Source organism: Sceloporus occidentalis, unplaced genomic scaffold, assembly GCF_023333645.1.
Source record: "Sceloporus occidentalis isolate IW3139 unplaced genomic scaffold, rSceOcc1.0.p SCAF_104, whole genome shotgun sequence".
In the NCBI taxonomy this organism is placed as follows: domain Eukaryota; kingdom Metazoa; phylum Chordata; class Lepidosauria; order Squamata; family Phrynosomatidae; genus Sceloporus; species Sceloporus occidentalis.
Genome location: NW_028317084.1, coordinates 769,163 through 913,341, shown reverse-complemented (window position 1 = coordinate 913,341; position 144,179 = coordinate 769,163). Strand labels below are relative to the sequence as shown.

Genomic DNA, 144,179 nt, shown 5'->3' with positions numbered 1-144,179 from the left:
TGCTCAGGATTGAATCTGGGGCCTTCGGTATACAGAGCTCTGAACTGTTTATTTTTGCATTATGAGTCTTCTTTTTAGACCTCCAAGGCACCTCCAAAACTGGCATGTTGTTCTTTTATCGCAGGCTGAACCACAGGAAAAGGGGTTTTGCTCTTAGTAGAATTCCAGAGACAAAGAAAAGATGTGGGTTAGAAAGGGTGAGAAAAGCACCATAAAGCTGCTGTTTTTCCATCCTTCATATTGCAGCTGTTCTAGTCATTGTGAATTTGCTTTCTAACCACCACTCCTATGGTGTCTCTACAGGTTTGCAGCAAACAGCATTTCTGCTGTCATTTTATAGTATAGCAGAGACATAATGTCATGGTTAAGGGCTCCCTATACACCTGTAATGAAATGATGTTGTTCTCATGCCGTAGCTTAGGAAACAGTATCCCAGTGCTAGTTTAGCACTTGTCATATCAGAATGACACCATGTTGACATTTCATTTCAGTACAGACAGGTCTAAGGTGAAAGTTTGCAAATTCAGGAATTTTGAATGGGCTCTGCACCCAAGACATTTAGGTCGTGTGTAAAATAAGCAGAGCTTGAAAAAGTTACTTTTGAAGGATTACAGATTTCATAATTCTCCATCCAATGGCCTTGATGAATATGGGATTCCGGGAGTTATCCCGAAAAAGCAACTTCTCAAGGTCAGCAAATACAGATGCTTTCTTCTAAACTAGAGAAGTCACAATTCTCTTTCATAGTCATATAGCACTAAAGGTTTGTGGGTTAGGTTTGTGAGGTACTGTAAGTGTGGTTTGTGGACCAGCTTTGCATCAGATTCTGATGCCATATTCTCCAAAAACTGAGTTTGGATACCCACTTCTAGGAGTACATCTACACTGTAGAAATAATGCAGTTTGACACCACTTTAACTGCTATGGTTCCATCCAATAGAATCCTGGGATTTGTAGTTTTGTGAGGCACCAGCACACTTTGGCAGAGAAGGCTAAAGACCTTGAAAAACTACAAATTCCAAGATTCCATCAGATGGAGCTACAACCCTTGAATCAGTGTCAAGCTGCATTATTTCTACAGTGTAGATACACACTTAGGTTCTCTCGGGACAAATAAATATTGCAAACACAATAATAATTAAATGCATTTTTCAACAACAATATAGCAAACTATATACTAAACGAAAAACGTATCTACTGTCGCAAAAGTACAGTCTTGGATACAAACCTTACAACCCTAAACAAAAGATACAAAATATGTGCAAATACATAATAAAAATACAATTTACCTCTTTTCTTTCTTTCTTTTATTTTATATTATTTGTTGGTCCACTCCTAAATACATAATTGAAAATCTGCTACCTAATTCAAGAGGGAAAGGGCCTAATCTATAACACTGGTAACTCTCCTTTCCTACTCCCCCTGTCTTTCTGAACTGAACTGGTAAGAACAATCTTTTCTTTAGGATTTCTTCATTCATGGGGGCCAAACCATAATTCATAGGATTTACATTTGCTCTAACACAGGGGTGATAATCATTCAGCTCTTTTATCATCATCAGGTTACTAGTCCCAACTGCTCTAGCTAACAGAGTTTATAGTGGGGAATGCAGGGAAGAGAGCTGCAACCTCTTGCCTCTGCTCTAATAGATAGAGATGGGTATAGAATGAAAAAGGTCATCACTGGCTGGTTACAGACCGGCACTTGGGACGTCCGCAGGACGTCCCATTTTAAAAAAGGGGCGTCTCTTCTAGACGCCCCTGGCTCTAATACGGACTCTGTCCGTATAATATGGCGCCGGCCGTTCCACACGGCCGGCGCCATCTTTACGTATCGGATGCTGTGCGTCCGAACGTGTCGCGGTGCTAATGACGTCGCGAGTGCGCCAGCGGCGCCTCGCGACGTCATTAGGGCACCGCAGAAAGAAGCTCCATTTTGGAGCTTCTTTTTTGCTCCGCAAGGGAGCCGCGCTGTGTGGCTGCGACGGCTCCCTTACGGAGCAAACGGCGGCGGCGACGGCAGACCGCCTCAAAGCGGCGGTCTATAACCCGCCACTATAGCTTTTTGTGGGGCTGTTAATGGAGGGGGGGAAGACTGTCAAATCTGGCCCAAAATATTTTCCTTCTTGAGATGAAGAACACAAAATAATAATTGCTCTCTTTTTAAAATTGGCCCATCTGATGATTGATTGATGAAAGTGATAGATATATTAGAAATGGGTAGACTAAAAACACTTATAAAGGAGAAGTCAACCAAAGATTGAGAGGAGGAGTGGAAACCAGTGTTGAAATTCTGTGAAAGGAGATGGACTAAGCGGGTTGAGAATTGAGATAATGGTGTAATAACTTTCATAAATGATTAAATCATAAGAGAAAATCAAACTATCAAATGTTTTGTTTGTTTGTTTGTTTTCTTTTTTAAAAGGTAATGTATATGATAAGATTGTGAATACTAGAGTTAATAGACAAGATGGGTAAGGAGCTAGTTTTAATAATGAGATGGCAAAGAAATGAATAATCTGTATATATCTTTGGGTATTCACAGCCCTTATGTATATATATAAAAAATTACTGTGTATTGGAGAGGTGGGAAGACTGTAGTGTTTAAGCAATAGAAGGAAGAATAACTTGAATCTATCTGATAACAAAGTATTCCTACAAAGGGATTACAATCCTGATGGAGGAGGTAGGGGGGATGAAAAGATTGTATTGTACAGTGTGTTATATTGTACTGTACTATATGGTATTGTATTAGATACTGTAGTTAAAAAATAAAATTTAAATTGGCCCATCTAGCAAGTGAACCTTTCAGTATTGGCAACAGGATATCATCCCCTACTGCAGGGGTAGGCAAAGTGGATAGGCCTATAGGCTGCATGTGCCCCGCCAGGCCATTTTGTAGCCCCCAGGATGTAGAAGGCATTTCCACCATGTTTGGAGTCCCCCTGACTAAGTGTGGTGGGGTTTGTAGCCCTCCAAAGTCTTCTAGGGGATAATATGCCCTCCTAGCCTTCCACAGTTGCCCACTCGTGCCCTACTGCATATGAAACAATGAATACACAGCTCTAATACGCTTCCAAGAGGGCCAGCATGTTATGTTGGAGTGTTGAACTAGGAGTTCAAATCCTTACTCAGCCATGGAAATCCATTGAGTGACTTTGCGTAAGTCTCACACTCTGAGCCTCAGAAGAAAGCAATGACAAACCTCCTCTAAATAAATCTTTCAAGGAAATCTTATGATAGGGCTGCAACAAGTCAGGTCACTGTGAAGAGATGTAACAACAACAATAGCAAGTGCGTCTCTATACCGGTTATCAGTGCACTCCCTAAGCGGTTTACAATGTGTCAGTTAATTGCCCCCAACAAGCTGGGTACTCATTTTAGCGACCTCAGAAAGATGCCAAGCTGAGTTGACCCGGAGCCCCTGGCTGGTATTAAACTCACAACCTTGTGGTTTGTGAGTGTCTGAAGTACAGGCATTTAACCACTGCACCACCAGGGCACAATACCATCTTGCCTGTGCTCCCTGCCTCTCAGCACCTGCTGCCTGAAGCGGTTGCCTCACTCTACCTAATGATCTGGCTGCACCAGAAAACTGCCAGAACCTCAACCATGGGTCCCCAGTGACCAATCTCTAGCACCTCATACCCAGCACCACCAGGTGGCACTACATTTTCTCTACATCCAGCACTACTTTTTGTTCACATGATGTGGTGTATTCCACAAGGAGAACTCTTAAGCTAGGGTACCAACCTATAATGGCATTTAACCCTCTTTGGACTAGATTAGATCCTATGAGCCTTTTAAATACCCAGCTTTATCTGGAGAAGATGCTGCCAAGCTAAGCACCTGTGGAGGTTGGTGGCTTCCATGACTGTGAGATGGTGAATCCACACCAGGTTTTAGGCCGACATTTAAAAACACTACCAGAGGTACAAAAACTAATGCGAATAAACTCCCTTCAATCTGAAAACTTTTTTAAAAAACAATCCCAAAATAGAATATTCACTTGGGCATTTTTAAAATCCAGTTGGATTGTTCTTCGGAGAAAACAAAGAAGATGAAAGAATCTTATCAATCATAATCATCAATCCTCACAGCAGCAGTTCCTCTTTCATTCCTTTTCTGTTTTCTCATTCCTGTCCCAATATGTTTTCTTGGTTCTTTCTGTAGGTTTGCACTATGATCCATATTATGAAGAACAGCACAAGAATTGCCTCTCAGCCAATTTCCCAAAAGAACAAAAAGCTAAAATGTAATCACATACATAACCCCTGTGACTTATGAGGAAGGGATGATGAGATCTAGAGCAGAGGTGGGGAAAATTCAGCCCATGGACCACATGTGACCCCCACAGTACCTTCTTTGTGGGCCTTTCAGAATACCCCTGAAGCCCCTAGCTTATGACCAACAAAATTACTGCATATACCCATGTATAAGCATGGCTGGGACATCTAGGAGTTGATGTCCCAAACATTTGGAGGCCAAAGGTTTCACAACTGATTATACACATGCTAAGTATTATATATATGTAAGTATTAGAATGTTCCTGTTATTATTATTATATCATTGTGGACAGCATTCCAGATATGGCTGTTCCTTATATGTGTTACAACCGCCAGAGTCTAGTCTAAAAGTATCTTCTGAAATTAAGTAGGTTTGGGTTTAGTCAGTGCATGGATGCGAGACACTTGGAAAAGCTTGAGTTCTATAATAGAAGAAAGGTAGGGTAGAATTATATCTTCTTTTTAAAAATGAATGGGAGTGATTACTGCAAGATAACACACTGTTGCAAGATAGCCCTGCCAGCTTTGATGCATATATGGAACATTACTGTACTTATCTCAGTTACTCTAAGGCAGATTGCTACTATCCCATTTGACAGAGAGGAAATTGAAGTACATAGTCACTTTTCAACCATAATACTCAATCACTATCTTGTCCCACACTTGCTAAAATTATACACAGCACAAAATATAACCTAGGATAGTACCTTTGGGCAATAGGAATATGCTATGTTATTTCACAAACATTTATCTGAAAGGGCACTTAATTTTATTTGGGGGAGAGCAATGCCAATATTCTGAAATGCCTCAAAAAGTGAAGGAGACCACTTTGCACCTTCATTATATCTCTCAAACCACAATATTAAAGAGACATTTGCTTGGTAGTTTTAATCATCTATCAAGCATGAAAGTGGATATTATCCACTTCAGAATGATTTGTGATGGTTCTGAATCAAACAATATATCGAGAACATGCAAATTAGATGAGCCATAGATTAAGTTTTTGGATATGTAATGGAGAAAAATCATAGCAAAACTGTAAAGTAATAGCAGAAGATATATGAGCAAAATAATGAACCAATAAAGTATAAGTATGTTCTGTATAATTTCATTTAACTAACATTTCAGCAACATCAAGTATGAGAATAGTGCGATATTGAACAGCCTTATGATAAACCCTCAGGGAATCACAGAATCAGAGAGCTGGAGGGGTATTAGGAGGCATGTACCCCAATCTTCAGCTTCATACAGCTTCATAATCCATGATTAAATTGTGACCAAAGAATGGACATTCAGCATTTGCTTGAAGACCATCAATGAAGGAAAGCCCCACTTTGTTACTGTTGTGTGCCTTCAAGCTGTTTTCAACTTTTCCTAAGGCAAAACTGTTTTCTTAGCAAGATCTGTTCAGAGGAGGTTTGCCATTGATTTCCCCTGAGGCTGAGAGCATGTGACCTACAGCCCAACTGCCCTCTAGGTAATTGGCTGTGGTGCCAAACTGCTATTACCATCCAACTGTTCAATTTAATCGAATGTATTTTCCAAATGTTCAGTCTAATCCTAAATCTGTTTGTTCAGAAGCAAATCAGACTTAGCAAGAAAGTCTGATCAATTTTAGGCAGTCCTGCTGGTTCTTTGACCACAATAATCCTGTATCATTGGCTGTACTAGCCTGGCAATGAGAGTTGTGGTTCCAATGGGCATTTCGGGCCTAAGACATTTAGAAGGCCACAATTGCCCACCCCTATTTTAAAGGGGTGCAGTTTTAAAGTGCCTTAATTTGATTGCTATGTTTTTGCTGCATTATAGAGATGGAAATAATATTCAAAATATTTTTTAAATGTCAAAAACATTTTTCTTGAGTCTCAAGAAACCATACCAGGAAGAATCCTGGAGCAATAAGTATCTTTACAGCTCCAGACCAATTCTATACTAATTTCATGTATGGTTGTTTTGCACAGAAAACAGCATGTAGGGACCTTTTTTTGCACAGAATCTCATGGTGTGGTCTTGGGCCAGAAACAGCCTTTTTGTGCAGAAAAGAACATTTCTGTATAGAAACGTTTTTGTACAGAATATATTGCTTTTTCCACAGAGAAACCACATGTAAATAGTGCACAGAAAAAGTCCTGAATTGTGCATAATCTTCAAAACCTGCACAGGTTTCAAAGACTTTCTTGCAGCGGGAAGAAGATTGCTTAACTTATTTGTTGCTTTCTTCAACCAGAAGATTAGCAAAGAAATGCATTTTTACTGCACTGTAATTCTATTTTAGGTAAATCTGGTTTTTCAGTTTGTCCTTCTTTTTATCTTTACAGCATCTAGAGAACGACTATTATTTTATAGCAGCATCCCCTAGCCACTCATAGTCCAAATGTGTTGAATAACAATCCTCTCCAAATACAAACAGGCTGCCAACATGGGCCATGCTCATAATTGTGGGGGACAATGGGAATTGTAGCTGAATACATATGTAGAACACCAGGTAAAGGATGACTATTTTAGAGGGTGGCTACCTCTACATGAGTATACATTTATATATATTCGTATTTTAACATTTTATAAGTAAGTAAAAATTTTCAAATTAGAATGTTTTTATTTCAATAAATTCATTACCCGAATCATAAAATCATAGAATCATAGAGCTGGAAGAGACCGCAAGGGCCATCCAGTCCAACCCCCTGCCATGCAGGAAATCCAGATCAAAGCATCCCCGACAGATGGCCATCCAGCCTCCGTTTGAAGACCTCCAAGAAGGGAGACTCCACTACAGTCCTAGGAAGTGTGTTCCACTGTTGAACAGCCCTTACTGTCAGGAAGTTCCTCCTAATGTTGAGGTGGAATCCCTTTTCCTGCAGCTTGCATCCATTGCTCCGAGTCCTAGTCTCTGGAGCAGCAGAAAACAAGCTTGCTCCCTCCTCAATATGACATCCATTCAAATATTTAAACAGGGCTATCATATCACCTCTTAACCTTCTTTTCTCCAGGCTAAACATACCCAGCTCCCTAAGGCGTTCCTCATAGGGCTTGGTTTCCAGACCCTTCACCATTTTAGTCGCCCTCCTTTGGACACGCTCCAGTTTCTCAATGTCCTTTTTGAATTGTGGCGCCCAGAACTGGACACAATATTCCAGGTGGGACCTGACCAGAGCAGAATAGAGTGGCACTATTACTTCCCTTGATATAGACACTATACTTCTATTAATGCAGCCTAAAATCGCATTGGCCTTGTTAGCTGCCGCATCGCACTGTTGACTCATGTTCAACTTGTGGTCTACTTGGACTCCTAGATCCCTTTCACACGTTGTCTCCTTAAGCCAGGTGTCCCCCATCCTATATCTGTGCATTTCATTTTTTCGCCCTAAGTGCAGTACCTTACATTTCTCCATGTTAAAGTTCATTTTGTTAGCTGTGGCCCAGCTTTCTAGTCTATTCAGGTCATTTTGAATTTTGATCCTGTCCTCTGGAGTATTAGCTATTCCTCCTAATTTGGTGTCATCTGCAAATTTGATAACTATTCCCCCAATTTTGTCCTCCAAGTCATTGATAAAGATGTTGAACAGCACTGGCCCCAGGACAGAGCCCTGTGGGACCCCACTGGTCATTTCTCTCCAGGATGAAAAGATGCCATTGTTGAGCACCCTTTGGGTTTGTCCGGTCAACCAATTACAAATCCACGTAACAGTTGCCTTGTCTAGCCCACATTTTACAAACTTGTTTGCAAGAATGTCATGGGGAACTTTGTCAAAGGCCTTACTGAAATCAAGATATATTATATGCATAGCATTCCCTTCATCTAATAATAATAATAAATAAAATTTTTATTTATATACCGCTTTTCTAAAAATCAAAGCGGTTAACAGCATGTGCAAATACAATCTAAAATCATCAAAATACAAAACATCATACAGAACATCAAAAACACCAACTACAACAATAAAACCACATCTCATGCCAGCTCAACATCTAACAAGGTGGTAACTTTATCAAAAAATGAGATAAGATTTGTCTGGCATGATTTCTTTCTCTGAAAACCGTGTTGACTTTTTGTAATTATGGCATTGCTTTCTAGATGTTCACAGACTCTCTTTTTAATGATCTGTTCCAGAATCTTTCCTGGTATAGATGTCAGACTAACTGGACGATAATTTTTGGGATCCTCTTTCTTCCCCTTTTTGAAGATGGGGACAACGTTTGCCCTCCTCCATTCTGCTGGGACTTCTCCTGTTCTCCAGGAGTTTTCAAAGATTAGTGCCAATGGCTCCAATATTACATTTGCCAGTTCTTTTAGTACCCTTGGATGTAGTTCATCTGGTCCTGGAGACTTAAATTCATTTAGATTAACAAGGAATTCCTTGTTAACTATCTCTTTACTTATTTTGTGCTGAAATTCCCCTATTCTGTCCTCTGCTCCATTATCCTCAGGTTGAGCACCCTTTGCCTTTTCTGAGAAGACTGAGGCAAAGAAAGTGTTGAGTAATTCTGCCTTTTCTCTGTCTTCTGTTAGCATTTTGCCATCTTCTCCATGCAGTGGCCCTACCATTTCCTTCTTCTTCCTTTTGCTGTGGACCCAACTCAATACAATGGTTATAATTAAAGTTTACTAAAACAAGGAGTAATATTAGGAACAGCAGCTCTCAGTTCTTTGGTGATATCAAGTCTTGTACCATGTTTACCCTTAATAGCCGTCAGAGCTGAGAAACCAGATTTTAAAATGTAGGTATTTGCAAACAGTATGAGCACTCACTATCTAAACTGCATGGCAAAGATAATGCAGTTTGACACTGCTGTACTAGGCATGGCTCAATGCTATGGAATCCTGGGATTTGTAATTTATTGTGGCACCAGAGCTCCCTGGCATATAAGGTGAAATATCTCACAAAACTCCAAATCCCAGAATGCCATAGCATTGAGCCATGGCAGTTAACATGGTGTCAAACTGCTTTATATTTGCAATGTGGCAGCAGTCCCAGTAGCTGTTAAATGACATGTTTATTATTAAGCATAGTTTAGGCCCTGATATAATCAAGATGTAAAATTATCTTGGTTTCTCCCAAAGGATCTAACCTTGGCCAATATCATATATAAAAATTCTTTTCAAAAATGCCTAGGCCAGGAGTTTAAAAGACTGTGTGGAAATTGTGTAGTAAAATGTGACACCCTGTGTCCAGACTAAAGTGGTACAAACCATTCTTGCTTCAGGGTTCTACCATTACATCCTTTGCATTTGGCCACTAAGCTAAACAGAAAAGAAGAATGATACTGGTTCAAGTTACCAAACTCTCAGCTTAAGAAAGAGTGGAAATGCTCCAAACCCTTTAAACTTGGCAGATTTGAAAATACACTGGAAATTATTGCCCTATTTTGAACATCTGCTGGGAAATACTAATATAAGTACAGTGCTGATGACATCAATCAGGTGTCTTCAGAGATGCTTCATTTGATTGTTTGGGGAAATGAAAAAGCAAACAAAGTAACCAGACCAAGCAATTTTCAGATACTTACAGTACATTAATCAATGTAGAATGAACAGCTTTTGAGTCTGGGTGTAATGGTTTAGAAGACACTCTAAAAACAAATAGACAATAGCGGTTTTCAGTAATGATGAATCAAGGATCATAACTGCTTTATTAAGAACAAAATAGAAAATTTTAAATAAGCTATACTTTATAATAGGGAGCGGATGTATCTACAAATTTGAATTGGTTGTTCAAGAGGGAAAAAACTCACTTAAAGAACATTTTTTACTTCTATCTGACCTTGAATGTGACAAAACTTCATGTAAGGGGTCAGGTTTATGGAAGAGCTTCCATTTAAAGTTATCTAAGTATTGTTTAAACTGGTTTTCAGAATGAAATACTAGCTGAAGTTTGTATTTACTCCATACACAATCACTTTAACCTTGCCATTTGCACAGAGGATGTCTTCTTCACAAGAAGCTATAGGCTATAAATCTTTATAAGATAAGCTGTTTGTTCCTTGTTTGTCAAAATGCTGCAGGAAAACTGCATCAAAGGAAACAATTGCCAACCCAAGGCAAATACTAAGTGCTGATCCTGCAGAGCTTACTTGGATTCAGTCAGTTTTGCCTGGAAATAAATAAAGAGAGAGAAGGAAAGCAAGTTCATTTGGGACTGCTGTAAGGAAGCTTTAAATTCATTTGGTTACTGAAGCACTGTATCCTTTAAGAAAGGAAATGATTATGCACAATTATTTTTCATTATTCACAAAGTGTTTATCAGAGCCATTGCTTCACAAAAGATCTATCATGACATGAAAATTCAGTCACTGTTGTTTGAACTGTTGGAAACTTCACAGATATAAGACACCTTTAGGTGAACCACTCCCTAACACACTCCGGAGTCTGGCAAGCCACACCTGCTGGTTTTTAGTGCCTTCAGAGCTCCTCAGCAGTGCCATCACTGCTGCCATTTTGGTGACTGGAAGCAACATCGTATCAATTTCACTCACTTTGTGGGGTATATAATAATAATAAATAAAAATAAAATTTTTATTGTATCCCACCTCTCTATCGAAGATAATTGAGGTGGCTTACATATTAAAACTCCATACAAAATCTCAATATCCCTTCCCCACCCACCCCCCAAAACAGAATTAAACAATGAAATATGAAAATAATCTAAAAATAGAATAATCCAATTAAAATAGATAACAAGGGATTAGGCACAGGGAAGTCGATGGAGTAAACATATTGGGTGTAAGGCCGGGATTGCTATTCAAGGAAGGCCTGTCGGAAGAGATACATCTCGACAGCCTTTTTAAATCTGTCTAAGCTAGTAATAAGACAGGTCTCCTTTGGCAGGCCATTCCATAGTCTGGGAGCAGCAGGCGAAAAGGCCCTCTGGGAGGTTGCAGTGAATCTGGTCTTTATAGGTTGCAATAATTTTCCCCCAGAGGACATAAGTGTGCATGGTGGATTGTATGGAAGGAGGTGATCCCGTAAATAGGTTGGACCCAAGCCATGTAGGACTTTAAAGGTCATCACCAACACCTTGTACTGCGCCCAGAAACCAATAGCAGCCAGTGGAGTGATTTTAAGACTGGTGTAATGTGGACACTTCTAGATTTTCCCATGACCAACCTGGCTGCCATATTCTGCACTAACTGAAGTTTCCGGACTAAGCACGAGGGTAGCCCCATGTAGAGTGCATTGCAGAAGTCGAGTCGTGAGGTTACCAGAACGTGTACCATAGTTGCCAGGTCCCTCGGATCCAGGAAAGGATGCAGCTGGCGTATCAGCCAAAGCTGATAACAAGGACTCCTGACTGTTGCATTTACCTGATTTGTCACCTAGAGCGACGAGTCAAGGAGCACCCCAGACTGCGAACACAGTCCTTAGAGGAGAGTGTGACCCCATCTAGGACTGGAGGTTGTATCACAAAACCTGGATTAGGGCCCCCCTACTGTGAGTACCTCCGTTTTGTCTGGATTCAGCTTTAGTCTGTTTTTCCTCATCCCATCCATTACCACTTCAAAACATTCATTGAGAAGAGAGATGCCATCTGAAGTCGAAGCTGAAGACCGAGTCATGGAGAAATATATCTGGGTGTCATCAGCGTACCGATAACACCCCTCACCATATCAGTGGAGGCTATACGCTCCCCTTCCCAAAACAGCATAATTTAGCAATCTAGACTATTTTAAAGTGAGTAACTGAAAAAAATGAGAGCAATTTCAGCCCCTCGCCAAAAAAAATGGGATGCAGGGGGTTTGGGGGAATCTTTAACCAGGCAGTCCGTAAGTTACACACACCATTCCTGCTCTAATGGCTTGCACCTGAATGTGTGATCCATTAGTAGAAAAATATGCATAAAATTTGCAGATGATAAACATACATCACTGTGGGCGGGGCTGGGTTGGCCGGTTGCATATCGAAGACCACTCCTGGTCTCCTCCCTCCTGCTCAGCCTAAGGCAGAAACAAACTTGTACGCCGGCTGCAGACAAAACCAACTTTTAATAACTGTTTCCAAACAGATGTCTCCAACTATACAACCGGGCCGTTCTTGGCCTTCCCTACACCATATAAGTTCCTAAACCAGATGAACTCCTCCGTTTCAATCCTCAGGCGTCCTCCTCGGCGTCTCCCCTTCTCCAAGTGGCTCTTCCCCCGGAATGTTTCTCCAATGGCTCGAGGTCAGCCTTCTCCCTCTCCTGGGGTTCTGGACCCGTCTGCCACTGCTCCCCTTTAGGGTCCCACCACGTCCCTTCTATCGGGTCTTCTCCCCTGGTTGCCCAACTTTCCACGTCCGGGAAGGGGAACTCGCCCTCTATCCTTGGGTCCCGCAGGGTCACTTCCTCATGGGGTCCCTTCCTTCGTCCCCCAGACCTTGCCTGAAGTATGGCCAGGCTTCCATCTCTCCCAAGCCTTCTCTTTACCTCCGCTTTCCCTTCTCCGGCCGCTGCTCCCCGTCCTCCTCTTCCGCCACGTGTTCCTCCTCCCGGCCGCCTCTCTCCTCCTCTTATTTCCCCGGGCCTGGCTCCACCTGCCCCTTGCTCCGCCTCCTCCCCTTCCCGCTCCACCTGACCCTCATCAGCCCCTTCAGCCCTCCCTCCTAAGGGTACTGCCTCACTACAATCACATGTAGCAATAAATGTGGGTCACAGCAAAATAATTTCAGGTCCTTGCTTTTAATCACTAACCTGAGCAACACAGTGGGCTCAGTCTCAGAGCAAAGCATAGGCTAGCCCTTGGACCTAGTTGTTGTTGCTGTTGTTGCTGCTGCTGCTGTTGTTATTTCCTGCCCTTTTCCCAAAACTGGGACTCAGAGCGGCTTGCGAGATTCAGAACAGTACAATTAAAAACAGAAAAGTGTTACATTAAACCAGAATTAAATTATTACAGTATTAAAACAGATTGCATATAAAAGAATAAAAGATATTTTAAAAGATACAAGTGTTTAAGATACATTTAAAAGAAGACAACATAAGGAAAATCTTATGGAACAGGCTTTACATTGAGCCTTTGGGGTGGAGGAGGGAAAGGAGCAGAGGGTTTCTCCTACAATTTTTCTCACTTTCCCAAATTAACTAGGAAGATTTTGGCTTAAATCTTACTTACTGTCTTATTCCCCTTTAGCACTGAAAACCACCCAAGTATTCTGGCCCATATAAAATAGTACAATACCACATCAAGTGTTGACTTGCATATGTGAATGAGCCCTCACAGGTCCAATACTAGGCAGAACACTGAAGTTTTTTTTTTTTTGAGGCCCTAGGTCTTTGACTAGTCAATCACAATTTAATCTAAGGTTCACATCTCTCCAAGTTTTTATCTTCTAAGAGTTACAATGGTCGGGAAAAGGTAGGATATAAATTTTAAAAAATGACAACAATGATGATGTAGAGGAAATAGCAAATAGTGGAGAGTTTTTACTAGGAATACTTTTCAATTATTAACATCCTCTGTCCATTAATAGTTTGCAACTCTACTATGCATGCTGCAACTTCAAAGAAAACTACATTAGAAAGTTCTCCACTTTTCCCATTTAAGAAGAAAAAGCAAATTATGTGTTCTATCTTTCTAAAATCAAGATCATCACTATACTATCTATAGCTAAGGAACTGACCATCTAATCAAAGAATGGCATTAGATTATCTTGACATAAACTGACCATCAGCTTGACATGAGTGATTGAATCACACAGGTCTTTACAAGTGATCAGCAACTGCTTTTCTAAATTTCCTGGAATTGAAATGGAATTGATTAGGAGATAATGCAGTCTTTGGCTCCATCCATTTTTAACCCCTTGTGATGAATTATCTTCAATAATTTCTGCTCCTCTAAACAGGGCTGGATTAAGATGTGATGAAATTCTAAATGATATCAGGTTTAAGACCAACCACATTACCAAAACAAGTGACAATTATGTGAAACACAACATCAGATTATTGTTTCATCTTCCTCTGTGGCTAGGCATGGTGGAGATGTGCCTGGTAGCAGTTAAAATGAAGAGAGGGCCGTTCTTCTGCCTCTGGGGCTAGGCATGTCAGAGATGTGCCTGTCTCTTCTTCTCTAATTCTGAGACCAGGGTGGTAGCAGTTAAGATGAAGAATGGCCCTTTCATCTTCCTCTGGGGGTAGGCATGGTGGACCTGTGCCTGCCTCTTTTTCTCTCCCTAATATCTCCCTAATAATAATAATATATCCCATCTAAAACCATAAGTGCTGATTTGCAATATTTTTCATGCATGTTTCTCAAGCATCCCCATAATTTCATAAGGGTTTCTTTAGGCAAAAAACACTCAGAAGTGATTTTGTCAGTTCCTTCCTCTGAAATATAGCCTACAGCACCTGGTATTCTTGGCAGTGCTCCCATCCAAGCACTAACTAGGACTGACCCTGCTTAGCTTCTGATATACAGAATCAGGTGCCTTTAGAGTATTTTTTAAAATACAAGTATGAAATTGCATTGTTGAGCTGAGATTTGTGCGTGTGTGTGTGGGATGAGCTTAGGAAGGGCCTAAGGGCCACAAATAAGGCCCTGGGGGAACACACATGCACCCCACTGGCTGCAGGACTCCAGTCCCAAAACTATACTGTGCCATCATGCTGATGTAAGATTCAGCCTCCAGTCTTGGCTGGTTTCTGCATGCAGAATAGATTGAGAAGAACCTGTCTTTTGCCACAGGGGGGAAAAACCCTTTGGATGAAAATTCCCATTTAAAAAAAAGAAAAGAAAGTACTCCCATAATCATCTTCTGTGAAATGTAGAATCACATCTGAGCCAGCCATTTTCTTCAGGCCCACTGTATGTTTTGTATAAGGCCTCTAGAAAATAAAATGTGGGTCAGCAGAAACACAAGTCAGGTGGAAAGGGAAAGGTTGGTAGTATTGCACTGGCTTTCTTGGGTGCTGGAAGCAAAGTCTTACTTACCGATATGGCCTTGTATATTCTCCAAGGATCTGAGGGGGTGGAAGCATCAAACAGGTAAAAATCAGGTTTATATTTGCATTGTAGATATCAAAGTATTCCTCATATAAAAGGTGCCCTGAATGAACTCTTCCAGCAAAAGCCCTGTTGACTGCAACACAGCTATTTGAGCATCTGGTTTTCTTCTTCTGAAAGAAAAAAACCCAAAACAAAATCAAAGGCACTCAAGTCCCTTGCCCTTCACAAGTGGAGCGAAGTTCAAAGCAAATATCTTTTGAAATTAATTAGGAGTCGGAGGAGACCCTTGAGGATAAACAAATCCCACTTCCATTATCATAGCCTGCTATTGGTTTGAAGTATAACTACTTGTTTTGGATGCTACCTGGCAAATTATGGTCAGTCCTTCCCCCTCACTGCACACAGAGTACCGAGGGACTGGTGGATGCCATACGGGAAGATCAGTGACATTTTACTAGTCCTAAAATGTTTTTACATTAAGATTGGCTCCTCAGCAAATAAATAGGAAATATTAAATTAACAGTTCTGGGTGTTATAAAGGTGGTTACTTGCAGAACTGATGTATTTTCTTCAGCTTGTCCTGTTCTTCAAGTTTACTGGAAGAATGGCTGTGAAAACAAATACATTGAAACAAGTGGCAGGATACTTACTGGAAATATTTTCTATATTCAACTCTACAGCATTACGCAAATGAAAATGAGGACACATTAGTCCAAGCCACACCATTGTGTGGTCAAAAGGGTGTGATCACACATCAAGAAGCAAACATTATTCACGAGGAAGAATGCATAAAACTACTACTAGAGGATCTTTTAGGCTATTGCACCCAGATTATGGAACAGCCTGCTGGATGAGTTCCATCATATTACTACTCTAAACAGCTTTTTAAAAGCTGTTAAGATGGATCTTTTCTGGCAGGCCTTTCCTGAGTAAGTCCCCGGCCACTAAAAATAGGGACTCCAGCTTGGATCTGGCCTCGCTACAGCCACTATTGTTGATCTTTCTGTTATGATAATAATTTTTTAAAGTATATTTTAACTCTAATATTGTTTAATTGTGTTTTAAACGGGGTGGGAATGGATGGTCTTGGAGATGTATAATTTTAATGTTGTAAGCCGCCCTGATTGTGTTACATAAAGGGGCGGGATATAAATACATTTTGTTATTATTATTATTATTTTAAGCAGAGAAACTCTAGAATTTAGGTGCTGAGGTTCTCCCTCCTGTGAGTTGAATACAAACTACTACTTCACTTTGAACTCAGTTTGAAGCAACTGAACTAAGCCAAGAACAAAGGTAGAAAGTGGGAGGAAGACAGAGGACAATATCACATGACTGAAATTGGAAGTATAATCCAGTGTCATCCTGAACGGAATCATGCGTATTCACGTTATTGCGCAAAAGGTTACCACACGCGATCAGTGGCAGTCCAAACACACTCCAAACGCAATCACACGTCAATCCACAGTTAAGTAAATTCAGTAAACAAACCCTGTTCCTAGGCAACTTCACACTCAGTGCGCTGTTGTTTGGTGTGATATACATGTCTCCTTTGGTCCTGTTCCCCCCCCCCCATCTGGAAGGGGGGTTTCCCATGAAGCCACGCTGCAATTCTGCTTCAATTTTGCTTCCGCTTGTCCTTCAGCATTGCTGAGGGGGGGCTGCATGGACCTGGAGCTATTGGATAACCATTATATTCACATTTTAACATGACAAGAGTGAATATATGCTCATTTTAACATGAATAGAGCATGTTCTTTCAACCATTCTTCCTGCCCCCCCCCCCCCCGGCAACCTCTTTTGTAAATTGTGGGGTTCCTTGGTTCTCTCTCTCACTCGCCTAAATATGCTATGCTCCAGTCATCTGGAGTCTCACTAAGCACGCGCAAGGGTGCCAATTCGCACTTAAGAACCCGCCGATGTGATGGCTTACTTTGCACAGAATCTGGGTTGCGTTCAGGAAGGCCATTATGGCGAATTTAAAGTGTCATAAGTAATCACGTAATTGCATGAATGTTTTAATTGACCTCGCTATCTTCTCTTGAGAGCCTCCCATTCCATTTGATAAACTCCAGAGTAACTGGGACATTTTAAAAAGCTGCTGAGAAAGTGAGATGATAAAGGATTAGACAGGGTTGCCCATGCCAACCCAGGACAGTGGAAGGGTAAGCTATAGTAGCGGACTGTTGTTGTTGTTGTTGTTGTTGTTGTGTGCCTTCAAGTTGTTACCGACTTATGACGACCCTAAAGTGAACCTATCATGGGGTTTTCCTGGCAAGGTTTGTTCAGAGGAGATTTACCATTGCCTTCCTCTGAGGCTGTGAGAGTGTTACTTGCTCAAGATCATCCAGGAGGTTTCATAGCCAAGTGGGAAACTGAATCCTGTTCTCCAGAGTCATAGCCCAACACTCAATCCACTATGCCACACTGTATCTCTGGCGAACTACCTGCCTGAAATCCAGGATAACAGCATGAGCGATCTGATACTTAATTTTCTAATGGTAACAAGAATTATTTAACTATCATCCCCCAACAAACATCCTGTTACTGCTACTGTCAGAGAGTGGCTCTTTAAAGGGCAATATGTTGCAAGAAGCTGAGCAATTTGGTGAGTTTGTACAAGAGACAGCATTCTCTGCTCAGTAGAATTTCTATATTTTGCATTGGAACAATCACTTTCCATATAGCAGATTAAATAGATTGTTGTTTTTGAAATAAAAAAAAATATTTAATGTTTTGTTAAAGATGGACTCTTTATTTTTGACAAGATCAGGCAGTTTTTTAAAAAAAAAGAAAAAATAGTCATTTTAATTATTAAATATTGTGTTGCAGGTAAGGGAAAGGGCCAAAATCCAGTTATATCATACCATTAATGCATACCTGCTGTCTGGTATTTCTGGTACATCTGTATTGAGACAACCGTGAACTGAGGTTTCTAGGATAGTATCAATGCTTCTGGAATTGTTGTAGTGGGTAATCTTACTTAAACCAGTCGGCCTGTTTACATTACTTAAGATTTCAGTGAAGGTTTCCAGAACCCCCAGTTGACATCAGAGTCCCATATTATCCAACACACCACCTAATCCCTAGTGCAATGGAACTTTCTTATTCCCTCCCTGGAGTACTTTGAACCACCCAAAAAACTGAAATGGTTTCCAACCCCTTTAAAACCAGGTTTTGAGGGTTTGTGGGAAACAGGGAGAGGAATTTGCATCCCTGGCAGTTTCTCAGACAGAAGCATTGCATCAACTGCTTGATCCAGAGTGTATATGTTAAAAAAAAAAACCAATTTCACCAATTTTTCTTGAGCCCTTTTTAATTATTACCCAATAGTCAGTGTTATTTCTTTTATTACTAGCATTACTCTTTCTCTCACTTGATCTCTGTCCTGGGAAGAGCAGCCATCTTAGCTAGTTTTGGGATAACACAGACAGACAGCCATGGAGATGTACATTTAATTTTAGGAAATACTGGGTTCATTTATTTTAAACTGATATGGGAGTAGGAATAAAAAGTCCTTGTAAGTGCTGGAAGTTCTGTGGGAATACTTCAGGATGGGGAAAGCATCATGTTGATCTTTTTAAAACTCAAAACAGAAAGGGCAAGAACAAAGCCAGTAACTTTCAGGTTTTTCCAGTCCATCTGGATGTGCTCTACATCTTTTAGACCCATTACATAGTCAACAGGCCACTTAGGCACACACATATAAACTGAACAGAAGTAGCAAATGCCCACTAGATGGAGCAATTCAATTTCAGTAATTCCACATTGCAAGGAAAATCCTGAGATTTCAAACCTAAACATTCTCACCATACCAGTTACCCAATTACCTAATTTTTCCCATTTAAGTCACAGAAGCATCTTTCCTTCCAGTACAAGGAACTGAAAAGTTAACATAAATAACTTATATTTTATAATCCTCCCTCTTTTTTAAGTTTAAGCAAAAAGGTAGCCTTTTCTGTATTAAAACATTTGTTTGGCATTTGGGAACGTTTTTTAAAGGCCTTTGAAAAATAATTTGTTACTATAATCATTACTACATAATTTTAGTAAATTATTGCCTTACATGTAGCTTCCCTGCTAATTGTTGTTAGGTTTTTTAAAACAAAACTGGGATTGATAAGAGAATAGGACAAAATTTGGAAAATTCTGTTTGAAGTGTCTCAAAATGCCCTTTCAAAAGAACAAAAACCTAACACCCAACAATTACTTGTTACACACAGATACTTGTTATACATCATAATGTCATTCTCAATCTTTAGGTTCCTTTTGCAAAGTAAAATTATTATGTTCTAGTAACCAAGTAACAATGGCAGTAACATACAGACACATGCTACTTGTAATGCATTGCTTTCAGGTTCTGTATTTGTTTTAGTTTAATACAGGTTAGTGCAATATATAAGTTTTATTTTAAAAAACAGCAAAGCAAAAATAGATAACCAATTGGCCTTGGATGATTTTAACTTTAATGTTCAGCTGTATATTTTTACACTTTACAATACTGTCAAGTTTTTTCATGGCTGCCCTTTCCATTTCTAGTCTTCTGCTTTTTTGACTACTTGTCTTCTGATCGATGTTTGATCCAATGTATGGAAAATCTTTAAAAACAGTCTTGCTATTATCACTATTTCCCAACCCTTTTAATGGAACAACAATGACTGTTTGAATTTAAACATTTTAACTTTGACCGTTAATTAGCAGCTGCTGATAGTCAGACCAGTTATCCAGTGTCAGTTGTTTCTTTTTTTTAATCATTTTAAATTATAGTAGAAGAAATGTAATTCAGAAACAAATCTTTCAATTAACATCAGTTCAACCAAGACAACTTAATTTAAAAGAGCACATTTTAAGAACAATTATTATTTATGCTAGTGGTCATAACATTTGAACTGGATTTTGCTACTTAATTTTCTCATTTAATCTTATATTGGTGTAGTCCCACATGTTATTGCAAAACAAAACAAAAACCTGGTTTATACAAACAAGAAAGATGGTTTAAGCCCAAAAAATTGTGTTATTTTTAAAAGTGATTTTTTCCAACCTTGTTCTGCAGCCAATGAAGTAAGAAAATGAGAATGAGGGAAAGGGGGAGGAGAAGAAAGAAACAGACATATTTGAAAAGCTTCTGCACAAGTTGGATGTCAGAGGATTAACCAGGACTGTTCCAGATAAACTGGAATAACTGTAGGGTAGGTAGGCCTGTGGGAACAGACTGGACCTCAGTTAGGGCCTGAACAATAAGAATTAAAGTCACAGCCAAGCCAACATGTTGTGGAAGACAGCTGCAAAAGCTGAGAAACAGAGAGATCCCTCACTTCAAATGGAAAAGACATGTGATAGAGGGAAGCCTCTGAAGATCATAGCTGAGAGGAAGGTTCCTAGTGGGAGACTGCAGGCTGTGAGAGACCTAGGGCCTCTGTCAAAGTGGGAACACTGAACTGAGCCTAGAAGCACAGAGGCAATGAGATAGCTCTTTTCATATTTCTTTTATACTGATACTGTACAACGTAATACTAATTACATTCATACTTGATACATTAACACTTAATACAGTGCAATCAAGTCCCACTTAAAAATTTAACTGCTATGTTTTATGCTAAAGTTCCAAATGCTCTAGAAAGGCAGTCTCATGCACAATGCATTACAGAAATCGATCCCAGTTGTCACTGTAGCAGAGATATGTTGACTATGCCCCGGTACACACAGGCAGGATGCAGCATTCAGCAACCGCACACTCCGGAACCCTAGAACATGCTGCCGCCTCCATCATGCTGGCCTCCCATCCATGTGAGGGGCGCCATGATGACATATGCGATGTGCAGCATCCTCACATCACACACAGGAAGCGGCGTCATAAGGCTGCATCACAGCCCTTATGATGCTGCAAGGAAGAAGCTGCTCTAGGCAGCTCCTTCCTGGCTGCATATCATTCCTGTGCAGTTTGGCTGCTCCGGGAACGATATGCAGCAAAGAGGGGCGGTGTTTTGCCACCCGTATGTACAGCCTCTATATTATCTCTCTTCAAGAAACAAATACAGCTAGTGTAACAAAGGTACTGGAAGGTGCTATAGCCTACTGAGGGCACGTACGATTCCCACTCTCTCAGCCTAAAAGGAAGACAATGACAAAACTCCTGTGAATAAAGTTTGCAAGATAACCCTATGATAGGGTTGCCATAAATCAGAATCAAATAGGAGGCATATAATATCTAAGAGTGATCACTCTGAAATACCACCAGTCTTCTCACTTGCTTCATAAGGGGGAGCATAACTTCATCCAGAGAAGGTTGAACACTTCCTTGGTTTGATAAACAATCAGCTAAGTGCACCTATTTTGTCTGGGTTGAACTTTAGGTAGTTCACCTTCATCCAGCTTCTCTCCAGATCTTTTGCTCAGCATGGGATATGATAAGGCTAAAGCAACCATCAAACAACAGGTGGTAAATACAGAGTGGCAGCTAGATCTAGCTAGCGCCCCAAATTTTATTGCTAGTGACTCCAATAGATATTTGGCATCACCTACAGCATACTTAGGAAAACATGAAGTACCTAAACACTGGAGAGTCTTTATTTGACATTATGTCATGCCCTTCCCTCAGCTGTCCTTGAAAGTCAATATAAGAATATCCCCTTCTCAGACAGACTATGCTCCTGTGACTTTGGACAAAAACAGACTATGCTCCTGTGACTCCATTGCTCATACTACAGGTACATCTACCTCAGCCTTATTTCATCGCTATTGCATAAATACCAAGGACACATCAGTCAATTTTACACTTCTCTGTTGCTTTCGGACATCAACCCTAATACAACATATAATGTTGCCAGATTCTGTGCAGCTACAGTTAAAATTCGTCAGGCAATGACCTCCGCAGTAGACTAGCACCAGTCTTATCTTGCTATACTGGAATCTGAAAGGATATTTTTGAAATACTGTTTTTAACCTGTGTTTTTACCTGCTGTTATTTTGCATCCCTTTTTACCTGTGCTGGTCATATTTGAGAGCCAGCATGGCGTAGTAGTTTGACTGTTGGACTCTGGAGACCAGGGTTCAAATCCCAGCTCATCCATGGAAACCCACTGGGTGACCTCAGGCAACTCATACTCTCTCAGCCTCAGAAGGTAAAGGCAAACCCTCTCTAGACAACTCTTGCCAAGATACCCCTGCCCTGTGATAGGATTGGCTTAAGTAGAAAACAACTTGACACCAGACAACAGCAACAACATCTTCCCAGTGGTGAACATTTCAGTAAGAGAGAAGAGATGTTCTGACACATGACACAGTTTTAAGTAGCCAACTACTTCATATCATGCATATGTATATAAAACTCTATCACTCTGCTGTGGCACTCCATTTGTGGAATACCCTCTGCTTAGAGACCTAATTGGCACCAGCATTTCTGTCATTCCAGAACTAAGCAAAAACACAGTTATCTATTAACAATCTGGGGGCATAATGGATTCTCTCTTATTTTGTACATCAATTAGTTTTAAATTGTTTTCACTGTTTTCTGCTGTCCTTTTTAAAGTGATAAAAGGATTAATATGTTTTACCCTTTAAATTATTCTTACAGTTTTAAATTGTTCTGAACTGTTCAAATTCATTTTATTGTAAGCCATTCAGAGATCCCTGGATATAGAGTGAGGTATCAACATTTCAACAAATATATATATAACAGATAAAATAGCTTGTCCATCCCTACTTGCCTTCTTAAGGGAGTTACTTTAGCCATTTAACCATTTAGCCTGCCCTTTTTTGCTGCTTTTCTGGTTCTGCAATATCTTTTGGGAGGTACAGCAAACACATTTATGCAGTTTTAAAGGCAGGCCTTGAAATGTTCCACGTTAGTGTGCATAGGACTGTACCCATAGTACCACAAAGGATATTGTTCTGGAGAAATTTCATTGGTTTCAATAGGAGCATTTAAGGCAAATGAATCCTTTTAGCTTTGATGATATGCATTCTATTATTGTATATAACTCACCTAGCTGCTCGTTCCCGGTTCTTCATCCCAGGATACAAATATTTTTGTGGAGACACAATCTCTCCCTATTTCTGCTTTTTTTTATTTGCTTCTCAAGCTCTCTTCCAGAACTGTTATCGTCCATATTAGAGTACAGTAGAGTCACAGTTATCCGACATTCTGTTATCTGACATTCTGGATTATCAGACATTGGATAACTTGGGGGTGTGACTGGGGTCCTTTCCGCACCCCCAGATATTATCCGACATTTTTGGTTATCTGACTATCAGCCGGCCTGTTTATGTCGGATAATCGAGACTCTACTGTATATGGATCAACCCAGGCATGGGGCTATTGTGTATCACCACTGCTAAAAGCTAAAAAAAAAAAAATCTTCTCAAGATATTTACAATTGTGTTTACATATTAAAATATGTTAACATGAAGCATTCAGGTCACTTTACTGCCCATTCCAAGCCATTCCTCATGGTTCCTTTTTTGCTTAGTTTTTTCTATACTGACTTTCAAACAGTTCCTTTAAAATGCTCTCTTTCTGCTTTCCCAGACTTAACTAAAATTATTTTTGGTTTTCTACCACACCTATCATCTGTAAAGAATATATTCCACAATTCTCTCTCCTCTTCTGTTTCCATTACCATGGGGGAGGAGGGAAAGGAACCATAAATTTAATGGATAAGAGCCAAATCCCTCCAGACAGACCTCCCCAAGATGGGAAACATCCAGGTTCCACTACATCTCAGCCTCTCTTTAGGCATGCATTCAGCACACATCTTGAATGGGTTTCTACACAAATTTTTGGAATGATCTCATTCTGAGCTCTTGCATGAGATGAGAGTACACACTCCTCTCCAATCCATAAACATTGTAAGAAACAACCAATTCATTCTCCTCAACACCCCATTATGAAATACACACAACCCCCATGTAGTGTCCTCTTGCCCCCACCAACAGCACAGAAACCGACATTTATTCATTTCATTTTAATTGTTTTAATGTACCCAGACACATGCATATCCAGCTCATCACTCATTAAAGTGATTTCTGAAATGGCTCCTATTAAGAGTCCAGTGGCTGGATTAAGACCCTCACCAATGAAATAATAAAATAATTATTTTATGTTAGTTTATATTAATGGCTGATAAAAATGAGGAAAGTAAAATAAATAGCTCTGGCTCCTCTAGAACCCCCAACTCTGTTCTCCTCTCCCTGCTGAAGATGATGAGTGCAGATCGCTGTTGCTGCCTATAAACTGTTCATCAGCATCTCCAAGGAGATTATCACACCAGGGCCAATTCAGAAAAATCACAGTAGTGAAAACAAAAAGCAACAGTAGTGCTGTAGCATTCAACATTTTCACACACTCAAGCAATTGCATGATAAGGCAACATAAAACTCAAAGAATAGCGCAATTGCTTTCCGAACATATCTGTGAATGAATAATTAGTACATTGGAATTGATAGTTTTGCATATGTGCCGTTTCAGCACATGTCTTCAAAGCATGTTCCTGTCCCACACAGAATAAAATAAAATAAAATTGATTACTTCATCATAGAATTTCAATACAGTGCAAACAAAATCATGCCCTACACCTCAAACAAGACTGAAATTCACTGGAAACCCAATCCTGGCAATGGAATGAATTGCCTATGCCAAAATGCAGACCCTTTAAACTTCAAATGTCCCGGGTTGCTCCCCCAATAGTGAGAATGAAACATGATTGGCTTTCGCACCCTGGCAATCACGCTACTGAGAAGTCATGCACAGGATTTCCCCATGAATGGTTTGTTGCTGGAGCATTCCTGGTTCTTCCCAGGATAAGTCCAGGATGAGTGCAACGTCATCTGAAAATCTTCAGCTCAGTAGCATGATTTAGCCGGCATTATGCCTTTTTCTTCCCTTCCACCCCATCTCTGATAATCTCCTTAAATGAAAGACATCACTCTCAAATAGGAGTAGGTAAGTGTCAATGTTTGGAGGCTCTACTTGCCATAACCTTGGAAGTACTGACTTATGAGGGAAAAGGTCATCATGTTCTAGATAAAGAGTGCAGAAAGTGCAGCCTTTGCATGCATGCAGACCCAGGACACCCATTCCTACCAACCAAAATGTCCCTCCATGCCACCTAGGGGCATGGGGCAATGTCACCATATTTCTGTTCCTAGAATCATAGAATCATAGAGTTGGAAGAGACCGCACGGGCCATCCAGTCCAACCCCCTGCCATGCAGGAAATCCAAATCAAAGCATTCCCAGCAGATGGCCGTTTAGCCTCTGCTTAAAGACCTCCAAGGAGAGAGACTCCACTACACTCTGAGGGAGTGTGTTCCACTGTCAAACAGCCCTTACTGTCAGGAAGTTCTTCCTAATGTTGAGGTGGAATCTCTTTTCCTGTAGCTTGCATCCATTGTTCCGGCTCCTGTTCTCTGGAACAGCAGAAAACAAACTTGCTCCCTCCTCAATATGACATCCTTTCAAATATTTAAACAGGGCTATCATATCACCTCTTAACCCTTCTCTTCTCCAGGCTAAACATCCCCAACTCCCTGAGTCGTTCCTCTGGGTTGCTTGAGACACAGAAATGCCTCCCACCGCCCCAGCTTCCAGATGACTTCCTGCTAGAAAACAGGTTTCTTCTGGACTTTTACCAATGATGTAGTCAAGTCTTTTAATCCAAATCTCAAATCAAGTCTCAAGTCTCTGCCTTCAAGTCAAGTGTCAAGTCTTGGAGCCAAGTCAAGTCGGGTCAGAGCATCAATTCTTGCAGATTAAGGTCCAAGTCAAGTCACTGAAATAATAAAATACAACTTGAGTCTGAGTAAACTGAGTTGAGTCTGCATCACTGAATTTTGCTGGCCTTGGGCAGGAGGCAAAAATACCAAAATTGCTTTCCACACATTTTAAGGGGTGTTTGGGTGCATTTTGGAGAAACAAAATTTGGGGGATTCTGGAGGCTACAAAACAGCCCTGTGGGCCACATGCAGCCAATGGGCCGCACTCCCATACATCCTGCTCTAGAACATGGGGATCCTTTTCCTGACAAGTCAATACTGTGGTAAGGGCAGTGATGCCATAAAATTGCCAATACATTTAAATTACTGTATTTGGCGATTTGAGCCCTCCCCTTTTCTTGGTGTTTTTTTTTTTTAAATCAAAATATCCTTCATGTCATTAACATGTATTGCAGTTTATACTGCCCCTTACGTTCTGTCAAAGTGCTCATTCTGAGGACTTTCCTCCCACTGTTTGCAGGTTTCCAAATGTCATTGAATGTGATGCTAAAGGACTAAGCTTCTGTGCACAAAGAAAAGAAAAGGCATGGGGGTGTTGTAGCAGCACACAATATGCATGCTAATTATCTTCACAATGTACCTTCTTCCTTCCACCCATGTCCTGTGAAAATTCTTGTAAGCCCTCCCACAGGTCTGTAGGCTGGGCAATAAACAACTTGGGCAAAATCTATGGGCCTAGTTCTTAAATACAGCAGTGTGCAGGGCATCTGTTCGCTTATGATCTAAGCAGGATAGCACAGACTATGGCCTGTTACAGACAGCCAAAATAAAGCTGCTTCGAGTCACAGTGGAGGTACGGTGTTTCAATGATGCATGCGTCCTAAGAGTCCAGAGGTCACAACAAAGCCACGCTCCAGCCCTAAGGACTGGAGCATGGCTTTGGTGTGGCTTCTGGACTCTTAGGACGCATGCATCATTGAAACACCGTACCTCCACTGTGACTCGAAGCAGCTTTATTTTGGCTGTCTGTAACAGTCCAAGTTCTTCTTAACCTGTGGCTCTTCAGATGTTTTGGGCTTTCAGAAGCCTAGGCTAGCATGGCTAATGGTGAGGGATTCTGGCACGTGAAGTTCGGAGGGCCAAAAATGGAGAACCACTGGCACAGAGCAGGGCTGGGGTCCCTTTGGTCTTCTAGAAGTTTTGAACTACAGATCCCATAATCCTATTTCATTTATTTATTTATTTATCTATCTATCTATCTATCTATCTATCTATCTATCTATCTGCATTTCCCTCAAGACTGGGACTCAAAGCAGCTTACACATTTAAAAGGTTAGAAATAAAAATCTACAAAAAGCAGCATTAAAACAGAATTAAACTATAAACCATATTAAAAACATACACTCTTAAAAAGATTTTTTTTAAAATGAGACATACAGTGTTATAACAATACAGCACTTGCAGCCCAGTTAAAAGTCTTCAGTGTTGAAATCCTACTTGAATAAAAAGGTATCCACCTCTTGATGGAAGGACAGCAAGCAGGGGATCATTCTAGCCTCCCTAGGAAGGGAGTTCCAAAGTCTAGGGGCAGCCACTGAGAAGGATCTCTTTCATATTCCCACCAGCCATACCTATGAAATTAACAAGCTTGAGAGAAGAGCCTCTTCTGTAGATCTCAGGGTCCAGGCAGGCTCATACTGGGAGATACAGTCTGGACTTAAGCGATATAGAGCTTTATCAGTCATAAGCAACTCTTACTGTTATTATTGCCCAGATCAGCTACAGCAGGAGTGGAGAAAATGCAGCCCTGGGCGTTATGCATAACATGAGTTCCACTTTAGTACACACCTCAAAGCCCACTCTCAAAGACTCCCCCCAAAGACTATCAAATATCCTAAAGACTCTTCAGTGATTCTCAAGGCATTTTTTAGATATTTTTTCACCCAATATGGCCCGCAAATCACCAAATACACTGGCACATGCAGTGGTTTAACTCACCCACTCCACAACAACTCTCACAAATGCTTTTAAATTGGTTGAAATTTCACAACATTCCTGTTGTACTTAGAAAAACCACATAGGAGTTTTGGAAGCTAGGCAGGCCTGGCTTTAGTTCTAATATTTAAATGGGAAAGCACTAGAGACAACCAGCCAGGTTAGCTGGTGGCTTCCATGTTGGTAGGGTGTTGGTTCCACTCTAGGTTTTACTCTGAATCTATCCAAGATGCTGTCCTCAAAGTAACACCTTGGATCTTATTTCCATCTCGGAAAATTGGTGCTGCGTTTTGAAGTGAATTTTACAGGGGGATCCCTGTAAAGTTCAGTCAAAATCCCAACATTGATGTTCTACCTTACTGACATGGAAGCCACCAGGCACTACTGAATACACAGAATGGACTAGGAAAGACCCATACCTGGAACCTTGGAGAACTGCTGTCTGTCAGTTGACCATTTTGGTTTAGATGGGCAATGGTCTGGCATAGGTTAAAGCACTTTCCTGTGTCCCTGGGAGATTGAATAGAGGCAGTGATGAAGGGAAGAAAAGCTATTATTCTTCCGGTCCCCCTCCCCGCTTTCTTTTTGGCACATCCCCACTCATCTAAACACCTTATTGCAATGGGATGGGATAACCCCAAGAAAAATTCTGTTCAAAAGAGAAACCAGCCAACTAAAATACTTAGCACAACATCTGAACCAGTGTTGTATTTACTGCATGTAATTCAAAACACACTTTATTTTGCAAGAGGAGTGCTATGATTTCTTCAGGGGCTGTGCCATCCACTTCATCCTCTGAGTCACCAAAACAAGTTTAGGACAGCTGCTGTGATCCAACCTATCAGAGCTTTCAAGATGCACAGACCAGAGTGCCAAATTTCCACTGGCTCAGCTCTGCCAGAATTTTGCCCACTGCCTTCATTGGAAAACTTTTTTTTCAATACAGAACAGCTTTCCTGACTGTGAAGAAACATTCTGCAAACCTCAAGACTTTGATTCCTTATTTCAAATCCTTCCTACAAACTTACTTCTCCAAAAATATCTAAACCTGAAAGGAACTAATTTTTTTTAAAAAATTACAACTTTCAGCTACACTTTTTTTATCATCCCATCAATGATAACCATTTTCAAAGTGCACAGAAGAGCAGCTTTGAATACCCGCATCACTTGTGGAAAGTTATTAAAAGCTCAGATCTCCACAGAAAATAGCTTCCTCTTAAAATATTTCCGTATCATCATTTGCCTCAGACTCTCTTTAAATGAAGTTAAATTAAGATTATTATTTTTTAAAAAAGTCTGAGGGGAAAAACATGGTGCTGAGTCAATACTCCCCACCCTGTTTTCCACATCAAGTGAGCATGCTCCAACTGACTAGTCTTACACTCAAGCACTAGAACAGTCATCTCCTAAGGAAAACCATGGGAGTGAAGGCTGCAGAATGGAACCTTTGGAATCAAGTGACCTCCAGAAGGAACAAACACCTGATTTATCTAAAGGTAAGATTAAATCTTCTTCATTAGAGTAAATGTTCTTATTTGCTGCTCTTTTGAATTCTACAAATAATTTTTTTTTACTCTTTGAAATTATTTTCCATTTAACAAACCTCCTAAGCGATGTAAATTTAAGAGACATGGAATATCAGTATACAACAGGATCTTGTAGCACTTTTTGAGACTAACTATGCAAAAGAAGTTGAAGCACATATTTCCATAGTCTATCATAGCATAAGCTTTTGTAGATACCTCCATGCATCTAAGAAAGCAGACCAAGTCTATGAAAGCTCATGCTACAACTTTTTTCACACAGTTAGTCTCAAAAATCTCTTCCTTTATTAATAAGATAATTTTACACTTCAGTGGAATTAGACAACCAGTTTAATTCTAAGAAGGAAGCAACTTAAAGCTCAAACTCATCCTTTCCTTCCAAATGTACATTGTGAGTCTCTCTTATCCAGAATTTCAAAATCTTCCAAAAAATCAAAACTCTTTTCATGGGTGGTTGAGATACTGATAACTCTGCCTTCTGATGGTTCAGTGTACACAAACCTTGTTTCATGTACAAAATTATTTAAAATGTTGTATAAAATTACCTGGATAAAATTGTATAAAATTACTATGTGTTTCAGGTGTATGAAACATAAATTGTGTTTAGACTTGAGTCCCATCTCCAAGATATTTCATTATGTATGTAAATGCAAATATAGGCATTCCAAAATAATTTTAAAAATCCCAAATACTTCTGGTCCCAAGCATTTCAGATAAAGGAGACTCAACCTGTATGTGTATTAATATAATGAAGCAAAACAAATACAAAGAAAGATGGGCAGAGGATATCCTGGGGTGTGTTTACACTACAGAGCTGTTGATACCACACTGATGATCAAGGTTCTGTCCTATGGAATCTTGGGATGTACAGTTTGTACATTAGAATTAATTGTAGCTGGAGCAAAGTACAGTTTCCAACATTCCATAGGATGTAGCCATGACCATTCAAGTGATACAAAAACGATAAAATTGTACCATGTAGATGTAGCCTCGTCATTTGTTTGGATATTTTAAAAAAAATAAAGATGAGTAAATGGTACATCTCCTCTGATAGAAAATGCACCTGTCCTTTATAGACCCTGAGACAAATTATAATATCTGTGTGTCTACTCAAATCAAAAACTGTCACCTCCAGGAATATAACAATTCTTTTGCAACTGCTAACTAACTTCCATCATTTTAAGGCACAATTCAAGATACTGGTTCTTACCTATAAAATGCAAGATAACTTAGGCTCAGGATACCTAGAAGATAGTGTCCTCCCATATTTGCCTATCGGCATGGGAAGTTTTACTCCATGATTCAACTACAGCATAAGAATCACATGTTGGGATCTGTGATCAGGACTTCTCTGTGTAGGCTAAGCCTAGATCAGCCTTTCCAGCTAGGTGCCTCCTGAATGTGTTTAACTACAACTTCTAATATTTCCAGCCAGCATGGCAAGTGTCTTGTTGTCTGAAGCAACCATTACAGTACTGAATTACTGAAGCGTTGTTCAGCCAATACTCACCATGCTTCCTCAGACTCTAAAGCAAGGGAGTGCCTAACCCTGCTCACTTGTCATCGCTTTCATCGTGTGGAAAATGATGTGTCCATAGAGGATATGCTTTTGTTTGTGTGGAGGCTCTCCATGTGAACAAGAACCCTATATAATCAAGGGTCTTGCTCACATGAAAAGACTCAGCTAACAGGAACATCTCCTCTTCATATGTGTCACTTTATACTTGAAGGAAGTGATGATGTAAAGAGGTGGGACTAGGTGCTCAGTGTTTCCATCTTCAAGAAAAAACATGGTAATGTTTAAACAACGTTTCAGTTGAAAACATTTAGAAGGCACTTGATAAAGATTATAGCAATTGTTCCCACAGAAGATCCCTATAACCCCCCACTTTTTCCTTCTGCTGCCTAGTTTAGATATTCTTAATTCTAGCCACCGTGTGGTACGTTTATGTGCTTAAAGTTGCTTTATCATTTGTTTCTATTGTTGGTTGTACAGTATTATATTATTGTGATCATTTGCTATGCTCACTGGCTGAGATCCTCCATTGGGATGAATATGGTAAAGTACTGAACAGGCAGAAATACAATAAATCTCCCCTTCCACAAAACTACCTTTCTCCTATGGAGGCTACTTCTTCACAGCCAGTAAGTAATCAGTGGAGAGTGAAGAGAATTAAATATCTACCTTCGGCAGCAATTAATGCGTTTTGATACCACTATAACTGCCATGGCTCCATGCAATAAAATTCTGGATTTGCAGTTTTGTGAAATATTTAACCTTCTCTATCAGAGAGCTCTGGTGCTACAAACTACAAATGCCAGGATTCCATAGGATGGAGCCATGACAATTAAAGCAGTGTCAAACCGCATCAATTCTGCAGTATGGCATCAGCCATTGTCCCTTTATCCAGATGTAGAATGACAACATCCTCCTCCATGATCTCTGAAATACCCTGGAAAGTCCTGGAGGAAGCCTTTGTTCTGTGTCTGGGGCACAGCGTGATATTTCTCCAATGTTCCCCAGCCATGGCCGTGGAGTAGAAAGATTAATCCTATTGGGGATGGGAATCACTGTGCAATGGAGGTAGAAATTCCCCCTCTGCAGCAACCATAAAAAGATATACAGTATACAGAGGTAAATTGGATTTATACCAGCATATGTCACTAACAGGATGCCAGCTAGTGTTTTGAGGGGGTTTTCAAAATATGGTGTAAGCAACACTGATTTTGGATTTACACAGCTAAAATAGGACAGAAATCCTTAAAAGTAAATACAGTATCTTAGAGGTAGTATCCAAGAGCAGTATTCAACTCTCTTACTTATGCATATTTTGGTCAAACAAATCTGAGTCGCAGAAAATGAATCTGTGTACTGAAAAACAAGAATACGCAGCCTCTCAGCAGTATGCTTCAGTGGGACTAATACTGCTTTACCCAATCCACTATTTCCAAAGGTCTTGGACTATAGCTCCTATAATCTCAAACTATCAATACAAGTGTGAAAAAATATGAAAGCTGCAAACACTGGTAATTGTTTTAACAGTGTTTTTTTTTCCATTATAAAACAGAGGCCACATTCCCACTTACAAATAAATCACTTTGTGAACCAAGGCGATGGATCGGTTTGGCAGCAGAGGGTGGTTCACACTACATTTGCCCCAATTGCATTATCTTGCTGCAAAATAAAATAAAATAACCCACTTGTGGTTCACATTCACAAATGAATCGATTCAAAATGGACCCGCTCCAGCCGGCCAAAGGGCAAATTTAAATCATTTCTGATCGGCATCTGGTTCACACTTACACAAAATCGATTTATCCAAAAAGATGCTTAAAAAATCAGTGTCAAAAAGACACAAGTTAAATAGGTGTAGCGCATGGCCCCCCTCTTTGATTAACTTCAGCGATTCGGTTAAAGTGTGAACCAGCGTCATTTAAACAGGTTCAAACCGATTTGCGATCCAATTTAAAAGGTAGTGGGAATGAGGCCAAACAGTAGTTCGGAGGTTAGAGCATCTTAGCATAGATAAGCATAGAAAAGCATACATATATGCTTTTGCTGGCTCCATGTACAAGAGGCAGAATCTGAGCTCTATATCAGAGGTGGAAATCATGTGGCACTCCAGATGTTCCAACCTTATCTAGTATATACAGTGGTGTTGGGAGTTGCAGTCCAAAAAGAACTGAAGGACAATATGTAGCTTGTGTGGTAAGGAACCAGGCCCACCTCCAGATATGTGTGAGGCAAGCCTTTATAAGGCCTGTCTCAAGTCTCCTGAGGAGAGGGTCTATCATGAAGAATGCTAAGCAGATGTGAGCTCTCAAATTATGTAGAAACCACCACCCCACCAACTCACAGTAATCTTGCAATGGCAGTGCAGAAGCCATTGAGTGGGGAGGAATTTATAATAATAAATAAAATGTTATTGGAAATGCATTGTTGCTGAAATCCCAAAAGTAAACAGATGTGCATTAATGTTTCTTTGTGACCACTTTAATGGAGGATTTTGTGTGATGTCATGTGAAATCATTTTGTGTAATTTCGCGATTTTTCTGAGATATTCACAAGATAAACTCTTAAGAAGGATGAATTTATATCTAGATTAGTGTTTTAGCTTTTATTTGGTCACACTCTCCATTTTTCTGGAATGTCCTACATTTTGTGATGCCTTCTCCTCTTGTGCGGTGAGGACATCTGGTCACCCTTCCTTCAGGTCACCATAAGTTGGAAATGACTTGAAGTCACACAACAACATAGATGTCTGCAATAAACCCTGAGGGCATCCTTTGCTATTTGTTCAACCCACTGAGTGTGACCTTCATTAATCTCAGCCCCAGAAACCCCGGTGATAGGTGCGCCTTAAGGTTGCCATAAATTGGAAACGACATGAAGGCACACAACACAGCCCTATTAATCTCTTGCAGCATAAAAAGGATAAATAAAGCAATAATAATAGAAGGAAATGTGGCAGGACATTTAGCACTTTACATTTTATATCCATGAACCCTCATGTGGAAATAAATACCAGTTCACTTGAAAGGTTTATCCAGCTTTATCTATTCTAGATTGTTTTTAAATTGTGGATTTTAAATGATGAATTTTAGATGTGGATTGTTATATTATGTGAACATTTTATTTGCCCTTTTAAATCGATGTGTGTTTTAACTGATGTTGTGTTGTTGTTGTTGTTTTGGATTTAATATTTTTGAACACCCCCCCCCCTTTTTTTAACGATCTTTACTAAACAGCTGGTGATGCATGCTGTAATTTAAAAACAATGATTATTTACAAATGTATATTTTAAACTTACACTAGTTTTATGACATTCACTAATGTCGTGATTTTAACGGATGTGGTTTGTCTGCAAATTGTGTTGTAACTGTTGGTTTTATACATGTTATGCGTTTTGTATTTTGACATGTACAATACCTGGGACCTTAAGAAGTGGGAAAGAAATAAAACTTATTATTGTTCATTATATTATTATTCATTAATATTATGTTATATTATAGTGAATCAGTGTGGTGTAGTGGTTTGACATGTTTTGAGGCGCCAAATATCCTCTCTTCCCCCCAAAAGGAGTGCGCACAGAAGAGCATTTTAGCATTTTGTGTGTCTTGTTGTCTGCTTTTGCTTATATATGTTTGATGTTACACCCTTTGGTGGAAAGGGTGTTATAAATAAATGTTGTTGTTGTTATCATTAAGAGAGCCAGCTTGGGAGTGGTTTGACTGTTGGACTCTGACTCTAAAGACCTGGGTTCAATTCCCAGCTCAGCCATGAAACCCACTGGGTCACCTTGGGCAAGTCACACTCTCTCAGCCTCCTCAGGGGAAGGCAATGGCAAACCCTCGCTAAAGAAATCTTGCCAAGAAAACCCCAGGATAGGGTCATTAGGGTCGCCATAAGTCGAAAACGACGTAAATGAACACAACATTATTATTGCCATTGTTGTTATTACACTCATCCCTCCATCTTTGCGTCTTTATTTGTGGATTTGATTATTTATGGGTTTGATACGTTCTCTCTAGGAATATCGAGGTCCTCCAGCGCAACTCTATGTCCAGCTTTAAAAGTTGGCACTGAAAGACCTAGAGCTTCCTAGAGAGGACACTCCACGAGGCCTTTGTAGCTCCTTCAGTGCAGCTCTATGGTCAGTGTCTGTCGGATGTTGACCATAGAGTTGCCCTGGAGGACCTAGAGATTCCTAGAGAGAACACTGTACTAGGCCTTTGTTGCTCTTCCAGTGCAACTCTATGGTCAATATCTGATATAGAGTGTACCTAGAGTGTATTATGATCGTTATCTAATGGGAGAGAGGCGGGTAAGGAGTGAGTGCTATGCTATGAACTGCGTGGTAAAGGTGGTGCTCCAGCTGCTCCATTTGCTTCCCCCTTTTCCCTCCTCCTCCTCCTCCTCCCCCGCCCCTCGGGTGGGTCACGTGACCCGCGGAGGCCGCAAAGCAGCGCGGCCGTTTTTGCGACAGGGTGACAGCCAAAGGGCGCGACGAGGAGCAGCGGCGAAGGAGGTCGTCGTCGTCGTCGCCTTCGTCTTTAGCTTCTTCTTCTTCTGCTGCTGCTGCTGCTGCTGCTGCCCGGGTGGGCGGGGGCGAGAGAGGGAAGGAGGAGGAGGAGGAGGAGGGAGCGGGAGAGGCGGAGAGCGAGGCCGAGGGGGTCCTTCCTCCTTCCCCTCATGGGACTCTGAGCAGAGGGGCTTGGCGCCCCCCCCCCCCGCATCCACGAGACCCACGCCCAGCCGCCGCCTCCTCCTGCCCTGCCCTGCCCTGCCCTGCCCTGGCCCCTCCAGGTGCGGAGTCCAGCCCCGCAGCAATGGCGTCCAACGCGGCGGAGAGGGAGATCTTCCTCACGGACCTCCAGCAGGTGAGAAGGAAAGGGAAACACTGCAGGACCCCTCCCTTCAGCCTCACCCCCTTCGCTCCCGCCTTCCTTTCCTTGACTTCCCTCCCTCCCTCCCTCCCTCCTTCAGACCCCCCCCTTCCTTCCTTCTTTACTTCCCTTCTTTCCTACCCCCCTTCTTTCTTTCCTTACTCCCTCCCTTCTTTCCTTCCTTGCGCTCTTCCTCCCTCGCTTCTTTCTTTTTCTCCTCCTTTATTTCCTTCCTTCCTTCCTCCCTCCATCCTTTCCTTCCTCCTTCTTACCTTTTACTCTTCCCTTCCCTACTTCCTTCCTTCTTTCTTTTCTTCCTTGCTCTCATCCTCCCTCCCTTCTTTCTTTTTCTCTCTTTCTTTCTTTCTTTCCTTCCTTCCTAACTCCATCCATCCCTTCCTTTCTTCTTCACACCTTTTATTCCTTCCTTCCTTCCTTTATTTATTTCCTTGCTCTCATCCTCCCTCCCTCCCTTCCTTCTTCCCACCTTTTACTTCTTTCCTCCCTTCTTTACTTCTTTCCTCCTTCCTTCCCTTCTTTCCTCCCTCCCTCCCTCCCTCCCAGCCTCCTTGGAGTGGAGGTGGATCCGCCCCCTGGAGGCCCCCTTCCTCGCCTGGTTGGCGGCGCACTCTCTGCCCTGGAGTCTAATCTCCTTTGCTGGATGGAGCCTCTCTCTCTCTCTCTCTCTCTCTTTCTTTCTCTTTCTGGATTAACTTCCTGGAGGTGAGTGGACCCCATGAGCTTCCCTCCCCGCCTGCTTTCTTTAACTGAAAGTCACAGCTATCCTGCCATTCAAAGACATGGCCGTGTCAGTGTGGGAAATCAGAATGCAAAGGAAGGGAGGGGGTCTTGTAGCACCTGGGTGACTAACTGAAAGAGAACAGTTGGTAGCATGGGCTGCATCTGAGGAAGTAGGCTCCAGTCTGGTAAAGCTCATGCTGCCCACTTCTCTCAGCTAGCCTCAAAGGGGCTACTACTAGATCCCTTTCTGGCACACTGCTTATCCTAGAAAGCAAGCCACCCCTTCTTCTCGCCTCCCTCTCTATCTCTTCCTGGTTTATATGTGGCTCAAAGGCATCTCTTGGTGGGAATCTGTCCCGGAGTTAACTTTGCACAAAGGAATGTCGCTCTCTCTCTCCTTTTTGCCGGCTGTCATCCTGACTTAACAGTTTTTGTTGGTGTTTTCTAAACTTAGAAAACGTGTGCTGCACTTGTTGCTTCAGGAAAGGAACAATTAGCGGTCTAGTATTTGGAGAGGATATGAGAAGTGTTTTCTTCGCTGAACAAGTTGAATCTCCCTTACCCAGAATTCCATGAGTGGCTGAGAGAGCAACACCTTTGCTTTCTGACAGTCCTCCATACACACACTTTGTTTCTTGTGCATTAAACCTCCTTCAGGCTATGTGTATAAAGTGTACAAGAAACATACATGGATTTCAATTTTAGGCTTGGACCCCATCTCCAAAATAGCTCATTATATATGTATATATATATAAATATTCCAAAACCTCAATTCCCAAACATTTCTGGTCCCAAGCATTTCAGATGAGGGAGACTCAACCTACAATGCCTTGCCTGTCTTATCTTTCAGCCTGCTTCTATGCAACTTAAAATCAGGTCTCTTAGGTCCAAAACACACTGCAGAAATAATCCAGTTATCCTGGGGATAATCCAGAAATCCTGGGAATTGTAGTTTATAGTGGCACCAGAGAACTCTCTGACAGAAGGCTAAATATCTCTCACAAAACTACAGTTCCCAGAATTCCATAGCACTGAGCCAGGGCAGTTAGAGTGGTATTATTATTATTATTATTGAACCAGATTATTTCTGCAGTGTGTTCTGGACCTTAGATATGCCCCCCAACACTTCGGTTGTTAATTGATTGCCTTTGAAAGACAGGGAAACACTGTTGCTGTCTCTCCACCCCCCACCTGCCCCAGCCTTAAGGTTTGCTGGAGTGATACTACTTCTAAACTTCCTAAACATATACCTAGTAGTAACCTTTGACATCCATTGAAAGTGTAACAAATCCAATTTTCTGGCCAAGCAACACCCCCCCCCCCTTAAGTTTTATTTTTCTGAAACTAACATTGTTACAGAGTCTGTACTCATGCTTTCAGACACACATCAAATTCAGCAGTAAGTTACTCTCTTTCATAGTAAAGAACAAGGTTTTAAAATCGTTAGTACTACATGCAAATAAAAAGAGACTTTCAGAATAAGAAATAGTACTGCTGCCTAGGGGTTTATATAAAATACTGCTGCAGCATAATTGCTAGAGTGGTAAATGTAGCCTTATATTTACCACTAACTGTCAGGTGTATCATAAGCAAATCTCAAATGTTCTTTTCTTAAATGTACTCTGAAAGAGACTGGAGGGCAAGGCCAAGCCTGAGTCAGGTGTAATCACTGCTACAGGCTGTAAAAAACATTGTCTTGTAGCTGTCAATATATTTCAAAGCAGTGCAGGATATTGTTGATATGCTTACAAAATAGTCTTTAGTATTTGGGGCTAAATATCTTGGCAGTATTATATCCCCTGAAGGGATATAATTGGCTATTTATTCCAAGATTTAAGCACATATGAATATTAATCCTGTGTCACATAATGGGTTTTTTTTTCTTTGTATGTACTTATATTATTTTAATAGTGGTGTCTTTTTTTCCCTCCCTATGGAAAGTGTCAAAATATTTGGGATAAAAATCCAGTGCCAATTTTCTTCATAGCATATGTTGTTGCAAGATGAAGCATACTGTGTATTTTACACATATTTTTCCCCTCAGAATTTGATAGTGCACAGAAGGTGGAAAGAAGGGAAGCAATAAAAAGTCCAGGTGTCTGAGCCAAGAAGACAGGGATTACCCAGGAAGTGCTGAAGGCATGTGTGGGTTAAAGCAGGCATTGGGTGCGCAGGGAGGACAAGGAGAAGACCTATGATATGTATTGTCGCTTGCTCCTAAAAATTTTATGATGACCCCTATGATTGTGAAATAGCTTTTCATTACTTGACATAAGAGGAAAATACAATCATTTTCCTGTAGTATGACCTTAATTGATAAGAATTTAGAAACTGAATCACATTCCTGTCAGAAAATTTAACACTAACAATAAAAATAAGAAAAGTTTCACAAGTGGACAAAAGGAGGGGAGATACTTTGTGCAAAGCAGAAGTCATGGAGTAAGAAACAGGTTCATTATGCACTTACTATACACATTTGAATAGTTATGCGCATAGGATTGGTTCTACCACTTTAGCTGTAGCAGGCAGAAACCTTATACTGTATATAATATACAATGCGCCCTTCTTATATGCGGGGGATCTGTTCTGGACACACACACCCCGCATAAAAGGAATAGAGTGTATGCTGAAAGCAGCGTATAATGTACCTGTGTATGACGCAGGCTCACTGTATGTTAAAGGAGGGTTGAATAAGTGTTACACCCAAATGGATATCCAGTTGGTTGACTTGTTAAAACTTCATAAAATTAGTTATGGACATCTGTTCTAATTCCTGAAGTGGTCGTTTCATGTCTGACTTTTTGCATTGCTTCATGTCAGCTGCTGGTTGTTAAATTATAGTAAGTTTATCTTTTTCAGATGGGGGATATTTTTAAAGTAGGTGCTTCGTATGTGCTGGAATTCTGTTCCGAACCTCCCCTCACGGTGCGGATAACAAAAAACACAGAATGTAAAGTCCTATTGTTGCTAATGGTGGCACGGTGTGTTCACAACCATGCTGGCACAGCCGCATACACACAATGCCACTGGGGTGAACGGGGCAGGGCTATCAAATCCACAGATGGTAAGCCTGCAGATGGCAAAAGCCAGCTATATATTTACAGGTGTTCAGATTAATATTGCATCCAAGATGTGCCAACCACCAAAGTCTCATGTGAGATAAAATGTAGCCTGTCCCGTGCAGTGGGTGGAGGTCCAGAACAGAATCCCAGCAGATATGTATCATCTACTCTAAAAATAGTTGGGAAGAAGGCTCCGCCATTCTCAGAGGGAGTACGTTCCACTGTCAAACAGTACCTTCCACTGTCAGGAGGTTCCTCCTAATGTTTAGGTAGAATCTCTTTTCCTGTACCTTGAATCCATTGCTCCGTTTCCTAGTCTCCAGAGCAGCAGAAAACAGGCTTGCTCCATCCTCAATGTGACATCCCTTCAAATATTAAAATATGGCTATTATGTTACCCCTTAACCTTCTGTTCTCCAGGCTAAACATACCCAACTCACTGAGCCAATCCTTATAGGGCATGTTTCCAGACCTTTCGCCATTTTGGTCACCCTCCTCTGGACACACTCAGGCTTGCCAACATCCTTCTTGAATTGTGCTGGCCAAAACTGGAGACAGTGTTCTCTAGTTCTAGTTGCCCATCAACCACAGTTTGCATCAGTTGTTAGAAATATACTGGACAAGTTTGAATATAATGCTGACAATTTGTGTTATGATGACAAGCTAGGTAGCTTTAGGCTTGTAGAGTTCTCCCCTCTTCTCTGCTACCACCAGCCAGGCTAAAAAGAGGAGGAGGTCAGAAGTTTCCACCTCCATTTCAGATAACCCATGGCACACTAAGCCCATTTTAAATTAATCATAGTACAGTGAACTTTGAGTAATCTTGACTGTAAATTGAAATAATTTGGCTTGATAAACTCTGGTTTAAAGACATCTTGTTTCAACTAACTCTTAAATTTGTCTCCAGTTAATTGGGTTAGAATGACATTATAAGCTGCAGTTAACTGAAAATAAAAGAGAGGGCTTCCAAAGTTGTTCTTACTGTGATGGAAAGGAAAGGGAGAGCTTGTCAGCCTATGCTCACTTGTCATCATAACACTAAACTGTGACTTACTGTTACATGAAAACCAGCTTGCTGTATATTTTCAGGTGTTCTATATAAAGATTGTAAAATGGCTTTCTGAAATGAAACCAATGTAATGTAGTGAAAAGTGTTATTTGACATACTAGTATTTTAATCTTAAGGAATAGGTACCGAAGGGTGAAGTGGAAGATATTTAACTTCTGAAAGGACACCCTGAATCAGTGATTTGCAAGCTTTTGTCCTTCAGATGTTTTGGACTTCAGCTTCCAGAATTCTTGTTGGTCAGGCTGGGTAGGGCTTCTAGGAGTCAAAGTCCAAAACACCTAGAGGACCAAAGTTTGGAAATCACTACCTTAAATTATCTGGCTTCTGAGAGGTTGCTTTCAATGATCTGTATCTCATTGCATAGCATTCACATGTGGGAACTTTCAGTGTAGCCCTAGGAAACTGCCATGTGAATTGGGCCATGGCTATGACAGAAACTAGGTAAATTGAAATCTGTCCCTTATTCATGCTCTTCCCTGTAAACTTCTTTATAGGATAGACCCTTGTTTTAAATTCTGGTGGAGTTCTTATTTCTTTAGTATATGCAGTAGCATTTGTCGTAATTAAATGACCAAAATAGAAGGGAAGAAGATTTTGTTAGTACAGTTTTTGTGGGGGAGCCGTTTCAGACTCCCCTGCAAAAATGGGAAATCGCTGGTATTCAAGCCCCATTGGGTTGAATGGCGGGGCACATCTTGTCCCCCTCCATTTACTGCCTGCAAACGGGCGAGGGGCGCGGATTCAAAGTCTGCAAAAAGGGAGGGGCGACTGTATTGCCATTTTAATCTCAAGATGTGAACACTGAGATAAGATAGCTATTTAAAATTTGTAGTAACTATTCGAAAATAAATCAGCATAATCTTGAGATATTTTTAACAGGAAAAATACATTTGTAAAAAGCTTTGTTTTATGGGTTATCTGGGTTCAGGTGCATCAAATTTTCAGCATCAAGGTGTAGAAATGGTAGGTGGGGGGGGGGAGGAGGAAAGAAATAACCCCCAGGGATGCAGTTTCCCCACTTCTGATTGAGTACTACAGAGATAAGCTGTAGCATTGCCTTTGGCTTCACACACACACCTGCTCATCTTGAAATAGGAATTCATGTATGTTCAGTTCAATTTCAGATTAAGAATGGCTTGTTGTAGCATCTGAGCATGGTCAAATTGTGTAAATCTTTACCGGCTTCTTGAAACAAACCAAGTTCAAAAACAGGTCCAAAACACATGGGCCAAATAAAGCAGGTTCTGACTGCTGAGGAGGTGTGATGTTCCAATGACACATGCCCCCAAAGCGTTTGGAAGCTGCCCCGATGCTGTGATCTGGTCCTTTGGACCAGATCAGAAAGAATGGAGATAACCTGTCTCCTGGCAGCGGCCCACTTCGGAAGCAGGCAGTCCCAGCGCTATCACAACTCTTTATCAGCTGTGTGCTTTGCTCCATAGTTTATGAAAGCTGGTTTGTTTCAGCAAATCATAATTAAGAATATGGCTGAATATGGTTAAGGTGAAATGAAAGTTTTCTTCTAGTTGTGCCAAAGAAGAGAAGAGATGGGGAGATCATAAAACTCCAGAGGGTCACAGAGACCGTACCCAAATGCAAGGAAGTAGACTGAAATGTTAATTTTTTGAATATTTAGAGTAATAGTATTATACCAGTATTTGACATAATTTTAAAGAAAATCCTGCTATGAATGATGTTGCATCTGTATACCTTTGTGGTGGCACATTATGATTCTAACAGGGAGGAGGAACATGTGGCTTCCATTACACCTTAATGTTGGCTGTGCTGACTCAGGCAGTGAAAGATATTGGCCTGTTACAGACAGCCAAAATAAAGCTGCTTCGAGTCACAATGGAGGTATGGTGTTTCAATGATGCATGCATCCTAAGAGTCCAGAAGTCGCACCAAAGCCATGCTCCAGTCTGGAGCGTGGCTTTGGTGCGACTTCTGGACTCTTAGGACGCATGCATCATTGAAACACCATACCTCCACTGTGACTCGAAGCAGCTTTATTTTGGCTGTCTGTAACAGGCCATTGTCTAACAGCTAGAAGACCACATATTCTCTAGATATTTTAGGTACTTGATAGATTGCTTTAGGTGTTTGCCTCTCAATAATAGCTAACTGATAACAATATGTGAATGGAGTCACAGGATTGAAGAATTTTCATGCTGAAGAAATCACTTGCCTGATATTATTATTATTATTATTATTATTATTATTATTTGTTTTTGTCTTTATGCTTCTTTTTTGAAAGCTTGAGTCAGTAAAGATGAAATATACACCCATACACTTATTTATTTATTTGAATTATTTTTAGGTCTTATGTGCAGGCTAGCTAGGGAAAAATCTTTAATCTGGTTCCATAGGCAAGGCTCTAACAGTATATTTTGTCATCCACTAACATTTTTTTTTCTTTTTTCTTCTGCTGTCATGTTTGGTATCAAAACCTGATTCAGAGGGTTTCCCAGACATCTGAAGAAGGCTTTTAGGGCACTTCAGAATGGAAGAGAAAATCAGTGTTTGTGGTGAAAGTAGTGACATTCAGTAGACGTCCACTATTGAATCCTTGCCATAATGTTTAAATAGTAGCTGAGAAAAAAAGTCTTCAGATTTCTTTTTGATTCCACCTCAGACCTTGTAAAAATATATCAGAATGTTGGTTATCTTTAAAAACATGATACCCTTAATGTGATTTTTTAAAAAAGAGATGTCTTTTAAAATGTGTCAGGGAATTTGAAACAGAAAATACAGTTGCGACTAAGTTGTTTGGGCAAATTTTGTGTATTGGATGACAAAGTAGTTGAACCAACTATGTATTGCTTATGTCTGCTTTGTCTAATAGTTTGCACTCTTTTTCCATTTTGGCTTTCCTTTTATTGTTTGCAGTGTCATTTCTGAAATTCCTCCAAGGCTGCATCCACACTTCAGAAATAATCCAGGGTGACACCACTTTAACTGTCATGGCTCAAGGCTAGGGAATTCGTTTTTTGTGACACCAGAGCTCTCTGACAGAGAAGGCTAAATGTGGGAGGAAGCAGGGAGGAGATATGAGATATTTTGAGAAGCAATCATATGAGCCAGATTTCCTTAGCATTGGACCATGGCAGTTGAGGTGGTGTCAACCTACATTATTTCAGCAATGCGGGTGCAGTCCTAGTTGGGTAGATAGCTTGTGTGATGTTCTGGTAAGTTGTATTTTGACTTATTCAGAAGGCCTTTACCCACAAAGTTTGTATTTTGAATCTTTGAAATGGGATCCAAATATTATTCTAGTGAGATATTTTTCTAGATTCAAATGATTCACAGCATTGAGGGTGTAGTCAATTAAACTGTATTATTGTCAAAGACTAGCACAACATAGAAGGAAATGAGCACATGTTTTGTTTCAAAAAGCAGCAGCAGACCCACAGACAAGGAGGCTGACTTCAGCAGGAGAGCAGGAGTGACTTCCCCATGACTGGAATGAGCTCTGTAGTGGTTTTGATCTTTTGACTTGAGGATACCATCATTTACTCCCCCCTCCTCCCCAAAGGGAACATGAAAAAGAAAAAGAAGAGGTACCAAGAGGAGTACACAATAGAATATTAACCTCTCCTTTTTCTTTTTTCCCCTGATCCCCCCCCTCCAGTCTCTTTAGTTTTGGAAGAACCACATTGTTCATTACACCTAGCAACTGGTTTAGTTGCTGACTGCAAATCTAAATATGAAAAAATGACTGGTTGCCTACTCTAGGTTGTGTAGTCAGAGCTTAAACTATAGTTTTCCAGTTTGAATGAAATGAGAAGCAGTAGTTTAATAAACCAAGGAGTACTGAATTCTAGTGCATTTGACAGGGAAGAGGAAGTATAAGGGCACAAGGATTATTCTTAGTTTAATAATTCATAGTTCATAAGAGTATGATTTCTGTGAACTCGAAGGCTTTCATGGCAAGCATCCATAGTTTTTTGTGGGTTTTTTAGGCTATGAAGCTGTGTTCTAGAATGGGTTTTTCCTGACATTTCGCCAGCAGCTGTGGCTGGCATCTTCAAAGAATGCTGGCATGGAAGAGAGTGGCGTATATATACTGTTGGTTGAGAGGGAGTGATTTACATGTTAATCTGTGTATTATTCTGTTGTTGAATGGCAAGGCCTCAGGGTGTCTATTTAATTAATAATCTGTTGTTTGCTGTGAAATTCCCCTGATCCTGAGTGGTTTGCATTTGCATTTGCTGGGTCTTGATTTTGGTGTTTTTCAAGACTGGTAGCCCAACTTGGTTTACTTTAAGGGTTTCTTCTTTCCTGTTGAAGTTGTCCAGGTGTTTATGGATTTCAATGGAACATGGCCTCATAGCCCAAAAAACCCACAAAAATTTCTGTTTTAGTGTATGATGAAAGGCAGATTCTGAATTTGGAAATGTTGAAGACTGCTGTTCTGGAAGAAGTATGGAGGGTACACTTCTTTTTAAGCAAGTTATCAAAAATCTGAGAATATGGTTCATCGTAGAAAATCTAAAGGTGATGGTGTTTTTTTAAAAAAACTGAAGTCATTCTGTAGCAAAAGGAAATATACAAAACAACTAAAAGGAATATAAAGTACATTATAGAGGAAGATGTTTGGGCAATGGATGCATGCTTAATTTAGGCACTTGTGTAACTAATTTTAATTTGAGGCAAGCTACTTATAGAATTAACTGATATTTAAAAGCTTGCATTGGCTTTTGATAAGTTCTAAAGTTAGAAGCAGCTCTGGAAAAGTAAGAGTAGTGTAAATCAAACATGCCTGACTACTGTAGCATTCTTGAACTGTTGCCCATGTAGAGCTCTGTAATCTCCTTTAATGGAGACATGTTTTCTTTGATAGCAAAGTTTGTTTGTTTGATAGACTAAATTTTAGACCCAAGATGGTAATTGTCTTTTCTGTTTTTTTACTTGAAAATTACTAACTTTGGCGGCAGGGGGAAATCAGCTAGACTTACCATCTTCTATTCTTGATTTGGTTTCATCCACTTTAATTCATTTTTGGAGTGTGCAGATCACAAATAGTTGCTATTTTAAGCACAAAGATTGTGAATGTGCATTCATATGGAGAGTTGACCTGGAACCATTCACTGCAGATTTTTTTAAGGTCTCATTTAGGTAATCTATAAATTCTCTCCTTTTAAGTAACATTAATATTGGCAAGACTGTCTTCTTTGTAGAATTTTGCTTATAGGATGTTACTATCATCATTAGAAAAGGGCAGAAGAAAGCCATTTCCATTTATTTCCCATCCTTCCCACAGTCCTGAAAATCTGTTCCAACGGATTGACTGGAAGAATGTTGTTGTAGCTTAGGGGACTGCAGTGAGGAGGTGAAACCCATGAAAACTAGAATTTAATCCTCTCTTAGTTCTGGAGTGGGGAGGAAGAATGGGAACTTTTTCCATAGATGTAAGGGGCTCTTTTTTTCATGCAGAGTCAACTCAAGCTCTTCCACTGCTTGAGACTGGAGCAAAGTGACACCCTCCACTGCAGCACCAGTAGCATCCTCCCACCCCCATGGAGGAGATACAAAAGCATAGATTATCCACCAGTTAAGAAACTCAACCAGTTTTTCACTTGACTAACTTACAACCTGCCCATGCAAGGCGTGGGGAAGAGGAAGTAGACATCACCAGTGGAACAACACCTCCCCCAAGCTGGTGAAGGCACAAGTGATAACAAAGGCCCTGCACCTAGACTGCTATTAGCAGCCATCTCTTAATTGACCATGGGGGCTTCTTGAGTGCCTGGCTCTGTGACTAGGAAGTGACTAGGAAGATCACCAATGCTGCAACACAGACTATTTTTCCAACCATCTTGTCCTAGATGCACTCAGGAAACAGCTACCTTGTACAGACATGGTTGGTGCTGGTGGGGACTTTTGCTGCCATCATCTGAGCTTCATTGTCTTGAAGGGGAAGACAATGCCACAATATCTGACTCCTCTTCTCTGGGTGGATAGGCAGGCAACTGGCCAGTGGGTGGGCAAGGGACAAGCCATCTCCATTTATCCCCTTGAGCTTTTGGTACCACTTGATCTCCTCCAGAAGGTGGGGTTGTGCTGCTACCAGGTATATATGACTTTCTCTCTACCTTCATTATTCTTGAATTTCCTGTATGCACTCCAGAAGCAGCTGCTGGTTGCATTTGAGGCTTCTTCCCTTGCTGCTTCGGGTCACTTTGAAGGTATGCTGTTTAAATGACACACACATCTTAAGAGGCCAGAAGCTGCACCAAAGCTGTGTTGTAGTCCTTAGGACTGGAGCGTGGCTTCCAGCCTCTTTGGACGCATATAGCATTTAAAGAGCCTACCTCCAAGCTGACCCGAAGCAGCTTTGTTTTGGCCTGTCTGTTCAGCTGCTTAGTAAATTTGGTGAAGGCTTGAAAGACTTTCTTGTCATTAAATGACTATAGAGAAAATATATATATCTCCCTTCTTGAAACAGTTTCACTGGCTACCAGTCTACTTCCAGGCACAATTCAAAGTGCTTCTTATGACCTATATAGTCCTAATGGCTCAGGTCCAGACTATCCAAGAACCTAGGGTTGCCATAAGTCAGGACCTCCAAACCGGGACAAATGTAGGGCAACATTTTTGAATGTAGGACATGTTTTTTAAATGGAGGACACACAAAAAAATTGAGGGTTTTTTAAAAATGTTAATATAAATGCATGTTTTTTAGGCATGATCAAAATGGAGGACATTTTGGCATTATTCCTAGACAGATGGCAGAAATGCACTTGCCCTCGGGTTCAACTGTACTTCTCAGAAGTGTGTACTTGGTCAAGGGACTGTGGTTTTTCTTCACTGCGCATGAGTTTGTAAAAATCACAGCAAGTTACATTGGCCGTGCCTCAGAGGCTTGTTGATATCAATATCACCATCATCATCATCATCATCATCATCATCATCATCATCATCATCACTATAATTGTCCAAGAAAGGCAGAATTGTTAGCATTCAAAGTGCCATAAATACACAGAAAATGCACTTGCATATATTTAATAATAAAAATTAATGTAATAAAATAAAAAACAAGCAATAATAAAAAATAATGAAACAAAATAAAAACAAGCAATAATAAAAATTAATGAAATAAAATAAAAAAGCAATAATAAAAATTAATAAAATAAAAAAACAAAAAGTAAGTATTTTATATTTTTAAAAATTAATTTTAAAAAAACCCAAGGCAGACCTGAAATGGCCACTGACTCACCTTTACACCTCATCCTCCTCTTCATCCTCCTTCCTCCCCTCCTCCTTGGCGCAAGGGCTCCTTGGGAAGCCCCGCGCGAGGGCGCGCATGCTGCTGCTGGCCCATGCTGTGGCCGGGGCGACGCACGCAAGGGAAGAGGAGCCCATCCCCTTTGGCCAGGTGGCCAATGGCCGGCTGGCACAAGGGGATGAGCTCCTCAGTCATAGCCCCGCGTGCGGGCGGGAAAGCCCCGCCGCAGGTGGCGCGGCGGTGGTGGCGGCAGCGCTGGCGAGGAGGAGGAAGGCAGCACTGCCCAGGAGCAGGAGGGCGGCGCTGCCCAAGAAGAGGAGGAGGAGGTGGGTTGGCGGCCAGCCGCATTAGCGGCCGCGGCAATGGCCGCATGAGCGGGGCTGGTCCAGAGGCGGGACAAAGGCCAGGGTTGGGGGGAACCGGACCAGGGCAGGCAGGGGGCCCCCAAAAGCGGAATTGTCCCGGGGGCCGCCGGGATATGGCATACCTACAAGAACCTCTATCTTTTTCTTTGAACCTGCCACAGTTTTACAGTCATTGAAGAAGGGCTTTCTCTCCATCTCATCATATTCCCAGACTTGTCTAATGAGGACACAGAAACCAGCCTTCTTCTACTACTAGGGAATTTAGTTTTGCCCTTCTCATTTCTCTCTTCACCAGCATGCAGTGAACTTTCTATTTAAAGAGGCCTTTAGCCTTTAACTGGTTGAGGAAGAAGGAAGTACTTTTAAAAATGTAGCATATTCTGAAGAAAACATGTGGATCTCCACAATAAAATAGCTTTTTACAGAAGAAAAATGTAGCTTTGTTATACATTATGTATTAAAATCAATGTTTTAATTGAACTTATTTTATACTGATGCTTAAATTTTTGTACCACACATTTTTAACTATTTTGTTTTAATTTAAACTGTAAACTATTTTGAGTACCATTTTTGGCAAAAGGTAGGCTATAACTCAATTAAGTAAATTCATCCAGTCTCATGGTTGTTATAGCTTAGTGTTGTAAACATTAGCTGTATTTGCAAAGGAGAGATTCCTGTTCATGTAGAAGTTATCCACCTGAGCAACATCTCTGATTTTCCAGTGTACTTTCTCACGTGGGGAGACTCCAGAGCAACAGGAACCTCCACTCTAAAGACGCATAACTTTCCATGTGAGCAAACAAACAACAGGAAAGGGCTAGGCACTCTCCTCTCACATGGTGAGGAGAATGAGGTGACTAATGCCTGAACATGCTTATCCATGAAAGAAAAATGGATACATTCCTACCAATTAAAAATCTGTCTACACCACCCCAAAATTTCTTCCAGGGTCAAACAGTTCTCTATGATGGGACAAGGGACAGCTGTAACAGAGTGAGGAAATTGGGAGAATTGAGTGGGGCTGCCCTGCCCTGCAGGTTGTGAAAGATATTTCTGGTCCCAAGCCAACATCTTCCTTATCTGTTCCACGTTTGGATCTCAGCTCTGTTAGAGAAAATATTAGGATATATATGCATGACTCAATTGGCAGTGAATAGGAAGCAATTGTAGATATCCATATAAAATCCATGCTTTTCAGTATATCAATTAATGATTTCTCAGAAGGATGATCAATACCTAAATAAATAAATATAAATAAATAAATATGATCAGTCGTGCTCAAGACTCCCTTTGTATTTAAGTGGAGACATTTTTGAAGAAGGACAATTGGGAATGCATAACCCAAAATTATTTACCCCTTGTTGCCCATGAAGCTCTCGGGGCTGAATCTAATAAAGGTATTTTTCCTCAAATAAGAGGATAAACTAAGCTAAGAGTGTATCCATACTGGGGGGAAAAGCAGTTTGATACCACTTTAACAGCCATGATTTCATCTTACAGAATCCTGGGATTTGTTTGGTAATGCCCCAGAGCTCTCTAACACAGAAAACTGAAAACCTCACCAAATTATACACCCCAAGATTCCATAGGATGGCACCATGACAGTTAAGGTGGTGTCAAACTGCTTAATTTCTGCAGTGTGGACAAACTGTAAGAATATATCCTGCCTTGAACAAATTCAGAAAGAAATCTTAATGAAATACTTGAACTATATGTTTTAAAAGCAAAACGCCCAAGTATATGTAGTTTTATAAAGTTGTCTTGAATTTTAAAATATACATTCTTTAGAATATATTCTGTTTGTGGATTTGTAGAACATCCTCTGGGTAAGATGAGATACTGAATATGCATTCAAGATGGCTGATACTTTTTACTGTATACTTCTTTTAAAGTTCAATGGGCTGAAATACTTCATCAAACAAACTTCAGCACAGCACATTGCTGAAATCCGGTTGTCATGAATGAAAAACCATTTTATGTCTTTAAAGTCAGTATGCCTATTATTTCTGTTGTGGTGAGCTTGCAGGTGTGCTAGCATCAGAAGTCATTAATGAGTTCATTGAGCATGTTTCACAGAGGTAAGGGAAATGCAAGGAAGTAATTGCATGCCTAACACACGGGCGCCATGCCAATCTGTTATTGCAAGAGGATTCAGGTATGATAAGAGAGCAATAAGAGGATGGCATAATAGATGAGGTATTGCTGAAGGTAGGGCCTCCTTTTAGCTATTATTAAAAAAAGAAGGAAAAAAGCTGGATAGGAGAACCAAAATATAATTGTCTGTGATCGATTTTGAAAGAGGATTGGAGGTACAACAATCAACCTGCCCTAAGGTAATCTGACCATTTTATAACCTGAACACATTGGAAATAGTGAACTTCATCCCCTGTTCTATAGGTACGGGCACAGCAATAAGACGTTGAAGTGCATTGAAACAGGACTTTCCTGACTTCCAAGAACTGCTGCTTATTTTTTGGCTTAGTCCACAAACATGCTTTTCTGCCTGGGAAAATTAAAAAACAAAACAAAAAACAGTCCTGTTTGTGAGCCAGAACAAGTGCAACCAGGAAAATGAATTCTTGTCCAGCAGGTTTTTTAATGTCTAATACATTTGTTCATTTTGACCACAGTGATTAGAACCAGAAATCACTTAAAATGTGTCTTGTTTGTAAAATTTATTTCTGAAACAAGTCTGGAAATATCTGAACCAACCACACCTAAACCTTAGTGCTGGCACACAGAAATTGAAACTATTTCTCCTGCTTTTGTGGTTTGACACTTGTTGTTGCTAACTGTCTTCCAGTCAACTTTGACTGGTAACCCATAAATGACACCTCCAAGCCCCCTTGTCCTCAACTGTTCTGCTCCGCTCAGGTTCTGCAGGCTCAGAGCCATGCTCTCTTTCATTGAATCTGTCCATTTAATATGTTGCCTTCCTCTCTTTATGCTGCCATCCCCTTTTCATAGTACAGTATTAGTGTCTTTTCCAGTGAGTCATGTCATCTCGTTATGTGGCCAAAGTACAACAGCCTCAGTTTCCTTGGCTTCCAGGAAGGCTTGATCTGCTCTAGTTCCCATTTGTTTGACTAATAATGTAATATACTAAGGTAGAATTCAAAGACATAGGTCCAAAACACACTGTAGAAATAATCCAGTTTGAGACCACTTTAACTGCCCTGGCTCAATGCTAGGGAATTCTAGGAACTTTAGTTTTGTGAGACATTTAGACTTCTCTATCAAAGAACTCTGGTGCCACAATAAACTACAATTCCCCAGATTCCCTAGCACTGAGCCAGGGCAGTTAAAGCAATCTTAAACGGGATTATTTCTGGATTGTGTTTTGGACCATAGCTGTGTTAGTCTGGAATATCAGTATCAAAGTGATCTTGTAGCATCTTTGAGACAAGCTGTGCAAATAAATTTATAGCATAAGCATAGACTTGTCCCATGATGCACCCTCAGATACATGTGAGAAAGTAAGCAAGTCTACAAAAGATCCATTTGCATATTGTAATAAACTGCACTATATTTCTTCAACTAGAGTATTATTTTCTGATTGTACTTTGTCATTTTTCAATTCTTTTTCGTTATTAACACAGTTCAATATATACATTGAATAATTTTGAGCTTGTGGCTTTATTTTTTTACCTGGGCCTTCTGACACTTCTTGAATATTCTGTCTGCTAATCAGATGCTACATTTTGGATGCAAGCTTATCTGAGTGCTTGGAAAAAAATACTGTTTGGACTACAATTCCAAGAATCCCCTAGCCAGTGGCCATGCTTTTTGGGGGTGTTGTATGAATGGCTATCCAGAAAGTAATGTTTCTTTCAGGAATGTGTGTTTGTACAGAATCTGTCTCAGAACAGCGTGATGGACTTGAATCCTGATTAGGGTCTTAAGTTGATGATGACTTATAAAGCCCCATATGACTTGTGTCCAGGCTTTTTGAAGGACTACATATCCCTTTATGAGCCCATTAGAGTGCTAAGATTATCTGGAGAGGCCCTTCTCTCTGTCCCACCACCTTCCCCTTTGATGGGAAGAATACAGAAGGCTTTCTCAGTGTCTGCTCCCAGACTTTGGAACTCCCTTTCTAGGCAGACCAGAATGGCCTCATCTTTGCTCTCCTTCTGTCCTCAAATTAAAACAGACTCAACTGTCAGACTTTTGGAAACTGGCTTTTGATGCTGTATAGTGCATGTTGTAAGGAGCCCTGAGTCTCATTATTGAGAGAAAGGCAGGATGTAAATGAATAGTAGTAGTAGTGGTAGCAGTTGTTCTCTGTCCATCAGTGCCTTTGGAGGTTTTCTTGATTTTCTAATGCTGGTAGCATTAATTGTGTGCTAGCTTCACCAATTTTTCCATCCCACATTTTTAGGCATGTCCTAATTTGTGCAGAATACTTCTTTTTCCATCATGGAGGATTTATTCTGTTTTTGTTTTTATTTTCACTCACTTCCAATCCCATATTTTGATATTAGAAAAGTAGCCAAGTTGGCTAACAATGCAAGTTAAAAAAAAATTAAAAGTTACTCCATTTTTTGGGAAAATCATTAAATAAGACTTAAGTACAGCCAGGAGTTGTTGCTGTTGTCATGTGTCTTCAGGTTGTTTCTGATTTATGGTGACTTCATTGTGAATCTGTCATGGGGTTTTCTAGGCCAGATTTGTTCAAAGGTTTACCATTGCCATCCCACGAAGCTGAGAGCATGTGACTTGCCCAAGGTCACCCAGTGGGTTTCATGGCCAAGCTGAGAGTTGAACTCTGGTCTCCAGAGTTGTAGTCCAACACTCAAACCACTACACTATGCTGGCTCTGTACATGGCATTTAAATGAAGAAAAAGATAATGGACAAGGTGTGAGTCTTCAAATGCTTTTATCTTCTATCAAACCTACTTGTGTAATGCTGTCAGTATGAAAGTGTTTAGTTTGGAGGACCAGCATGCAGAGATGTCAAATTTCCAGAAATTTTGAAACATTGGGGAAAATCCTGGTTTCCTCCCTATTTCTTCTGGAAAACATTGGAATGTTTTGGAATATTTGGAAAAAATGCAGCATTATTCCCCTTTACAGATTGCAAATCACTTTTTTACTTTACAGATATAAAATATATTATGTCTTATTTAGTTTGACATAAAATTATTCATGTTTGAAAAGTACCGTTTATACAATCAGTAATTACAAATAGAATGTACTTGTAAACATTTTATTTTTTGTTACAAGGGGAGCTACAAAGTTCTGAACTGTGAGTAACTACATGAGTAACCTTGTCCTGACCAATTCAATTTTTTCAGGAAAAAATGTAGAAAATCATAGTTTTCCCTGAATTTTTCCAGGGTTTTGTCACCCTTCATATCTCTGCCTTCATGCAGAAATATTACATAATTATATGCCTATCGCCCATTTTTTAAAACGCTGCCAGATTGATTACTCATACTGTGTTTGATAGTGCTTCCATGAAGGCAGCCTTCCTGAAACCTTGTGCCCTCCTGGTGTTTTGGATTATAGTTCCCAGCATTCCTAAGCAATGGCAATGCTGGCTTGGGTTTCTGGAAGTTGAGATGTAACAACATCTGGGGAGTATGTGGTCAGAGAAGACTGCATTAACATATCTAGACTGGTGGAATTCTTTCTTTTTTTCCCCTTTAGATCTTCTGGGGTACCTGTAGTGACATAAATATCAGTCTGAGTCATGAGTACTTCAGTTGCAAACTTGCTTAACTTGCTATACCACTGTAATAAATAATACTTCCTTCATCTATATGTTTGCTTATTCTATTATGTACTACAGTCTTGCTGCTGACAGTCTCTGTATATGGCATGCAGTATAAGAGGGCTGCACCATACATACTTTACTTTAATTTAATCTACTCATGTTTTATATATGGAATATATTTTTCTATAACAGGAAGATTTTTCTCAAAGGTTGGTGGCAAAAATTATAATTCTATGTAATCTATATGCTTTTATGATTTCTTGCTTTTTCATGTTTAGACCTTCCATGTGATAGTTGAATAGAAGAATGGTCTGGTTTAGATGTAAAGTTGAACCATCCCTTAGAGTCACACAAATGCGTTGGGAGTTGCCAAGATCAAACCAGCCAAGATCAAACCAGGCTTTCTGCTGTTGGCTTGTTGCTTTGAGCATGGGAGTAGATGCTTCCGATCCTTTGGCATTTGGAGGAAGAGTAGTAGGGAGCTTTTCATCCCAATACTTAGGCAGAATTGTTTCACTTCTGATAGTTTTGATTAAGCATTTTTTTCAGAATGAGTTCTTGTGTTCAGGTAGGAGTAGAAAAGATGTTGTATTTGCTAATCATCCTTCTCATGCAGTTCTTGTTAAGGCAAAATGGAAATGGTTCCAAATGAAAGAACAGTCCATTCTGTTATTTGGAGGAATGTGTAACTGTTTTGAATGTTTAATAGCCTGCATTCATTGTTTTTCTCTAAGTGCCAGGGTTACATGCTGGAGGTAGTGGTCACCAAGGTAGATGTAGCTTAAAAGAGGGGTAGTGAATGTGTGGTGCATCAGCTGTATCAATTAGGGCTCCCTAGAGATTTCAGGCACCATTTTAAAAAAAATTGAGGAGGGATTTTTTGCTCACCCAAACCTTCAAGATTACTTCAAACTTCTGCAAAATACAATATTTTAACCCCTCAAGCCGCCTCCCCATATACCTTAAAATGGAGGGGGAACCCAAAATATTGATAGAAAATCAAGAAAAAACAAATCCAGAAATGTCCTGATACTGCTTCTGGTTACACTGGGCATGCTCTCATGTTCTCCATAGTTGCCTGTCCTGGCTTAAAACAAGGATCTGTCTTTATCATACTCTCTGTCTTTATAATTTGCTCTTTCGCCTCGTTTCTGTCTCCTTGTTCTGTCACTCTTTGTCTCCTCTTCTCTCTCCTGCGTTCCTCTTTGTTACATAGAACTGTCCATCTTCCATGTACAGAGAGATGTGCAAGGGATGGCTGTGGAGGAATCTTTTTTCCATGTCTTCCTCTTTTCCTATGCAGAGACCTGACTCATCATATTTGCTAATTGTTAGATGCTTGTATTTCTATTTGCAAAATCATTTTATAGTTTATGTTTTTGATGTATGCAGTTGGAGAACCCTGGCTAACAGGGTACCGTAGAAAAAACATCAATAAATATTTGGGGCTTTGCAAGGCAAGGCTAACCTTGAATGTTATTTTCCATAAATTGTTGTTATTGAGACTTTTGAGATCCCTTTGATGATCTGTTCAAACTATCACCTTGAAGTCTTCTAGAAATGAATACTACAAAAAGCATTTAAAAAGCAGTGTGGCCATCATGCAGAGATATACTTAAGGCACCCTAGCTTCATTGCCTGTGCATAGTGGGGAATTTAACTTGTTTTTCAAGAGGAGACCCTGTTCTTGTCCATGTTCTTGTATCATTGAGTTTGGAAAATAGTTTTCAATTTGGAAGAATGAAGGGGTTATTTCCAAGAAACTTAAGTCTAAAACTCTGCTGAATCTTTGGAGTTAGTCATGCAGTGTTCCTGCCCATCAAACCTCTAGGTTCTGTATCAAGTCATTGTTTACACAGTCAGAAATCTGCAAATCTAGGTGTATTTGGGTAGCTTTCCTAATTTATTATATTTGTCTGAACTTGAAAATTTCATGGTTCTCATGCTGCACAGTGGCTATCATAAAACACATACTTCCTCTGCTAGGTTGTTCCCTGTGATGAATAAATTCGATAAAGAGGGCAGATAGAATAGTTATCTAAGCAGTCACTCTGCTGCATTCTCTAGGATCAATCTAGGACTGCAGGGTTTATGTAGTCTTGCTAGCAGGTGGGAATTTTTGGTTCTCATTTTAAATGGAGATTGGTTCAGTTTATTGCTGCAGTTTAGAATCCTGATGTTTTCAACTCCATGGTAATCTTTCTCCTGCAGGGAGACTTTGATCCATCGACCCCCATTCATTTTGAACTACATATTAGCTAACAAATTCAGAGAGTGGATGACTTCTTCAGGAAAGAAAACAGTCAGGAGGGCGAGTTTGAGAATTTTTTCAGATGTCTTTTTATACAGTGGATGTTAGCTATCTGGGAGGCTAGAGAATGTCAGTACTGTAACTAGTCACCAGATGTTTAACATTACATCTCACAAGTATAGGAACCACAGCAGGCTTTGACAGTAACAAAAACTTCACCATAAAACAGGAGAGGTTTGTGTGTTCTTAAAAGTATCAGAGTTACTATTTGACTTATCTGACTTTAGAGCATATTAAATAGGCTATGAAATTGAAAATATTTCATGAGTCATTATTTTATTATTGGCTTTGTTAAGATTATTGTTAAGCTTCCTTGCTCTGCACACAGTCACTTCACTCCTCTCTTTGTGCAAGCTAGGAAACAAGCCAGGAATCCAATTTTAAACCATGGCTTAATATTCTGGTTTGTTTGAAAACTGTTTTCCTTGGCTTCCTGGTATAGACATAACAGAGACTTAACTGACACTTAACGTACTTAACTGACACTTCCTGGTTTGTTTGCTCATTCATTGGAAGAGAGGATCAAAGCCGCTGCCTGCAAGTTGTGAAACTATTTTTTTTTTTATGAAGTCAATATACGATTATCTGTAGGCAGTTGGTGTGTCATTATTTGGATTGATGTCTTCAAGTTTGGTCAGTAGTTCACTGTCTCCCTCGGAGCTAGGATTGTCTATCATGGAGGTGAAGAGTGCATTACGGAGGTAGCAGGCCTTTATGATTTTATATTATTCTTGCAATCACTTGTTGATTTCAAAACTTCTTGAAAAAAGTCTTATTAATCCACCTTCCTCTTAACAAATCATGACTGGAAGAAAAAAGAAGAACTGATTTTCAGCTTCAGGGTATTAATTATGGGCATGTGCAGTCGGTCCTTATTATCTGCTGGGATTTGGTTCCAGGACCCACCATGGATACCAAAATCTGTGGATGCTCAAGTCCCATTGAATACAGTGGCCTAGTGAAATATATAAAATGGCAAAAAAAAGTTTGTATAAAATAACAAAAACAAAGTTTGTCTTTGGAGTTGGAAAAATTTGTGGATGTTTGAATCTGTGGATAAAAAAACCTGTGGATACTGAGAGCCGACTGTAGTTAAATTAATGACTCCTCAAGCTGATCACAATGCAAATAATTGTCTTTATATTATTTTCCAAATACATTCTGTCCTTTCAGTGCTTCCCAGCCTTGGGTCTACCAATATTAGTAGTATTACAACTCCTCTGATGAGGAGTTTGTCATGATGGCTGGGGATGACTGGAGTTGCAATCTCAACAGCATCTGTGAATCTAGAATTTTGAACTACTTCATATTTTCCTGAGAGCAAGAAAAATATTTGAGTCATTGCCTTGCAAACTGTTAAGCAAAGATATCACTTCTAGGCATTTAGCTAATAATTTGAAGTCAAGTGGAAGCTAGGAAAATTAACGTTCAAAAAAGTTGTAAAACAAATTAGTCTGACTGAGAGTGAAGAACAAAGTGCGAGCATTTCATTGATACTTAAGATGTAAATGCTGCTAAGTTGCTTTGACTCATTTGGAACTCAGGGAGAAGGAACACTCACTCAGCAGGATCAACATATGTGGGGGCTGGTCTGTCTCTGCATTTACTCCTTGCATTTTGAAGTGAATGTTTTAAGAGGAACAAAAGTTAATTACGCACAATGGCTCAGTTCAGACATTACACCAAACCAAGAAGCCTAACTGTTATTTCCCGTGGAGCTGAATTAACACCCTTGCTTTGTTATCATTTTGCAAGCTAGCAAGAGAAAGATTTGCCAAGGAAGGTAGGTGATGGTTAAAATCCTACTTGATTAAGGCTAAGAAGGTGTCATCTAAATTGGTCAAACCTTTGTTCAGATCATTGCTCAATGCCTGGTGACTGCCATAGCTAAAGCAGGGGTGAGACAACCTGTTCTTCAGCAGATGTCATTAAATTCTAATTCCCATTAGTCCTAGCCAGCATGTTCAGTGATGGCGGTATATGTTTGACATGCAGTCAAAAATATCTGTGGGCTCAAGTTGTCTACCATGGATAAGAGCAGGAGTGGGCAACTTCCGTGCTTTCCAATCCTAGGTACCCTCCTTTCTGTGTGCATATCCCCCTAAAAGGCAGGGAGGGAACCAAAACAAATCTGGAAGTGCCCAGAATTCCATATTGTTTTGAGAAACAGGTATTTTTTGTTAGAATTCAAAGATATAGCCATATTAGTCAGTAGAATCAGTAGAATCAGTACATAGAGAGATCTTGTAGCACCTTTGAGACTGATAGAAAGAAATTGGCAGCATGATCTTTCACATACAACTCCCAACTGGGATCACTTAAGCGCATCAATGAACTACAGACCTTTACTTGCTTATAGACATCGTCCAAACCTCAAACTCACCTACAGGATGACACACGACACAGATGGGGACATAGGTTCAAAGCCTTGCCACAAACCAAGATGCCAGCTCTGCCCAAATATTTATCCAGGAACTTTCAGACCTAACAGTATCACCCACAATATTAGGGGGGCCTTCACATGCTCATCCTCCAATGTGATCTATGCCATACTGTGTCAGCAATGCCCATCAGCACTCTGCATTGGGCAAACAGGCCAGTCGCTGTGCCAGAGGGTAAATGGACATAAATCAGACATTCAGTGGCAGAACATTTCAATCTCCTTGGGCATTCCATCTCAGACCTCAGAACAGCAGTCATTGAATAAAAAACCCCTACAAAGATACTGTAGATTGGAAGGAAAAACAGCAGAATTGGAGTTCATCCACAAACTACAGTCCTTCAGCAACGGATTGAACAAAGACAGATTTCAAACATACACAGATTTCCCCTCACATGGGGGGATCCGGAACAGATCCGCCGCATAAGGGGAGGGTCGATGGTATTTACTATTGCTAAGATACCTAAATATTTTACTTTTACCTAAATCCTTGTAATATACAAGCCTTTCTGTGCCACCCTTCAGGATGAAGATGTTTTGCTAATATATAATAAGAACCATGTGGGATGTAGTACATCTGCAAAAAATTGGACTAGTTCCACTTTTTCCATATGAAAAGTGTATGAAAGTATACCCCATTTCCTGAGTAAACACAGTTGATGTTTCTTTATAGATCTTACTGTTAAGACCCAAAAAGTACAGTACAGTCCGTCCTCGCCTTACGCGGGGGATCCGTTCCGGATCCCTCCGCGTAAGGCGAATTCCGCCTATGCTCAAGCCCCATTGGAAACAGTGTGGTTTGTGAGCGGTGGCACGGGCGCGCGCGCCCATTCAATTGAATGGGACGCGCTGCCCCGCACGCGTGCCGCGGCTTGAGCGCATATGCTCAAGGCCGCATATGGTGCGCCCGCGTATGGCGCGGGCGCACTGTATTATATAAGTCATCAATATCTAATCAGACTTTCCCACTTTCTAGTACAGTAGTCTTCTTTTTATTTTTACTTAGGATTTGGATTGTTGATTTTAGTTTAGTAGCTGCTCGTGAAGTTTGAACATAGGGCACATATTAAATACAGTGCGCCTGCGTTAGACTTGAGCATACATGCTCAAGCCGCGGGGAGCGCGTGGGGCGCAATGTATGGCCATTCCATTCAATTCACCTTACGCTGGGGGGGGGGGGGTCCGGAACAGGTCCCCTGCGTAATGCAAGGGCCCACTAAACATAGCATCTATAAATGCCATATGTGACAGATATGTGACAGTACTCGTTTAAGGAGTGACATGCAAAGTTGATAATACGGTACTGGGCCAACATTTCAGATCTGATCTTTTGTAGTAGCTGAAGGGAGGGGAGGCATTGGAGAAAAAAAACCTTAAAGGTCTTTGGGTATCATTATACTTTGATAGCTTGAATATAATTTCTGAAACTGAAGAAATTTGGTTGAAGTTATCTTCGAAAACCATTAATAAGTTAAAAGTATCAAAGTGATGATCTGTTATGGTCACTAAAATAACTTGGAAAATTAATAAGAACAACTTGGAATATCTTGTAAATACAAAACCTGAGTGTAAAAAAACCACATGCACACATACAACTGTATTCCAGGCTTAAATCTGTGACAATGAAAATTACTTATCTTGCAGTATGTTAACATTTGCCTTCAAAGGTGGTATAGAAATGTTTTAAATAAATAAAATGTAAAAATAAATCACTGATGAATTTTAACAGGATTGTTTAGATTCACTATTCAACAAGCTAAAAGTACAAATGTTTATTTCAGCAGCAATCCTGTAAACACTCATGAACGGAAAGAGATTTGCTTTTGAGTAGACACATACATACATGAATGCTCTGTAAAGCTCTTATGTTCTCAGGGCCATCATTACAGAATCCAAATGCTGCAAATCCAGTACAGTTTAAATCCATCACAGTTAAAAACAGGAATAGTGAAAGTTTTGCTAAACTTAAACCTGTTACTTGTAAGTGTTGTCAGTCACCATATGAAGCTTTGTGGTTCTTTGCTGATTCAGGATATCTTCAGATAAATTGCTGCCAGAAGGTGTCTGTATGCTACCAGTTTTGTAAACTGTTCTGGGAAGAATAATCTGTTAACTATTGTGCTTTTTCTATATTCTGCAGGGGGATGTGCGCAGTATAATGGTCTCTGAGAATGTGACAATTGGACAAAAGTTTGACTATACAGACACGATGGTACAACAGAAGTTGGATGAAGTAAAGGACCAAATTAAACGGGAAATAAGGAAGGAACTTAAAATCAAGGAAGGAGCAGAAAACCTCAGGAAAGTCACTACAGATAAAAAAAACTTGGCTTACGTAGACAATATTTTGAAAAAATCAAACAAGAAATTAGAAGAATTGCATCATAAATTACAGGATTTAAATGCACATATTGTTGTAACAGAACCTGAAGATGTTACAGGTATGTAATTGTTATATTTTAAATGGCATTACTTGATACTATGCCCAGAAAAATATATGTAAGCAATTGTAGTGTTTAATTTTCTGAAGTCATAATTCACATAACATTGTGTTTGTTTTTATATATGAATTTATGTCAGAATCAGAATTCATTTACTTTTACTTGTAAATTCTCTTATGTAAACCTCCAGTTTATCAATTTGTGCAAAAGTAGCATTTGATTTGCATGTGCACAATTGTATTGCTTTTGCAGCATTTGCTTTTAAATACTGTAATATGAAAGTAAAGTCAGTTGTAGCCAGGGGTCATACCAAATATACTTGACTTTCTCCCCCCCCCCCCCAAGAAGACAAGGGAATTTCTACAGTTATGTTGTTTCAATTCCTTTTTTCTTCTATAGCGTACTACCAATTAGATAGTGTGCAAGTTAGTGGCTTGAATGGCATTGTAGAGAAGCCTAGTATCTTTCAAATCCAACTTCTCCTTGTCAAGCTGCATTCCACAATAGTAGACATTTCTCTACTGAGTGTTTTTGCTAAATTGTCATGATAATCGCTTAATTAATGTTCTGGGAAGATAGAGTTCTTACTCTCTTTAACCACTGATGATCATTATCATGAGGATGATTTTAAAAATGAAATAGATTAATTATATACAGTGAGTAAATAATGGGCGCAGAGTCTTAGCAAATTGATCTTGGAAAAATGTGATTTTAGATAGACTGAATGCTCAGGCTTGTAGCATTCTTGTTTTGTAGATATGTAACGTATTATCACCTTACCAGGTTATGCCAGTGTACATGGGGTCAGAACCATGCAGTAGTTTCTCTTCTTTCTGTAGCCCCAGTCACCTCTTGAAATACCATTCCCTCAGGCAGCAAATCATGCTGTGGCCCCTGCAAACCTCTGGTCCACCACAGCTGAGGGCCACAAGAACCAGGTAGCTAGGATAGCCTTTTCTCCTTGATTTTTACTTTTTTCACTGAGGTGAAGGAAGATTTTCTTAAGCTATTAGTTTGGAAGGTAGTGGAGCAAGATATTTAGTGACTAGAGAGACCATTTTCCTCTTTCCTCTTCCAAAAACATGGAAGGGTGTGGTTTCAAAATACAGAGGCATACCACAAGCCTTTTAGCAGTTGGGGATGGCATTGAAGGCTTTCCTTGAGGTGCCATTCAGTGTGGCTTGTGGTCACCACACAAGGACATCTTGGTGGAGACTATAGACCCCCCCCCCCCTCTGTGAAATATGGCTGTTTCTTACAGTGCAGTTGAAAGTGTATTTCTTTTGTCAGCTTTTGGAGTATAGACAAGCAATCTATTAGTTTACCTGTTGACTTACCCTTATGGTTTTATTGTATTTTATTATATTTGAGAATATAAAATTTAATTATAATGGTGCTTTGCATTGCTTTTTGGAGCTCAGATTACTTCCTTTTTAAATAAATATTTTCTTTTATAGTCTACCTTTTCTTCCTCAGTTAAAGGTCATTTACATGATGTCTTCCCTATTTTTATCCTTATGATAGTTCTGTGAGGTAGTGAGCCAAGAGCCAGTGTTTTACGAAGTGAATGAGGATCTTAATCCTCTCCTCTGTCCAAGTCCGATGTTAACTACATTGGCTACAGAACAAAGAGACTTAAAAACAGCTGAGTTAACCAATGCTATGAAATAGATGCCGTGTAATATTGTGTGTGTGTGTATGTGTGTGATTAAAGAGACCTCAGGCAGGTACTAATATTGAAATGCAGCATGCATTCCCTTGATTTGCTTGCCTAGCAAGCATTTGGTACTCTGTAGCAGAAAACAAAAGCAAGAAGTTTGTTAATGACATAGGCAGATGTAACCCCAGGTTATGTATATGCGTCCTTTTCTCAACACTCTGAAACAGTATTCCGTATCTCCTTGTGCAACCTCTACACACACTCCAGGTCTAGGACCTTCCATAAACTAGGACATACTGAGATGGATATCACTGGAGATTTGGAAGGGTAGTGTTAGCCCAACTGCAGAATTGTTCTTCCTTGTTCCCAGCCGGGTTTAATAACCTGGTGCCTGTAATGCGCCTTCTGTGGGCAGTAGCAATGCAGAATTGTGTGGGTGGAACATTGTGTTCACCTCACATAAAACAAGCTCTTGACCAATATGTCCTGGGCTGGCTGTATTTATAGCCTTGTGGTCTTCATCCCACTGTCACATTCTCCCTGGCTCTCCTTTTTCCTCAGATCAGAAGTACAAGGAATCCCTCCTTGGCATTCAGTCTTTTTAAGCTCTAATAAATATTCTCTTCATTGTGTAAAGCTCCCTGATTCTGGACTAGGCCCTTCAAAAAGGAATCCTCATTACTGTGACGTTGTAACTGTATGGTACATCTTCATTCTCATTCTCAAGCAGGCACATCCCTGCCTATTACATCCTCAGTCCCATTTCATTTGTGAGCAGGATGGGCATTCCCTTGGGCATAGTCGTCTTGATTGTGGAAGTGAAAGTTCACCCCATCCAGCCCTGAAAGTTCCAGGTAACATAGTCAGATCCCAGCAATTGCCGTAGCAAAAATACTGTTAGGGTTCAGCATCAACCAATCTTGTTTTTGTTTTACATTTTGTTTATGAAAGTTAGAGTCAGTTATTTGCAGGTCTTTGTCCATTTTGAGATATGTTGCCTCAGTTCAGGTCTACTGTTAAATAATAAGCACCATGGACTTTATGGGGCAAGTAAGCTGAAAAATTAGTAGTTCACTAGCAGGAACTGCCCATCTTTATGGTTGATGTTAAGGTATATAGGATTAGTTTCTCTTTCAAGTGGCTGCTCCCCATGTTTTCTGTGTTTTAGAAAACCAGTTTAGTTTGTAAACTGTATACTGATGTGTTACATAGTGTATTCTATAGTAAGAAAGGCAAAGGGTCACCTCAGTTTATTTCAAAAATCTAAGTTGTTGTGTGCCTTCAAGTTTCCAACTTATGGCATTCCTAAGAGGAACCTATTGTGGTGTTTTCTGGGGCTGAGAGAGTGTGACCCAGTGGGTTTTCATGGCCGAGTGGAGAATCAAATCCAGATCTACAGTCATAGTCCAGTATTGTATTGTGAAATGTTGTACACCGCCCTGATTTTTTAGAAGGGCGGTATATAAATAAAGCTTTTATTTATTATTATTTATTCAAACCATACCACCACTCTGAGTCTCTACACACATACAAAAAAAATCTAAGTAGTAGTGTGCAAGTATAAAGCATTTGAATGTTAAACATATCTGTAGCTAATACTAACAAATCTTGGCAGTATAGCTGCATCCCAGTTGCAGCAATGCAGATTGCTAGAAAAGCATATCAATATTGATAATGATTGAAGTGCATTGGTAATGGTCTGAAGAAGCTGATGCAGCTATTAGTGAATGCCTAAATTTGAAAAAAAAAAAAACCTAAAAACCTATTACATTATTCTGATCCTATCAACTGTACCATTACCAATGAGCTATAAGTGTAATGTAATAAATGTGTTTCTTTCTAATTTGCTAGCACTGTGAAGCATACCAGAATGTTATGCAGAATATTGTATCTGCTTGAACTAAATATTATTACTTAGTGGACTTTCACATAAAATCTGTTTTAAGGTATATGTGTCAAAGCATAGTAGTGTTTTATTTTACTTTCAGTTTTATTCTAATGTTATAGGTTACTCTTTCAGCAGGTATTTGAAGAGGAAGGTTAGATGACGGGTTGGCATTTAAGTTGCAGTCATGAGGTGCTTGAAAGTGGCAGTGTTGTTGTTGTTGTTATTATACCCCGCCTTTCTCCCAAGGTGGCAGACAACAGGTTTAAAACAAAACAATTTTAAAAATAATACAACATTAAAATGTATAAATATAAAATTTAAAAAAACAATTAAACCATTTAAAAAGTTAAAACGGTTATGAGTTAAAATAGAATATGTTAAAAATGCAATCCTTAAAATTTAATTAGCACACCATTCCCAGCCCTTATCGGTTTGCAAAGGCCTGTAGGCACAAGAACGTCTTTACCTGCCGCTGGAAGGACAGCAGGGATGGAGCCACCCTGGCCTCTCTAGGGAAGGAGTTTCAATGCTTGGGAGCAGCCACTGAGAAGGCCCTCTCTCTTGTTCCCAGGAAACACACCTGAGAGGGTGGTGGAACAGAGAGAAGGGCCTCTCCGGATGATCTCTGGGGGACTTGTACAGGGAAATATGGCCGTTCAAATAGCGTGGACCCAATCTGTATAATGTTGAATTGACCTTTACATTCAACAAGTTTTCTGTGGAAACTGAAATTCAGCAACATGATATATAAGCTTATTTTTCATTATAGCATTGCCCATTACTTTGGTTTCATTTTTAAAAGTAAGGGTTTCTTCTTTTTAACACATACCCTATTTTATGTAAAATATTAAACCTGTTAAGGTGGAAAGAGACATTTCATAAATCTTAAATAAACATTTCTTAGAAGGACACACAAATACAAAATATAATAAACAGTAGAATTTCTAACTTGAAGCCTAGTAATTTATCAAGAAAAAAATATATCTTTTTTAAATTCGGAATTTTATAATTTTATATTTAATATTTTGCATTAAGTATATGCAGATGTGCTTTCCAATAAATACATGAATGTGTTTCATGTTCCTCTGGATCATTGAGGCAACATAGCAGTGGTATGCATTGAAAGAAAAAAAATGTACTTTATTCCTTGCCATTTTTTCTACAGTTTGATACTTCTGTACATTTATAAACACACACATACACACGTGTGTATTGAGGAGCAGAGAAGAACAGACTGGGAGAAATAATAAATAAAGATGAAAGACAAGCATAACAAAATTACTGTATAAAGTTGAAAATAAGTTTGTAGTGGAGAGAAGAGTAAAGTTGGTAATATCTGAAGAAGAAAATAAAATCATTTTAAAAGTATACTTCTGAATTTTTAGAAGTTCTTGGACTCATTTAGAAAAAAGACAAATGCAAGCATTTTTATTTTATTTTGTATCTAATAACAGCACTGCCAAATATGATCCAAGTTGCAGATATTTACATTGCTTAGCTGCTTCTAGAAGCTTTGAAATTGTTATTTTATGAATTTGACATCTGATTACTATTCACCATTTTGGGGGGAAATGCTTAGGTTTAAAGTTAAAAGCATTTGGGGAAACAGGTGACATCTAAAGTTTGTGTTTAAAAGGCATGTATATTGCATTCTTCTTGAACATATTATAATACTGTAACATGTGCTGTAAGAAAGGCCTTAATGACAAACTGCTGAAGGTTACCATGTACAGTAGATCTCAGACGTTTATGTTAGGCAAAACATACATACATACAGACAGACAGACAGACAGATATATATATATATATATATATATATAGAGAGAGAGAGAGAGAGAGAGAGAGAGAGAGTAAGTAAGATTAAAATTTACTATTGATTGAAAAGTGTTGTATCATTTGAGGGACCCAAATTCCTAAATTATCTTGACTTCCGTTGGGCCTGTTGAAAAGATAAAATAATCCATTTTAACATAAAGATGTGTTCAGGTCAGTAAGCCTTGTTGTTAATGATTCAAATTGGTCAAAGAATGCTTTGTGAAATAAGGCCTCGGGCTGTAAAAATAAAAAGGAGGAAGGAAGGGGAAAAGGGGGGGCGAAAGAAATGTGGCAGCACCTTTAACTGGTTCTTAAGACTGTAAAAAGAGACTCAATTGAGTTGGTTTACTGCTGGCCTCTGGGCAGGCATTTCAAGGAACTTGTAAACTTAGTAAATGAATAGCCTTACCCCACAGATGCTGTGAGACAGCTGGTTGTGTTATTTACTTGTAGTGTTGGGCAAGGGTGATATATATGTGGACAGGCCACTATAGTAACACCTGCCTACTATCTTGCACCCGTTGATGCAAAAGCAGTTTTACGGCATCTGCAGTGCTCTCCCGGTCTTGTCACAAGTGGTTGTCTCTAGGTGCCTCATAACCAGGAGAGTTCTGTAGTTGTCATTTCCCAGCATCCCAATCAACATTGCCTTTGAAACCCTTTGGTTGGGTCACTGCCACACAGAGAAGGTTTGGGAAGTCATATTTGATCATACTGTAAATATAAATCCTCAGAAGTTACAAGGTCATAAGTGCAGTTTATGGGGTCAAGCAAGGCTGCATTATATCACCCTATTTGTTCAAATTGTATGTTGAAAATACCATACAAAGAGGAGTTTTAGATTCAAAATAAGGAGGAATGAAAACAGGAGGAAAGAACATCAACAATCTAAGATATGTGGATGAAACCATACTACTACTAGAAAACATCAGAGACTTGGAACAATTATTAAAGAAGGCCAAAGAAGAAAGTACAAAGGCAGGCTTAATGTGAACATAAAGAAAACAAAAATAATGAGCATGGAGGATCTACATAAATTCACCCTAGACAATGAGGAAATCAAAATAGTTAAAGAGTTCCCGTATGTTGGATCAAACATTGATCAAAATGGAGACTGCAGCCAAGTAATCAGAAGAGGGCCAGAAATGGGAAGGGCAGGTATGAAAGAACTAGACAGGACTCTTAATGTGTAAAGATATACAACTGAGGACTAAAGTTAGAATAGTCCAAGCCGTTGTATAATCCCCATAATCATGTACAGATGAGAAAGATGGACAGAAAAAAGTGGCAAAGAAGGAAATAAACAAATTTGAGATGTGGTGCTGAAGAAGAGTGCTGAGGATACCATGGACAAAAAGAAAAACAAATGAGTCCTAGAACAGATCAAGCCTGAACTCTCCCTGAAAGCCAAAATGATTAAATTGAGGCAGTCTTAGTTTGTCCACATCATGAGAAAGCATGACTTATTAGAAAAGACAGAGAGGAAGACTGCATCTCAGATGGAAATACTCAATCAGAGAGGTCACAGACCTGAAAAATTGCAGGATGAAGCAGAGCAGTGAAGGACAGGGATTTTTGAAGATATCTCATCCGCAGGGTCATCATTTGTTGCAGCCAACTTGAGGACAGTTAACAACAACAAACAATCTCATAACTATTAAACAGGATGCCAGCCAAAAAAAAATTCTATAGCAGCAGTCATTCACTTTGAAAAAGAAGCCCTCTTTGTATTGATTAGCTTTATGAGTGTGTGTGGAAACTTTTTAAGGTATTCCCCATAGTTTCCTTAATGATTAAATGTTAATGAAGAGAGTTTCTGCAGGAATGAGAAAATAGTTAATGAATAGTAAATAAATAAACATCATGAAACAAGGCAAGCCTGTCATTGACATCATTATCCTTAGAAAGAAACAAGAGAGCCTGTTAGCATAAACCGTAGTTGGTAACATATTTTAGTTAAACTCGGGCACAACTAGATCTGATTTTATGGCTCAGAAATGGTCTTGAAGGTAGCTTCTGCTAACCAGTTTTTTTAATTAGAGCTACAATGTGAATGCATAGCTTGTCTGGCTGACGAAGGTCAATCTATTTGTTCTTAATTAACAGGCACTTGAACAGTGCCACTAAAATGCTATCTCTAACATTCCTGACATAAGAAGTTAATGGCTTAAGCATTAGACGTATAATCTACAACAAATACTGACTAGTGCTTGCCCATAGTATGCATGCAGAACATTAAAAAGCATGCTGAATCGATATTCTCAGATGGATTGTGCTTCTGCACCTTATCCATGGAAGAAGAAATAAACCGGCTGATGCTCCCACTATTTGAAATGGGAACACATTTCCCCTTCTAACTCCAGTACCGCTTACTTCCCTCACTGTTCCAGAGGGTCCCCCAACCCTACAGATTAGGAGAGGTTAGAGAGGAAAAACAGAATTGCAAAAATCACCTTTTTGGCAGCAGGAGCATCCTGTAGACCAGGGGTGGGCAACCTTTTTGAGCCGGGGGCCGGGTTCCTGTCCCTCGGACAACTGGGGGGCCGAAGCAAAAAAATAAATAATGTAATAATTTTTTAAAAATTAATTAATTAAATAAATAATAGAAAATAGAGTTATTCTAGCCCAGTGATGGCGAACCTTTTTGAAGCTGAGTGCCCAAACTCAAAGGTGTCTCTTCACTGGGTGGCACTGGGTGCCAGGGGCGGGACTTCCTCCCTCTGGGGGGCGGACCTCCTCCCTCTGGGGGGCGGGACTTCCTCCCTCTGGGGGCAAGGCTTCTGGGGAGGGGCATCTGCCCTCTGGGGAGCAGGACCTCTGCCTTCTGGGGTGGGATTTCCAGGTAAAAACCCAAGGCACACTCTCTCAGCCTCAGACTAGCAATAATAAATCCCCCTGATGAAATTTGCCAGGAAAACCACATAATATTTTCTGCTTAGGGTCACCATAAGTTGGAAGCAACTTGTAGGCACCACACACACAAGTCACACTCTCTCAGCCTTCAGCAAACCCAAATCTCATGTGAAGAAAATCAGGGTTGCCCTAAGTTGGGAAAGATGTGAAAGCACACAAAAATAGAGGCAAGTCACACTCTCTCAGCCTCAGAGGATGCCATAGCAAAAAGGGAAAAAATACTTATAAAGCCTTGTCAAGAAAACCCTTAGGTCCCAGTAAGTCAGAAACAACCACAATCCTGCTCAAAATCGGGCATCTTTTGGACAGCCTCCTGGACAGAAAAGCCACATATAAACCAAATAAAATAAATAAAATACAAACAAATAAATAAATTCCTGTTGGTTATTCCCAACTAAGGAAAAAAAAAACATTCAATCAATTGCTGAATGAATAATGAATGAACAAGTAGGATTCCATCAGTTCAGTGGCTCTAATGTAGGCTGCAACTAAACTGTAGAAGTAACGTTGTTTGAGACCACCTTAACTGCCATGGCTCCATCCTACAGAATCCTGGGATTAGTAGTTCTATGAGGCACCAGCACTCTTTTGCAGAGAAGACCAAAGTAAAACTACAAATCCCAGGACTCCATAGGATGGAACTACAGCACTTAAAAATTGGTGTCACACTGGATTAGTTCTACAATGTAGAATAGAGGATGATAAAAAGGAACCAACATAGTGGTTTGACCATCGGACAACTTTGTAGACTGGGGTTCTCATCCCAGCTTGGTCATGGAAACCCACTGGCTCACACTCTCTCAGCCTCAAGGGATGGTAAGGGCAAACCTCCTCTAAAGAAAATGGCCAAAAAAACCCCACTATAGGGTTGCCACATAGGTCAGAAAGGACTTGAAGGCACACAACTACATAACAACAACAACCCTACAGCTCCCCCTTGGACGTAGTGGGGCGCACACACACACACACACACACACACATACATACACACAACCCACACAAAAATACATACATACACACACATACACATATGTATACCCAGCCACTATTTACACACACACATTTATACCCACCCACCCACCCACACTTATACACCCACACATCTCTTTATATATAACTCTCTGCAAGGAAACCCCATGAAACCCACTGGGAGAACTTGAGAAAATCACACTCTCTCAGCCTCAGAGGGAGACACTGGCAAACCTCCTTTGGACAAACTCACCAAAAAACTTTGTGCCAGGGTTGGAAATAGACTGAAAGTGTACAGCAGCAGCAACAACAACAACCTCCTCACCACCAACAGAGAGCTGGAGGGGGAGGAGAGTGGAGGCACACAACTACATAACAACAACAACCCTTTACAGCTCCCCCTTAGACTTCGTGTGCAGAGTCTGTCTCATATATACATACATACACACATACACACCTACTCACTCATATATACACTCTCACATTCATGCCCACCCACACATATATACACAGAAACACACATGCATACATCCACACCCATATATATATATATATATCCCACACATACACATATATACACCAACACATCTATTTATATATAATACACACACTCTCACACACACATGCACACCCACCCACAGATATATACATATAGATATAAACTGGAAACGACTTGCAGGCATACAACAACAAGCATTTTAAAAGCACAGAGGATACAGAGAGGCAGCATGGTTCAGTGGTTTGAGTTGTGTGCTTGGAGACCAGAGTTTGAAGCCCTGCTCATCCATGGAAACCCACTTGGTGCTCTTGGTCAAGCCACACTCTCTCAGCGTCAGGAGGAATCATGATAAACCTACTCTGAAAAACTTTGCCAAGGAAACTCCATGATAGGTTCACCTTAGAGATGCCGTTGTCCGAAATGACTTGAAGGCACACAACAAATCTCTCCGCCCTCGAAAGTTTGAATCTCCACTGGGTTCCCTCTTGGGAAAATCACACTCTCTCGGCCTCAGGAGAAGACAGTGGCAAAGGCAAAAAAAAATCCCCTCTGAGGCCCAAAACATAAAGCAGAAATAATCCAGTTTGAGCCTGCTTTAACTGCCCTGGATCAATGCTAGGGAATTCTGGGAACTGTAGTTTCATGAGACATTTAGCCTCTGGCAGAGAGCTCTGGTGCCACAATAAACTACAATTCCCAGGATTCCTTAGCACTGAGCTAAGGCAGTTAAAGCGGCCTCAAAGTGGGTTATTTCTGCAAAGTGTGTTTTGGACCTAAAAACCCCATGATAGTTTTGCCTCAAGGTCTCCATAAGTTGCAAATGGAGGCACACATCAACAACAACAACAACCACGTGGCTGCCTTCTCTCTCCTACTCTTACTCAAAGGAGGGGAAGCAGGGAGGGGAAGAAAAGTGGGGCCAGAGATTTTGTGTGTGTGAGACAGAGAGAGAGAAGGAGAGAGTTGGAAGCAAACTCTCGGGAGAGAAGGGTAAAGGAGGCTGGAGGAAGAGGAAAGCAGAAAAAAACAGAGGAGAAAGAGAACAAGGAAGGGAGGGAAAGGCAGGGGTTTCCCTTCCTTCTTTCCCCTCTGTTTTTTCTCTGCCTTCCTCCTCTTCCTCCCGCCCCCGCGGGAACTTCTGAGAGGGGAAAAAGGCACCAGCAGCAGCAGCAGCAGCAGCAAAAAAGAAGAAGCGTGCCTTTTGCACCCAAGTCCCTGAGGAGGGTGATTTCCTACCTTGCTTTGCCTCTTGCTTTGGGGAAAAGGACGAGGGGGACCCCTGCCTCCTTCTCCTCAGGCCCGCGGATGTGGAGCAACTGCGGGCTTGGGGAAAAGAACGAGGGGGATCCCCGCCTCCCTCTCGCCAGGCCCTACAGCCTCTCCCCACCCCCTGGGAAGGCCGAAGCCTTCTCACAGGGCGGAGGGAAGGAGGGCGCCAGCGGCAAACGCCGCTGATTGGTGGGTTTGCCGGCGACCCCAGAGGTTCCCCCGCCCCCTGGGAAGGCCGAAGGAGGGCGCCCACGGCGGCAATCGGCAGCAGGGCTGGCCTGGGGCCGCTCTGACAGTCTCCGCGGGCCGGATCCGGCCCGCGGGCCGTAGGTTGCCGATGGCTGCTGTAGACACAGGGCTGTTCACAGATCTCTCGATTGAAGGCAGGATTTAGTAAAAGTGATCTTATCAGCAGTATTTGGTCAGATCTTCCAGGACTATTACTACCAAAAAAAAAAAAAAACCCAAAACAAAAAACGTTTTACTTGTCCTGGAAATGTTTCTGGAATATCATGTGACGTACTATTGGACTGATTCTCATACTATTTTCAATTGAGAGAGTAATGCCTCATTTGTACATGAATAACAGTTTGTGTTAAACCATTCCCATGTGAAAAATTGAAAGCTGTTATGTAGTAAATACCAGATACCATCATCTTTGACAATGATTTTGGTATTTCTTTGAACTTTAAAGATGTAACGTATTACTGCCTGCTTTGTAAACATTTGGCTAACTAAAATGTTGTATTAATCTTAATAGTTGTGCTTTTCTTGCAGCTTTATCATAGAACAGATACATTTGACTTTTTGCCTTTCTCTGGAATAGTTAGATTCCCTTTTGGGGGTGTGATCAGCTCTTCCATATCTAGAGACTGGTTCTTCTGTTCGTTATAGGGCTTAATTTGGGTTAATAATAATAATAATAATAATAATATTTATTTGTATTCAGCTTTTTCACAAAGGAATCAAAGCGAATTCCAACAGTATAATTAAAACATCAAACAATTAAAAATTACAATTTAAAAAACCCAAAACCCCAACCCTCTCCCCAATCATTAAAATACCTTATGGTAGATTATTCGTACCTACTTCAGAAGGTAACTCATGTTAGCCTATTCTCAAAATACTTTTGTAAGTCACAATTATTAGGCCTCTCGCTATATAATTTTCTATACTTTGATATTGTCAAGCAAAATCTATCCTTTTTTTATTAAGGATATTGATACACATTGTTCTATGACTGCTGGCTACAAAAAGTGTTACTTAATTCATCATGACTTATATTTGAACTGGATGGGGGCATGGGAATTTTCTAAATAACTTAATTTGTTGGAATCTTGTATGACCATTGTGTACTATGTAGCACTTCAACAACATTGCCATGTAGTGAATTCCAGCATGACCCACCCACCCCACTTACTGATAAGCAGCCGCTGGGGTCCACAGTGGTCTATACCCCTGTTGATCAAGTACCAGATACCTGACATTCCCTCCCATTAGCAAGCTTCAGGCAGAAAAAGAAGCCCTGTCACAAATCGCCTTTCCACTGGAAATAGCTTGTGCAAGGGGAGGAAACATCAGGCAGTTGCTTCCGAAAATGGGAGGATGGATTGCGATCCTAGTGGCTGCTGACAGGTAAGTCTGGTTTAAGGGACTTTCACAGCCCCTATGTGCTCCTAAACCTGCGGCTGTAAGGACCATGAATACATAACAGTTGCATATGTATTAGGTTATGTATTTCCAGTTGCCCAAAAAGATTCTGTGCAGTGTTTCCAAATATTGACTGATCTTTTTAAGTGTAGATTTAATAGTTTCCCTCCTGCTTTATCAGATACCTGTGGGATTTTTTGGTGAAGAGTATTCCTTATAATAGAATATGTTGTCTTTATGAGGATGGATGAAAGTAAACACGATAGATTGTATGTGTGATTTTTTTTACATAGATGAGTGAAATGGACTGTTCTTCATGTATTTAAATATTCAGGAAGTACATTTGGGTTTTTTTAATTGGCTGATGCCAATTTTTGTTCTGCAAAGGTTCAGAAAAGAATATCGATAGTTTAAACTTACTTTGGCCCTTTCCACTCTTACTTTATTTATGTGGTTGAAATGTCTGTAATCCACAGATTGTCCCAGAACTCCAGATACACCAAACAGTGATCCTCGTTTTCCTACTAACAACAGGCTGATGGCCTTAAAAAAACAGTTGGATATAGAATTGAAAGTAAAGCAGGGAGCTGAGAACATGATCCATATGTATTCTAATGGTCCATCAAAGGTAAGACTTGTGAGAGGCCATAAGTCTTAAATGTTCCACCTTTTCAGTTGGCAAAAATGGGAAGTTTTTCAGCTGTAGATTTTTCAACCATTTTGATTGAATCATATAAATAATAGAAATATGAAGTGGACACATATTCCTGTAAATGAAAGCATCTCAGCCAATATGATGATCAGTGTTAATTTCATGTTCTTTTAAAAGTCCATTTAGAATCTCAAATATGCAACAATTTGAGAGAATGATATTATAAAATGTTGATTTGGGTATGTATGTGCTTTTGACATTATCAGGCAAAACAAAAATCCTATGCCTGCTTATTTTGAAAGGATATGACAGTTGAAAATCATATAGGATTATAACATAAGATTCTTTTTCCTTTTGCTTCTCATATCCCCAGACTATGTTATCAAGTGCCTAATGATTAAAATACATGTGTGTGTACACACACACAAGCACACACACAAGAAATGTTTCTTTTGTTAGAAGCTCAGAAATAGTGTACATCAAAAAGCATAACTTGAAATATGGATTTGGCATATAAAGAAAAGAGCTAAAGAAATGCAGCTTGCTGCAAAATAGCCAAATGGATTGTGAGGACTGGGGGGTTGGCAGTTCAAATTGCTTCCTGATGGCTCACTGACCTTTTTGAAACTCAATTTGTAGCTTTCGAGGCACTGTTTCAGTTGTACATGTTAAATTACACTGTTAATCTTACTATGGCGCTTCTAACATAGAAGGAAGCAGTTTCTGCCAAGCTCCTATTATCTTTCATCATTAAAAAGAGATTTCCCCCCTCCTTAACTGTGTACTGTATGTGAATAGTCTTTTGCATGTGATTTGTGGACATGTCCTGAATATTCTTTGCTAGACAGATACAAATATTTTAGTGGAAATCTTGTTGTGACTTATTTATGGAGTCAGTGAGAGCTTATAATAGTTTTCAAGAATTTCAGCCATGACAGTATGTTCATCACAATCAGCACAAAAACACTTATAAGGAATGTATTGTAGGGTATATTGTCACAACATTTTATGTATGTTTATGTTTGTGTTTTTGTTTTGAATTCTTTGCAGCAGTGTAACTATATGTTGATAATTTTCTTTGCCTTGCACATTGTTGAATAGTACCTTTATATCATATAGTTCTTTTATTTCATGTAGTGCACATCTGTCTTCTGGAAATATTCTTGGTAGGTTAAAATACAATAAGAAGAAAGTAACTTGCAGGTCTGTGTTTGATGTAGAGTTCAGAAAACTAAAAATTTAAATAGGGAATAAAATGGATGAAGTAAACTTCAAAATGTTTTGCATGGCAGTCTGAATTTGTTAATACTTATCTTGTGAAAAGATTATACAAATTGCTGTTACTTGCATCTTATTTGTGAATTCAGATTTTAAGAACACCTTTCCCTTCTTTTTAGGATAGAAAGCTGCTTGCAACGGCTCAACAATTGCTTCAGGACAGCAAGACAAAAATTGAAGTTATAAGGATGCAGATTCTTCAGGCAGTCCAGACTAATGAGATGGCTTTTGATAATGGTGAAGCATTATATAGAAGAACTTTCCTTAAACTGTTGCTAGAATCTTGTATATTTTCCAATTCAAATATCCTTGGAACGTTCAAGAAAGATGCTAGGTCAAAGCATTAGATAATATGTCCAATTTTCTTTTCCTTCTGCCTCTTCCTGGGTGGGGCAAGGAGGAGTCTGTAAGTCTATATTAAAGCGTGACACCAGCAAAGGGAAAGTCTTAAAAGATTGTCCAGGTTCTTGTATTCTGAAACAGTTTTGTGCACACATAAACCTTTTGAGCTAATTGTAATCCATTCATGACTGTTTTTATTCTGGAGGGTTATGCCAAATCCTCATTGTTTGTGTCCCCTTTTCACTTTGTGGCTTTGTCTCTGGTTTGCCCAAGTTTATCAGATGTGAGAGTGTATGTCATGTATATCATGCGTAGGAGAATGTCTGCTTTGTGACATCTGCCTGATTTCTCCTTAGAGGCTTAGTTTGTACAGACAAATACCATGTGGAAAGCCCCTACCAATGCAAAATCTCTAGATGTGCCTGGTCACAATTCTAAACATCCTAAAGGTGTATGCTAATCCATTTATCTACAACATTAAAATTCCAGCAGTTAAAAGTTTGGCTGGGCACCCTATTAGCTTGTTATTGTTTTATGCAGATGGTCCAGTGTATATAGTGAATGCATTTAAAATTTGACACAGAAAATTATGACAGTAGTGAAGGCTTTCTGCAAAGCTGTGTTCATTAATCAAAATAGATGTGAAATGGATACCAAACCTCTTCCCTGTTGCTGTGTGCCCCACTACAAGACTTTGTACATTTTGCTACTTAATTTTCTAATTTAGTCCTATATTGGTGTAGTCCCATGTTCCTAGATATAAGCTACCAACTTGTCAATATAATTTTGAAAATTTTATTGAAGGATGTAAATCACATCATAACCTAATAACTTTGGGTTGTTAATGTTAGAAAACATTAAAACATGGTTGATCAGTTTTCTAATACTTAAAAAAAGTTTCACAATATTAATATAATAAGCAGAATTAAATTTTTTCATTAAAAATATTAATGCAAAAAAATTTCTAGACAACAACAAAAACACAGGGGTTTAGGGTGTTGTTTTTAAAAAAACAAAAACTCGCCCCTCCAACCCTGAAAGCAACACATTCAACAACTGGGGACCTATAAGCTCGTAATCCTTGCTCCCATATAATTGTCACAGTATTCCTAACTTTTTTATTGTAAAAATTGTGCACATAAGTAGAACTAGAAAAGCAAAGGGACTACAGTAAAAGAATCTTGTGTAGAGAAAAGTCAAAATATGACGGGTTGGACAACATTTGGTGACAACATAATTTAGGTCACTAGAAACAATGACAGTTGTAGTAACTATAAATTGTACTCTTTGGTCTATATCAACAATGATATAGTGCCAGATGTTACTGAAAGGATTTGCACTGATGCACTTTCTTTCTCAGCGCTGTTAACCCAGGCTCTCATATGTTAGAGAAACTGGCCAGAAGCATTGATGTAGTCACAACAGCCTCCATGAGGAAGTGGAATCCCATGACATTACTTCCATTCAGCTACTCAGTCGTTTATAGCTGTAGTATCAATAGTTTCCTAATTACAGGGCCATTCCTGTTCTGAACCTCAGGTGTGCCAAGGATTTTCTCGAGCTAAACTTATCTTCAAAATTATAAGGCAAGCAAGAGTCATTCTGGCATAACTCAGATTTTTTTTAGCTTCTCTAGCAAACTTGATTACAACTGTCCATATACATGTTATCTAACTAATACGTCTCATTCTTATACTGCTGTATAGAGGTTCTGAATATTAAAGAAAAGCTAAATGCTACTTGAATGTGTGCTAAATACTTTTATGTGTTTTTCATTTGTAGCAAAACCTGTAATAAGCCCTCTTGAGCTTCGAATGGAAGAATTGCGGCATCATTTTAGGATAGAATATGCAGTAGCAGAAGGAGCAAAAAATGTGATGAAGTTGCTTGGATCTGGGAAAGTTACTGACAGAAAAGCACTCTCAGAGGTAATTTTAAAATAGTAAATGACAATTGGATTTAAGCTATAACATTTAAGGTTTAATTTTAACTTTTCTTTTTTCTAATTTGAATAAGGCTCAAGCAAGATTTAATGAATCAAGTCAGAAGCTAGACCTATTAAAGTATTCATTAGAACAAAGACTGAACGAACTCCCTAAAAATCACCCCAAAAGCAGTATTATTATAGAAGAGCTTTCACTTGTTTCATCACCAACATTAAGTCCACGACAGAGCACAATATCTACACAGAATCAGTACAGTACACTGTCGAAGCCAGCAGCTTTAACAGGTTTGTTGTGGTCATAATATCATATGTTTTGTGTTATTTGGCTTGTCATGCTTATTTTTCTTTCTTTTTTTTCATCAAAAACATGTGGAAATTATTCAGTCTTTGCATTTACAAGATGTAATCTCAAAGGACACAAAGAAATACTGTATATACTCATGTGTAAGTCTAGAAATTTTAGTCTAAAAATTGACCCAAAAAACCTTGAGTCAGTTTATGAACTGGTCATTCTGAGTACTGTACTTTTAACTCCTATCAAGAAAGAAACTATCCCTTCTCCTGAGTAGAATGGTGAAAGATGAGAACTTAGTCTGTCCCCAAAGAACCTAAAAGGAGCACTGGTCCCCTCTATTCTCTCCACTGTGGCACCACGTCTAACCTTTTTGAGTGCCTTGGCAGAAAAATGGCAGCGGTGGCAGCTCTTTGGCACTTCTCAAAGGACCACCAGGAGGAATCGATTTTGAAGGATTAGAATAGGACATTTCTGTAAATTAGCTTTTCTGGCTTAGAATTATGCAAAGTTATCACATTAAAGTTAAAGGCTAGAATCACTTCTAACATAACCACCATTTTCTTTGCTTTGCCTTTTCATCCTATTGACATTGTGCATTTTCTTAGCCCTACTTGTGCCTGGTCACCTCCCCCACACATCGCACAGCCATGTAGTTCCCTCCTCATCCATCTGTCTTTTAGGGAAAGCACAAATAGTTATGCCTGCTGGAATTTTGTAAGTTCTTTGCTATCATTTTTTTTCTCCATCCTTTACATTCTTTGTTACATGCCCCTAAGTTTTATCCTTGGCTTATCCATGGGTTATATTGAAATTAATATTTTTGGCCCCAAAACATAATAATAATAAATAATAAAAAAAATATTTATATTTTCCCGCCTCTCCCAGGTGGATCGAGGCGGGATTACAACCAATATCAATATACAAGTACAAATCACAACAATAAAAACAACAATGTAGTACAATAAAATATAAAAATAGATAACAAAACAAATCTGTCAAAGTGAACGAGGAGAGAGATATTTCAGTCTACATCAGAGAGGTAGAAGAATGTGTCTTATAAGAGATTAGGTGGGTAGGCTCACTGGAAGAGATCCATCTTAACTGCCCTCTTAAAGGCCTCCAAGGAGGTAGCAAGACGAATCTCTTCCGGGAGACTGTTCCAAAGTTTTGGAGCAGCTGCAGTAAAGGCTTCCTGGGAAGTGGAAGTTAGTCTGGTTGTGTGTAATTCCAACAAGTTCTTCACCAAAGTTTTAAGAGTATGGGGCGGATTATGTAGGAAGAGGCGTTCCTGCAAGTAACTCGGGCCCAAGCCATGTAGGGCTTTAAAGGTAATAGCCAACACTTCGTATTGGGCTCGGAAGCTAATCATCAGCCAGTGAAGATCTTTTAAAATTGGAGTTATGTGGTCGAAACTTGATGAACCAGTGACCAATCTGGCTGCCATATTTTGAACTAATTGAAGCTTCCGAACTTGGTACAAGGGTAGTCCCATGTAGAGTGCATTACAGAAATCAAGACAAGAGATTACCAGAGCATGTACTACTGCTTCAAGGTCCTTTTGGTCCAGGTAGGGACGCAGTTGGCGTATCAACCGAAGTTGATACCAAGCACTCCTGGCCATCTCATGTACTTGAGATGACAACTGTAGAGACAGATCCAGGAGTATGCACAAACTGTGAACTTTGTCCTTTAGGGGAAGTGTGACCCCATCCAGGACAGGATGACAAAGTTCCTTCCGTAGACCTGGGGTACTTATCGTGAGTACCTCCGTTTTCTCTGGATTCAACCTGAGTTTGTTTTCCCTCATCCAGCCCATTACCAACTCAAGACAGGCTTTCAAAGGAGAGATGCCATCCTTAGTCACTGCAACAGTCGGAGGCACAGAGGCCTGTTACAGACAGCCAAAATAAAGCTGCTTCAAGTCACTTTGGAGGTATGGTATTTCAATGATGCGTGAGTCCTAACAGTCTGGAAGCTTCACCAAAGCTGCACTCCAGTCCTTAGGACTAGAGCATGGCTTTGGTGTGGCCTTTGGACTCTTAGGACACATGTATCATTGAAATATCATACCTCCAAAGTGACTCGAAGCAGCTTTATTTTGGCTGTCTGTAACAGGCCAGAGAAACATATTTGGGTGTCATCAGCGTACTGATAACACCACACCCCATGTCACCCGATGATCTCTCCCAGCGGCTTCATGTAAATATTAAACAGCATGGGGGACATGATGGCGCCCTGAGGGATGCCAGATGTTAGCTCTCTTTTAGAAGAGCAGCTGCCCTCCAGCATAACCATCTGGAATCTGCCCGAGAGGTAGGAACAGAGCCACCGGAGTGCAGTGCCCCCAATACCTAACTCCCTCAGGCGTTCCAAAAGGATACCATGGTCAGTGGTATCAAAAGCCACTGAGATGTCCAAGAGCACCAGCAGGGTCACACTTCCCCTGTCGATGCCCAGAAGGAGATAATCAACTAGGCGACCATAGCAGTGTCAACTCCGTATCCCGCCCTGAACCCGGTTTGAAATAGGTCCAGATTTCAATTTATACATGAAGTGGACTTATAGTTGGATATATATGGTATTTATTGGGAAAAAATATTTTCTTATATGGGGGTTGGTGGAAAATGTATTTATACTAATTGCATCATCTCAGCCATATTCTTAAATGCTGTCTTCTACTTTATGAAGGTTTTAATGACCTAAGTTTTTAAGAGGAAGATCTTACTGTTATAACATGGGATTTTCATAATGAAATTCAGCAGATAAACCCGTACTGAAGTTTGACAAGCTTAAAAGAATTCAATTTTTCTGCTCCTTATGTCAGTTACTAAGACTTTTCAATGGTAGATTCCGACTCACCATATTGCAATCCTTGATGTAATGTTAGTGATTTTCAAAATGCTTTGTAAACATGCATACCAGTATTATTTTACATTACAATGAGCCCTGGTTAAATGCCAGTACTGTAGCCACAAGGTTGTGTACTTGCGCCCAGGAAGGACTTCAGGGTCCACTCAGCTTTCCATCTGTTCGTAGGTCAATAAAATGAGTACCCAGCATTTTGGAGACAATTGGTTTACACATTGTAAACCACTTAGAGGGTGCTAGTTCACTGATAAGTGGTATAGAAATGCTATTGTTGTCGCTATACAGTTGTAGATGGTGTGCTTGAGAACTGAAGAGGTCTCACAGGTCAATACTGTACAAGGTGTTAGAAATGAAATGTGGCCATTATTCCCAATTCACTAAGCGCTGGTGAAAATTATGTTTTTCCTAAAGGGAGATTTCAGCAAAACATTAAAACTTCGCTAGTAACACAAAAAGAGGATTGCAAGTAGCAGTAGTCCATAAAAATGCGTCTCCCATTTACTTGTGCCTAATGGGTTTTCTAGATTAAAGTAATTAAATACAAGAAATTAAGAGTTGGTATTCCACAAGAATAAATGTCTGCACAGGGGTTATGAAAGTTGAGACTATATAGTCCAGCAGTTCCTCTTGACAGTCTGTGTGTGCATCTATAATTGCAGCGCTTCATAAAGAAAATAAATTCCAAGATATCTCGTATGCTTAATGAAGTTTTTAAATATATCCCTGCAGATTTTATTTGCTAACTTGAAGCAGGTGTTGAATAAAAACTCTGTTCCTAATATGTTGTTTACTAAATTATTTAATAAACAACCAAATTAGAAGCGCTAGCACAGCTGTTCACTTGTGTTTCCCAAAATGACTTTAGTTTTTAAACTGAAACTGTAGCAGAATGTTGTATGTGCACGTGTGCATGCTCACCACCACCACCCCTCCATCTCCAATCAAATATATGTAGGATCACATTTTGAAATTACCACAGTATTTTACAATAAGAATATGTAAAGGGAAGTGTATATGTTGATTTCAGGTCTTTACTCTAAATATCAAAAACATAATGTGTAAGAGAAACAAACTGGATGTTTTTAAAAGCATAGATTATGCTATAAAAACTATTGACATAACAGGGACAACATTTGAGCAGAGTTTCTTGAATAAGTGTCTCTTGAAAAATGCACTGTCTTTTGATGATACATTATCCAAAGCTCTTAGGGTCCATACAGACAGGCCAAAATAAAGCTGCTTTGGGTCACTTTGGAGGTATGCTGTTTAAATGACAAACACTTCTTAAGAGGCTGGAAGCTGCACCACAGCTTTATGGAGCACAGCTTTGACACAGCTAAGGACTGGAGCACAGCTTTGACGCAGCTTCTGGCCTCTTAAGATGCATGTATCATTTAAATAGCATACCTCCAAAGTGACCTGAAGCAGCTTTATTTTGGCCTGTCTGCATGGGCCCTTAGGTTATTCAGCCTTTCTGTTTGACTCAGACTTGGCCATACTTACAATAGACCCCTTTGAAATCCACAGGATGTAGATACAGCTAACTTAAGTTCCATTGATTGAAGTAGGTTTGCTCTGATTAAAACTGGATCCATCCCATATTCCTAATGATGACTTATGGTGATTCATCCCCCAGTTACACCAGTGTAAATACATATGGAGGCATTGCACAAGAAGATATCAAATGCATTCTTGTGCAACGTATTAGGCAGCTTCACTCTCCCTACACCCACTGATTGGCCACAAGCTTGTGCCCAGGAATTGTCCAGCTGCCACCACAGAGATATAGCAGAAGGAGCTGTGTTTGCCTACAGACGCTGCTCCTTGTTTCCCAGGGGCATGGCAGCAGCAACCAGACGGCACTGGGTACAGTCCTTTGACTAGTCACTGCAAGCAGGGTATCTGTGCCTGGAAACCATTTGACTACCACTTCGCGGTTGCAGAAAAAAGTACAACTTTGCCCCTCCCCAACCATCAGCAGTCCCAAAAGAACTTAACCATAATCTCCATTCAAAAATTCAGGCTTCTTTATACAACAGCTTTTGTACTTTTTTCCTTAACATTCCTGAGTTCTCAATGCCACTGCCATTTATGATCTAATGTATTTATGAAATTTCATGCTATGTTAGGAGTATGAGTCAGGGCGATCCAATCTTGTTGTTTTTTGTTTGTTTTTTTGTTTTTTTAGGTACTTTGGAAGTTAGACTGATGGGTTGCCAGGATATTCTGGAGAATGTCCCTGGTCGATCAAAAGCCACCTCCATTACTCTGCCTGGATGCAGTCCGAGTGAAGCTAGATCATCTTTCATGAGTCGAACAAGCAAAAGTAAAAGTGGGAGTAGCCGAAATCTTCTGAAAACAGATGACTTGTCCAGTTTAGTATTTTTCCCCTCTTTTCTACAAACCTTCAGAAGCCTCTTAGGAAAAATAAAGATATGTAAATTTTAATATTAATAGTACTTGTTTATCATGGACTTACTCATGCACCTGAGATCCTTAAGCCTGAGGTCTTGAGAAACTTCCTTTTTCAGTATGTACCGGACTTGCAAAGCACTGTTTGAGTGACAGCAGCCTTAATAAGAGAGTGTTACAAAGGGTGTTGGATATTGATTTTGAATTAAAAACAACAACAGCAACTCAGAATATGATTCTTACTATTCCAGTGCAAAATCCAGAGCTTGTCCTACTTCAGTCTGTGACTGGCATAATTAGGTATTCAACAGATTTTCCCTCAAGGCTGCTCCTCTCATCACTTCCCTCTCCAAACCACCTAATCATACCAAGAGAGGGGATGGTAGAGAAGAGGAGGTGTGGCAGTTAGCTCTGACATTACAGCATGCCTGAAGACCCTCTTAAACTGTTTTGGGGAGTCCTAGTATGTACATATTTGCTATGGCTGTGTTTTAGGGCAAAATAGCAATACTGTCTATTTCAGTGTTGGTAACAGTTGGTAACAGGTATATTCAAGAGCAAAAGAAAAGAGGATTGTAGCTATGGGACAAGAACTAGCAGGCCCCAAACTTCACTTGTACCTGATAGGTTTGAACATCTCAGGCTCAGTTTTCGTCTTCCCTCCCATTTGGAAAGTTCACTGATGGTTACTAAACAAGGGGTAAGGCAAAGAAAGAGACTAATCAGATTTTGAAACATTTAATTTAGAGACATCATAGACTCTTGTTAGCTCATTGTGTGTTTGTATCATTCCAGCCATGTAATCAGTCCTTGCCTGGGTTGTTGTTTCTGGAAAAGCTTCTTAAAATGCTAAGCTGTGTTTGTGTAATTTACTTACAGATGAAATCTGTGCTGTTTTGAAGTTGGACAATACTGTGGTTGATCAAACTAGCTGGAAGCCTATTTCCAATCAGTCATGGGATCAGAAATTTACACTGGAACTTGATAGAGTAAGAACCTATTTATCACGTTAACTATGATTGCCAGCTTAGTAACTTTATTTAATGTATCTGTTAAAGAGATCTTGATTTGGATCCTAACTTTTCTTTCCTGACTGGATTTACACTTACAAGGTAGAGCTTTCTCACATCCCCCATTTTCTCAACACCCCGATATCCCTTCTGAAAGTCTACTCCTGAGGAAAGGGAGGAAACTGGGTATTCCATAAACCTGCCCAGTGGCCTTAATAGGGCAAGAGCTGATTAGTATGTTAGCTTTACTTGTGTTTACCAAAGAAATTTTTTTAGCATTCCAACTGCCTTAAAGTATTGGAACTATATTTCATTTTTAAAAAGGAAAGAAAAGAAAAGAATAAGTGGAGTTTAAATATTTTGCCAGACAAATTCAAAGCTTGGTGTGGGAAATATTTTTATTAGGATATGTGTCTTTAAATTTGCAACAATAATGTAAACAACACACTTAGCAGATCATTTTGACTTCCCCAGCCTCAAAAAGAAAGAAAAAATGAATCATCACTTGTTTGAGAGCAAATTAATTACAGTTTTACTTTTACTTTTGATTTTGATTTCAACACTTTAGCCAAACATAGTACAGTCGTCCCTTCCGATTCACAGGAGATCCGTTCTGAACCCCCTTTCCCGTGAATTGGGAAAATCACCAATATTGGAGCCCCATTAATTACAATGCCATTATGTCCCTCCCAGCTCGCATCCAAGGGATGCGAACGGCAAGACCGCAAATCACAAGGGACAACTGTATTCATATATTGATACTACTTTGGGTTGCTATATATAATTTTCTTTTGTGCTTTATTTTATTCCCTTCACCTGTTCACAAATCAGTAAATCTTATGTACTGTCTCATATTTTCTAAAGATAACCACCTCAAAAACATCCATTACAATTTTGAAATTGCCAAGCTTGCCAACTGTTGTATTGGCATCTATTCATTGTTACCACTCAATTTTATGAAGCAATGATGTTTTGAAATAGGAATGAAAATTATTTGAAAAATTAAGAAAATTTAGCTTTTTTTCCTCCAGCCAAGAAGATGCATGACAAATACGACAAATATGGGACATGCTTGTATGAGCAAAAATATATTTCATTTGAAGAAGAGCATCTTTGAGAAGCCAAGTCATGCTATTATTATATTGTGTGATGAAATCCACATTACTGGCTTAGCTTGTGTCTCTTGTTCAAGTCCCTTGTTAATTTATGGCAGTCCCATGAATTTCATAGGGATTTTTTTAAGGGGAAAAATAGTCAGGGTTGGCTTTGTTAGTTTCTTCCTCCAAAATAAAGCCTACCACCTATGGTATTCATTAGTTGTCCCTCTTTCAAGTACAAACCAGGGTTGACTCTGCTTATCTTCCATGATCAGAAAGAATATGGTGCTTTCAGGGTATTTAGAGCTGGAGTGTGACTTACTATATCTTAGCAATATTTTATTAAGTTATCCAAGGTTAAATGAAGGTCAAGATAGACCTCTTGGAGGAAGATGTTTCACTTTTCACTGTGAAACACAGATTGAAATCCTGTTTACATTTACTTCATAGAAAGCCCTATTAGACACAGTAAAAGTTACTTCTGAGTAAATATAGACAGAATCCTAGTTAAAACCTTATTCTTTTTGAAAAATTAAGCAAGTGCAAAATTTTAAGACCATTGAAGTAAAATAGAAGTTTAGTCAGGCAGGTCATATGTGTGCAGAATTTTAGGAGAAACATTTTTTAAAATTAGTGTTGACACATTGCAAAAACATGAATGGAATGTGACAACAGAAAATATAATAGAAAACCTTTCCTTCTGGTAGATAAGGTCATGAAATAGATTTTTGAAATTGAGATTTGAAAAGTTCAGGCTCCATATCTGGTCAAGCATATATTCTTAAAACAACTCCCTCACCACCTGATTTACTATTTTATTGCTATTTTCACAGCCTACCAAATGGCTTGTGTGTGTAAAATGCAACTGATGTTTGACCAAGGCACAGAAATGCTTCCGAAGCTACATGGAGGCATTATTGTTAATGTGAATTTTAAAATAATAGTGTCAACTGATTTGAAGTTAGTATTCTAAATAATACATCTACCACAAGGAAGTTCAAACTAAAATCTCTACTGCATGAGTATTCATGTGGCAATCAGTTCAAAGCAAAACAATTATTTATGAATTCTTTTGAAATTAGTGGAACTTAACATTGAACTTGGCACTTAGGTCCCATTGATTCAGTCTTAACTTTCATGGGAATGTCTGTATAGCATGGAAAAAGTCTGGTGTTGGATTCGGTTCCCACATGCAAATTAGCTCCTGCCATGCAGAGGTCTCTGTAATGATTAAAATTGTTGCTGTATGTTCCAGGAATGAGATGTGATAGTGTGGAGAGGAAAGAGGAAAACTTGTTTGTACACTCGTCTCTCCACATTCACTGGGGTAAGGGGCACAGGACCCCCAAGAATGTGGAAAAACCACAAGTAACAAAAACACTATGTTTTTACCTGAGAGAACACCTCTAGGAATCTCTAGGTCCTCCAGTGATACTGTGGCTAACATCTGCCAGACATTGCATTGGAGAAGCTACAAATGCCTAGTGGAACATTCTCTCTAGAAATCTCTAGGTCTTCTTTTGGTTAAAGTTGACCACAGAGTTGCGCTGGAACACCTAGATATTCCTAGAGAGAACATGTTGATAAAATCCTTGAATAATCAAATCCTCAAAAGTCAAAGTCAGAAATGAGGAAGGATAGGTGTATTTCTGAATTGAAATGTCATCTATCTTTGTTTCATTTGACATAAAAATACATATTTTTGTCTCCCTCTTAGCATAAATGGGTGCTTTTTAAATCCATGTACCTTTACCCATCAATAAGAGCATAGATCATAAATTACTCAGCTCCAGTACCTAGTGCCACATCAGCCCTTTGAGAATTAAATTACTCGCATTGTTTGTTCTGTCTATATTGAGATTATTGCAAGTGGTTCTGGAAAACAATATTTTACCTTGTACAATAACTTTTATGAGTCATGTTTCAGAAAATGGATTGCTTTAAAGTAAATATTATTGAACCTATATATTGGTATTTTTAACTGTTTTAAATAGCTTTTAGAGTTGCAAAAGGCTCTTGTGAAAATACTAGAATTCTCTTGAGCATAATGTGAAAGAAGCCCCTTTTCATCTTAATTATGATTTTGTGCGGTGAGGGTATCAACTGATATGTTTCCTAAAACATTCTAGCCAATCCAGTAATTTATGAACCTAAGTGAATCATGTAGCAGACTAGCAAATTAGTTATGAAAACATTCCAATATAGGCAGTTCCTGGATGGGTGATGTTGATGTGGGGATATTTACCGTTAAGATATTAAGACTGTAGCAACTACCCAAATTTAATATGCATTTGTCATCTCTTTTCAGTCTCGAGAATTAGAAATTTCTGTTTATTGGCGTGACTGGAGATCTCTGTGTGCAGTGAAATTTCTAAGGTTAGAAGATTTCTTAGACAACCAGCGACATGGCATGTGTCTCTATCTTGAACCCCAGGGTACTCTCTTTGCAGAGGTAAGAATGAGTATTTTTTAGAAAATTATTAAAGGTTGTGAATAAGTTTTAAAATTCTTTGTTTGAAAAGTGAATATATGTTGTTTAAATTGCAGGTCACATTTTTTAACCCAGTTATTGAAAGAAGACCAAAACTTCAGAGACAAAAGAAAATTTTCTCTAAGCAACAAGGTAATAGGATTTGATAGAAACAGATGTTGAAGTAAAATTCATGCAAAATCGTGGTGTTTTTTTTAATTTAAGATAGGCTGTTAAATAGTGAAATCCATTTTGAAAAAAAGAATAAACAAGAAAAATGAATATGTCATGTTCAGTTTATCCATGTATTAAACTAATGAATATGAATACTTATTTAATGCCAGCTTTGGTGATAAGTAAACAGATTACTTATGCTGTGTTCTTTTTTCTTTTCTTTTCTTTTTAACCCACAGGCAAAACATTTCTCAGAGCTCCTCAGATGAATATTAACATTGCCACTTGGGGGAGGCTGGTGAGAAGAGCTATTCCTACAGTAAATCATACTGGTACCTTCAGCCCTCAAGCTTCTGTGCCTGCTACAGTGCCAGCAGTTGATACTCAGATTCCTGAATTAGGGTCCCCGACTAGGTAAATGGACGAAAAGCATGAAGCAAACTTTGCACATTAAAGTTAAGGTGGAACATCTGTAATGTAATAGGAGACATGAATTTATTTACTCCTTGTGATGATTAAAAAAAGAAATGATAGACATTACAGAAATGAACATATTTTTTGTGTTCTCCAAAATTGTCACTATGTTCACCAAGAAAATTGTTTTCTTTTCAAGTGACTGTCCTGTAGCCAAATTGGTATTTGAGCTTGAACCTGAAACCCCACGTACTCCACCACGTGCTTCTTCTCTTGGAGAAATAAGTGAACCTTCACCTGAGCCAAAAGCTCCAGCTACACCCAGTCAGGCAAGGCTTCTGATACAACATTTAAAACAACAATACAACTTACTGTGTCTTAAGTTTTGTCTCTTAGTAGTATATGTTCATAGAGATTGCATTGTACTATACAATGCACTCTGTTGCTGAAATGTTCTGTGTGCAGTTATCTCTGTATCTCTATATACGTTAGTTATACAGTGCACCCTTCTTTTACGCAGGGGATCTGTTCCGGACCCCTCCCCCCCATGTAAAAGAAATAGCACATATGCTTGAGCTCCATTACAAGTAATGAATGGGGCTTGGTGCTCACAGTGGTGTGGTGTGGCGGCGGCACGTGCGCCACAGGCACACACGCTATTATTTTTTCCAGCTCATGGCGCCGCTTCTTCCAGCGCTGCTTTCAGCATTATACGCTGAAAGCAGCGTATAATGCGCCCGCATATGACGCAGGCGCACTGTAGTATATTTAGAATCTAGTTATAAAATATGATTTCTTTAAGTGATCAAATGATAAAACTTTTTGGACCTTACTTCTTTGTAAGTCACATGGTGATATTTTTAAAACATACTTTGGCCGGAATCCATTCCCCCTCCTATTTCTGTGCAGCCCTCAATGCTGCCCAGAAGCTGGCTCTGCTCAGTTTCCTAGCCTTTTGGAGCATGCTTTTGGGGTACAAGGGCCAAATAACTATTTAAGGTTGGAACTGACCAGAGGAATTTTGGTGTACCTCCCTCCTCCTCCACCATCATCAGCAGACTCACTCTCATAGCATATCACAAAGACTGCTTTTTAAACTCTCCCTTACATTCCCAAGTTTTTTGTTTGTAGTTTGGAGAAGGACTGCAGTTAGGACACACCGGTCCCAATCTCTCAGGGTTGCATAGAACCACACTACAGAATTATAACAAGTAGATGTTTACATAGTTGTATCCAAAGGAATTCAGTAATTTGTTGATTTATTAAGACACTTGGCATTCTCTAGTACTACAACTATTAGATCTCTGTGGCAGAGAATGCTTAGTATGACCCCAGACTACAAACTCTAAGCAACCATGGCAATTGAAGTCGTATCAAAGTACTATAACATAGCATGGATGCATCCTTGATTGTATGGATATTTGAGTCATAACTCAGTGTTTCTGAGTGTTTTCACACAACTGAAGTCAGCACTTAAGCATTGCCTGACTTTTAACCAAACCTTATCTAGCTGTTTAAAGAAATGTATATTGTACCTTTTAGTAACCATAATTCATATCATAACAAAATTCTTTAAAACCTAATCAGTTAAAAATAGACTTGGGGCAAAGATAACCATCACCTATTTTTATGGATTCTGAAAAGTCTGACATACCAAGATTTTGTTGAAGATTTCTGAAAACAAGTAAGTTGGCCACTGATCCACTTCACTGAGAAGAGCATACCAAAAACTTGAGGGCAAACATTAAGAACACTTGGCCTCTTATTTTTGTTACCTCTTTTAAAGAGACATTTAAATTAAATGCCCTATATGTCATTGACATGTTGTTTGGTCTTTATGGTCTGTATATGTACAGAGACATTCTAGTCACTTAATCAGAATATATATAATCTTTCAAATGCTAGTGTGCATAAGTAATGGAAATACCTCTCAGATTAAGGCTCCTGTATAAGACATTTTGGTCAAGCAAAGACTTTGAATTCCAGGACTGTAAACTTCAAGACGTGGTTGTGATGTAACTCTTCTAGATGATGCACACGTCAATTTCTAGCAATTTTTGTTTTTTTAAATCTTCAGATTTTTTTTTCTTCTACACATTTCACAGGATACAGAAACATTTGATTTTGAGAATGACAGAAACAATTTTATTCCCAAGCTTCCACCAGAGATTATTTGCGAGACTCAGATTTCAAACTCCGATACAGAATATACGATACGAGAGACTGATGATAGAAGGTATGCCTTAAAAATAAATAATATGGTATTTAGTTCCAGTTCATTGTTGTGAAGAAATCTTATTTAATCTCTAAATTGTTATATTTCAGAATACAACAGAGATTTCAGTTTAGTTTACAAGACTTCAGATGTTGTGCTGTACTGGGTAGAGGACACTTTGGAAAGGTACGTTTGACAATAGTGATTATATTTCAAATTTATTTTCATACTTTTGTCTTAGTCTACTTCCCTTTGTGGCAGCATGCAGCATTGGATTCGTGTTTTTCTTAAGTATTTTGTCGGTGTGTTTCTTGATTAGCATAATATTTTTTTAAAAGTTTGAAACATTATCCTCAAAATGAAAAATATTTTGCCCGCAAATATAATAGGAAACATGCTCATTGCACATTGTCTTATGTTTTAGGTCCTGTTGGCTGAGTATAAAAATACAAATGAAATGTTTGCTATTAAGGCCTTAAAGAAAGGAGATATTGTTGCTCGTGATGAAGTAGACAGGTCAGTATGAAGGATAGAAATAATTATATTTGTGTCTGTATTGCAACTGGAAATACAAAGTACAATACAAAAAGTGTATTGTACAATGCCAAAAAAAACCCAGCATGGTGTAATGATTTGAGCGTTTGACTAGGACACTAGGAAACCAGGGTTCAAATACCAACTCAGTTATGGAAACCCACAGGGTGACCTTGAGCTAGTCACACTCTCTCGGCCTTAGAGGATGGCAATGGTAAACCCCATCTGAAGAAACATGGCAAGAAAACCCTTTTATGGGTTTGTTTTAGGGTCGCCATAAGTCGGAAACAACTTGATGGTGCACAATTGGAATTGACGCTTTTTCAACTTGTTAATGTTCTGAAATCCAAGCTCATGATCACCCCAAATTATTTAAGGTGCAACAAATGAGCAACAAAATTATTAAGAAGCTGTGTATCATTTCCAGGATCAGAGGCAGTACAACTATAAAAACCAGTTGCTAAGGAACAAAACCAGAAAGTTCAGTGGGCTCATCTCCTGCTTGTGGGCTTCCTCTAAGAATCTGGTTACCCAGAAAATGAATATCATGTTGGATTAGAGAAGACTATGGTCTTGACCCAGCAGGATTGTCCTTAGGATCTTATATTTCAAGAGCCAGAATGCAAAGCAAAGCACTTCTTTGGGTGGGACCAAGCACTTGAATATACTCAGAAAGATTTCTGACTTTCTGACATTCCCTCAGAATGTGAACAGCTTTCCCATATTTCCCATTTTCTTTTCAAATTCTCTAGTTTCAAAGGCAGCTGTCTGTATGTAGAAATAGGGTGCTGTTGTCTTAGGTCAAAGCTCACTAAACATGTGCATTTAGTTGTGTGGGTAGCTTTTTGTGTGTTTCGTGGCTTGCTTAAACACACAGCTGTGGAAGAATGTCTAATAGAGTTTAATTACTAATAACAGTATAAAGTAAGCTATTTCCTCAGTAGGAAACTGTGGCCAGCCATTCATTGAGTGATGATTGCTTAGCTGTGTTTCTTTGTGTGTGTGTACATGTGCCTGTGCACATATGTCTGTAAAAAACTGTTTGCAGTTGATACTTATACAACACTGTTCCTTTAAAAAAAGCACAGTATAACATTTGAACATGTCTTCAAAGCTTTAGCACATCTGAGTTGACGTTTACCTCATAACACCAAGGGATACCTTACTGCTTCTTCATGCTATTTCATGTAGATCACAGTCATTATCCTTTGCCATGCATCGCTGCGTGGGTGAGAACTATCCATGCTGGCAAGTACTGCATACATAGTGCCTCTCTCTACTTTGGCTGCCAGTAATGTAAATCTAGGCCTGTCTATAAAAAGCAACAGTTAATTCTGTTACTCCCAGCAGCCATGCTGATTGAGGGATTCTGTGAATTGTATTCCTAAATATGACTTTTCTGACCTGTGGTCTGTTAGCTGTTTAGAAGGTGGAACTAGCCACTGGATTTAGATTCACCCCCTTTAAAGGTCTTCCCATTGAACAACAGTTAAGAGCAATTAATTGCCTTTTTTAATTAGGGCGAGGCCCACATGTGCATGCTGCTTCGTTCACACACAGGTATTAGGCCCCCAAATTTAAAATTTTTGGATTGAAAACCATTTGTTTTTTCCTTTGGTTGTCTTGTAAATCAGCCCCCTCTACTATCTCATTATCCAGCCTTTAGGGTGAACACAGTTACGCTTGTCAAAAAAATTTAAGTTCTTTAGCATTGTTTTCCTTTGCTTCATCCTTTACATCCTTTGTTATATGCTGCTAAGTTTACCCTTGATTTATCTCCATGGGTCATATCAAAATCCATAATTTTGGCCCCAAAACCTGCCCTTGACTTATACATGAGGTCGACTTATAGTCGAGTATATACAGTATATCTCAGTTTATAGCTCATAGGGTGCAGTATCCTCCCTGCATTTTCGGTATGGCTCAGGGAGTGGTGGAACTCAGATGTCCTAGTTATTAAAAAAATAAAATAAAATCGTCCTGTAAGCCCAATATTGGCTACCCTTGATCAATATAAGCCTGTTAGATTTCTTTGTTCCTTTTCTATGGCCTGGAACAGATGGGCCTTTGAGGCGCCCTCGTCATGTGCGAGAGTTGGCTGGTGGGCAGACCGCCCACACGCCTGGCAACCCTTACACATGACGAGGGCGCCACAGCTGCGGCGCACCCACCAGACGCGGCACATAATGGTGACATCACAGCTGCGATGTCATTGCAACGTCCCTCACGCTTTGTGGCATCGCAGCGATGCCACAAAGAGAAGCCGCTTCCGGGTGCTCCTTTTTTGCTCCGCAGGAGCGCCGTGCAATTTGGTTGCTGTGGCACTCCTGCGGAGCAGAGCAGCGCTGGGGAGGCACCTCTTTCTGGTGGTGTGTCAATAAGAATAAATTTGGTTTGAAACATAGTTTTTTTTTTTTTTTAATTCTGTTCACAGGGTGTGTCTTATAAGTATATTGGTGAGAAAAATAACTCTAGGAAATCTATTTTTGGAAAGCTTCCATGCTGCAGTGTGGCTGTCTTCACACATATACTTTTAATTTTTTTTACAAAAGTTAAGTAAACTGTATGGTTAAGCCTATTATATAATTCCTATTAGAATTTTCCTTTTTTTTTTTTTTCAGCCTCATGTGTGAAAAGAGAATTTTTGAAACTGTGAACAGTGTAAGGCATCCCTTTCTGGTGAACCTCTTTGCCTGTTTCCAAACCAAAGATCATGTATGTTTTGTAATGGAATATGCTGCTGGTGGAGATCTTATGATGCATATACACACTGATGTCTTTTCTGAACCAAGAGCAGTGTAAGTGTTCAGCCCTGATAAGAATCAAACAGGTATTTACAAGCTGTGGTATAAACTGATCTGTGTGTTTGTTTTGTGAAAGAACGCCAATGTATGTAAATAGGTTGGGAGCCAACTCATATTTCAGAACCTGGCTTTTAAAGGTAATGGTAATAAATGTAGGAATGATGAATATAATACACATTGGCTGTTGGTGAAAAAGAAATATCCATCTTTGTAAGCATGACTCCTGCCCAAAATTATATGTAAACTTGTAGCATTGCTCAGACACCTATAATGTGTCAAAGTCCATTGCATGGGACATACAGCCGTATACACTTGCCTTATACTAATAAAAAATTTGTACAACCAGGAAGAGTTTGGAATGGACATAGGCCACTAAAATATCACCTGTGTCTGGGTATCTGCTGAAATGATAATGCTCTGTCTATAATATGACTTGAAGTTGACACATGATAGAACACGCATACCTACTTACTGTATATATTCATGTATAAATCTAGAAATTTAATCAGAAATTGACCCCAAAAATGGGTCAACTTATCCATAGGTCAGTAGTGTACCTTACCTTTTATCAAAAAAGAAACCATCCCTTTCTCTGAATAGAGTGGTGAAAGGTGCAAAATTAGTTCATCCAGGAGAACCAACCATCTTCTGGCCTTTTTGAATGCTTGGGTGTAAAAATGATGGTGGTGTCGGCTCTTTGGCACTTCTCCCTTAAAGGAGCACTGGAGTAAAGGGGTTCTCCTAGGATGGACTAAACCCTTGCCTTTTGCTGCTCTACTAAGAGGAATCCTAGAATCGTAGAGTAGGAAGAGACCACAAGGGCCATTCAGTCCAACTCCTTGCCATGCAAGAACTCAAACTCAAAGCATCCCTGACAGATGGCCGTCCAGCCTCTGTTTAAAAACCTCCAAAGGAGACTCCACCTCACTCCAAGGGAGTGTGTTCCACTGTTGAATAGCTGTCACTGTCAGGAAGTTCCTCCTAATGTTTAGGTGGAATCTCTTTTCATGCAGTTTGCATCCACTGCTCCATGTCCAATTCTCTGCAGCAGCAGAAAACAAGCTTGCTCCATCCTCAGTATGACATCTCTTCAAATACTTAAATAGGGCTATCATATCACCTCTTAACTGTCTCTTCTCCAGGCTAAACATGTCCAGTTCCCTAAGTCTTTCCTCGTAGGACATGGTTTCCAGACCCTTCACCATTTTTGTTGCCCTTCTTTGGACACACTCCAGCTTCTCAACATCCTTTTTGAATTGTGGTGCCCAGAACTGGACACAGTATTCCAGGTGAGGCGTAACCAAAGCAGAATAGAGTGGTACTATTACTTCCCTTGATCTATACTATATTTCTATTGATGCAGCCTAAAATCGCATTGGTCTTGTTAGCTGTCGCATCGCACTGTTGACTCATGTTCAACTTGTAGTCTACTTGGATTCCTAGATCCCTTTCACATGTGATCTCGTTAAGCCAGGTCTCCTCCATCCTATATCTATGCATTTCATTTTTTTATTTATTTGTCCTCCATGTTGAAATTCATTTTGTTAGCTTTGGCCCAGCTTTCTAATCTATTCAGGTCATTTTGAATTTTCATCCTGTCCTCTGGGGTATTAGCTATTCCTCCTAATTTGGTGTCATCTGCAAATTTGATCAGCATGCCCCCTATTCTTTCATCCAAGTCATTGATAAAGATGTTGAATACATTAGCACTGGGCCCAGGACAGAATCCTATGGCACCCCACTGGTCACTTCTCTCCAGGATGAAGAGGATCTATTGCTGAAGACCTTTTGGGTTCAGTTGGTCAACCAGTTACTAATCCACCTAACAGTTGTATTGTCTAGCCCACATTTTACTATCTTGTTTGCAAGAATATCATGAGGGACTTTGTCAAAAGCCTTACTGAAATCAAGATATTCTATGTCTACCGCATTCCCTTTATTTACTAAGCTGGTAATTTTATCAAAAAAAGAGAGATCAGATTAGTCTGGCATGACTTCTTTTTGAGAAACCCATGTTGACTTTTAGTGATTATGGCATTCCCTTCTAAATGTTCACAGTTTCTGTTTAATGAGTTGTTCTAGAATCTTTCCTGGTAATGATGTCAGACTGACTGGACGATAGTTGTTGGGATCCTCTTTTTCCCCTTTTTGAAGATGGGAACAACGTTTGCCCTCCTCCAGTTTACTGGGACTTCTCCTGTTCTCCAGTAGTAGTTTTCAAAGATTATTGTCAGTGGCTCTGAGATTATATCTGCCAGTTCTTTTAAGATTCTTGGATGTAGTTCATCTGGTCCTGGAGACCTAAATTCATTTAAATTAACCAGGTATTCCTGTAGTACCTCTTTACTTATTCTGTGCTGCATTTCCCCTATTGTGTCCTCTGCTTCATTTTCCTCAGGTTGAACACCCTTTTCCTTTTGTGAGAAGACTGAGGTAAAGAAGGTGTTGAGTAGTTCTGCCTTTTGTCTGTCCTCCGTTAGCATTTCTCGATCTTCTCCACGCAGTGGGCCTACCATTTCCTTCTTCTTCCTTTTGCTTATGGACATACAGTACCCAGAACAACCTTTTTTGTTGTTCTTAACCTCTCTAGCAAGCCTGTGCTCATTTTGCACTTTAGTTTTCCTGACTTTACCCCTATGTGTGCTAGCTATTTCTTTGGATTCCTCTTTGGTAATTTCCTCATATTTCCATTTCTTATACATCTCCCTTTTAAAGTTCAATTTAGTCATCCAGCCCAGTTTCTTGAGACACCTCCAATTTTTCCTCCTCATTGGAACAGTTTGAGATTGTGCGTTCAATATCTCCCTTTTGAGAAACTCATCCATCCTGAGCTCCCTTCTCTTTTAGTATTCCTGACCACGGGATTCCCCCCCCCCCCCCCCCCAGTATTTCCCTTAGTTTATTGAAGTCAGAATGTATGTCTGACTATGGCCCTTATCACATGGAGAAGCGCAAAGGTCCGTCGCACTTGTAAAACGTCATTCAGGCTTTCCGCTTCTCCATGAACTCTTTGACAACGGAAAGAAAGCAGGAAGCCTCAATGATGTTTTAGAAGCATGACAGAGATCCATCTTTTGTGCTAATGCAACATTTTACCCACGTACGTGCCTCCGTTTGATAAGATCCTATGCCTGGCTTCTCCTTTCCACTATATAACAAACTCCAGGAGAACACAATCACTGCCAACTAAGGATCCCACCAGTTGCACTCCATTAACCAGGTCATCCCTGTTGGTTAGGATCAGATCTAAAATAGCTGATCTCCTTGTTGTCTCTTCTACCTTTTGGATAATGAAATTGTTTTCGAGGAAAGTGAGGAATTTGCTAGACCTTGAGGTTTTGGCTGAGCTTGACTTCTAGCAAATATCAGGATAGTTGAAGTCACCCATCACTACTACATCTCTCATTTCTGAACATGTGGTCATCTGTTCTAGAAAGGCAACATTCAGTTCCTCAGTCTGACTTGGCGGTCTGTAGTAGACTCACATAATAACATCCCTGTTGTTTCTTTCCCCTTTAATTTTTATCCACATGCCCTCCACCTGATTTCCAGAATTTAAGTCCTGGATCTCTTCACTGATGTAAACATCCCTGACATATAATGCTATTTGTCCTCCTTTCCTTTTTGGCCTGTTTTTCTTTAAAAGGTTATAACCCTCTAGTCCTACATTCCAATCATGAGACTCATCCCACCAAGTTTCAGTGATGCCTATTATATCGTATTTGCTTTGTTGTGCTGGGAGTTCAAGTTCATCTTGTTTATTTCTCATGCTCTGTCCCCCCCACTAGCTGCCAGTGTATAGTTTTTTCCTTCCCAATGTTGGTTCCCTGCACTGTTTGCCTTGTTCCCCCATAACAGTTTGACTATTATTTCCAACCCTTGATAAACTCCTGCCTTCCAAAGTGCTGTCGCCCTCCCCCAGATAACTCAATTTAAAGCCCTCCTGATCAAATTTTTGAGACCATTGGCAAAAACGTTTCTGCCAGCTGGTGTGAGGTGCAGTCCATCCCTTGCCAGAAGTCACCCTTCATGGAATCGCAGCCCATGATCCAAGAAGCCAAATTGTTCTCGGCGGTATCATTTGCGGAGGCAGGTGTTCACATCTGCTATTTTCCTTTCCTGGACCAAGAGAAGGGATGAAATGACAACCTGTGCATTCATCTCTTTCAGCTTCCTACCCAAAGCCTCATAATCCTTTCTGATATTCTGAAGGCTGTGCCTTGCAGCATCATTGGTTCCCACCTGGACCAAAAAAAAGGGGTATGATCAGTTGGCTCAACAAAAAGGAGATGGTTCTTTTTCTTGATAAGAGTTAATATTGTACCATAACTCTTGCCTATGCTTCCTTTTTGACATGTGCACATTTTCTTAAACCCATTCATTCCTGGTTGCCTCACCCACACATTGCAAAGCCACCATTTACTTTAGTTCCCTCCTCATCCATCCAGCATTTAGTGTGAGCGCAAACAGTTAAGCCTGTCAGAATTTTATTCTTTGTCATTGTTTTTTCTTTGCTTCATCTTTTACATCCTTTGTTACATGCTACAAGTTTTATCCCGAATCTATCCATGGGTCATATAAAAAATCCATAATTTTCACCCCAAAACCTGCCCTGAACTTACACAAGAGGTGGACTTATACACAAGTATATGCAGTAATCAATTAAGCTATTACAGTTTTATTAGTACAAGCAGCTTTTCTGCAGGCAAGTAGATCTTCATGACAGAGAGCTTTATAGCTTAGAGGAACACAGAATGTGCCTTTCTAGCAAGTGAGTTCTTTACTCATTTAGTTCAGTGTTCTCAGCTTTTACTGGTACTGGTTCTCTAAGGTCTGATATTAAAAAAACGGTCTTTCCTCTCCCAGGGTACCTGATTCTGAACATGGTTCTATCTGCATATGAAGGTTATGTCCTGCCACTGAATTATTATGTTTTTTAATGCAAAGTTTTAAAATAAAGGAATGGGAAGGGAGAGCTATACAAAATAAACCAATTAGAAGAGACAGTTGTCTGGCATTAAGAAGTTTTCTCTGAAATCAATTTCTCTTTAAAAGTTATTCTTTGCAACAGTTTAACAAACTGAGATTGATGAGAACTAACACATTTTTCTCTCTGAACAGATTTTATGCTGCATGCGTGGTTCTTGGACTGCAGTATTTACATGAGCACAAGATAGTTTATAGGTAAATATTCAGACAATACAGATTTCTGCTTTTCTTCACATTCTGCTGTCTGTGTTTGATTTTCTTTTGTACTTTTCTTTGCTGGATGAAAACCTTGCCATCAAATGCTTGCCCAAACACAGTGTTGCTCTCAGATATCTTATATCTGGAAAAGAAAACTTTAAGAGCTAGTACACTTTTGCAAGTAGCATTTCCCCAGTGTTCCAAAATGATGATCATAACAGATGGTTTTACATTTCTTTTTGTAGAGACTTAAAGCTAGACAACTTGTTGCTGGATACAGAAGGCTTTGTGAAAATAGCTGATTTTGGTCTCTGCAAGGAGGGTAAGCTTTTTCTAATGTTGTTGCCTGTATTGTGTAATAGTAATTACTCTTTTATGCCAGTCCACACTTAGCAGTTACTCTCTCAGATAAGTACTGTAGTTGTTCTCTCCTTTCCCCCCTACCCCCACTTGTTAACTTTTAAGAGGCTGTTGAAGCTATTGGTCATAACAGCCTTTTTCCATTTCAGCTTTTTGCTTTGTTTATGAGTTGTTGGTGGTTAGGATTTGATTTCATTTATATCCCACCTTTCTCCCAGTTTACATTGAATATTGCAAAGATGGAAGAAGATACTATAGGCCTGTACCCTCTGGTTAATTTTTAACCCATGAGTAATAAAAGGAATGTTTAGATGTCGTAGTCAGCATTTTCTTTCTTTTCCTTTCCTTTCCTTTTTTTAGGGTGAGGGGGTAGGATAACAATGAGGCATATTCCCACAATGAGACTCTAATATTTAAAAGCAAATAATAATTTAGTGATTATCAATGTAAACCATTCTCACACCTGTCTGGCATGCAGAAGATGCAGCTGCCCCTTAGATCTTTGTTTGGCCATAGCATTTAACTATTAATTGTGTCAAACAATGAGTATCTTTTATTTCATAGTAAAAAAATGAATACCTTATTGTGTGGAAAAATTAAGAAATATTTGGGTTTTTTTTTAAAGGCCTTTTAAAAATTATTAGGGATGTAGTGTCCTAAATCCAGCGAGTAGTCTCACCTAGAATGAACCCATTGAATCAGTGTAACTTTTGTAAGTGTGGACTTCAAATTCTCATTGATCTGCTTTAGTTCACACTAGCAACTGGATTTAGGCCATGGGGCCCACATTTCCAAATATAGAAAGAGAAATGTTACTTGCATTTATTCTTCACACACGATATTGCATGATGGTGTATATCAGGGGTAGGCAACCTGAGGCCCGCTGGCCAAATGCGGCCCGGCAAGGCCTTGGGACCGGCCCCAGCCCGGTCCTGCTGCCGATTGCTGCCGGGGCCTTTGGCATCTTACGCAAGAGGCATGGTGGGGCAATTGTCTATAGAAGCCTCAGAAACATGCATTTATCTTAACATTTTTTTAAAAATCAGCAAATTTTTTCGCGTGTCCTCCATTTTTTATTTTAAAAGTTCCCTCCATTTGAAAATTTTGTCCTACATTTGTCCCGGTTTATTTATTTATTTAATTTTAAAAAATTATTTAATTATGTATTTTTTGGCTTTGGCCCCCCAGTTGTCTGAGGGACAGTAACCTGGCCCCCGGCTCAAAAGGGTTGCCTACCCCTGGTGTATATACTATGTATGTCTGTAGTACATATGGTTTTAAGTTCCTGTTGTGTTTTGCTGCTCATACAGAAAACCAAAGCTATACAGCTTAGTTTGCTTGTAGCTTACGACTTTTAAAATCATTTCCTAGCAGTGAAGGGAACAATATCCTCATATGGGTTGTTCCTCTCACTGACTCTGATATCTTTTATGTACTATGAATACTTTCTTATCTGTAATTTGTGAGTATCTGCTTTTCTTTGCACTTTGGTAAAAATTTGGTATATATTGTGCATCATACTCTTCTGGATTCAGCCTTGCCACTGACAGTCTAGCATGTTTAAATGGCACGAAGTTGCTAGAGTTATGTTTTCTTTCTTTCATATGTATACCTCAGTTGCATGTTCTTAGGGAGGGAAATCTTTTAGAAAATCTGGAAAGCTTTTAAACAAAAACACCTCTCTAGGCCCCATGGGGCTGAAACATGGCACATCTCGCAGAGAATTAGTTTGGGGACACACAAAAATTTGATATTGTTTGTGTGTGCAACGTAGATGTACTGAGGGAGATGCAGCCCTCCAAGGTCTTCTAGCCTCCTACAGTTGCCTCCTGAGATGCGGAGACAATGTAACACAAGTCTTAAAGGATTTATGTTGTCTACCAATACAGTTTTGGTTAGAATTCAAGGTCCTGATAATAACAGTCAAAGCTTTAAATAGCTTGTAATATTTGATTATTAAAGACCATCTCTCTATATATATCCCTGTCTGAGGCCTGTTGGAGAGGCCATCTTCTCTGTGCCACCAGTGGGAGCAACATAGTGCAGGGGAACATGGGGAAAGGCTTTCTCTACTTTGGCAATGCAGTTATGGGATATCTGTCCCTTAGAGGCCCAGTTGGTGCCAACACTAGTATCATTCTAGTGCCAACACAAAACATGGCTTTATATTAACAACTTTGGTTCTTAATGGGTTTTCTTCAAATATGCACATGTGCTCTGGTTTAAAATATTTTAAGTTGTTTTAACTAATTATAATTTTCTTGTTTTAAATCTTTAAACTGATTAATATTCTTTGTGTCTGGGCAAATTATTTCTTGTTGTTTTTATATTATTGACAGAACTGATTTTATGATATGATATAGGTGGAGTTACAAGTATTTTATTTACAAAAATGGTAAATAATTGTTGCAGGAATGGGATTTGGTGACAGAACAAGTACATTCTGTGGCACTCCAGAATTTCTTGCTCCAGAAGTGTTGACAGAAACATCTTATACAAGAGCTGTAGACTGGTGGGGTCTTGGTGTGCTTATCTATGAAATGCTGGTTGGTGAGGTAAGCTTCACAAAACACAAAGCTATCTTCTTTATCCATCTATGAAGGGCATAGGAAAGCATTTGAATCTAAACTTGGAAGGGAACTGGTGAATGCAGGACTGTTAAGTTAGTCTTTCACTTTCTTCTGGGTTCTGGTTCGTGAACAAACATTGATTAAAATGTTAATTTCAGGAAATCATTCATATAATGATTTTTTCCCCAGTCTCCTTTTCCAGGAGATGATGAAGAAGAGGTTTTTGACAGTATTGTAAATGATGAAGTAAGATATCCTCGATTCCTTTCTACAGAAGCCATCTCAATCATGAGAAGGGTAAGATGTGACTGAAATGTGCAAGTTCTCCCATTGCTTAGTTTTTTAATCTAATGTATAACCGTGTGTGTGTTTGTGTGTGTGTTTGTAGCAAGCATTTATTTTTCTTAAAGCATTTTTTTAAACTGCATTTCTTAAAATCCATTTAATGTTAAAAATAGTGAGTTATATCCCATCAAGTGTAACACCATAGCCTCCCTGCCAGATACAATTGGTGTCTGGCTTTTATTCACTAGTATGGCCATTATTCATTAGTGATACTACTGTTGTATTTTGCATGCCCTCTTGTATTCCAGGGGCATGCAAAAATCAAAAAAAGCCAAGGGGGGATGCCTGAGAGTCATCTTTGACGTTAACAGTTATATAGCAAAACAGCAGCAGAGAGGATTTAAGTGGGCTGAAGGTAGAGAGGCTGAATGTTATGTGACGGAATACAAAACTTTCCCCTCCTTTGTCATTTTATCAGTCATTTGGATTGGCTGTCCTTTTTATGTTGACACCCTGCAAGGGGGTAGTTCAGAAAGTAGGTACTACAGTGCTGTAGAGCATTGGTAGGACTGCTTGCAGCATCTTGTAAATGAGATTGAGAGCACTGTGCCTTTTTTAGAAGTATTTTTTCTTTGAGTGAGTTTAATTTTTATTACTGTTTTTGACTTTGTTTGGATTTTGTAGTTATGATTTAAGCTTCTATAAACTGTCTTGTAGTAAAGGGCAATATATATAGTTAATACTGAGCCCTTTACCTAATTAGCTGGAAAGACAACACGCATATCCTAAAGGTACATTTTAATTTGTCTTGACTAGGTTAGGAAAAAAAATTGATAATCAGAGTTCATAGTAGTAACCCGAATCTCAGTTTGACTAATTTCTTTTTTCAGCTTCTGAGGAGAAATCCAGAACGACGCCTTGGTGCTGGTGAGAAGGATGCTGAAGATGTCAAAAAGCATCACTTTTTCCGGGTGAGTGCCAACTAAAGTGTGGTTGTAGTCTGGCAACAGCCTGGAGCAGGAAACTTAACATGTCCTCTCTCTTTACAGTTGATTGACTGGAATGCATTGCTTGCCAAGAAAGTGAAGCCTCCATTTGTCCCCATCATAAGAGGAAGAGAAGATGTTAGCAATTTTGATGATGAATTTACCTCAGAAGCGCCTATTCTCACTCCACCCCGAGAGCCTAGGATACTTTCTGAAGACCAGCAGGAAATGTTCAGAGACTTTGACTACATTGCTGACTGGTGTTAATCCTTTAGACACTGTGAAATCCAAGCAGACTGGTTCATCAAAACAGCGTTCTCCCACCTCCCTCCCTTGAGAACAGTACCAGTCACTGGACTGGCCTCTGTGCTGCCTGTAGCTTCTGATTTTCAAATCATATGAAGTTTTTTTTAAGTACTGTTTTTAATACACATGAGGTCTGGCCTCTTTGTTTTTGTATATCTTTTTTAAAAAATATCTTGAGCACTGGAAATTTTTTGCAGCTCTTTAAGCTGAATTGGTGGTTACAGGCTGTGTGCCATTCTTGTATGGACACACTTGTGCTATATCTTTACACTTTTACAGCAGAAAACATGGTGGGGTGGGGGGAACCATGCCTTAAGAAGTGGAACAGCAACCAGAAACTAAGCTAGACGGAAAACCATCTACCCAGATTTTAACGGAAGAAGGCAAAAGCTGTTGGTCCTTTACAAATAAAAAATGGTTACAAAATCCAAAAATTTATAGACCGAAGGACTGTTAAACACACTATTGACTTGAGTTTTTAAAAATAATGAGGATTTACAAATGATGCCTTGTTTTGTAAGCTTTCTGTGGTATTTATTGGGGGAAATGTTAAAAAGCCTTACCTATGTGAAAACAGTATAAGTGCTTCCATTTTTTTAAACAGGAGGGGGGAATGGGCCAAGTCCTGAACAGTTTACCAAAGTCACATGCCAAACAATTTTTGCCTTTTAACTATTTTAAACACCATTCAGAAACAACCAGCAGATAGGAAGAATGTAAATAAGTAAGAATGTCTCCGCAGTCTTAACCAGAAATACTTTCAGTGTGTGCATTTCCCACCAAAACACAATCATTGTTAATGTACTCTTGAATTCATGACTGTTCCACATTAACTCCATAGAGAATGCTGATTTTCCAAAATATTCTGTCTAGCTATGTCAGTCATCTTACGTTTGCTAATTTAGTTTTACCATATCATTTTTAAAGAATGGGGAACCTTTCTGTATACATGTGTTATACATGTATATTTGGAATTTCTAGTATATTTTTGTTTCAACGGATAGGCAAACTGTGTACCACTTCCTTTAGTTTTTGTCCAGTGGCTATGTGAATGTATTGTTGAATCCAGATTTAATAGGGAAAATGTACTTATATACATCTTTCAAGCCACTGAACTCCATAATTTTCATTGGCAATTAACTGAAAATAAGGGTGAAAGCAATAAGTTTTAAGAGAATGTATAAATATTTTTGATAAAACTTGTATATTTTAAGCCTCTTAACACAATGCTGTACCTCAGAAGTTAAAATGTTTTTGACCAGATACTGTGTGTACTCTTTACAGATTTATGTAATTATTTTCAAATATTCCGCTAAAGTATTTTAAGTTTGTCCGTGGAAAATAACATTCCACTTTCCATAGCATATTGAAATTGGCTTTTGCCGTCAGCCTCATCCCTGGCTAGGACAGAAGAAAGAACTTGTGTGAGGTTTGAGTCACTCAGACGTACTGCTCTTTCTGGAATAAAAGATACATAGCAATCATGTAACCATGTTGACTTTGAATGGAAACAATGAGATTCCAATGTGATGCTTTTATAGCCTGAGATCCATCCCACCCCCCCAAATAAACTAGCATTTGATTTGAAGGTGACAGAGAGCTTTGATACTTTCAGGGGCCTGCAAAAATACAAGGTGTAATGAAATCACTAGAATAATGTACATTACAAGTTTGTTCGCAAGGGACAATGACTAAGATAGACACTCCTCTATTGTTTTTTTAAAAAAATCATGGATATATCTTAACCTATTATTTAGAAATAGTACCATTTAGCTTGTTCTCAGGATGCTAGTTGGCTATTTCTTTTCCACTACAAGTAGCATTTTCCTAATTGAAGAAAACACTATGTACCTGAGATACAGTCGGCTTGCCCCCTTTCCTTCCCAATTAGCGCTAGAGACAGCCGGGTCCCAAACAGGTGCTTCACAGTGATGAAAGTCCTCCCGAAATAACTACTTTGTAATTACATCTTGTACAGAAATGTTTGTAATCTTAAGTAAATCTTAAGTAAAAACATTAGAGGCAGGGTATGTTCACACAGTTAAGCTGAAAGAAAGCACTAATTTTATCTAGTTTTGAAATATTTAGGCAAACTCAGATTTTAAACTCTAGATTGTAAATATATTTTGCTATACCTGTATGTGGCTGCTGAAGCACTTTGTAAAGAAAACTAGGACATTTTAGAATGGTACACTATGCATTAAAATGAAATGTGCCTTTAACAATGTAATACTACAAAACTGTCTTGCAGTTAACTATCAAATTAAAGTTTAAACAGTGAAATTTGTATATGAAAACATGATTTACTGATTTGAGTTCTATATCCTTGTGTTGTTTGATCTTTCTTTAGATAAAAATGATGTATTTAGAACTTGATTTGTATTCCCTTTTTTCAGGGTGGGGAAGACTTTAGTATTTGTTAAATCTTTGTCAAAAACTGGTTGTTCAAGTAACTCAAGTAGCACAGTCCATTGACAAAGTACACAGAACTGCACAGGTACACACCTTCAGTGGTGAGTGTGTGTGTGTTTTGCCTCAAACTCTTGGGCAATATTCAGAGGTAAAATTGGAACCCAATGTGAAACTGAGTTGAGATGGTCTACCTCAGTCAACTGACAGTGTGCCCTGGAAGTGTGCATGTTGTGAGAGACATATCCTGTTTGCTTGCATGGTTCTTAAATTCTAAATGAGATGTATCAATGGAGGCACATCAGAGCAAGTTCCTGAAATAGGAACAAGTATTGCAATGCCCAGAAATGACCTTAACTGTATCCTGTGATCTTAAAGTAGCTCTCCTTTCCTTACCTAATGATTATTTGCCAATCATTTTCTCTTGCCAAGGTCTCTAATGCTGCTCTTCTGTCCAGTGTGAAAAGCAAAAGATTGCACAAGTGTTCTCCTTGTGTACTTCAGGCAGGGTTGGAGTAACCATTAAGCAAAATAAACATGTGCTTTCAGCATCAAGGGAAGGGGGAACACCACAGAAATTTTTGATTGCCAGGTTTATCATGGATCATACGTTGCAAAACTGTAAATGGTGCAGCTGAACCAGGTTCTTCAAAAAAAGAAAGGCTCCCACAATAAATGAAAAAAATGTGTGTGCGTGTATGTGTGTGTGTGTGTGTGTGTGTGTGTGTATGTATATATCTTTTCTAATTAATGTTTTAGTTTTATCCTTTTAAATTATTGTAAGCTGCCTTGAATTCCATTTTAGGAGAAAGAGGGGATATAAATTTCTTGAAGAAATAATACAATAATAAAAAAGTAATGTCATTAACTACCCTCAAGTCGTCCCTGACCCATAAAGGTTAATGATATACAGTCAGCCTTCTGTATCTGTGAATTTTTTAATCCATGGATTTTTGAAATGTATAAATTCCAAAATGCAAACATTCAATTTGCCATTTTATATAAGGGGTGCTATTTTACTACACCATTGTATTTAATGGGATTTGAGTATCCATGGATTTTGCCCCCCCCCCAGGGGGGGCTAGAACCAGACCCAAAAGTTCGCTGTACGTTAATCTTGAGAATACAACATTAATCTCCGGAATAAACATTATTTCCCATTTTCCTGAATGTTTGACAGAGTAGCTGGTATGTATGGAGGGCTTCATCGGAGGACACGTTGCTATTCAGAGCCGGTGGAAGGTGTCTTGAGGGCCAGTACTGCAGCCCCTTTTCCATTCAAAATACAGCTTCTTAGAAACATGCCAGGCAAGTAATAGTTAAATAATAAAACAGGGTGTAAGTGAAGTGGCAGTGGAAAACCTTGTTGGAAGAGCTGTCGCCTGTGATTTAACAGGAAATACTACAGAAGTTGGCTTAAAAGAATACACGACTGTTGTGATGTCACAGTGGAATAAGTCATATTTGCCAAAGGGATACATAATATCCAAGAGCTGGCTATTCAGGTAAGTTTTTCCTTCTTATGCCTTCTTCCTGTGTTCCTCATGATGGTCTTAACAGGCAGTGCTTGGGAATACATCACTGTGGAAGAAAACTGCTCCAAGGAAGATGCCATTTTTGGTAGCGCTGTAGCAAGCAATACTGAATCTGGCTCTTAAGAATCCAGATAAGGCTGTAAACCAGTCATTTCATGAGTTTCCAGAAGAATAGAACTGATTTATTATGTTACTAGATTTTGCTTTGTTTTTAAATGGTACAGTGTCAGCTTTCATGCTGAGCAGATTCAAGATGTAAATAAACTCCTCTATAGCATCCACTCCCTCATACTATTATGGCTTAAGAATGCTGCTGGAGCAGCAAGGAAGCAAAAATAGCACTGGCCTAAGTTAAGCAATCAACAAAATTAGGTATATGGTTCCTAGGGACAAAGAGGACCTATTTATAATCCACATCCATCAAAGGCTTGTTACAATCTTTACTACAGGTTGAGTTACCCTTACCCAAAATGCTTAGGAACAGAAGCTTTCTTGATTTTGAGGGGTTTTTGGATTTTCAAATGTTTACATATACATAGCTAGTCTAAACATGAAATTCATTTATGTTTCATATACACATAACCTGAAGGTAATTTTATACTTTTTAATAATTTTGTGCATAGAACAAAGTTTGTGTACACTGAACCATCAGAAAGCAAGTGTGTCATCATTTCAGCCATCCCTGTGAACAATTTTAGATTTAGGAATTCCAGTTAAATGAAATTCAACCAGTAGTACTTATTTCCTACATTGTAGACTTCTGTTTACCAGGACTATTTTGCACCTCTTCAGAGTGCTTAATAACAGGCTAACTTAAGCCTTCTAATCTAACCTTCCTTGCCTATTTTCCCACAATTTACAGTAATTTACAATAATTCCCAAAACTTAGAGCCATCATGAAGGTGAGAGGCAAGTGACAAGATTTGTTACATTAAGCATTCCTTTGAGATGAGCTAGTTGACCATTGACAGCATTCCACATTTAGTATTTATTTCCACTTGCCTTGAATTGTTCCACAGAAATCTATGCTATCAAGTCTACTCCAACAAGTTTTGCATTTTCATTGTCATTATCTAAATTGCCCGAAATGCTATAGGATTTGTTATCACAGCTCTTCAACAGATTGACACACCTGCCTACTATTTTCAGGGAATGCCTCTGGGGGGAAATGACTTTCTAGAGTGATGTGGTGGAGGGAGATGTAGATCTTATGATCCTTGTAGGAGACTACTTTTAGAACAACAATATTCAGGATCCCGGATTCTGATATGAGTAGGCTGGAATTTCATGAGCTGATTGTGAAATGGAGATGTATGCATTGGTGATACAGTGATAGGACAGTTGTGCTGTTTAAGGTAGCATTCACATTGGTTGTGAAATGGCAGCAGAACTGTTGTCTGACAGGGAGTCAAAGGCTGCACTTAATCTCACCTTGATGTTCTTGAAGGGTCCATACTTGAGCTTTGATGTTGATGCCGACTTCTGTCCAACAGAGGAAGGTAGCAAAAAGCTATGATGGCACCGAGACCATGACAGGCAGTAGGATTTCTTCAAGGTTGTGCTATATCTATCCCAGATAGGCCTGGACTTTTAGTGTGGACCAGCAGATTAAAACTGTTATTTCTTACCAGTGAATGACATCTTCTGTGTGTGCTCCAATTTGGTGTCGCAAAGGCTGCTGCCATCAAACAAGTTTTAATCATGCCTGCTCTGAGAGCCCTGAAGAGCATAGCCACACATGCCTTCAGAGGGCCAAATGCCAATCATCACTTTGCCACTGCAGTCTGCAATTTGATGAGAAGCCATTATTTGCTGGCCAGCCAGCTGGTGAGCCTCAGACTGGAGGAATTAGGCTATCAAGTGGTCTTCATCCTCCAATTTGTTGAGGGTGGGGCTTTACTTTTCCTACTAGCTGATGATATGCTCCCATGCAGGCCAAGTACTGTAGTATGAAATCTTGCAGAGAACAGATGGATAGTACTTCCTACCTAGTGAATCCAATTTCTTCCCTTCCTTGTCAGTTGATGTTGAATGGAGACTTTTAGATGCCCCAAGACTGTGCAGCATCCATGACTAAATTGACCACAACAGAAGGGGTCAGCTGCTTCCAAGTGAGAACAGAACAGATTCCCATTTATTGCAGCAGCTGCTTCTCAGTAAATGGGGACTGGAGTGGTTCAGCCAGGATTCACTGTGTAACCATCTAACTATGGTGCTTTCACATAATTAAATCCCACACATTACTCCAGGCTACATCCTTCCCTTATTGATAACCGCATACTCATGCTTAGTTGAGAAATACAGTGTGACATGGTGGTTTGAGTTTTGGACTATAACTCTGGAGACTAGGGTTTGCTTCCCCACATGGCCATAAAACTCTCTCAGTGACCTTGGAGAAGTCACATACTCTCAACCTCAGGGGAAGGCAATGGCAAACCTCCTCTGAACAAATCTTGCCAAGATAACCCCAGGATAGGTTTACCTTAGGGTTGGCATAAACAACCTGATGGCACAAAACAACAACAACAACATGTTTGGTTGAACAGACCCGATCTCCCTACCCACCAAAAAAAAAAACCTCCTGCAGTCTGAGAGCAGCCACAACACAAAACTAAGCAACAACAGAAAAAATCAGAGGTAAGTAATGCATCCCCATTAATGAATGAATGAAAATTAAGCTATTTAAATATAAAGATCAAAACATATATCCTTGATTTTTCAAAAGATGTCAAGGAAACAGTATGTTTTCTCTCATTCAGAACTTACATCATTATATACTGTTTTAAACAAAATACCAGTTGACAAGGAACCATAAAAATCCTTGAAAAAGATACAGTTCAACAGAAAACTGAAGAAATGTTTTATTTTCCAAGGTTTTGTTTATTTAGACCAAAGTCACATAAAGTGAAACTTGCAGGACAGAAAATGTTTTTGGAAAACTGTTTATTCAGGAAATAGAATTGGACACATTTTCCAAAACACATTTCACTAGGTCTCTACAAAAGAAATTAAGTACATACAATAGGAAATGAAGCCTGTTGCAAAGGTTGTTAAATAGTTACTTTCACTAATATATACATACAAAATGCCACAAAAGTATCTCGTCCACAAGTGGAATGTGTGCTTTGATTTCTCAGTTTCTTATTTTCCACATCCTTTAATCAGTTCCGTAACTTGAAGGCTCAGCTGTACTGCTTTTATACATCAATTCTGTAAGTAAAAAAAAGCTTCATTTTTTAAATCTAGAAGTTGGTTTAGCAATTTCACAGCTGTGGCAGTTTGTCCACTGGCGTGTCAAATTTAAAGTCTGATGGGAAGAGATCTGGAGCCCTTGGATAAATCAGCCTATATGACTGTCTAATTGTAACATCAGCAACACCAGCAATGTCTCCAATTTCTGAAACAAAACCAAAGGCAGTTAAGTTAACATTTGTTTTCAGGAGGTGCTGTTCTTAAACTAGTAAATACAGTTATACATCTGAATACATAACTTCCCAGTACACTGGTGCCTCGGGATACGAAATGATCGGGTTACGAAATTTCCGGGATACGAAAAAGTTGGATTGGCAAAAACTGTTTCGGGTTACGAAATATTTTTCGGGTTACGAAATTCATTTCGGCGCAAAATTCAAATGCTGCAAAGTGCAGCTATAGGCTTTCCAGTGCTAACGGATTATTTTTCGGGTTACGAAATTTTCGGGTTACGAAAGGAATGGCGGAACGAATTAATTTCGTAACCCGAGGCACCAGTGTACTCTATTGATGCTCTGCTACAGAGTGTTGAAACTGCTTTAAGAAACAGACTGTTTTCCAGAAATTTCAAAGTAAACCAGAGAGCAAGGTGATGCCACAGTAGATAAATGGAAATTTTCTTAAGGCAAACACCTTGAAAATTGCCCATACCACTTGTCCTCAGACACTGATATTTACTTCCAGTTAGTTCAGGATCCAATTCAAAATGCAGGTATGGTTTGCTTTAAACTAGGAGTGGTGTTCCACATACTATTCCACTTTAGCCTCCATTAGTCCCAGCAAGCATGTCCAGTGATCAGGGATGTTGAGAACGATGGTTTAACAGCTGGGAAGGCCACAGGTTCCCAAATGTTGCTTAAAGGGTGCACTACGGACACTCCCCCATTGCTTTCACTGGCCCTGAATTTATCCAAAGAGGTTCTGCTGAACCAGTTTGATGCAAATTGCTCTAACCCTGACCTCCAAGTGTCTGTTTCTTTAAAGCCAATGTGGGATACCATAGCCTTTTCCATTGCAGCTACTGAAATTCAGCACCAACTACAAGAACTGAGGTGCAGAAGTGTCCAGAGCATCTCATAGGATTATATCACTAAAAGATACAAGAGAACCCCAACACCTAGGGAAATGGCACAATCTCAGTGGGATGGCTCATGGCAGCCATACAAATGGGATGATGGTCACAAACCAAGGATTCCATGTCTTGGACCCAAAATGGTAGAAAGAGTGGTTTCTTGCTTACATCCCATTCATCTGACTAGCTAAACAGATTGGACATTGTCCCTTGTCCTCTCTGGCCATACACAATTAAAAGCATTTCTTTATTTATCCCATCACTGACTCTGACCATGCAAATATGTTGGTGTGGGGAGGAGGCAGTTAAGTGAGTGAAGTCTGAGCAGAAGAGCTAATTTCTACAGCACAAAGGTTCTCTACTCTAGAAAACAATTTAGAAAGCTAAAGTACTTAACTCAGAAGGTGAAGTAACAAAGCCACCCAATGGCAAGAGGTAACTGACCAAAGAAAGCTCCACCCCCACCTAATTCCATTATGAGAGGGCCACCTTCTTTTTCCAAAAGAATGACAACTCCTGGCATAAAGAAAACAAGATTCATAAGAAATCTTACCTTTCTGAGTCCTCTTCTCTGCTGAGGCCTGTGAAGCCATATAAATAGCTGCGGCTGCAACTGAGATGGGACTCCTGCCGGGAACCAGGTCTAATTCCACTGCTTTGCGTGCAATATGTGTTGCAGCCATCTGGACTTGCTTAGGAAGACCCAGGTTTGAACAAAATCTGGACATGAAATCTCCAGTCGTGATCAAATCCACACTCGTTTCCAAGGCTTTCAAGATGAGCTTAAAACACCGGCCTATTTCCTTTTTGGAAATTCTTGAGACAGCACATATTTCTAAATAAATATAATAATTAAAAACATGAAAAATAAAATGAGATCACCATGAATTAAGGCCAACATGCTCCAGTCTCTAACATAATTTATTAATATGCCATGGTCAACACCTTATATTTTCATAACGTAAATGCATAATTCAATCAATGTAACCCAATCAGCAGCTATCCACTTTAGAAGAAGAAAAGTCTAGGCAAAGATACTGAGAAAATCCATTTTAAGTAGTATTAGGCCCAAAGGTACTGGCTCAGATGTTGGTCTCAGAGACAATGAATTAAAACAAGTTGGGAATGTAGAAATCAGTAAGACCTAAAGAACAAGCCACTTTTATTCCTCTTCCATGTGACAGTAATAGTAAATTTAACACTGGATTGTGGTTCCCCAACATCTTGAAGAGCATTGGCACACAACTCCCTTAAGCATGCACCTACACAACAGTATTCCACATCCTGGTGCTCCCCAAATCTTTTGAGCTACAATTCCCTGAATCCCTGACCACACTTTAGTGGCAGGAACAGATGGTATTCCAAGCTGCCCTCAAAACCAAATGTTCAAAAATATTCCAGAAAGGGCTATATATTAGCAAGGCTGATGCCAGTATATGGTCATCGTACTCTTTGTCATGTATCATCTTTTAAATGCTTCCTTGTTGTAGAATTAAAAGTTTTGTTACATACTTGATTGGACACGACCACCTCCAAACTCTTCATCTACACTACACAGCAATTTTTAAAATACAACTACTGTATTAATCATCCAAATGTCTTCCATCTGACCAGGTTTTATTAATCATTTTAAGTCCTACATTTTACATGGCAAAATAATCCACGTTTGAAAAAGAGTAAATCAAATAGAAAACATGTAGCCCATTCCTAAAGTTAGGATTGTTGCTTCGTTGTTCTTGGCTACTGAAGAACAAGGTGGTTGTTTGCACCAGTTAAGCATATGGCTGTGGAGAGTACTTGAAGCACACACCATACTACAAGCTTACCTTTAAATGTTCTAGGAACACCCTCTTGTCTGCAGGCAATGTAGAGACAAGCAGAGGCAATAGCATCGTTACTTCTTCCCTTCAGGCTCTTCTGCTCATACACTTGCTTGAATAAATTATTTGTTCGATCCTTCAAAGCAAGCAGACAAAATTTAATTAACTCCAGGCCATTTAATTAGCAATAATATCAAAAATTCATGTGCTCATTATATTATGCTAACTAAGTAAACGCCAGAACAATTTAAGAGAAAGAGGCATGAACTTACAACTATATTTCGGGGGAGGTTGATTCTGTCAGCCATGCTAGCTATTTCTTTAAATGCGTTCATCATTGCACGATCGGAACTGCTCATAGTCCGGCGGTTTTGATACTTTGAATTCCCAAATTCATCAAAACTCGCTGCCCCTGTGCCCTGCAGAAGAAGGGTTCACAAACCGTCAGAAGTCACTTAGTGCAAGTCTAATATACATATTAAGAACTCTTTTATGGTAGTGGGTGGAGAATGGGAAATACTCAAATATATCCTAATTCTTTATCCCTTTACAATTTCTGAGTAATAAGATGATTATAAAAAGTAATTATAATTAAAAACCATTCACAATACGGCATCTTTGAGGTTGCTATTACAGTTTCATTTATCCTTATTAGAAGCATATGTGAAACTGCATATGGACCATACAGGTGACCTGCATTACCTGATACGCCTATGAACAATAGACTGAACAGAACAGGCTGTTTGTTATGACACCACTGCACTCCACTGAAGTCACAACTGCATCAAAATTTGCAAAGCACAGTGGGCCTACCATATTGGCATCCTAGCTATCTGTGGATTGAAGCATCTGTGGCTTGCCACACCCCATATTATTAAATGGTGGCATGTGCTTGCAAATACACATGTCACTGCTCATTGAATAATATGGGACTTGAATGCCCACATTTTTTTCTCATCTGTGATGGGAGGACAGAACCAAACCTCTACAGACAAGAAGGGTCCACTGTACTTATTGTAGTGCAGTGCTTTCCAACCATTACTTTCACTCATTTTTCAAAGACTGACTGTCCCTCAAGCATTCAGCATCTTAAGGCAAGAATTGGCCAAATCTCTAGCCTCCTGGGATGGGAAGTCAATGGCAAACAGGAAGTTCCACATCAGCACTACAGGTCTCAGGAAGGCACAGCATTATTGCAATGAATCAGCTTTCAGGAAGCTACAGCTGAGCTGGACTATACTTCCAAGTATATCAAGCCCGTGTAAGGTGAGTCATTTCGCCATTCCAAGAAAAATGTGGTCAGAAGGCTAATCAAAAGGTCAAACTGTTGTTGTTGTGTGCCTTCAAGTCATTTCCAGTTTATTTGCCTTTCCCTTCCTCTGAAGCTGAGAGATTTGAAGCCTGAGTCTCAAAGAACTACACCACATTGGCTCTCATTAATCAAATTCATTTAATGCAATTGTAATGTAGGGGCAAAACAGACAGCCCCAAAGGGGCAACTTGAAGCTTCCCATGAGAGAGCTGGGTTGGGGCCGTAGCAACTGCATGTCATGGCGCCACCTGGCTTTTTGATGGCCCAAAAAGAAGCAGCAAAATGCATCTCCTTTTTCAGCTGGTAAAAAGCTGGCTTTTCCCTCCCCACCATGGTTTTATGGCACTCCTGCAGCTTTATGGTGCTTCTGTGGCATGTAAATGCCATGCCATCGGAGCGCTCTCAAGCTGGCTGCCACGAAGGTGGGCAGGTGGCATGAAGCCACCTTCCAGGCATCTTGGGTGTGTGTATCATGCATATGCCAAGCTCTCAAGCCAGCCAAAAGCCGGCTTTTCATGCCAATCTGTATCAGCCCAAAGACTTGTTCTCACAGCAAAAATCCACACTAATTGTTACAAAAAGGATACCAACCCCTAAATGAATGGAAAATGTTACTTTTTTGAAAATATGCATATATGTATATATGTACACACATACACACACAAATATGTGTATATTTGTGTATATAGATCCCTGAAGATATCAATTTAACATATATCTGAAACCAAAGAGTAATCCAAGAATACTCAGCCATCATCATTCTGGATGCTCCCAGATTGGAGCTAAGCTTCAGGAAAGGTGGTATCATCTTTTACCAACCCTGAAAGTCACTATTTCTCCCACCTTCACCCACATTATTTCTTGCGTGTGTAAATGAGAAAGTGTGTATGCGTGTGACTAAATCACTAATAAAAATAATAAATCTTACTAGAAATTGCCTCTGGAGTTCTGTGTAGTTTGGAACTGATATACAAAGGGCATGATCCCAGGCAAAATGTTGCCCCAGCCAAGATATACTTTTATTTGAGTTATTAAAATTCCCCTATCATATATTAATTTCTGTGTGTCATCTTGATAACCTTGCAATTCCTTAGGAAATTATAACTTTCTAAATTCACACAAGATAAAATAGATGCATGCCTGGATCTACACTCTGTATGGATATGAGAGAACATCAATCTTTGGTTGTTCCACAAGTATGCATGTCAAGTAACCCTTTGTTCAGATCTGTTCCTAAGTAGGTCAGAGTGCTTGTGGACATCATATAAAGAGCTAGTAAAGTTCATAATCAGAAGTTTATCAGAAGTTCATCATACAGGTGGAAAGAACCCTTCTCCAGCCCTATTTGCTCATTTGGAAATGCAACATGCACTCTTTTTCCATTACAATCTCATAGTCATAGTAAGAGTATCTGTTAAGATCAGAAGCAACGCTGAACAAAAGCAAGAAAGGAGTAATATAAAATTAGTGTCATGCACAACTTGGTTATACTCACTATACTGTTATTTTAGAGCAATGAAATTAAGGGTTTTAAAAAAAATCCTCTAGTTGATACAGACCTGTTTTGGAGCGTTAAATATTAACAATTTTTATGATTAAATATATTACCTTGCCAATCATCGTGGTCAAATCTCCATCACTTAGGAGAGGGTTCTGGGTGTCACCAACTCGAGATGGATCTTTGGTTGCTTTGTCATTGCTGAACGTTCGCCATTCTGACCCTACATCTATGACTCTGTCACCTGAATGTGTAAAAAGACTGTTATAGTTTCTTCCTTTTGAAAAAAATCCCAGACATTTACAGATATTAAATGTACATAATCTTTTCACTTTGAAATATAGCAACAATGGATGAGGTGGGAGGATTACAAATTAGTTATGTGTGGTGGAAAGTGTGTGTGTGTGTGTAAAATGTAGAATTCTAGGGTGAGATATCTATGCTAGCCAATCTGTGAGGACACTTTGCTAATGTCAAAATGATACCAATGTCAACTAAACCACCCCTAGGAGTACTGCATCAGCTCTCACCACCAGGTGCTTCCAGGAAGTGATCAAATATCAGACTCAGACACATGCAACCACCATGCACCATAGGCACCAAAAGCTGCCTGAAGTTGTATCACTTGAAATCAAGAGAATGACCAGATTCAGTATAGTAGCTCTACAGTGGCATACAAAGGGATGTAAAGCTTCACTTATTCTATTCTTACAAGCAAGAATTAACTTCAAACCTCAGATCAAGAGCTTTATGTAGTATATTTTCCAAGGACTTTTCAGAACCTTTGAAATGGTTGTAATACAAAAAATGGTTGTATTACAATACTTTGTTGCAAATTTCTGTACAAGGTTTTTGTACAGAAAACTATATTTTGTGCAATGTACTGTTTTCTACACAAAAAATATTTTACCCTAAAGCAAGATTTCTGTGCAAACATTTTCCCCCACAAAAGCATCCCCAAACATAAAGAATTTCACACTGATTGATCATTTTGTTAAGACACCCTTTTTCATCAAAAGTGAAAAACGTGTGAGAATTCTTTAAATGCCCACCACACAACCTAATTCAGAACTTGGGAACAGCTCTGAAATATGTCAAGGCTAGTGAAACATACCTGTTTTCACCTATATCATCTGTACAGAACCAAATAAAAGTAGCACCCTATTTTCATAAACCTCATAGTTGCTTAACTACATGTGGTGAATATACTGAAAGTCAAACCCCAAACTGAAAAACCTGAAACAGAACTCTTGAAAAACACATTTTACAAAATAGATCAAACTGATCTTTTTTTTTAGAATGCCTGTATAATAATGTAAAAGAAATACAGTGTGTCTTTATTTATTAAATTGTTAGCCTAAATGTCTTTCAATGTTACAAAAATGCACTTCATTTAAACATACTTAAAATTACCTAAACCTTAACGTTAGGATAAGGTAGTCTTCACTGCTTTTTAAATAAATTTCTTTAATGAATTCACCACTTTTTATAAGCTCATCAAAAGCCCACTAAAATTGAGAATCTGTAATTTTTTAAGTAAAGAAAAATAATTGTCACTAAAATTCTGATCATAACTATTTTCTTATACAGAGTGAACCTTAAGATAACTTTGCAGCAAGATGAATTTCAGCACAGTTCTACAAGATGGCCCTCCCTAAAAAGTAGTTAAGTGAAGACTGTGGATGCAAATGGAGAGAATGTGCTGGCTGCCCATCAAACTCTGTCTGTCTGTCTGTCTGTGTTTGTATTAAAAAGTCTAGTTAGCATAAACTGTGAAAGCTGATTTGCTGCTAATGAAGTGCACTCAGATATTCAGCTGCTGGCTTGTTATCAACACATGCAGCAAAAGGAAATAATCAGTCATTAGAAAAGAATCCAGATATAGTCATGATTTCATAGACCAAATGTGCCAAAACAACTGGTATTATGAAGTTGCAGCTATTTTCCAAATTATGACTCAGAAAAGGCTTCCCCTGAAAGACAAGAGCCCTGGGAAGAACTAATAGCTTGAACTCTCCACATTGGGTGCTACAATGTCTTTAGGGAAAAAGAGTATGCACTGCTTTACACTGTCGATTCAAGAGATGCAAATATTGTGAAACCAGATTCATCACACTGCGCAAAGGTAGCCGAGGAATGAATGGTTTGAGACGGAAGGTCTCATGGAGAGAACAACCTAGTGTTGCAGAGATTATCCCAATGGAGAGAATGGTACTAATCCTTTCTCCCCAGAGTTGTGCAAAATGCAGCAGAGGTGTCCCACTGAATGATTACCTTTTCAACAGCATTCAGAATAAGGAACATCTACCTATATTCTAAGAGCATAAAATGTCTAATTAACCTATTTATAAGCCACTCTGATAGCCTTTTGGCTGAAGAGTGGAGTATAAATAAAATTATTATTATTATTATTATTATTATTATTATTATTATTATTATTATTAAATAACTGTTGTTGTTAAGAAATTACCATTTTTAAGCTGAAGAAGATACAGGGTTATGACCAAAGTTAACACTAACAGGAATAATACAAAGAAGGAGGGCTATTCAACTAGCAATTGTGCAAGAGCTAGCAAACCTGGCATTCAGATTCTCTGAAGATGCCAGCCACAGAAGCTGGTGAAATGTCAGGAATAAACTCTTCTAGAACATGGCCACATAGTCCGAAAACCCAACAAAAAACTAAAGTTGTTAAATGGTTTACACAAGCAAAATGAAAGCACTGGATTTGACAGTTGCAAAGGAAAGAAAGAGAGCTAGTCTAGTGTAATGGTTTGTCTGTTGAAACTCTGACTCTAGAGACTAGGTTCAATTCCCAGTTCAGCCATGAAACCCACTAGGTGCCCTTGGGTAAGTCGCATGTTCTCAGCCTCTGAGGAAGACAATAGCACACCTCCTCTGAACAAATCTTGCCAAGAAAACCCCAGGATAGGGTTGCCTTAGGATTGCCACAAGTCGTAAATGGCTTGAAGACACACAACAGCAAACAACAAAATGAAAGAAAACCAGAAGAGACAGATATTACTGTATATACTCATGTATAAGTCTAGAAATTTTAGTCAAAAAAGCGATCTAAAAAACCTGAGTTGACTTATACATGGGTCAATATAGGTACTGTAAGTACAGTATTTTAACTCTTATTTTAAAAAAGGAACCATCTGCTGGTGAAAGGCAAAACTGTAATCTGTCTAATAGACCCTCTATTCTCTCATCCAGCCAGCTTTTATTTTGAGCACAGTTATGCCTGCTAGAATTTTATAAGTCCTTTGTCATTGTTTTCCTTTGCATCATCCTTTAGATCCTTTGTTACATGCCCCTGGGTTTTATTCTCAACTTATCCATGACCGTGGGTCATATCAAAATCTATAATTTTAGCCCTAAAACTTGCCCTTGACTTATACACTAGGTCGACTTAACTGTATAGTCGAGTATATATGGTATATCCTAATGGAATGACAGTAGTGGACACAATCCATAGAAGAGACTTCCCCCAGCCTGAAAGACTTGCTGGGAACTGCTGTCCTGAACACCTACTGAACAAAGATGGGGAAGGCTCTCATAGACTACAGATAAAGGAGATTAAGGGGCTTATTTTTAGGCATGGTGGGAGGAACAGTGCAACTGGTGAACCATGCCTGAGATAATATTCTTTCTGACCCCCAGCTTCAATCACATAAGTAAAAAGATTTTTAAAAAATAACTTCTGAGAGAAAGACTGTAGCATTCACAGCATGCAGTAGTAGCCTTCCTACCACCCAAAAGTAAAATTTGAGAGAATATACTTCTCTTTTTCCCTCTGTGTAAATATTTGATTCAACATTGTTCCTTCTAAGGCCTAGCACAACTTTGCTTTGAGACCAACTCCTGTTACTGTTTACTGCAGCTAAAAAAAGCAAAATGTACTTGAAATTCTGCTGTCGTATAAATAGAACACTGAGCACAGCAATGATGTAATTTTTTTCCACACAAGTGGGAATGACCTATATGACTCACAAGAAGGGTCTGTCCTCTGGTGAATTATGCGCCATTCCGTCTTTAATGACTAGCCTGCTCTGTCACTGCCAACTTTGGCAAAAACTGTAACCATGGGATGCCAGGACAACAAGATGATGAACAGAAAGCTATTCCAGAGAATACACTTAACCAGAACCCCATTTCGTCCATTTTTACAGACATGCTAGAGAAAATGTTACGCACAACTCTAAAAGAAATAAAAATACAACAGAAGGCATGCATTCTATTTAAACACGGATATCAGTTACTACAAATATGAAACCATTAACCGGTTCATGCCAGGAAGCGTATGTGGTGAGGTGTCAACAGTTTATTAGGTAAAATATAAACTTACCTTCAAATATACACCACATCATAAACCTAAATGCTCAGGACTGCAGCAAGTTAAGAAAAACATGTATGTCTTCATAGACATTTGAACACTGCAGCTTGTCATTCTATTTGCTAATCTCATCTCCCTGTCCACCAACCTGAAATACCAAGGTCACACAACTCTCCATTTTGCCAACTTCAGGCAATTTTTTTTAATGGTTTCATATTTAGTTTGACGTGATACACTACTACAGCTTGAAAACCACTTCACGACAGTATAACCACATTAAAGAAAGGCTGAAATCAAAATCAGGGAAATCACAATGTGGATTTTTTTTTCAATGAGGCATAAACTCCACATGAAAACTAAGGCGCGTTACACACACGCACAAAGTACACGCTCTGTGCATACTAGGGTTAGAAAGGGGCATGCCAGGGTTAGGAAGGGTCTTACCTTCCTAACTGGCCCTGTCCCTAGTACGCGCGGGGCGCATAGTAAACGGCAGTGCCCATCCACACAGGGGCCGCCATTTTGACGTCTGACGCACAGCATTCGGACATAGTGCGGCAGAAGTGACGCTGCGAGTGTGCGCCTCATGGCGCCACTTCCGGGTGGCAAGAAGAAGTGCCATTTCAGCGCTTCTTCTTAGCTGTGCCAGGAAGCCTGGCCGCTGGGACTTCTCGGTGCACCTAATGACGGCGGCGGCAGACCGCCCACCTTAGGGCAGTCTGTAACGCGCCTAAGAAATCTAAAGTCTGCCTCAAAGCTTTCAAGTCACACAAGTGTACCATCCGTCTGAATATAATTGCCTCTACTCACGCATTAGGCTCCCTGACAGCTCACTCATACTATCTTTGGTGGTAAAGGGAGGACTCAGCTTAGAAGAGCCACCCCCTGTTTTTTTGCTGCTTTTCCAGGTATGGAAGCTGTGGTTCTAATTCCAAATAGCTTTAATTCAGACCAACTTCCTAGCATGCCCTCCTCTTCATTCAGAAACAGACAGAGTTCTCAAACATACATTTCCAAGTTAGATCCAGAATGACATTTATCTTATGTCTCATGTTTATTAAATTTTATTTCTACTTTTATCTCAACGTTTAAATATATCTAACACTGCAATCAAAATTCATGGTGCTCTAGAGACAATCTCCTTTTGGAACAGGCTTGCAAAGGAAAACTAGATGAGGGTGGAAACTATAATGGGAAAGATAATTTTAACAGAAGGACTATTTACCAAGAATACAAAGAGTGAGAATTTCATGTTTATTTTAGCTGCAGTAGTACAGAGTAACAACTGGCAGATAATAATTAAAAGAGAAGATAAGCAATTTGTTCTGCCTATTGAGACCACACCAGAAGTACTGTGACCTAGTGATGGGAGCTCATTTTAAAATATGTAGTAGCACAGAATATAATTAGGCTTTTTATTAATGTAGTACATAAAATACAGTTGACAGACATGTTTAGAACCAGAGACTAATAATTTGGAGTGGCTTCCTATTTTTGGGGGTTATTAGTGATCTATACTTTTTAAATTGTTTGAAAAGATGGGATGTGTAACAGGACACACATAACAACTCACCAAATACCAAATACAAATTACCCTCAAGCAGTAGGTTGTCCACAAAAGGGTACGTCTAAAGTAAGTAAGTTCACTGTAAGTCAACAGGTGACTTGATGGCAAGTACATACAAAAGTTTAGTGTTGTAACTCCAAGTCATAACATAAAACATTAGGAATGCACACTTGTTTATATGTGAGTATGCCATAATGAGTCTGCTGGTTCCAAAAAGTACAAGACTGCTTGATAGTTGTTTTTAATAGCCATCCTTTTAAGGAAAGGTTTGAAGAGGTGAGAGAAGAATAGACATATGTTTTAATTTTCAGGCCTAGCTATAATGACACAGTAGAAGAGAAAAATCAAACTATGATGGGGACAACGAGGTTATAATGAAGAAGGTTACTCATTCATGAGAGCTAATGGAATTGTTTAGTTTGTTGGTGTACTAGGCAAGGCAGTAGCATTGGAAAACAGTAGCTCTGGGGTGCAGTAAAAAAAATGTGATAACTGAAGCCAGGAAATAGGAAACAGAAGAGTATAACAAGAAATAGCACACTAGAAGTCAAGGCTGAAAGAATAGTTATCAGCAGTGCTGTTAAAGATAGAGAAGGTGGGGTTTCTGCTGGGACCTTGGGGGAGGATACAGGGCTATTCAGCTGGACAAGAGGGTAGTGCTGTTGGTCCTCTATATCAATGGATTTTTTTTTACCCACGGATTCAACCATCTGCAGCTTGAAAATATTAATATATATGTGTATACTCCAAAAAGCAAACCCTGATTTTGTCATTTTATGTAAGTGACATCATTTTACAACACTTCTGTATTTCATAGGACTTGAGCATCCACTGATTTTGGTATGCATGGGGGCACCTGAAACCAAATCCCAGCAGATACCACTGTACTGATGGTGAACAAAGAAGACTGAAAAGTGAATATCCTAAGTATTTTAAACCTCAAAAACTGAGTCAGCAATCCAGGTCAAAGTATCCACGTTAATGCATATCAAAATATTGTATTTACTTTCTAAGACACAGTCTTCCACATGAGAGGTAGGCTTTCACAGAACAAACGTATCCTACACTTGACTTCTGAAGTTGCTGCCTTAATGATGCCCAGGAAACAAAATCAAGCAAGATAAAGTTCAAATAAAGTGATCATCATTGTGCTTCCAATACACAGAGTGTAAATATAGATCAACTTACTGAGTGTTAAATAGAGGGAAATGGGCTAAAGTGCAGCAACACAGATGACTGTGCCTGGCCTCATAGCGTTCTATGGTTGCTGTTACTCCATCCCTAGTTACGGCTTGTTCTGTTGCTACGGAGTGAAGGCCTAATCTTTATGCATGATTCTTTGTTTGGGGATGGTTACCTTGTCCTCAGCATGTGCTTTATAGATTATAGCAAAGCTTTTGACTGCATAGATCATGGTGGAAGGCTATGGAACGCCCTTAAAGACATGGAAGTGCTAACACTTCTGATAGTCCTGGTGAGGAATCTGTACTCAGGACAAGAGGCTACTGTCAAACAGAATATGAAGAAACCGAATGGTTCCCAATTGGCAAAGGGGTCAGACAAGGCTGCATACTACCACCCTACCTGTTCAACTTATATGCAGAACATATTGTAAGGAAAGCAGGCTTGGACAAGGAAGAGGGAGGAGTGAAAATAGGAGGAAAAAATACCAATAATCTGAGATATGTTGACGACACCATAGTATTAGCAGAAAACCTCATGGACCTGGAACAACTACTAAGGAAGATCAAAGAAGAAAGTGCAAAGGCAGGCTTAATGTCGAACGTAAAGAAAATAAAAATGATGATCACAGAAAACTAGACAATGAGGAAATAGAAATAGTAAAAGAATTCTCATATCTGGGATCAAACAATGATCGGAATGGGGACCACAGCCAGGAAATCAGAAGAAGATTAAGAATGAGTAGGGTGGCTATGATTGAACTAGAAAAGATCCTAAAATGCAAAGATACACAACTCAGCACAAAAGTCAGAATCATACAAGCCATTGTATTCCCTATTACCATGTATGTAGGGATGTGAGAGCTGGACAGTTAAGAAAGAAGATAGGAGGAAAACCAACTCCTATGAGATGCGGTGTTGGAGAAGAGTGCTGAGGATCCCATGGACAGCCAAAATGACAAACTAATGGGTCCTAGAGCAGATCAAGCCAGAAATATCCCTAGAAGCCAAGATGACAAAACGTAGACTGTCATACTTTGGACACATCCCGAGAAAGCATGAACCATTGGAAAAAAACAATGTTGGGAAAGGTAGAAGGAAGTAGAAAGAGAGAAAGGCTACATGCTAGATGGATGGACTTTTTTTTAATAAACCACGAATATGAGTTTGTAGGACCTGGGCAGAGCAGTAGAGGACAGGGGGGCCTGGAGATGTCTCAACAGCCATGGGTTGAGTCAACACAAAGGCAGTTAACAACAACAACCTTGTTCTCACTATAGTAAAACTGTGTTTGTAATTGGAATTATTGTCTTCTGAATTATTTTATCTCTGGAAAACTTCTGCACATTTAAAATTGTAAGACTGCACTTCATTCAAACCTATTCTGTTTGATTTTTCATCCTAAAATCTTGATTACATATAAACATGGAGCAACATACAGAACCTCATGATTCAGAGATACAACTCAGTTGTTACACAATTTTTTAAAAAATAACACAGATTGTTAAAATGAGTTACATTTAGAAACAGTTAGGAAGGAGAACCCTTTCACTTAAAAATACCAAGTCCTGAGACATACACAAACACACACACAACCCCACTGCTCCTAATCCCTATAGTGTTTTATTTTGCTTTTTTCAGTGGAAAAGCTGGGAATCTGAGAGAAAAACAGGAAAAAACATATGAAATATTTTCTCTTTTGGCATGACTGAAATGCTATGTTAAAGATTAAGTTTTTGAAACATTTAAGAAAGATGTAGTCAAAATACAATATAACATGATAAAGCAAATGGAAGAAAATTCAGTAAGAAATCAACAAAAATAGAAGTTACAACTATAATTCAAGAAAGAGAAATTCCAAACAAGCCAGCAAATAGAAAACTCAGTACAACCTGAGAGCAAGTTGCCCTAAAAGCAGTACAACCTATGTTTTTCTTTTGGAACAATATCAAGAGTCCTATTGGAAGGATAAATAATGGATAATGAACAATGTAAACAATAACATACACATATAAACCAAAACAGTAACAAGCACAACTATGTAATTATGATGCATATATGACATATATATATATATATATATATATATATATATATATATAGGATTTATTGTCATGCCACCAAAAGAGACAAATAAAAAAAATTTAATTACGTTTGCTTTTTCATATTAATAAAAATATATATTTTTAAAAAGTTATGTTTTCATCCATTCAAGGAATGATAACATGCATTAAAATATTTATATCCCATTCTCTGTCTGTCAAGATTTCAGGACAATGTGTAAATGAATGTATATTAAGACAGTTTAAAACTATTTACAATTTAAAACTGTAAAGAATAAGATACACAGTCTGAAAGCATACAAAATACTATAAAGTATTTTAAAACAATAGACCTGTTTCAAGACTGGATAAAACTGTTGGGCACCAAAGTCTTTGTTAAGGCACGTTTTAACTTGGAGTTGGAATGAAGTCAGGGTTGGTGACAATGGGGCCTTCAAAAGAGAGGCCTCTGCACAAGTGGAACATTACAACAGAGAAGCCCCTTTCCCATATTCTCACACAGTATATTGCTCACACCAGTGGGACATACATTCTAAAGCATTAAGAAACAATATTTCTCATATATATTGTACACATTTTTAACAGTATTTGTATATAGTTTAACCTAATATAAAGGAATAAAGGAAGGGTTTCCTCTTCCTTGGCTCAGCTTCATCCTTTCTCACTGCTCCATCCTCCTGGAATATCTTCCAAGAATATTGTGTGGATTGTTCCTTCTCTTGTTGTTTTTGAATCTCCATTAAAACCATTTCCCCCAAAGGTGTCTGGATTTTTACTTTAATACTGTGATATAATCTTGCATATTTTGATGATATGTATTTGTCAGTCTGCTTTATGATATACAGCACTTTTTGTATTTCTAGCCAGATAATTTGTTTTACAATTATGTTGTATTAGTTTTATATTTTATTATGCCTTCTTTCCCCTATCTGTAAGCATTACGTAAATATTTCATATTGCATGCTTTTGGCAGGGCTGGCTGGTTTTTGTTGTTGTTCTTTTACTTGGGAAAGTGCCACGTACACTGATGGTGCTATATACATAAATGATGATGATATCCAAATAATGCTGCTAGTCCTGTGAAACTGTCTAAATACACTTTTTAAACTACCATATTTGTGGTTTTATTTTTCCTTCTTCTCTAACAGCTATACTTAAATAAAACAATGTGTAGCAATTCCCCAAGTTCTCTCTCTCTCTCTCTCATGGGGTATGAGAGTTTGCATGTACAAAACTAAGGAAGAAATCTGGAAACCATAAAATAACCAAACCATTTCCATAAAAGAAAACTCTAGCAGTGAGATTCTATGAATCCCAAAATCAGTGTCAAGTGCCAGGGATTTCTAATATTAGCGACTAGTTTAACAGCACATGTTGTAGAAGCTTTACAATTACCACTTGAACAAGCTTCTTGTAGCTTTACCGCAAGAAAAATCTTATGTCTATGTTTTCAACTACACAGGTGACCAAAGAAAAATGTGGTAGAAAAATTTACTATTTGCAATATTGGCCATCTGTACTTAAGCAAGTCCTTAAAAGTTTAATACACAAAAAGAAATCCTATCCTTTAGCACTGAAGGGAAATATTAATTCAAAATAGGAAACCCTAGACAACAGTTACATCTTCTGTAATTGCCAAGTTAAATGAAAAAGGTACCAAATATGAGCACAAACTAGTGGATTAGAATCCTGTTGTATTTATTTTATCCCCTGCAATATAAACACAGCACTAAGTGCTAAGAACATTAAACAGAAACACATATACCCAAGAAACTTGATCACAATGTTAATTAGGGAGCATGCTGCCATCTAGTGACTGTGGAATGAGTTCCTTTAAAAAAAACAGAAAGGCAACAACTTTATAGGGGAAAAATGAAAAGAACTACAGATTGAATCTCCCTTATCCAAAATTCCAAAATCTGAAACACCCCCAAAACCAAAACCTTTCCATGGGTGGCTGAGATAGTGACACCTTTGCTTTCTGATCTTTCAATGTACACAAACTTTGTTTCAGGGACAAATTTATTTTAAATATTGTTATCAAATTACCTTCAGGCAATGTGGAAAAGGTATGTACGAAACATATTTCTGCATTTAGACTTGGGTCTCATCTCCAAGATTTCTCATTATTTACATATACAGTTGACCCTCGGTATCCATGGGGATCCATTCCGGACCTCCCCCTGCAGATACCGAAATCTGTAGATGCTCAAGTCCCATTTTTCCTAATGGTCCTATGCATCATTTTCAAGAAGCAGGTGCAGGGTACTTGGTCTTCCCACCCGCTCACACAACCCCATGAGAAACAACACTCTAGCCCTACCAGCCAAGTGTTTTTCAACTACAGAAGTGAAGGGAAGCACACTCCCACCATAGCCACTATCCTGTGGAACAAGGGCTGCTGCAGCCCAACTTCAAGCAAAACCACTACCAAGGGAAGCTCAGCAAAAGGTCTTTTAAAAGGTTATTATCCATGCAATCCAACTTCTTTTCTTTTTCGAAATGTGCAGTAGAAAAACAGCAGTCAAAAAGATGAAAATGAACTGAACTCTACTCCCCCATTCCCTGTACCTCTTGTCTTTCTACTTTGTAAGCCCAAGCACAGACTCTTCATTTTTTTAAAAAAAGACTAGGAAAAGGCATTATGAAAAATATATCAAAATAACAATAATAAAATGAAGAAATATAAAGATAAGCATACATAAAATCCACATGTTTAATCAGCAACCCATTTTATGCTGGGATTTTAAATGGAAGTATTATTAGGCAGTATCATTTTTTCCTCATTTCTGGTAATAAGCTGAACAGATGTTGAAAATGGATGTGACATTTAAATGAGAATCAGGGAGCTACTTCTAGAAGAGCCAACTTATCAAAACAGATATTTGCCATTAAATTTTTAAAAAAGACACTATTACAGACTACAAAGACACCTCAAGACAGTTCAGCTGTAATTCAAATCTTACAAGTCACCAGACTATTCCTTTTTTAGAGAAAGGACAGACAGACAGGCTTGTTCTCTTCTAAAAACCCAAGATTGCATCATGCACAGCCAAGTTCAAAAGAATCAGGTATGGGCACATGGTTCAATTCTAAGCCGCCCTTCTACTTGCAGAAGAAAAAGGTCCACTAGAAGCAGCTCTCACCAGATAAAGATAATTTTAACTACCCTACCCATCTGCAGTTACCTTTCATGCTGATCCAGAAGATCCACCTACTCTCTGAAACATCCTTTCAAGGGACATGGGAAAAGGTATAACCAGCAAAATCACCTCTTAAACTCCCACTCCCACCTTCCTCCAGTTGGATAGTTCTCTGAATAGAATTCCATTTATAGAACAGCCTGGAGCTGAAATGGATTTACTAACTGATGTACATGATACTTATCATTTTGAAAATGCCCTCCCCTCTTTTGTGGCACAGAGCTTCAGCAAACAAAAACAAACTTGGCACTTGCTGACTGTATAAGTATTCACCACCACCACTACTTTGGCCAATACTTGGTAGAAACATATTTGGCAGCCATTACAGCTGGGAGTACTCTTCAGTAAGTCTCTATCAGCTCTGCACATCTGGACTCTGTAGTTTTTGTCCACTCCTCTTGAAAAGATGGCTCCAGCTTGATCAGGTTACATAGGGACTATTGACAAAAAGGCATTTTCAAATCTTGCCACAGATTCATAATTGGATTGAGGTCAGGGCTTTGACTGGCTCATTCTAAGACATTCAGCTTCTTGTTTTTCCACAACTCCAGTGTTTATGTCCTGCAGGAAGGTGACCCGCCACCCCAGTCCCAGCTCCCTTGCTGTCTCAAACATATTTCCTCTTAATTTGCCCTGTGTTTGGCTCCATTCATCTTGCCCTTAATCCCGGCCAGTTTCCCAGGCCCTGCCAAGGAAAAACAGTTGTGATGCTGTTGCCATGCTTGAAGGTGGAAGTGGTGTTCTCGGGAAAATAAGCCGTTGGCTTCACACAACATAGTTTTTGCCACAAGGCCACAAAGTTCAATATTGATCTCATCATACCAAAGGACTTTTCCTCAGATGTTTCCTGCAGATCCAGCATGCCCTTTTGCAAGTTTTCAAAGGGCTTTTATATGGGTTTGTTTGAGCAATTACTTTCTTCTCCCCGTTCTTCCGAAGATTGCCCAGGTTGCCCCATGGATAATTTCTCCCCGCTCAGCTGCAGTTCTCTTCAGTTCCATTAAAGTTACCATTGGTTTCTTACTTGCTTCTCTGAATAATGTCCTCTTTAACCAGTCATTTAAAATAATGGATCTGACTACAGTTTTCAGTTCCAAATGTAACACAAAATGTGGAAAAATCAAAAGGGGTGAATATTTCTGCAAGGTGCTATACCTCTGAACATTCCCAGCAGTTGTGTCTTTTCTACATTTTATTGCACTAATACTTGAAAATGAAATGAATTTACCATTGTAAGCAAGATACTGAACACCATTGTATTCCTTAAATTTATTTTCAACCAATGTCAACCCTAAGATGAATCTATCACATGGTTTCCTTGGCAAGATTTGTTCAGAGGGGGTTTGCCCTTGCCCTGGTCTACAGAATCATAGTCCAACACTTAAACCACTAGACCAAACTGGCTTTCACTGAACACTATGCAGATACACAATATTCTTATTGTGGCACAAAAGTTAACAAAACAAAACAAAAACCAACAAGCTCAAATAGACCCAAAATCAAGTAAATTTACTAGAGTTATGGCTAAAAAAATTGTTCAGTAGAACATACCTCATTCCTATTTGCAGTAGTCTAAAAACACCACCAAAGCACTTGTGAATGGTAGGGTATTTTTAATTATTGTTCTGTATACCCATAACAATGATAAACCTAGTAGCCAGTACCAATTTTGACTTCCATTTTATTTTTTGTTTAAAGTTGAAACCTTGAAGAGCTGCCACCACTCTGAAATACTGCTTCAGATATTGTAAATGGTATCTACAGAGAGTGTTCAATTAAATAAGGAGAATCTAGTGAAATACATGCCTTAAGCAATTATGACTGGGTCTGGGAAGATGCAGCCTTAATTACAATTCCCATTATCCCTCACTACAGGCTAGCATAGAAACAGCAATCGAAGAACATCTGGAGGGCATGTTCCCAAGCCTTAGACTAGAGGGTTTTAGAGGTCACAGGCCCATCCTCTCTATTAAAGCATCACTATTCAGAATAGAGAAAGGTAGCATAAACTCTGATTATCACCACTTTTATCCCATGCCAATCTTTTACTAATCTTAACTTTCCAAATGCAGGCTGAAAACTCTGACAACCAGACGGTAAGATTCATTCTGAGCAGCAGTCTTGCTCTTTCTGAGAAAGCAGAACAGAAATTTGAGTCATATGCCACCTTTCACTGTTTCATGATACCCTCTCAGCTGTTAAATATTTGAGCTATCTTTTTTTTTTTTTGGGGGGGGGGGGGGGTTGGGCTATGTGGCCATGTTCTGGAAGAGTATATTCCTTTCGCCAGCATCTGTGTCTGGTATCTTCCAGAACACGGCCACATAGCCCCCCAAACACACACAAAACTATGGATGCTGACTGTGAAAGTCTTCAGTTTCACATATGAACTATCATTTGATCATGGCCAATTGTTTCACACCACTCAACAAAGTCTAGGGCTTTTGTCTATCAATGACCACATTCCTTTAGGCAAGGTGTGGTACGTTGAACATCTGTTCAATTCCCCATTCAGCCATGGAAATGCACTGGGTGACCTTGGGCGAGGTGCACACTCTCAGCCCCAGAAAACCCACTGATAGCCTTATGTTTGCCATATATTGAAAATGACTTGAAGGCACACGACAACAATTTGGAGTGTGTGCATCCTGACAGTTGGCAGGGCCACATTTCATTATTCCTACCATTATTTAATTTTCTCTCTCTTTCTGCTATTTCCTTTACAAGAGGAGTAGCCTCTTACACACCATAACCACAAGGCTCTCTTCTTCCCCTGCTACAGAAAGTCTAGTGACCACACTGGCATTTTATTCAACTTCTTCTGATCAAAGAAGACGAATCCTCACAAGTACAGTATATCTTCTCTGCACTCTAATATATAGAACTACACTACATCTCCTAACAATTAATATACTAGAAGGCAAAATTATTCAACTAAGGTGAGCTTTCTATTAACAATCACTACATCTAATCAAAGTCACTCTTGTCATGTTATAATATGTCCCCTAAGGGACAGGCTTAAATAGCTATAGGAACCTCCCAATGAAGCCTACTCCCTCTCTCCAGACTTTAAAGGTACGCCTTTTAACTTTGAATTAAATACATGGCTAGCACACTGTTCATATCTGAGGCACCTTCTTCCCCAGACAGTTCAACCTACTTAGGTCTATGTCGACAGCTGTCTGAACCAAAAGAGATGATTATTTATTTATTTATGTACAATATTTCTGGGCACCATATAATTGAAGTTCTTCGGGTGGCATATATGATATGAACAATAAATTACATTATAACACACACAGTAGAGGTGAAATAATAAAATCAAGAATAAGGATCTGTAAAAAAAACCTCCAACAGGCCCTAAAATGTTTTGAATGAGTCTGTATAAGTCTTTGTGTTTTGGACAAAACAGTAAAGAGCAGCCACCAGACAAACACTACCAGGGACTGCATCCCCTAACTGTGGTGCTACCACTGAGAAGGTCTTCTCTGTACTAGCCACCTACCAGATTTCATTTTGCAGGGCACAAACTGCAGGTTCAAAATTAAACCCAATAAAGCAGTTCACATTGACAGAAAGGCAGGGCAAATGTGTGCTTGCTGCCTCAAGACAGAGCTTTCTGATGGCCACCATGAGGGAAAGAAGATTTGTTACTTGCCACTGGAAGGTGTGAGCAAAACCCAATCAAGCCCACAATGTCTGCCATCTTTCTGAAGTACTGGAGAAAAATTGAGAAGACATTTATCTAAAATATCTAATGAGGCATTTCTATAAACATCTGCGGATTGCTAACACATCATCTATTTTATGTCAAAGACTATTCTAGATGTACAGTGATAAGAAAAGTCCACAAATGCAATCATTTGGCATATGGGAGAGGTCCAAATTTTAAGAATACAAAAATGTTTAGAACCATCTATCTACTATAAAATTATTCATTATCCTTCATAATAGTCAAAAGACTAAAAAAGCAGTTAACATTACTCACCCACTACTAGTCCACATTCTGGGCAGATCATATCTCCAGCTCGGTAATCTTCCACCAAAATGGAATCTGGGTGGTTTGGACATGTCACTCGCGGTAGCACATCCAAGCTTAAAGACAAATTATGTGTTTTAGTTCTGTATGTCAATTTACATTAAACAATCACTTTTTTCAGTTAACTGAACATCATTCAAAGTAGGGGTGTACCAACTAAACCCTTTCCCTGTCCTGGTAGCTTTTTAAATAGTTTGGAATGTTTAGTGAAAGAAAATGGCTTTTTCAAAACCAGAAGTAGAGTTCTAGCCACTTCCATGTATCTTTTCTGGGTTTGTTTGTTTATTTATTTATTTATTTATTTATTTTTTGGTATTGTTTCACCAATTTTAGGAATCTGTGCAGGTCCTAACAGTCTCAGAAAAGAAAAATGGACCTACACCAAAGTTGCTTACCCTGATTTAAAAGACCTGGAAGGAATGCTTCCATTGAAGGCATTATCTTAAATAAGCTATTTTTTTAAAAAAACCTGTAGACTCATCATTCATATCAAGAGAAATATAAATAGGGCCAATCTTGTCAGAACATTTTATGACATTTTGAAAATGACACCTATATGTAGGGAAAGACCAAGTTCAAATGGAATAAATAACTATATTCTATTTCAACAAATTTGAAGAAATGTGGAACCATTGAAAAGCAGTGTTTATTCCAAAAGAACATATACCAAGCCATCTGTTTGAATAAATCTTCCAAGACTTCAGACAAACAAAATTCAAGAATGATGTGACAGAATGTAATCTGCTACCTAAAGTATAATATAAAATATATAAACAATTAATTAGTTTGTTATTTAAAAGCAACTGAAAACCCTCGATATGAACATGCTGAAGAATTTCTGAAATACACAGCAGAATACTATGTAAGCCACGTAAGAGAACTAATCCAGTTCACAAATCTTTTACAAGCTCACATACCATCAAGCTGCATACCAGTAAGGAAAGCAACAGCAAAGCATTAGAAGGGAACATCCTGATTCGTTTGGATCTCTTAACAACTTTGGATAATATTAACATCAAGTATGGTATTTTTTCAGGCCACCTAAGCAGGGTCAAGTTCCATTTTTATTGAGAAAACCATATTCAGAGATTGGTGCTTTAGTCTGGGATGCTCTAAGACTGGCACAAGCAAGAAGCTTATCAGTCGCTGCTCCCTTTGCACCCAGTAACTGAGCAGCTGGCTGAGCTGTTTTGAATCTGCAGTACAACAGTAGACCTAATATCAAAAAAATTATGCCCAAGGGGGTGCTAGGATTGTTGCCCAAGAGGAAAGGGGATGGTAGCCCGAAAAAGTTTGGGGACCTTTGCTTCAGTATGGGTCAAACCCATCTTCTCTTGAACACTAAACAGGGTCAGCCCTGGTTACTACTTTAAGGGAACACTGGTAAAGAATACCAGGTGCTGTAGGCTATATTTCAGAGGAAGGAAGTGGCAAAGCCACTTCTCAGTACTCCTTGCCTAAGAAACCCCTATGAAATTCATGGAGTTGCCATAAGTCCACAGGCAACTTGAAGGCACACAAAACCTACAGCAGGTTCTCTCTCTCTCTCTCTCTCTCTCTCTCTCTCTCTCTCTCTCATACACACACACACACACCTTTGACACCAGAGCCATCACGATCAAGAATGGAGCCTGGGGCCTTCTGCTTGCCAAACATTTGCCCAGCTATGGAGATATGACCATCTCTACATTCAGTAGAATACGTGAGGAGTGTTTCCTAAACATTATTTATATTAATTGGCTCCTCAATCTATGCATGCTCTATCTAGAAAGGTGTTATTTCCACATTCTTGTTTTGTTTCAGCCCTGCTTCTTCTCTATTACATACCTATCATGCCTGGCCTCAACTCCATCCCAGAAACACAAAGTAGCTATCAATTAAAAACCTTTGCTGATTTGTCACTCATATACCTTTACAAATGGCTTTCATCTCACTGACAGCTACAGATCCGCAAGTGTCCAGAACAAAACAAAATACAATAGAGCTAAATCATGTTATAATAAATGCATGAAGATTATTTTTACATTAAAATGAGTCTGCACAGCCCCAGACTAAATCAAGGCCATAATGCAGAGATGGAGAAAGTTTAAACTTCCTGCCCTCCTACTCAAGAGTGCAGGAGGTTTTTAAAAAGTGGGGAAAAACCTCCATTAGTAACAGAAGCAGAAATTTTGAAATATAAACTGGCTGAAGAGCAGATGGTTTAAACCTCCCACATCTACAATCCAGACTGTGGCTGTACATCTATCATGCACAACAATTGTGCCTAGGCCCAGAAACAGAACTGCCACTGTCTGGCCTTGAAGGAAGAGAAAACAAGGCAGGCACAGTTCCATCATGCCTAGGCCCAGAGGCAAATGAAAGGTCCTCCCTCCATTTCAACTGCCATGGCGCTAGCTAAGGAGGACGAAAAGAAGAGGTCCTATCTATTGGACGTAATCTCCTCCCCCGGTGCCATTCCCTTTTCTTTGTATGTCGTGTCTTATTTAGACTGTAAGCCTGAGGGCAGGGAACTGTCAAATTAATAATTTGTTAGTCCTTCTGAGGCTAAAGAGCAAGATATGAACACTCAAATAAATAAATGCTTATCTGAATGTACAAAAAGGAAGTGAATCTAAAGTGCATGCCAGGTATTTAATGTAGCATGTAGTTTAGCCTTTAATTATTGAGTAGTGCGTCTTATTTTCATAAGATTAAAAGACAACATACCTGTTTTGCTAATTTAAAAACTAATGAAGTTGCAGAATTCAGCTACTTTACACGCACAGGTGGAAAAGTAGAGACTATGCACACTCATGTATAAGTCTAGAAATTAAGTCAAAAGATTGACCAAAAAAGCTTGAATTGACTTATTCATGGGTCAATCTAAGTACCGTGCTTTAATTCTTATTTTAAAAGGAACATTTCCCAAATGAAATGCTCAAGTACAATCTGTTTTTGAAGCACTCACCCCTTCCCACTACTCTCTCATCTATCCAGCCTTTAGTGTGAGCACAAAAGGTTTTGTGGGTTTTTTTTAAGTTCTTGGGCATACTTTTCCTTTGCTTCATCCTTTAGATCCTTTGTTACAGGCCCCTAGGTTTTACCTTGATTTATCCAAGGGTCATATCAAAATCCACAATTTTGCCCCCAGAACCTGCCCTTGACTTATACATGAGGTCAACTTCTAGTCCAGTATATATGGCAAACATCACCAGATATGTAAGTGAAGTTTTTTGAGTTCTAAACCTAAAGCTCCTGAAAACCAGATGTTATAACAACAAAAATACCTGGTTCCACAGAGCCTGGAACAATCCTTAGCATAATGAACTGAGGCATTCAAACAAAGATACACAGCTGTCTGTTGAAGACCACATACTGTCATGGCTAATGACATCCCTACACATGCCTCCTACCATGGTGCCTTCCTACAACATAATGAGAGAGTCTATGCTACTTCATATACATGAAGAGAAGAATTCTGCAGCATGGGAGAGGCTGTGGCCCCATATTGCAGTACCTGGGATTATTCCCTCCTGACTTCAAAATCTGTCTGGCTTCAAACTCTATCAATGGCAACCATATGTGCTGGTCACAGAAATCTGTCAGTCTTCTCACTACAAGATTCAAACATACTGACACGTTTAAGTTAGTTCATACAACCGTGAGGTGCACACTCAACGGCCTCTTAGTGTGTATACCATGTTTCAGGCATCAAACTTTCCAAGCCTTAGAAGAATGTATGAAAGTTTAGCCTTAAATACAATCATCCTTTTTTAGTATTACAGGTAGAAAAAAAATATATGTGATAACTTAAGGTGGCATAATAAGAATACTTAAGCACAAAAGGATGTTTTCAACATAGCTCTGTATTTACAAATGTATCCCTTAAATACAGTCTGCTCTTCATATTGACAAATTTGCCATCCGAGGATTTCAGCATCCGCTGATGGCAAGCCTGCATGGGGGAGGGGGGGCGACAGAGGAGGAAGACGAAGAGTAAGGAAGAGCTGGAGGAAAAGGAGGAAGAGGAGATGGCGGGGGGGAAGAGCACGAAGAGGGAGAGAGGGAGGAAGAGAAGGAAGAAGAAGTGGTAGCAGCGGCAGGGCAGGTAGAAGGGGGAAGAAGACTGACAAAGATTAGGTAGAGGAAGAGAAGGAAAAGATGGTGGTGGAGGAGTAAGAGGAAGGGGGAAGAGAAAAACGAAGAGAATCAGTGGCAATGGTGGAAGAGGAGGAGCAAGGAAGAGGAGAAGAGAGGAGGAAGAGCGGCAATGGAGAGGGTAAGAGGAGGGAGGAAGAGCCAGAAGAGGAGGAAGTGAGGCAGCCGCCTACCATGGCGAGGCAGGCTTTGGGGGGGTGGCAGGGTGGCAAAGTCCCAATGTCCCCAATGGTAGCCATGCCACCACTGAAGACAAGGGGACTTGAGATCCATGGATTTTGGTATCTGCAGCGGGATCTGGAACAGATCCCCCAGTGGATACCGAGGGCCCATTGTACTGTATATGCATTTAATAGTTACCACTGTCAGATGTTTTAATTTAAAATGCCTTAAATATGTTTAAGTTTAGAATATAGGAGTAAGAATAAATTTAATTCTGCTATTTTAAAGGAAATTTACAATACAGTGGAACCTCGCCATACGCGGCGGGATCCGTTCCGGATCCCGCCGCGTATGGCGATTTCCGCCTATGCTTGAGCCCCATTGTAAACAATGGGGCTTGTGCACGGCGGCGCAGAGGTGCGCGGGGCGCAATGGGCATGCGCGCACCCATTCAACTGAATGGGACGCGCCGCGGCTTGAGCACATATGCTCAAGGCCGCATATGGCGCGCCCGCCTATGGCGGGGTTCCACTGTACTTTTAGTTCAAAACAACCTAAATAATCACTGGGGGGTGGGGTTTCTTGTGCTTTTTGGCCTGGTACAGATGGGCCAAATGAGGCGTGGTGGCAGCGTTGCTAGGGTAAGGGACCACACGGCGACCACACAGTCCCTAACCCTAGCACAGACTGGCAGCGTTACAATAGCGGCACCCCATGTACACAGGCACTGCCATTGTGACGTAAGCACAGTGTGGCGTCTGCACAGCGCCACACTTTGCTTACATCGCAAGTGCGCCATTGGCACACTTGCAACGTCCACCCTCCAGTGCTAAGAGAACCCAGCTTTTCTGGATTCTTTTAACTCCGGAGGGAAGCCGCGCTGTTTGGAAGCTGCAGCTTCCCTATGGGAAGAACTAGGCTGCCGGCAGGCCACCCTTTTCGGGCGGTCTGTACTGTGCCCTTGTTAACTTTATGATCTCAGAATTCAGAGACACAGCCTTGTTAGTGTGGAATATCAGCACCTCTGAGACTAACATGAGACTAACATTAGTCCCAAAGGTGACACAAGATCCTTTTGCCTATAGAATTCATAGAATCATACAAAAGAGACCTCAAGGGCCATCCAGTCCAATCCCCTGCCATAATTAAAAATGTATCTATTATCCTTGTGGTTTTCCACCTCTTCACATCATCAACAATGCCTTGAGATCTGGCAGTCCAAACATGGGTTTTGCAACTACATATTATGTACACGTCAGCAGGCAAATTGCAGACTCATAAAAGAAGTACTTTTCACTCTGCTGCTCTGCCAGCACTCTGGAAGCAGTTCAGAAGAACCAAACCAGTCTCCTGAGTGTAGGCAGTGTTTGACCACATCATTCAGGCACTGGGTTTTGCAAGCTGTATCAAGTTGCAAGCTGTATCAAGACAAGTAAATTAGTAAGTGAATTCAGTGCACAACACAATCTGTTTCACATTACTAATCTAGGCCAATTGCATAAACTACCAGCTATTTGGTCATCATGATAATAAGGAAAGTCAGAAAACCAAAGATGTTGCCCAACAGTGAATTTTTATGTGTGTGGAATTTAAGAGCTCTTTTTTTCAAAGAAGAGTACCAAAAAGCAGAAACACACTTCTAAATATACTTGATAGGGCTTGGCAACTTCCTAAGAATAATTTCGCTGCAAAGTCATACCACTCTATCTTCATTCAGAAAATGTACCTTTTGCTCATTTGTCCCTCAGAAAACTAAGAAACAACATGGAAGTTCTGCTTATCCTATTTAAGTTTGCAACATCAGACACACGCTGCTTACAGGATCCATCTATGTTCCTGCACTGACCTTAATTTTAGAACCTTTTTAAAAATAAAAATAAGCCTGGACTGCACTAACAAAAGAATCCAAAATTGCAAAGACCAGGACGCTGCAAAAGTTTTTAAAGCAGGACCCAAGACAGATGTGGATCCAAGACATGTTATAAACTCTAGCAGCATTGCTAGTCCTACAAAAAGTACTATAATGTGAACCATTTCAGTTCTATTTTGTGCAAGATGTAACCTGCAAGGTAGTCCCCACTTTTGATGAAGCATTAACCTGTAAAAACAAGTGACTTCTGAGAAAAAGAGCCTGCAGGTAGGTGACATGTCAAGTCACCCAGCTTTTGCAGGGACAACTGGAAGCCACATTGCCCTGCCTCGCGCCCCCCCCACCCACCCCCATAACCATAGTTGCTGCCCTTGAATCTTTACCTGGGTACTGAAATACTAGTACCTTTATCCCTGTTCTGTAAAATTGTCTCTCCTGATTGCTACTTGAAGCACAAGTGTGTGTGTGTATAAATATATATATAGTTAATCTGGACTACAGTAGACCCACCGAATCATTTGGATTTGTCTATATGTTGACTCACCATGCAACAGAGTCAATGGGTCGACTAAGCAACCTGTTTATGAGAGGATATATTAGAAGAAATCAAGGAAATGGTTGATGACAAAGTATCTTAATGTTTTGTTTTGTTTGTGGATGGGTTTCTGGGATATTATGTTTTATGTATTTCAATGTTGTTAGCCACCTCGATCTTAATGGAGAGGTGGGGTAATATTATTATTATTATTATTACTATTATTATTATTATTAAAAACTAGGAAATGCTCTCTGGGCAGCCCTCTCTTTAATCCACTAGCAGCCTTAGTCACTATACTTACAATAGAATGCCAAATTCACATCCTTTTGGGGTCTTTACAAGTCTTACCCCCCCCCCCCGGCTCTTCTCATCATGTCCCAGAAATGTTATGGAACAGTTCCAATATTAATTCAAAGACACAGCCATGTTAGTGTAAAACAGTGGTCTCCAAACTGTGCTGTTTAAGGGGTTTTGGACTTCAGCTCCCAGAATCCCAGACTATTGGCCAACATGGCTGAGGCTCCTGGGCGCTGAGGTCCAAACTCTCTTAAACGGCACAGTTTAGAGACCACTGGTCTAGAAAATAAGTATGCAAAGGGAACAATTAGCATCTTGGAGACTAACTGAAAGAGAGAAGGACTTGGTTGAGGTTTAAGGTGGCATGAGCGTCAGGAGATTTGAACCCACTTTCCACTCCACTGCATGCATCTGAGGAAGTAGGTTCAAGTCTATGAAAGCTCATGCTACCAGCTTCTTTTTCCCCCAATTAATCTCAAAGGTGCGACCAGAGTCCCAATATTAACTCTCTATTGTTTGAAATTTGCCATGTTACAAAGGCATATGGGTAGAGAAAGCCCTAAAAGGCAAAGCCAGCGTAGTGCATGCAGCGAATCCTCTCAGCCATGAGACCCACTGAGTGACCTTAGGCAAGTCACACTCTCTCAGCCTCAGAGGAAGGCAATGGCAAACGCCTTCTGAAGAAACCCACCAAGAAAACCCCTACAAGGTTACCGTAAGTGAAAAATGACTGGAAGGCACAAAGGAGCAAACAACCACAGCCTCTATAGGCTTTGCCTCGAAGGCACAGAACAACAAGCAGTTCCAGACCGACATGGCTATGTCTCTGAATACCACACACCATGCAATTAAAATAAGTAGAGATGAAAAAAGGCAGACATGGCATCATGGTTTCGGTGCTGGACTCTGAGGACCAGGGTTTGAACCGCAGCCCTGCCATAAAACCCACTGGGTAACCTTAGGTGCTGCTGGTCACACTCTCTCAGCCTCAAACGACACCAAACCTCCTCTCAAGAACCTTGCCAAGGAAACCCCATTAGAGAGTTCACCGCTTTAGAGTCAGAAACGACTTACACAATAACAACAACAACCCAGGAGAAAGGTGCCTCTATGGGGAAGGCATGGGAGGAGAGTCTAGAAAGGAGGAAGAAGCTAGCTGAGAGTGAAGGCATCCACACTGGAGAAATAACCCTGTTTGGTACCGCTTTAACTCTTTATCCGCTTCAAGGCTATGGAATTCTGGGAGTTGGAGGATGTTGTGGGGCCCAGAGCGGAGCAGCAGAGCCCACAACAAACTTCAACCCCCAGGATTTCATAGCCTTGAGCCATTAATGCAGTTGAAGCGGTGCCAAAGCGGGTTATTTCTCCAGTGTGGACGCAGCCCATGGAGGCGGCGGGGGAGGAAGGGGCTCCAATAAAAGCAGAGGCAATGGCTGATGCTGGGGGACGTCGCTGCCCTGGAGCCCCAGCAGCTTCCCAGACCGTGACGCCCCCTTCCCCTTCCCCTTCCCCATCCCCATCCCCGCCTTCAGCCTCTCTCGCGTTCCCCGAAAAGACCCCTTCCAAATCCCCACTGACCGGCTCGTCGACGCCATTTTGCTTCCTCTTCGCAGCCGCGCATGCGCAGATGCCGAGGAGGAAGGCCGGCGCAGCCCTTTTTAAAGCGTCGGTGGGTGAGACTGAGGAAGGCCAGCTGCTACGGCGAGCGGCGTAGGGCGAAAGAGTCGAGAAAGCGAAGACGCGGAACGCCTTCTCAAACACTTCCTCCTCCTGCTGCAAGGGGAAGGCCATTTCCGTGTTTGATTCAGCATCAGCTGCCAAGGTTCAGTGGGATTCTGGGATTTGTAGTTTGCTCTATGACAGAGGAGGCTAGATGTCTCACAAAACTACAAATCCCAGTATTCCATAGCTGCCACTTTAGGGCAGCTAAAGTGGTGTCAGAACTGGATAATTCCTGCAGTTTGGATGCAGCCTAAATGAAAGAAGCTGTGGAGATGATCTTTGGTGTAGGCTTATTTATTTCCTTTCCAAGACAACCCTGTGAGAGGGTTGTTGCCTCAGGGCCACCATCAGTCAAAAATGACTTGAAGGAAGACAGCAAACACTGGTTTCTCTCCTTGAGCTAATTTCGGCATTAAAGAGAGATTAAAGCGCATTTAAAATATCCCACAAATAAAGTGAAAATGACAAGTAATCGCATGACTAATTATCACACACAATTGCGCAAATAAAGTGATATCAGAAATGCATTGTCCCTGAAATCCTGAAAGTAAGAAGATGGGCATTAATGCTTCCTTGTGACCACTTTAATGGCAGGTTTTGTGTGACGTCATGTGAAATCGTTTCCCATAATTAGGCGATTTTTCCAGTTATTCCCAGGATAAATTCCCAGTCATCTTCATGGGATAAACTCCTGCTGGATTTCACCTGGCAGCCCTCTCTCTACAAAATGTTGCAGTATTACATGTCGAGTGAAAACTGTTGAGTGTGTGTGTGGTGAATAGCGAAGAGTGCTGGGAGTTACAATTCAACAGCTGGAAGGTTTTATAATTTCACTATGGTGCTTTCATGGCCCTATTGAGTATGTGTGCAGATTTTGTACTTCTGGGCACTGCCAGCAACTGTCCAGGTTAGTGCCGCATGACGGAGTCAGCTCCCATCAGGAACCACTTCGGTGGGAAGGTAACAACGTTCTGCACAATCATGCTGGAACCATGACTATGGAGTCGTCTGACAACTCTGGCTCGCTCTTTACAACTAGACATTCATGCCAAGGGGAAACCTTTACCTTTAGCATCAATTCCTAAGCATAACCAGTACATCTTCAAGTGCAGGAATGTGGCTGGTGGAAGCACCTATGGTTCTTGCAGTCCTGGCACCTCTCCTGCTAACAAAAGTTGCTACAAAGGAGCTCATTGATCTCTCCACTCATCAAATGAAATCTCAAATTTTCATTGTATCCTTTTGTAAACAAGACAAGTAATATTTTGTATAAATCGTAACATTTGACCAACTGCTTGTCCTTTTGTAATCCTGCAAAAAATATTTTGTTCATACTATCAGCTGCAATGTTATAGGGCCATGAAAGCTCCACAGTGAAATGATGAATCCTTCCAGATGTTGAACTACAACTCCCAGCACTCTTCACCATTGGCTATACTAGCTAGGGCTGATGGGAATTGCAGTCCAACATAATCTGACGAGTCCTATAACTCCTACCCTTGAAATAAAGGGTGGCCCTTTATTCTGGACATAGGATTAGTCTTGTGCATGCTCACTTTAGATCAAAACTTTGGAAACAGTGAAACTCAGAGGCTTCTTAATACAGATGTTAGTCCTGTTGATGGGGGAGGTTGCTTTCTAATGACTTCCGTTGGACTACATTCTTTGTTTTGAGTAAACATGTACAATATATATTATTTGTCTTCAGACTGTTTTGTGATAGTAAAATGGTAGAATTTTCATAATCTTTGTTTCTCTACTCTGTTTAAAAATACACTGTTTTTCAGGTTTATATATCATAAATGAAAACTATTCATTATAAAAGGTATGACAGCTTTTCATTTTTAACAGTTTGTTAAATCAACTGTTCATGCTGTAAAATTGACAGTATTAAGGAGATCCTTTGGGATCGTTTTTGCAAAATTAAATCACAAAATTTGAGTGGATAACATGTCCATCTATTCAGTGAGATTCAATTTATTCCATTTATATAACATGGGGAAATGGAAAGCAATCATACTGATCTCTATCGTCCATAGCTATTTCTTGCAGAATCAGTATCATCTATGTAAGAACACCATGGGAA

At 39.6% G+C, this 144,179-nt stretch overlaps 2 protein-coding genes across 4 annotated transcripts; one reads left to right on the top strand and one right to left on the bottom strand.

The window, feature by feature from the left end:
* The first annotated feature begins 29,321 nt into the window (after nt 1-29,321).
* On the top strand, nt 29,322-106,448 carry LOC149283427 (serine/threonine-protein kinase N2). Of its 2 annotated transcripts, none has more exons than XM_089497585.1 (22): nt 29,322-29,399; nt 60,910-61,210; nt 74,350-74,501; nt 75,923-76,040; nt 77,928-78,073; nt 78,162-78,375; nt 83,442-83,627; nt 84,545-84,654; nt 88,081-88,224; nt 88,320-88,395; nt 88,656-88,830; nt 89,030-89,159; nt 90,936-91,066; nt 91,156-91,231; nt 91,470-91,561; nt 94,201-94,377; nt 99,505-99,567; nt 99,816-99,892; nt 102,343-102,485; nt 102,690-102,797; nt 103,676-103,756; nt 103,835-106,448. In XM_089497585.1, the coding sequence occupies exons 1-22, from the start codon at nt 29,322-29,324 to the stop codon at nt 104,036-104,038; spliced, it is 2,982 nt and encodes a 993-aa protein (XP_089353711.1). In that variant the 3' UTR covers nt 104,039-106,448. The 2 variants fall into 2 exon arrangements, with proteins under 2 accessions (XP_089353711.1, XP_089353712.1); XM_089497586.1 differs by lacking the exon at nt 29,322-29,399 and adding an exon at nt 35,608-35,828.
* Nucleotides 106,449-110,947: 4,499 nt separating this feature from the next.
* GTF2B (general transcription factor IIB) lies at nt 110,948-142,029 on the bottom strand. 2 transcript variants are annotated; one of them, XM_089497542.1, is made up of 7 exons: nt 141,950-142,029; nt 133,314-133,420; nt 117,086-117,219; nt 114,438-114,584; nt 114,172-114,301; nt 112,899-113,180; nt 110,948-111,418 (listed from the first exon to the last, which is right to left on the bottom strand). In XM_089497542.1, exons 1-7 carry the CDS (start codon nt 141,964-141,966, stop codon nt 111,285-111,287), a joined length of 951 nt encoding a protein of 316 aa, XP_089353668.1. In that variant the 5' UTR covers nt 141,967-142,029; the 3' UTR covers nt 110,948-111,284. The 2 variants fall into 2 exon arrangements, with proteins under 2 accessions (XP_089353668.1, XP_089353669.1); XM_089497543.1 differs by lacking the exon at nt 133,314-133,420 and having other exon boundaries at nt 141,950-142,028.
* Nucleotides 142,030-144,179: the final 2,150 nt, after the last annotated feature.

Bases quoted from the DNA above. Each gene is read 5' to 3' on its own strand.
- LOC149283427 (XM_089497585.1), top strand. From the start codon at position 29,322: ATGGGAGTGAAGGCTGCAGAATGGAACCTTTGGAATCAAGTGACCTCC. The intron at 78,376-83,441 runs GTTTGTTGTGGT...TTGTTTTTTTAG, and splicing joins GAAGCCAGCAGCTTTAACAG to GTACTTTGGAAGTTAGACTG. The intron at 89,160-90,935 runs GCAAGGCTTCTG...CACATTTCACAG, and splicing joins CTCCAGCTACACCCAGTCAG to GATACAGAAACATTTGATTT.
- GTF2B (XM_089497542.1), bottom strand. The intron at 117,220-133,313 runs GTGAGTAATGTT...TTACACATTCAG, and splicing joins AGAATGTGGACTAGTAGTGG to GTGACAGAGTCATAGATGTA. The intron at 113,181-114,171 runs GTAAGCTTGTAG...ATATTTATTTAG, and splicing joins TGTTCCTAGAACATTTAAAG to AAATATGTGCTGTCTCAAGA.